General features: G+C 44.2%; 5 protein-coding genes across 12 annotated transcripts; 4 read left to right on the top strand and 1 right to left on the bottom strand.

The window, feature by feature from the left end:
* The first annotated feature begins 6,495 nt into the window (after positions 1-6,495).
* LOC125751841 (arylamine N-acetyltransferase, pineal gland isozyme NAT-10-like) lies at positions 6,496-10,496 on the top strand. Its single transcript, XM_049031216.1, has 2 exons — positions 6,496-6,680; positions 8,738-10,496. Exons 1-2 carry the CDS (start codon positions 6,678-6,680, stop codon positions 9,614-9,616), a joined length of 882 nt encoding a protein of 293 aa, XP_048887173.1. The 5' UTR covers positions 6,496-6,677; the 3' UTR covers positions 9,617-10,496.
* On the bottom strand, positions 9,540-12,972 carry mphosph6 (M-phase phosphoprotein 6). Its single transcript, XM_049031218.1, has 5 exons — positions 12,578-12,972; positions 12,197-12,309; positions 12,026-12,116; positions 10,972-11,078; positions 9,540-10,776 (listed from the first exon to the last, which is right to left on the bottom strand). Exons 1-5 carry the CDS (start codon positions 12,626-12,628, stop codon positions 10,635-10,637), a joined length of 504 nt encoding a protein of 167 aa, XP_048887175.1. The 5' UTR covers positions 12,629-12,972; the 3' UTR covers positions 9,540-10,634.
* A 271-nt stretch (positions 12,973-13,243) lies between these two features.
* heatr3 (HEAT repeat containing 3) lies at positions 13,244-22,764 on the top strand. The gene is made up of 15 exons (XM_049031215.1): positions 13,244-13,515; positions 14,761-14,933; positions 15,390-15,477; positions 16,082-16,188; positions 16,659-16,768; positions 16,897-17,037; positions 17,387-17,685; positions 18,409-18,499; positions 18,591-18,745; positions 18,883-18,965; positions 19,191-19,327; positions 19,417-19,505; positions 20,435-20,578; positions 21,154-21,330; positions 22,067-22,764. Exons 1-15 carry the CDS (start codon positions 13,390-13,392, stop codon positions 22,187-22,189), a joined length of 2,043 nt encoding a protein of 680 aa, XP_048887172.1. The 5' UTR covers positions 13,244-13,389; the 3' UTR covers positions 22,190-22,764.
* Positions 22,765-23,551: 787 nt separating this feature from the next.
* On the top strand, positions 23,552-42,426 carry LOC125751608 (terminal nucleotidyltransferase 4B-like). Its single transcript, XM_049030658.1, has 12 exons — positions 23,552-24,448; positions 34,781-34,904; positions 35,324-35,370; positions 35,903-36,023; positions 36,129-36,236; positions 36,341-36,469; positions 36,694-36,907; positions 37,434-37,560; positions 37,646-37,749; positions 37,828-38,024; positions 38,653-38,799; positions 39,471-42,426. The coding sequence occupies exons 1-12, from the start codon at positions 23,889-23,891 to the stop codon at positions 39,645-39,647; spliced, it is 2,055 nt and encodes a 684-aa protein (XP_048886615.1). The 5' UTR covers positions 23,552-23,888; the 3' UTR covers positions 39,648-42,426.
* A 315-nt stretch (positions 42,427-42,741) lies between these two features.
* On the top strand, positions 42,742-93,708 carry LOC125751604 (adenylate cyclase type 2-like). Of its 8 annotated transcripts, none has more exons than XM_049030644.1 (28): positions 42,742-43,046; positions 64,672-65,226; positions 67,044-67,241; positions 68,873-69,037; positions 71,583-71,732; positions 75,914-76,074; positions 78,014-78,125; positions 78,588-78,715; positions 80,752-80,910; positions 81,232-81,364; positions 81,462-81,644; positions 81,930-81,973; positions 82,400-82,459; positions 82,969-83,049; positions 83,690-83,759; positions 83,980-84,077; positions 84,766-84,850; positions 85,693-85,830; positions 86,173-86,280; positions 86,584-86,777; positions 87,305-87,419; positions 87,509-87,709; positions 88,955-89,101; positions 89,196-89,303; positions 90,183-90,297; positions 91,186-91,310; positions 91,721-91,880; positions 91,925-93,708. In XM_049030644.1, the coding sequence occupies exons 2-27, from the start codon at positions 65,014-65,016 to the stop codon at positions 91,865-91,867; spliced, it is 3,438 nt and encodes a 1,145-aa protein (XP_048886601.1). In that variant the 5' UTR covers positions 42,742-43,046; positions 64,672-65,013; the 3' UTR covers positions 91,868-91,880; positions 91,925-93,708. The 8 variants fall into 8 exon arrangements, with proteins under 8 accessions (XP_048886601.1, XP_048886604.1, XP_048886603.1 ...); XM_049030647.1 differs by adding an exon at positions 43,325-43,432 and having other exon boundaries at positions 91,721-93,708; XM_049030646.1 differs by adding an exon at positions 43,325-43,436 and having other exon boundaries at positions 91,721-93,708.
* The last annotated feature ends 16,425 nt before the right edge of the window (positions 93,709-110,133 follow it).

Below are 110,133 nucleotides of genomic sequence, written 5' to 3'. Positions count from 1 at the left end.
TCAGTGGAAAGGTTGGACCAGCTATCATGCATGGAAATGAGAGGAACTCCGTTGTATCTGGACTTATCCAGCTCCCAGTAACTTTGCATTTTTATGCTTAGGGAATCATCAGATGGTTGACGTGGATCTTTTTGGAGTTTTGCAGAAATAGTCGCTTTCGCACCGCAATAGCTTACTGTTTGGTTGACCGCAAGCACTGGCGCAAAACCTGGAAGTTACACTTAAGTGTAAAAGCAGACGGAATTATTTTTGTACCACCATTACATTTAATGTATAAATTAATACGTTTTTTGCTCGTGTCTGCAATGGATAATTCGATCGCTAACTAATATTATTTTATGTAATATCGCCGGTGCCGGCAATGTAATTTGCCAGCGCCTATTAGCAGGATAACGTTACACAATTTTTTTTATGGAAAACAAAACATTGATGGGTAAATCTAATTTGAATCATGAACATGGTGCAGGTCATATAAGTAAAATATAAATAACAACCCAGCTAGCATTAGTTCGTTGGGCCGACGTCGGCTGTTGGTCGTTATGTCGATGGTCAAAAGCGGACGTCGACACAACATCTGGCCAACATAAGGCCACTTAAAAAAAAGTGGCCTAATGGTCTACATAATGAAAATAACATTTTTGGATATTATTGTTTGTTAGATACACTAACTGCCTTTTAATAGGCTAATTTCCTTTCTTTCTGAATCGATGAAATACACTTGATGTCGTCCAAATTTTTCGTCGGCGTAACGTCTGGCAGACGTCTCATAGACCTTTACTCTATGTCCAAGATCGAATTTATACGGATTTCTTTTCAGATCAAGATGAACTGTACAACCTATACCTCCACAGAAAAAGTTTAAATGATTCCATAACAATCCCTTTTCTTCGTTGGCTTCATGTCCCGACGACGTCGGATATTGACTAACTCATGGTCAGTCCCGGACGTTGTCCAGACGTGCAGCCAACGTCCAGAATGTACAGTATACCACAACCATGACAGCTTCCCAGCTAACATTTAACGTTGGCCCAACGTTGGTAGAACGTCGGACATAACGTCGGCCCAACGTCATTAGCAGACGTCGGGTTTTCGTCAACTCAACTGGACAGTAATTTGTGAAATCCGAGTTAATCTGTTGCACTCTTATTTCACAATAAGCTTACAAAAGGGAAATGAACGACGAGTCCATATTAACCTGGTCAAGTTCAGGGCGACTTATGGCCGGCTTTGTTGTGATGGGTCACATTTATAACTAAAAAAGGCGTTGATACATTATTTGGTCCTGTTGGCATCCACTATTCTGGGACAACGTTCGCTGCAGACGTCGAGTTGACGTAAACCCGATGTGCAGATGCACGTCCGGCCAACGTCTGCTATTGACGTTATGTCCGACGTTCTACCAACGTTGGGCCAACGTTAAATGTTAGCTGGGAATGTGTCGCATTTTGATCGCGATCGATCCCTCAATACCTAAAAAAATAGGTGACAAAACAATATATCAGACGGAGCGCAAAGTTAACGCCAGCGGTAAAAAAATAAAAAAAAGATTTTATTAAAAAAAAACAAACAACCAAAAAAATAGTTCGAGACATTTGCGTGAACTTTATTTAGGACCATGTTTATTTAGCCTAGGATGCATCACGAATTTGTTCACATTTCCTCGGAATCCATCATGGCGGACACTGAAGCTAAATTAATCCGATATTAATCATAGTTTAAACTGGTTTAACTAATTTAGGGTGAAATTTAAGATGTGAAACGCATCTCCCATTAATTAAAAACCAGTTTAAACCTAGATTCACTAACCATAGATTAAGTCTAAACCAGGATTAATTTAATCCACGTTGGTGCAACCCATAATTGTCATTTTCTTTAATTATATAAATATTAGAACAAAATATGTTTGTAAAAAGTGCCTGTTTTAGCCAGTTGGAGGCACAGTACTCGTGCACGTACGTGCGTGCACATGACTAAGATGGTGCCAGCTCCGCCTCATTTTGAGCCAATAAAATCTCTGCCATCCTGCATTTGTACATGCTCCCACTTGGCAAGATTATTTGCCAGTCTGGATGGCTCAATATGTTCTTCCACTATATGAAAATAAGCCTTAAATTATTTTATTTGGACCATCAAATCACAACCGTGATCTTAGGTTTGCTCCGTACATCAATTTTGTAAATTAGGCTTCTATCATCTCAGAAACATTTTGAAAGTCAAACAATTTTCTGTCTCTCCCAGACCTTGAAAAAGTCATTCATTCACTGATCTCATTCCAGTTAGATTACTGTAATTCACTGGTTTCCAGTGCAATACAGGATCCAGTTTAAAATTCTTTTGCTTTTACAGTGTTAAACAAGCAGGCCCCATCCCGTGTCACTGATATTCTTCATTACCACACTGTTCCCAGGCAGGTGAGGTCACCTAATAAACTGCTATTTGTTCCATGAGCCGAAGCTGAAGGGAGACCGTGCCTTTTCATATATGCACCTTGTCTGGGGAATAGCCTCCCATTCAACATCGGGTCCTCCCCCTCAATTACTGTTTTTAAATCTGGACTGAAATCCCACTTGTTCAGACTGGCATTCAGTCCAGATTAACAGTATTTTGTTGTCTACTGTTTTCTTCTCTTCCTTCTCTTACACATGGAATTGATGTTGGACTGGAACTGTTATTATGCAACTGAGTTTCATGTCTGTAATTTCATGTCAATAATATTATTTGTAAATATTATACAGCCCATTTGTAAACACCGGTTGTTTTTAAATGTGCTTTATAAGTAAAAATTTATTCACATACTTTCTTGTCTTTCACGGGATAGGATTAATGTGGCAGAGTACTTGCAGCGGATTGGGTATAAAGGCCCCTTTCAAAAAGCTGACCTGCAGACCCTGAACCACATCCACAAACTACACATAGATTCCATCCCTTTTGAGAATCTCAGCATACACTGTGGAGAGAAGATAAGATTATAAGGAAGAACCGTGGAGGCTGGCCAAAGTGACTTATTTGGGTGGAGCTCCGCTAAAACAACAAAGCATGAATGATTATATACACTATGCATTTTGTAATGTTCTTAATTGAACAATATCATTAAAATGTGAAAGGTCGCAACAGTACTAATGTACATTGCAGTACCAAATGAGGTTCCTGCATGCTCCGGTTCTGCTGGCTGGATGTATGTCGGTGTGGATGGGTTCTGCTGGCCTTCCTATAATCTTATGATGTACACTCACTCTGCTGTAAGGCGTTTCACAGCAGCCAGAGCATTAGATTGGTTATAGAAACCTGCAGTTTTATACCTTGGGTCCAGCAGTGTGGCCAGTGTCATAATGCTCATGATTTTATAGACTGGCAACCTTTCAGTGAGCATCTTTAAGAGTTTCTTGCACAACAAGGCCTTGACATTTTAAATCTGGGACAGTTTCAGATTCAAAGCATGCCTAAGCATGTGGACGAGAGGAATTACCTTGGATCCTGATACTTTTCTCTCTTCAGAAAGTTCAACAGTTGCCTCATTGAAATGACACAAATCACCAAGACATTCACGAATCGACATATTCATCTGAGGTCAAGGTTGTAAACTCTGTCTTCAGAGTGACCAAAGCAGCACCAACTGGCTCCCTTTGATCATGTGATCGTTGTGGCATGGGATAGGTACTATTCCAGTGGGTTTCCACTTCCTGAATCAATGTGAGAGTGGGTCTGCCCCATCTGCTGCTGAATTTAGCAGAGCCTTTTTCAAGCAGTTGTACTAGTTCTGAAGAAGTTCGCAATCTGTCCAGCCTTGGATCTGATATTGTCAGGTCCTTGTGTCCGACCAGTGACCTTCTTCATAACGAAATTTAGTGCATGTGCAATGCAGTAAAGGTTTAAAATTGTTCATACAGGCAATCATACCTGGTGCAGCATCAGACTCAAGGCACCAGACTTCATTTTGTATTCTGCACTCCTCCAGCAAGGTTGCCTTGACTGCAGCTATGTTTTCTGTTTCTCTGCTCCCAATAATACAGCAGACAGCTATGTCACGTCATTTACAGAATGACTGTTAAACAAGCATCCAGATGTATGAATGTCCACATGTCAAATGTTAGACTTACTGCTTTGGCCTTTTTCACCTCTTTCTTTGCTCTCCCCCCCCAATCACATTTTACTGCCATTATACCCTTTAATATTTGCCTGGATGGGATATCCAATATAACCATAAACTTTGTAATCATTAGTGTTCTGTAATAGGTCACACCTGTCCATTGCTAAAAACCTCATTATGTGTGTATAGATGTACCTGCCCTTGCCCGATTTCCTCAGTTGGTCATTGGGTGTTTGTAGCTGTTGCCGTGTGTTGGCTACTGTTCTACTATGGTTGTTCCTGTGTTGCTCTCTGCCTTAGTTTTTGTCTTTTACCTACTTTGTTTTTGACCCCTTGTGGTCCTTTTGTTTCTTGTCTTCTCTCTGAGTTGATAAAGTTGTGTCTCTGTGAGCCACAGTGTGGATTGTCTGTCCTTTGCCCTGCCATAACACCTAACTATGCAGTCACGTAGATGGAGGATAAGATAACGTTAATTCCACATCAGGGAAATTTCCTTGTTGCAACAGCCTAAAATAAAATATAAAATAGAAAGACATTGTGCATACAATTACAGATATTGCACATGTGATGTGGGTAGTGGCATAGATGAATGATACATATACAGTCATTGCACCAAGTGGAAATAAAGTTACATAATTTATATATATACATACATACATACATACATATATAAAGTGGATATTGCAGATGGATTACCAACAGATCTTCTCGAGTGATATCAGGCCATGGATTGCAATTACCTGCAATTGCTTTCATGTGGTATAACACACTACTGTCAGCAACCAAGACTATGTTAAGCCTTTGATCCCCACCACTCCACTAATACATTTTTAAAAAGTCGTTGAAAATTTTCAAGCTCTGAGTTATCGGGAATGCATCAATATATCCATCCATTTTCCAAACCGCTTGTCCTACTGGGTTGCGGGGGGTCCAGAGCCTATCCCAGAAGCAATGGGCACGAGGCAGGGAACAACCCAGGATAGAGGGCCAGCCCATCGCAGGGCACACTCACACACCATTCACTCTCACATGCATTCCTACGGACAATTTAGCAAGTCCAATTAGCCTCAGCACGTTTTTGGACTGTGGGGGGAAACCGGAGTACCCGGAGGAAACCCCACGACGACATGGGGAGAACATGCAAACTCCGCACACATGTGACCCAGCCGGAGACTCGAACCCAGGTCCCAGAGGTGTGAGGCAACAGTGCTAATCACTACACCACCATGCCGCCCCCGCATCAATATTAATAGTATTTCACATCACGATATAATGAATGATGACACTACTAGTAATCTCCCTTTTTTCCGTCAGATAACCCATGCATATTGCTGTAGATTGCTAGTATCTCTACACATTGAGATGGTGGTGATGCATTCAGCTCAGTTTCGTAATGTGTTCACGTCAGCGTGGGTGTGGCTTGGGTTAGGCGCGTATAATTTACAACGGAACAGTACACCTTGGTTCTTGGAACAAGGGTCTTGGACAACAAGTCTTGGACCCTCTGAATCTTATGTCCAACAGCAATATGTTTACTCTGCCTGCCATGGGATTCACATCTTCTCAACAAAGGCACAGATTCTGAACCTGCAGCAAAACATCATCCTGCCCCACCATTACCTTGCTTTAATGTCAACCCTCCATATTCTAAACCCTAATGTCCAGCCCATCCGAACTTTGGTGAATCCTACTCTGATGTTTAGCTGATCCAAGATTGTTAAAGATTATGCATATGAGAAATGGGATGCGGCTTCAATCGTTGTCCATCACGGGTTTGCATTGTAAAACACATCATTCTGAAACGTTATTAATGAATATAAAACAATCAGCTGCTCCCTGGTTTGACATAATAGAAACTAATAAGGTAGCCAGTGGATAGTGACTTAACACATGGTCATCCCACCCACTAGGGGCTCATATTATCTCATTTCATCAAGTCTCATTTCTCACTATCACTATTCTACACATAACAAGTGACAGTCATCCCCCCACCTGAGATTGTTAATTTATTTTCAGTTAAATTTCAATTTTCATTTTCATTTCAATTTTCATTTTATTTTCATTTCAATTTTCAGTTTAAATTCAATTTAATTTCAATTCAATGTGATTTTTTTTCTTTAGATCTGTGACTTTTAAATTTTTTTTAATGACATGCTGTATATTTTCATTTTAATTTGACTACATTTGAATGCAACGATAAAAGAGTAATGCATAACCAATATGTATTAATAAATATTCAAAAATATGTGTTAATTGTCTTTACATAACCCTCTATTACACTAGAAAATAACATGAAAAAGGTGAATAAAAATTCTTTGCTGGGGTTGGATATGCTATTCATGTAAAATGGAAAACAGGTTCTCTGAGTCACACACACACAGGAATTTATATCCTTTTTATTTTGTCATGTTTATTGATTTGCTTGCTTGTTTGTTCATCTATCTGTCTGTCTGTCTGTCCGTCTGTCTAACTGTCTGTCTGTCTACTCTGTCTTTTGCATAACCCAAGAAATCCCACCCACATATTTTTTTCTTACTTTTACCATTTTACCGGCTGATCAGCAACAGTATCAAATCATCCCGGACTATAAATGGTAAGTTCATGAACTGAGGAAACATACGCACTTTCATATATAGTTTGCAAGTTGGTTTACCGAGTCTAATGCATATTAAAAGGAGTTGTGGTGTTTATTTAAATTTATGTCGTATATAACGTAATACTAGAATAAGTTAGTATTTTCTGTACCTGCTTGTCCAACAATATTAAATGTATCATTCTTCGAAGTACAAATATATGTATTAATGCATTCATCTTAAGAAATATTTATGTCTTTAAACAAGTTACATTACTTGAAATTCATGTCACGAGTGGTAAACTGCGAACATGTGTGGAACAATGCCCACAACTCGTACCTAAATTTTTAAGCGGTTTTTCATTTAAGCCATTGGTGTTTGCTTTGGACACGATGCAAGATTATATGAATATCAATGGTACGAAAACTTCAGGAACTTAAATGAAAATTTTAGCTAGTGAAGAATTCTATTCACTTTCGGTTAGATTATACCGGACGTTAAAAGATCTACTGCCGACGTTATCCGGTATCAGAGTTACTTTTCATTTTACTTATGTAATTAAACCTTGGGCTTAAGAATTTCTTACTATATGTAAAAATAATAAAACTGCAACAATCACGTTTGGAATGCCTTGCTAAAGGCACAATTTAAACACCGCTTAAAACTGATCATTTGCAAAAAATTATGAAATGCCAGCAGCGTCTGTTAATAGTTTATTGGTGTCTATAATAAATGATCGGAGCTCATGTCTACACTTAGGAGGGACAGAATTACCGTTTTTTTTCGTTGGATTCCTTTCACCTAAAAGATTTATCACCAACATTTGTTCTCCTTCAGTGGCACTTCTCGATTGCATAAAGTGGATCTAACACACTTGTGTTCCGAAATGTCAAAATAGCGTATTATTTAGAATAAACAGTGCTACAAAGTAAGTTAAAAACCACCAGGAAGTCATGTGATTTGTTAATGAATTGTCAAGTTCTTGTAACATTGTTCCTTGGCTATACTCGTTTATTTAACAGCTAACGAGTCCAAACGCTAACAGACCTTGATTAGAATCTCTTAAATCATGAAAATGTTTCTTGTCTAAATTCCAATTGCAGCCTACGGTAAGTCATTGCACATGTAGGCTGTATACTACAACAGTAGATGGTGTATTTCAGTCACGACCGAGGTACTTCTCTCTTGTCCAGTACGCAATAACCAAAAGACAGCATAACCGAGTCCCTGGTTCACCCTCGCCAGGTCCTTAAGAAGGAGGACGAAAGTACCGAACTAGTGACCTGGCATATGCGCTCGGTTCATTGGTCGGCATATACGTCCGACGTTTAGCCAATCAAATGCTCGCTTACAGCACGCCCTTACATGCCTCACTGGCTCTCATTGGCCATAGTCGAGGAGGGAAGCAGCATTGGCAACATTTCTGAGAGCAAGCAGAAGAACGAAAAGAACGAAACTTTGCTGGGAAGTGAGCTTGTGTGTATAGTTCATGTAAATGACTCGTTCCCGGCGGACGAATTGTTTGTGAACGTCACATCATTAGTCTACATGCACAACTGGGAGAGCAGTCGTTGTGCACGATAGTGAACATGGCTGAAGATGGTGTTTCATGGTTATCATTCCAACTTGGTTCCTAAGTTAAATGAATATGCGTTTGACTCAGATCACGAGATTGTGGTATTAGTCTAGCTAGATCAGGGTTCAGGGCTAAATTTGACAGATGTTTTGATAAAAATGTATTGTACCATGGACATAGGCAACAGTTTTTTTTTCCACAATCAAAATATTTTCCACAGACAAATTTGTCCGTGTATGGAGAGGCACTACATTAAACTATTTAATAATTAGAATTATTTTAACAACGAGTTATTGATAATGTTGATTTTTTTTACCATTATATTTATATATTATGGGACAAAAAAAGTGAAATATCTGTTTATCTGTAATCATTCTCAATTATGATGAATATTAACAGGACTGAAAAAGTAAAAGCAGTTTTCAGACAGAAAAGATAGGCAGTGAGCCGTGGGGACCAACGCTGAAAAATGCGTGAGAACATCACATTTGTCTTTCACAGGATAGGATGAATGTGGCAGAGTACTTGCAGCGGATTGGGTATAAAGGCCCCTTTCAAAAAGCTGACCTGGAGACCCTGAACCACATCCACAAGCTACACATAGATTCCATCCCTTTTGAGAATCTCAGCATACACTGTGGAGAGAAGATCACCATGGACCTGGCCGTTATCTATGACAAGATTATAAGGAAGAACCGTGGAGGCTGGTGCTGTGAGAACAACTATCTCTTTTCCTGGGTGCTGAAGGAGCTGGGCTACAACAACACAATTTTGGGGGCAAGGGTCTTCAACAACCTTCTGAACCAGTTTAATCCCATGGAGAGTCACTTCATCAATAAAGTTGACATCGACGGTGTGTCATACATTGCCGACGTCAGCTTCGGGGTGTCTGGTCAGATCTGGCAGCCCCTTGAGCTTACGGCGGATAAGGACCAGCCTCAGATGCCTGGAGTCTACCGCTTAATAAAGGCAGACGGAATGTGGGTTTTGCAGAAGACAAGTAGAAGGCAAATAATTCCAAATGAAGCATTTGCCAAGTCCGATCTGTTGAATAAAAGCATCACAAAAAAAATCTATGGGTTCACATTGGCACCACGTCAGCCTGAACACTTTATGGAGAACATCCAATTCCTCCAGACCTCCCCAGCGTCATTATTTGTGCAAAAGTCCATCTGCTCCCAGCAGACACCCACTGGGTTCCGTGCTCTCATTGGCTGGACCTACACTGAGGTCACCTATAACTATGAGGAAGGTGCTGATCTATTCAACATTGAAAATATACCGAATGAAGAAGTAGAAACAGTTTTGAAAGACAAGTTTAATCTCTTGTTAGAAAAAAGACTTGTTCCTTTAAATAACAGGGCTGCATATACACTCTAAGGATCCAAAATTCAAGGCACAGCCTGTAGCGCAATCACTTGCCACCCAATGCTTCATTGAGCCTCACAAAAACAAAGCTTGAAAAAAAAAAAAAAAGGACTACTAACTATTCCTTAATTTTTTTTTTGATTTACTGGACATATGTACTAAAATGATTTGTGTAGAGATGTACTTAGTTTGAAGAACAGATTTAAGGTGATGTGTAAGATACAGGGGGTTTGGGAGATGACCTATGGTTAAAGATGCACAATAATCCATTTCACATAGTCCAATAACCAATGGATTTTCAAAGACACTACCTGAAAATATTAAACATCACAGTGGATAAGCTTTCCCCCTTTTTTCACTATACGGTTTAAAAGACATTTTTATCAAAAAACAGAGGTAAACTTTCACAAAACGTCCCAAAGTGTACATCTCTCTCTCATCCATCCACCCATCCATCCATCCTAGTCAAGGTGGCAAGGGCTTAGGTAGTACATGGTACATGGCAGGGGAGTACCCTGAACTACATACCAGTCCATCTCAGGACACATGCAAGCGCACACATGTCATGGCAAGTATCACTCAGTTTCGTTTCTGATAAAATGACAAATAAAAGAATTAGATTGAACACAAAGCTTAGCAACCAGCCTCCAGCATCACATCCAGGAGTCTGATGGTGAGAACTGTAGCCTATCCCAGATTAGGGCACCGGACAGGGAAACAACCTGGATGGGAGGCAAGTAACTCCAGTCCAGAAAAACAAAATCTCCGGCTTAAGTACAAATGTGAAAATTCAGGAACAGCTAAACTGGAACTCAAGGAACAGGGTCCGCACAGAAAAAAAAAAAACTACAACAAAATGTGATATGAATATTTTAGCCTAAGGTATATGACATTAAGTCATTAAGATGTATAACATCCATTGAACATCTTTTATAAGAAGTCATTTACAATAAAGTGATGAACATACACATCAAACGACTGGCAGAGGCAAAAATGGTTCTGGTAGCTGAAAAACATTGGCTGGACATTGCTAATCTTGCGGCTTCAAAAAGGCCTTTTTCTTTGGTCCTATTTCCTTGCTAACTTCCTCCTCCTTCTCCTCCTCCTGAATGGCCGACCGCTCTCGCTTCCTTGCAAATTTTCTTTTCATGCTCTCCACCAAGCTGACGTATCTGTGGGGTTTAAGAAAGGACACGGTGTGCTTGAACGGGAGGGACAAAGCAGTAACCAGCCTTTATGTCCTAACGGGACATAAAGGCACAACTGAGGCAATCAGGCCGGCAGCCAATGAAAATCGGCTTGTATTAATGCGGAAACACCTCCCTTTAAACAGAGTAGCTGAATAGGATTAAAAACCCTTTCCGCACCTGTTTGCCATTTCTTCATCTGTAATGTCAGTTTCCATTCTGCTGAAGTCCTCCTCTTCATCCTCCTCTTCATTCCGGTTGTGTGCATTCATCAGCTGCATGAGTTTCTGAACACAAAGGAGGAAAAAAAACAAAGTACTAAAGTACTAGTCAAAAAGACTTTGAACATGCGATACATGCAATGTGCTAGAAACACCCTGTCAGAATTATATGAAGAAAGAAGAAGATGAAGGAAAGTTGTAAGTGATGCCATGGCTGCAGTCACCTGACATAACAACATAACACCCCAGATGTGTTATGAAGTATGATATAATATCCTAGGATACACATCCAGCATTGCGCATCATTGCTGGACACTTCTCTGGCAGTGTTGGAGTGATTTTGTTTTTAAGAAAAATGGCATCTTTCATTAATAGAATGCCAAGACTTTGTTCAGTTATAATTACTATAAAAGATTATATTTTCACAAGTCTAAGATTTACCCTGCTTTCATTACAATTGATGTTTGTCACATCGTTCCTTAATTTTATTTTAATTGACATTCTGTACTTTTTCGTATTGTATGTGACACATTACTAAGTATAACATAAGAAACTCCAAGTGCTCAAACACTTCTGAGTTGTACGTACATATTCATCATTGCACTGAACATACGACATACTGATGTTACAGGAATTTAACTCCCCATCACAGTACTCTGAAAATTTATATCAAATTATGAAATACACCTTTTAAAATATCATTTGAAAATGCCTATGGCAATTGAGTTATTAAACCCGGTCCGTAGGGACCCACCAGGCAGTTCACATTTTTGCTCCCCCCCCAGCTCCCTAGGGAGGACTGTCTGGGGGTCCCATTGTATCGAGCTGGGAAACACTGGTGTAACAGAAGGCAGTTTACATATAACAACACTTATATAAAGTCAGCTAGGTGGATGCTGTTTTATATTTTAAAAGGATCTGTTGATCTAATATACAATCTGCAGGACTTATACATAAATTCCTTTATCTATTAATATTTCATACCACATATCATATTTAGATTTTATTGTTACCTCAACTTCAGGATTGAAGCCTTTGAATGACATTCTTCCAAACCTCAAGTCTTCGCAGGGAACAAAACTTCTTTCTTCTATGATAAAACTCCTACAAGCATCAACGTGTTGTGAGATCTTGCTTGTATAAGCAATTAAATAAAAAAAATAAGTGATTATTAACATTCTTACTCCTTAGCTTTCAGCTCTGGAAGGTCCAGGTACCAATGTTCATCGCTGATTATTCTCTTTTCTTCTTCTTCCAATTGCTTCTTGGCCTCAGCATCAAGGCCCCGCTGCATAAACTGGGGAACAATAAGGGCGCATCTCTAGCAATCTGTAAACCATTTTGAACCTATAATTATTCAGACGTATATAAATATAGCCATCTCGCTATAATGCAAATTCGTAACAAGTGCCTAACAGACTGCGAAAGTCAAAGGCATGCCGTTTTAAATATTTTTAGATAAAAAGGCAAATCGTACACAACTAGACAAATTAAAGCTTCGTTGAGAAAGTAACTGAAGCATAGCTCCTGAAGTATCTAACTAGCTACATTTTATTTTCACCCACCTTCATCCGAAGTAGATTTTTTGACAATTTCAGTTGGCAGTCGCTAGCCATTTCTAGTTATTTTTTTGAAAATTAAATTTTAAATTTCTCAGTTTTCTGTTAATGACTAAATAAACTCATCACACACGTTTACTTGCTCTATGAGAACATTCTACTTCGGGCTTTCAGAGTAAAAAGAAGAATCGGAATAATAACACCGCCCCCTACTGTAGTGGAGTAGTGCAATTCGCTACCTTTATTTTTGGCAGAATTTATTTAAAACCGAATGTCGCATGCTGCCACCTACTGCTCAGGGGTTTGCATGTTGTCTACATAAAACATGGCCTTCTGATTACATCCTGAACTTGGACTGAAAGTTTATCTTCGAACTTATGAACGCCGAAGTTTCCCTTAAGTGAAGCATATGTCCCAGAACTGAAACGTGGAAACGATGGGATGTGTCAGTTGAAAATCATAGGCTAGTTTTCATTTTTAAAATCTTCCATTTAGGTAATAACCTAATTAAAAAGGAATAGAACGCACGTGAACATCAGGAAACCCCACATTATATAGAATTATTTACATGTAAATGTCAAGAACGCAAAGATCAACGCGAAAAGATTCGGCTGACTTTTTGATTTAATCCTTTACGACAGTCAGTTTTACGGCCTTGCGATTCCATTTACGGTCCATGCCGGTTCAGTTCCACATGGCAAGAGGCACATACAGGACTTCGGAGTAGCAGTGTTTATGAACTAACTCGGTTTGCATATGAGGCTGAATAATACTCAGAGGGTTGTCGTCACCGGTGATTCGCTCGTTAATTGTATATTATGGGTAAAAGCAAGAACAAAAAATTTAAGCGTCCTCAATTTTCGGCTGACGGGCTGCCAGTAACTATTGTAAAGGAAACTGAAGATGAATGTGTTGATTCTCCAGCCGGAGAGATGCTCGAAAAAGTAAGATTTAATGTTATAATGTTCATATTTATTAACTCCCGTCGAGTTATTTGATGGTGCTCCCCTCCACCCAATCTTAATTAACGTTAAGATGAACGTGTATTACAGCATGCAATAGCTAACATTTGTTCCCTGTCCATGTAACTTCTCGTCAGGAAATAAAACCTGTGATTAAATGCTTGCTCATTAAGCCTGTCGGACTATAATTTTATTCGTTTTTTGAGAAATCATAATAAAACACACGGACATTTTAAATGTCCGTACCCACACAAAAAGTTGAAAATCAACTTTAAAATTCACGTATTCCTAATTTCTAGCGGTCTACGACATAATGTAAATAACATCCTGACAGCAGTTTTATAAGGCTGTTATCGTGGGGGAACCAGTGTCAAGTGTCTTCTACTAATCCTTCATTGAGCCGTAACAGAATACTAACTTGGATATACATTGTAATTGTCACAACGATAATAGGAACTACTATCACAAATAGGAATTTCGTTCATAGATGCAGCATAAAATAAACCGTATTTTTAATATCTTTTGACGGTATGAACGGCACAAAATCGGCAACATCAATCAATCCATCAACCCTTCCGTCTATCTTCCAATCACTGTTCTAGTACAGGGCATTGTGGGTAGTCTGGAGGCGCAAGGCATGGGAATACCTTAGACGGCTGCTAGTCCATGTCAGGGCTCATACAAGCTAGCAATCAGTAATTGGCAAGATAAAGTGTTGTAGCAGCTCTGTACAGTCTAAGAAAGCTTTAAGTACTTTAACCTATAAAATACAAACAAATCTCTATCCAAAATGGACAACTGGAGTTGCCTGACTCAGTGGTTCCCAACCCAGTCCTCAGGGACCCCAGACAGTCCACATTTTTGCTCCATCCCAGCTGGTTGGGCCTAACCTGCTTATAGAATAATGATATTTTCATGCCACACACCTAGGTTGTTTGTATTTGGGTGTGGCCTTGTACAGTATAATAACATGAGACCGCAAGGACCAGGGCAGGATGCAGAGACTCATGCAGCCACCACAACAGGAGACGCTGCTCCAGAGTATGCCACCTTGAAGGTCACACAGTTAGGGACTCTGGCTGTAGAGCATCCAACTCTACCATCTCTATAGCAAAAGAGGAGGCTGAATCAGTTTTTTATGTACCCAGCTGGAAAGAAAATCTGCACATGCGTACAAGTATGCACACGCCTGATGTAGGCCGCACTGTGGTGTCATTGTGTGCGCAGCTGCAGAGCCCCAGTGCAGATATGCGGGAGTATGCCTGCGCCAGCATCTCGCGGATGGTGCAGCTAAGGCAGGTGATCCCGGCCTTCCTGCAGCGGGACGCCGTACGGTGCCTGGGGCCCCTACTGCTGGACCGCAGCCTGGCTGTGAGGGAGACTGCAGCCGGGGCTCTCAGGTGGGTAAAAATGAGACCTTTAGGAGCTGTGCTGCTATTTCAGTGATAGAGATGTCAAAATGCATTGTGGGTGGGATTTCCCATGTGCCGTTAGTCATAGTTTGGCTTAATCCAATGGGAATCTAAGAAAGTGACCAATAGGAAGTAGGAAGACAGTAATTGACAGCACATGAAAATCCTACCCACCTGCTGATTTAGCATATCTTTAAATAAATCTTGACTGACACTTGTAACATTAACAAAGCAACTTTGACCGATTAAATATTTTCCACACTGATTGGATAGTGTGTGTGGTTTGAGATGGAGACTGGGGCAATGCCACTATTCTGGGCAACGCCTTAAAACATTTGTGTTGGGATTCATTTCTAGAAAATAACAAAAGAAATGCACTTGAATGCAGTTGCTGCTTGCCCTTGTTTGAAGACACGTTGACGGTTCCCTTTTTTCGCGTGGCAGGAATCTCAGTGCCTGTGGAGGCTTTGAGGTCTGTGACGACATGGTGAAGCAGGACGTGCTAACGCCACTGGCGGCTCTCTTGAGAGAGGTAAGAGGCCTACAGGCTCCTCAGCAAACCATACCCTCTGCAGGCATATCGAACTTTCCATATGACTTTGTTAATGTGCGCTCGGGTTTGGTCATATGACTCTTCCGTTTCAGCAGAAAGGTTTATTCGGTGTAGGAAAGGCAGGGAGGTGGACTTGCAACCAGTGTGATGCGTTTCTAAATTTTATCATTGTCGTCAATCCATGTTCTTTCTGTTGTACCCTTGAGCAGGGTTCATTTGTAGCAAAATAAATGACTATTGAAGAATCGTAAGCAAGTTGAGAAGCACTGGGTCCAGCAGTGGTGGGTAGTGGTGGCTTATTGGTTAGGGAAGCTCACTTGTAATTGAAAGATTGCAGGTTTGAATCCCCGATCAGCAAGGCACCACTGAGGTACCCTGAGCAAGTTACTGCCCCCAATCACTGCTTCCCGGGCGCTGAATTAGCTGCCCTCTGCTATGTCACATTGTCACATATGGGTTAAATGCAGAGGACACATTTCGTTGTGCTGTGTTGTGTCAACAATGACCACTGATCACCAAATCAAATTAAAATTAGTAACTTAAAAGTACACAAACTGACATAATGCTCTACGTTTGCCCACAGTGTTACGTGGGCTTTGACTCGCCTGTCCCAGCTGAACCGCGCACAGAGCCGCGGCACTCTGTCGAGGACGTGGCCAACGAAGCTGTGCACTTGTTGTGGAATCTCTGGTAATTGGCTGCATTCCGTCACCTGATCATAACTGCTCTACAGTGATTGGTCCACACCGGAGGTGTTGGAAAAACAAAGGATCTTTCTCAAAGCATTGTGACAGTGGTGGATCTACTGCAAAAAAATGTATCTCTACGCTGCCCCAGATAAGCTCCAGGCCCCAATGCCCTGACCAGGATAAGTGGTTAGAGGACAGATGGACAGTGAGAAGATTCTGTACTATATATTTCAGGCAGCTGTATGCTTAATTTATTTTTAGCATCTAACAGCATATAAAATGATGGTGAATTGAATCCCAGTTTAAAATTTCCTGCTGCTCAGGATTTTTGGGGTCCAGCAGTGTCCTCATCCTGGGTTCATGTTTGCTACATTTGGTGTAATCCTGTAGTCCTGCTGCTTATGAACCTGTCACAAGCAGACTGACCTCAGGGCGTAATGCGTGTTGTATCTGCCCCCCCACGTCCCTCAGTGAGAGCAGCAGCCGGGCCATGTCTGTGTTCAACAAATCCGGGCTGCTGGACGTGCTGCTACAGTGTCTGGCTCGACACCCACACAACGTGGAGCTGGCCTTGTCTGCCGGTCAGTCACACACACACACACACACACACACACACACACACACACACACACACACACGCATACCGAGCGCCATGGTGCCGGGAAGCTCCAGGATTCTAACACGTGTGTGTGCCTGTGTGTATGTCCAGCTCACTGCCTGCAAACTGTGACGGAGGAGAATTCGGACCTTCTGGCTGCCCTGAACTTTTCAGTCCTGCAGGGGCTGGAGTCCGTGCTGCTGTCACCCCAGACGGACATGGCCCATGTGCTGCTGCGCACCCTCGTCGCTGGTACGGTGTCCTGAAACGACGCAGCTCTCCTGCCACTCCCCTTTGCTCCTATATCTCAACAAGTAGAGCATTTCACTAACAATGTATAGGTCGTAGGTTCAAATCCCAGGGAGCACACATTAATCGTAATTCTTCGCCCTACTGTAAGCTGCTTCAGATATCCCCTTTCACCTCTTGGATATCTGTAGGCCCAGCTCTTGAAGGGCTGGATTAACACCATGGAGTGTAAAGTGAGGAGGGCTCAGCTCAACAAATTCCCTCCATATTGACCGTAATCTTTCTAATACATGTTCATATGAAATGGTAAAGAGAGGAGTCTGTAACAGCCGAGCCTTCCTTCCGTCCCCAGGCGCCATGTGGAACCTGAAGAGTAGCATGCCCTCTGATTGGCAGGCCCACGCGCTAGGAGCCATCGTGGAAACCCTTGGCTGTGCCCTGGAGCTGGACTCCGGGAGGCTGATCCCAGAGCTGCGGGAGGCTGAAGAGGCCCGGCACAGGGCTGCTGTCAAGGGGGGCGCCGCTGCAGACGACAGGGATGGGACCGAAGACATGGAGGAGGAGGGAAATGAGGAGGCAGAGGGAGACTGCAAAGCCCAGAAGGGGAGAAGCAGCTGCAAAGGGGGCGATGACTTCTCTGACCTGCAGCCTGTGAGTCGTCCATCTTTACTATTTTCCATTGGATGGTAATTCCACCCACTGTGACTGTGGTATTAACCACCCCATTAAAGAGCTGTTTTACACATACACCGTAATCAGCGCTGGCAGAAATAATAATGCAGCCTGACTCCTGTCTGGTGGGGAGGATCACTTTATGGTGTAGGGGGTGTGGCTTTAGGGAGCATGGGCCTGACCTTGTGGAGAGCAGTCGGAGTCACATATTGTGTTTGCCACAGTATGCATTTCTACATTGAGAACTGCTTTTCACATCCTTACCTTTACATACTACTGAGGATCCGTAGGGTATTTAGGATTAAAATCTACACAGGAAAGGGCCCAGTCTAGTAATGCAGTTATCTCCATGTGGGAATGGTACTTTAAAAAAATCCCATTAAAGTTTTTTTGCATTTCTATAAGTTATTTTAGAATTTGCGACATCATGACATAGCAGGGGGCAGCTAATTCAGCGCCCAGGGAGCAGTGCTTGGGGGCAGTACCTTGCTCAGGGTACCTTAGTGGTGCCTTGCTGGTCGGGGATTCGAACCTTCAATCTTTCAATTACAAGTGTGCTTCCCTAACCATTAAACCACCACTGCTCACAAGTAATGTTTTTGTACTTGATTTTATAAACAATTTCTTGCTTTTATTATACTTACAGCAAACCAGTGGGACTCAGGCCTACGAGTCAGTGAATGTGTTTGTGTCTTTTCCCAGCCAAAAGAGGTAGAGCTGAGGGAAGCCAATGCCCTGCTGGTGGCTCAGCAAACCTCGCTGGAAATAATCGTCAACATGTGCTGCTCAGATGGTGAGGCTCAGGGTTGGGAGCAAGATGCTGAGGACTGGCCTACAGTGGCACGTCTGGGACTTACGTTAACGGTGTGCCTCTCTGCCTGCAGACCCCTCCGATGATGAATGGGAAGAAACCTCGAGCAGTGACGAGAGCGAGATCTGCCCTGATGGCATTGCCGATGTCAACTCCAGCCTGCTGTCCCCCCTCTGCCTGTCTGCAGAGATCCACAGTGCGCTGGTCAACTTCAGGATCCCTGAGAAGGTGCTTCACTGCAGGCCCCCCTGTCTCCCTGCCTTTATCCCTCACCTCCACAGTATTCTCTCATCTTCTTCCTATTCCCCTCTGTACCTAAATCCTGAAATGTATGATTTTTGTCTTTTTTTGCTCCCAATCTGAAGGTTCTCAGGAAGACAGAGTTCCCCAGCAGTGCTGCCATGGAGGTCTGTGGTACGACTCCGGCCTGGAAGAGCCTGATGAAAAAGTAAACATATCCTCTGACACCAGCCGGTATCTCTTCCTTAAAAGGAGTGGACCGGAAACCGATGCATCTTGTGGTTTTGGATATGAATTTGAAACTGCTAGCCCTTGGCTTCAAAACATGTTTTTATTGGACATGTGGGTCTCAATATAATTTCGAACTGCTGTAGTTTTCCATGTTTTCAGTAGGATTTTATTGGCCTGCTTCAGTGGAGTGGCTTTTTCCCAGAATGCAGCGGGTGCAATGCCGGGCGCTCACCTGCCTCCACAGCATCCTGTCTGCCATGGACATGGAGGCCCTGGGGGGAGCCACAGCCCTGCGGGCGCTTGCAGAGCACCTGTCCAAGCTGGTTTTCAGCACTCCGGGTAAGGGCTGCATGTGTGTCCACACGGATTCGGTCGGCGTGGTTTTCCCGTCCTGCCCGAGTGATCCGACGTGCGCTTCCCTCACCCAGAGATCCCGACGCAGGAGGAATTCCTGGAAGCGGTCATCAGCGCTTTGCGGTCACTGCTGCAGATGATGGCTTCCAAGAACATACCCCAGGTGAGAGAATGATTAGCATGCAGACCTCCGGTGTCTCTCCCCCGAGTGACACAAGTGGCCGTAAAACTGCAGGTTGTAATATTCACTGAAGCAGTTTTTTCTCCTGGGGCTTGAAACTCCAGCCTTTCCAGCCCTAAGTCCTCCACCTGTGTTGCTATGGTAACCCTTCAGGTGGCTATCTACTTCAAATGAAGTACACAGAATCTACATCATTTTAACAACACAACACCGAATGAGCGATTATTACCGCGGTGATGACCTTTTCAGCGCACCGCCTGTGCAGCGTTGCCGATGCGAACCTTTTCCGCTTGTTCTAATCCCACCAGCAATTGGCTGACATAATGTGGCACCACAGGATAGGTCAGCAGGACTAATTATGCTACCAGCATGCTTTGCATCGCACCACATGTGTCTTTAAATAGTGTAAATTCATATGTACGTGTTCATGTTGTAAATCCTAAATGTCATAACCATGTAATGTCTGCCTTGGAATGCATGCGTTTCGTTAAGGTGTAACTGAAAGTCTCGTGTAAATTGTTGCTTCCCTGTCTGTGCCGCTGCTAGTATTAAACCAATAGTGGCTGTTAATAATGACGGCAACTTCCATTTTAAAAGAACTGTCATCTCCTTTATTAAAATGGCTGAGGCATTGGCCACAATATGCGCTCTATTTGTGGGTCTGCTGCGTCAGAAACATCGTGCGCCCTCTAGAGTTTTGGCGTGAAATAGAACGAACGAGGGGACAGCGTCGTTTCAAGTAAGACACAATGTATTTGATTTAGTTTCGTCTGGATGTTGCTTGAAGTGTGCGGCCAACTTTACTCCTGGCACCGTCTTAGAGGGACAGCGAATAAACGTCAGTGAACTGAATAAATGCCGTTTGCCGCCCCCAGCTGTGGTGACCCTGTCTGTCTGTCTGTGTGGGTCAGTGTGTCAGCCCCCAGCAGCTGATGAGTCTGAGCGAGGCAGCATCGCAGTGTGAAGCAGTCAGCGTCAGAGTCAGTGCAATGGCCATCCTGGGGATCACCGGCAGCATGCTGGCCAGGGAGCCTGACTCAGCAGACAGCCTGCAGGTACCGGCACCCAGGGGCAATTGTAGGTTTTTTTATGGTGGTTGGTATAAAAATTATAATAATCAGGGATGCACATAGATGCACATACACAAGTATGCATTTATGTTTAAAAGCGTTAGATTGTTGTAACAGTGCAAATGCATGTTTGTTTTATATGCATTTGCACTGCTATGGCAAGAAATTATGCATTTTACCCTTTATATGCTAACTCATACTTTTGTGGTATAAAGCTTAAAATGCACAATGATTTCTTGTCATAGCAGCGCAGGTGCACATGAAGTACATATACATTTGCGCTGTTACAAGAAACGATTCTTGCACGTAAGGTGAACTGCGTACTTGTGTACCAGTTATGTGCATCCCTGGTAGTAATTCAAACAGAGAGGACAACTTTGTCATCAGCCAGTGATATCTTAGGAATTGGTGCATAACAGGGGAGGGGCCGCTGTGACAGCGAATCGTGTTTCAGCCAGCGGCCAGTGCCCTTTTGGCCCCACCCCTGCTGACATCACAAGCTGCATCCTGGTTTGGGATCAGTGAGGGGCCATTTCCAGACTTCTCTTTAAATCCCACAGCTTATAGGAAACGCCCTGCTGGAAGTGGCGTCGAAAGACCCTAACATGGTGGTGTGCGGGGAGGCCCTGGACGCTCTCTTTGACGTGTTTGCGGATGGAAAGGAGGCAGAGAGAGCCGCACATAACATCGGTCTGCTGCCTGCGTTAAAGAGCTTGCAGCCAGTGTTCAAGGCCAAGGTACACGGCATACTCAGACCTCCTGGGTTGGGTGGCTCAAACCTCCCACTCTACGTGTGGAGTTTGCACATTCTCCCCAAGTCACTCTCCCTGCAGTCCACAAACCCCCAGTTAGACTCACTGGTGTCTAAATCACTGTAAAGTGCAACATTTTAATGCCCATTGTAATTTTAGGGTTAGTGTAGTGCAAGTTACAACCTTGGGTTCAAAACGGGGCAGCGTGTGACTCAGCGCGTCTGCGGGTCCTTGAGCAAGGCCCTTAACCCCCAGCTCCCTGGGCGCCCATCAAGTGGCTACCCTTCGCAGACAACTTACTCTACAAGGGGCAAGTTGAGGGAGGTGTAAAGACAATTTCCCCATGGGGATCAATAAAAGTATCTATTGTTATTATTATTAAATCATAGCTAGATAATATTTTAACAGCTTCAAGCTATTGGTTGAATTCTCTCCAAGTGAGCTTGATGGGCTGAATAGCCTGTGTAGATTTTAATTTCATACCCAAAAGTATGAAATTTCTTATGGTCTTATTTTTATTTAAAGCTCTCATCTAGATAAATGGTATCTAAAGTGGATGTTTAAGTATAAACCAAAGGGCAAAAAGATAAAGCGGATCATGCTGCTTGTCAGATATAACAGGCTAAATGTCCTGTCAGCATACACATGCATCATGTTCCCAATGGAAGCCCGTTTACTGCTGTATGGTTTATCCAGCCTCTGGTCCCCATGTTGCCTGCAGCTGCGCAAGGAAGGCAAGGGAAAATACAGCCCTGACCAGCTGTGCGTGCTAGACAACATCAAGGTCAACCTGCGGAGATTCATCGGGTACCTGGGGACGCTGGAGAGGAGCTGCACTACCTAGGAGCGTAACCGGAGAGCGAGAGCCGGAAGGGTGGATGATTTACCCCCACTTTTCACAAAAAGGGTTAACGGAGGAAAACTCGTTAAAAACTCGTTTTTTTTTTATCCAGTAACTATTTGAATAATGTGATAAAGAATGTTGAATACTCAGAGGAATTGTTGCAATAAATTTACAGGGAAGTACTTCCCAATGCAATAAAGTGTTTAAGTTATTGCCATTAATTCATTTTTTGCCAGTTTTAGCAAGGTAGAGTTTTGTGATTTTGTGAAGAGAATGTGTGTGTGGAATAAAAGGTGGTGGTACAGATGATTTATACGTGAGAACAACTGTTCGGGCTCCTCGGCGGTGACCTCAGCACGTGTCAGTTTATGGAAAATGTGGATTTTACCATCAGGTATTTTCTCTCCTCCTGAGGTTGCTTCTCGTGTGGTATAAACTGCCAGCTGATAACGTCAGAGATTAGAATTTAATGAGTGAAAGTAAAGCAAACCGCTCTTACTCTATTGTGAAATGCATGGATTATTCTCAAAAACTGACATGTTCTGTATTAAAAAAAACAGTATTCTGGAACCTAATACCAACCTCCACGTTTGTCGTATTTCATCGTTTGTTTCATGATTTAGTGAAAATCCACGGTCAACATTACTAACAGAAACTGGACTTTGAGTCGCTAAAATTTAGAACGTATTCGATCTCTGGCCCGTCTGCTTTATCTGTGTGCAAGTCAAAGTCTATAAAATCGTGCTCTGGTGCTGGAACGTAGTTTAAAACATTTTTCCTGCAATATCGGTAATATTACGGGGAGACCGTGACAGAGTGAGGAGAATAATGGTACATAATATTACTTTGCAACATGAAAAGAGATACGACTTGTCACTTTTTAAATATCACAAGATATTGGGCAAATTCCAAATAATGTTCAATTTATATTATACGATCTCTCATTAGAACACCTAATCGGGTTATACTTGGATGGTAGACAAACAACATGACACCAAGCCTTGTTTTCTCGCAATCCCATCTGTTTGCTGCCATGCCATCGCCATAAAAGGTTTGCATTCTTTAGTGGCAGTAAAATATGTCCAGGAAATCTCAGCTATTAACGTTAAGAACATTAGGCCGACTTTTTAAAGAAAATACCATCGTTAGTACTTAATACAGTCGTGCGGTACCACTAGCCATGCTCATATTTACACTGTGAATGACACAGATGTATGAAATTAAACAATTCACATACTTAAAACCGTCTAAAATGAGACATACCATCGAATAGTGTTACGTAACCACGTTTTAAAAAATTGGCTCGTTGCGTAACATCGTCGCCCCCCTCTGCGCCCCGCCCCCTCAGCACTGTCTGAGTCTGCGCAGTGCATGCACTGTCACAGCGCTCCGCCATTGAGGGACCCAGCTGCAGGAGTCGATTGGGCTTACGGACTGCTAAGGTTCCGGGCCGTGCTCTTCATGTCTCCGAGTCACTGAAACCGAACTTTTTTGTCACGGTTTGCGTGCTTTTTCTATATCCCCTCCCCCAATCTCGGATATTTTATTTCTTTTCCTTATTTAGCGGTCAATGCCTTGTGGAGGATAATATAAGATGCGGATACGCTCGTAGCTCCAAAGCGGAGCCTGCGTTAGCTTGCTAAGCTAATCACGCGCACGGGACGGAGTCTTGCTCGAGGGCAGCGGACAGCGCCGTTTGATGGATCCGAGAATTGCCTGGTTTCAGCCAGAACAGCTCGGACCTGCCAACAGCCTTTGGATGCAGATTTGGGAGACGACTCAGGGTCTGGGTAGCCTGTATTTCAACGATAACAACAACTACAGCGCCGGCTCTACCGCGTCAAGCCGGAGTCCCGAACTCAACGGGGGAACGGGCAACGCCAATACGGCCGCCAACGGGGCTTTTGACTTGGACGCTGGTGGGCCGAGGAAACGGGGAATGCCCGCCTCCAGGCCCGATGGTGAAATCTTGGAGCAGCGGGACTTCATTCCGTTAGAGAGCAATAATAATTCCCAAAAGCGTGCAGCGGGGAGGGGCGGCGGCGGGGGGGACGTGGGCGGTAGTGGATGCACTCAAGTCTGGAGGGGGGTCTCCGACATCCCCGGGCGTCGTAACAAAAGGAAGCGGGACAATAAAGCTAGCACCTTCGGCTTCAACAGCAGTTTGCTTATCGGCTCTTCGGCAGACGATGTCCGGGGCTGCGGCGGGTACACAGGCACGCCGTGGAAGGTTAGGAATTACTCCGAGGGTATTTTGGGGTGAGTACCAAGCTAAGCTAACTAGTTTCACTTGGCATGCTCCCCATGCAATGCTAAACGCAGGTAGATGGCAGACTTAAGATTAGCCGTTAGCCGCTCCTCTGTTGGGTTACGTTATCAAAGTAGCTGGGTACTATTGAGATGTTGCGACTTTAAGTTCAAGAAGATGAAGAACGTGTTTCCTCCTTGGTTAATGTGACTGTTTTAAGTAGCTGTTTTAAGAGCCCACGCAGAAATTCTATACATGTCTGTGTTGAGGCGTAGAGTAATGCTATGCATGTCTAGTTGTTCTTTTCAAGTTTGAGACACATCCTATAGTTGCTGATTGTTTGTGGTTTGATTTCATTCGCCCATTATGTGTCTTCAATGTGAAAGTTCAGTTAGTTGATGACTGACACTTACAGCTTTGCTGAGCAGGTAAACCGATGCAAGTGGTTTTGATCGCTGATACACAGTAGCCGTGTAGTATGTTATGGTGCGCAACATTAAAGCTAGTTGTGTAACAGTAATTACAAATGAGCCCGTGAGACGGATCCCTTAGCTGCTAGGCACTGAAACACATGTGGTATGAACTGCTGCTACCCCACTGACCTAACCATGCTTGACACTTACGCTTGATAATCTCAGTATCCCAGTCTCTGCTGATATTGTGACTCTCGTGGTTTTGAGTTATCGTCATTGGTATTAGCGCTTTTATACCTACAAGTTAGCAGTTTTGAATTCACAATAAAAGACCGTATGATGCTTCACGCGTACGAATAGTGCTGCTGTTGTACTTGGCTCTGCAGTTGTCCGGCGGCCTTATGGATGGGGGTAGTTTGGTTATCAAAAAGTATGCATTTCTGGGCTAGGTAATTAGATTATTGCTGGAAGTCCAAAAGGCAGAATACCACATACATGGGTCTGTAATTGCTTCTGAACGGTTATGGTGAAGGTTTTCTGCTTCATTTTTTGAATTTATTCCACTGCCATTCAGCATCTGGCAAGGTAATGCATAGTAAGTCAGTGCTTTAGTTAACTCACCTGTCCAACTGGGTGTTGCAGTAAGTATATAGTTGGTAACTTTATGCTAGTTGGAAATATCTACCTACTTTGCTATCCAGACATATGAGTATATTGGAGTATTGTGGGAGTAGACCTTTTTAAAAATACATTGCTTACAAATATGTTTACTCTTCTCGCTGCGTGACCTCTAACCTCATTGATTTGAATGGAAATCCCATGTTTAAGAACTGGCGACAAAGTAGCTTGTTTCTACCTCATTTACCTGTTTTTTTCCCTCATTCTTTCTGGTTTTTAACTGAGACCCATAAAGCGACCGACTCTAATGTTGCCTTGAAAGTGACCTTAAGGGTCAAATGATATTTTTCTAGTCGTGGTAGGTGTACCGGATAATACCATATTAGGGTGGTGCCTGTGGGTAGTTGATTTGTAGAACCAGATAGCCACTGAAGGTGTCTGTTCCAATAGGCATGTGGGAGTGAAGGTGTCTCACCTTCCTGTGTTCAGCTAATATAGTGCTTGTGTTTCTTGACTGTCTCTGTCAGTGGCCATTTATTATTTATTTTTCTTTTGCCTGGTCTATGCTTTTATCTGAAATTATGCTCCTGGTTCACTTGGCTTGGCATGTTGCTTTGCCTGGTGCTATAAAAGCAAAAACCTTTTCCTGAGACTATAATGTCCAGCCTGTTAATCCAGAGTGCAGCATTTTCTCTCTCCCTGCCATTATGCGATTGATGGTTGCACTTCATTTTATGTGAGTGTTGTGCATGACAGGCCTGGTTTGGTTTGGCCTTTTAAAACGTGTGTGGGTGTGTGCGCGCTTAGTGACTGACACGTGCAGTGGCATGCAGGGCCTGCAGCTGACTTTGGTCTGGGCAGATCCGCATTTATAGTAATACTGGGGAGCATTGTTTGTATAAGTGCATTCCTCTGTGATTACCCCAGTACTCAGACCTTTACCGTGCCCCTTGGATCACTTTCAGAACATGCTGGATGAAATCATTGTTCAGCAGCAGGCATGGTCTTCACCTCCCATCTTTTGGACTGTTTGAGTTGAATATGGCCCTAGTACCTCAGGCTTTCCCTGTATTTTTATGGGTTCCCCCTGGGTACACCAAATTACTGCCAGAACCCAAAGTTGTGTTGTTATGTTGAAGATGATAGTGAACTGCTGTGTGTGCCTAATATCCTTGCCTTATAATGGGCTTATTGTTACTGTGGCATGAAGCATATACTTTGCTTGCTGGATGAAGTATTAGTTTGCTACTGACCATGTGTGGTTTCCTCCTTACCTAATTAATATTCTTGATTAACTTGGATTGCTAACAATTGTTGTAAATCTTGTGAAAGGTGATCTAGCGCATCATACCACTGTGTTTACAGGCTGTATGCCTTTGTCGAGCTGGTTCTGTGAGCACGTGTCCCGCTTTCCTCTGGTGAGGAAAGCCGCCCTCTCGTTCCCACGTGCTAAGTGCACCCCAGCTGTGCTCCTTGAAAATACGCTCCAGACATCCCACCACAGTTTAAGGGATTGGCTGCAGCTGCAAATGAAGACATTAGGAAATGTTATATGCAGTCTAGTATGGATGCAAGACAACAAGAGCAGTATGTGTTGTGGTGATTCAGTGATCCTGGCCTTGTAAAACATATTTTAACATTGATGTAATGACTCCCCTGGGATTTCCCCCCCCCCTGTTTTTCGTTAAAAGGTTAAAAATGGTTACAAAAAATGTTTGCTATTCATTTGTGGGTATGATGCTGAACAACATAGAGCACCAGGATGGGTGGCAAGCTTGCTCCCCAGGCCAGTTTGGCTGACTTTAGGTGTTGGGAGCACGGGGCTGTTGTGTCAAATGATGGCATGATGCTCCCAGTCATAAAGTCATTCAAACTGACCTGGGTAACCATGGAGTTTATGTGTTTCATTCACCTCTGGGGTAAACAAGCGTAATGCTTTTTATCCTTGTGTCCATGTATATTAACAAATTCATTGCCTTTCATGTTTTAGGGTTGTTTTCAATAATTCTGATTCATTATGCCCACAGTCCAAAAACATGCTGTGGCTAATTGGAGTTGCTAAATTGCCCGTAGGTGTGCATGCGTGAGTGAATGGTGTGTGAGTGTGCCCTGTGATGGGCTGGCCCCCCATCCTGGGTTGTTCCCTGCTTCATGCCCATTGCTTCCGGGATAGGCTCCGGACCCCCCGTGACCCAGTAGGATAAGCGGTTTGGAAAATGGATGGATGATTCATTATGGTATAAAACGTATCGGCGGTAGAATCAGATGACATACAATCGAGAATTCATAATAAATGTGATTAAATAATCTGAGCAGGAAAAGTGCATTCATGAGCGTTGAATCTCAGTACTTAACATAATATTGTTTAAGTGCTGTGACCATAGTCTGTGCTGCCAACAAAGGTGGGCAGCCTGGGTGATGTTTAGGAAGCCCCTCACCCCATGAAGGTGTTACATGCTGGGTTTATGCGTGTTTATTCCTCCTACACCACCTCATCCCTGAAGCATGACTGAAAGAGCTTTAGTGTTCTTATCAGTGTCCCCATTATGTCAGCTTTTGGAGATTTGTTGTTGCTTTCTGTCTCAGGTATGAGCTCTTGGAGATGAGCTGTTATATTGTGATTACAGCACAGAATGAGAGAGAGAGAGGTCAATGGCAAATGCCTCAGCAAGTATGGTCAGCATATGTGCTTTTAATGTCTGACACAAGCTGTGGAGATGCTGCTGTATGTCATTAATATAATAAAATCTTTTGGTCCTGTAAAACAGCACCGGTACTTGCTGGCCCTCAGGTGACTCCCTGTGGCATAGTTAAACAGAAGGAATCTCGCTACACAAATAAAAGCATGATACTGAAAGGGAGAAAAGCCATGCAATCAAGCTGGATTTGTCATCTAGCTCTGGAGATTAAGATGACTGAACTGGAATTGCTTTGATGGAAATATCTGGCAGCCTAAACATTTAAACGCCAGTTAAGGCTTCAGCTTAACTCAAGCGTAGCTTATGACCGTCATCGAAACAAGTTTGTGGAAGCACGATGTGTTCTTGGTTTTGTGCACCTGGGGACAAGATTTGACACCCCGTGTTGCCTTTTTACCTTCATTGTTGAAGATCCTCCATGCATCAGCTTGTGAAGGTGATGGGCATGAGTCACAGCCAGAGTTCAGAGTAGTTTGACACTATATGCTCTGGCAGGGTGTGGGAGTGGGATCTGCTGGGCTGACAGCTTGATTCAAAACTGCAGGCAGATTGGCTGCATAATTGCACTGAAGTTACAGTGACCTCTAGCTGTTACTTGGACAGCAGAAAGAGATTTAATCTCTAATGTGATTTTTTTTTTGGGTCAATTGCAGTATTTGGAATAGGAATAACTTCTGGTAATTCTTCTCATGGTTATAACTTGTATTACAGGCAATCTCGATATTCAGTTTAACTGGAGGCATTTAAAGATAATGTTGGTGGAATATAGTGTGATGAAGTGGAGGATGGTAACACGTCAAAGCAGAGTATACCAAAAAGGAAACGTTGACTGGCATAATAATTCAGAGCGCAAGGAGGTGAGGCCAATCTGTCATGGTTAAAAATACATGTAGAGTGTACACAGATTCAGCAGCAGGTGACCTGAAACTAGAAGCCAGTAAGGAGTGGGGCTCGTTCTTTGTTCTTTTTAGTGCACCTTCTTAATCATGCAGCTCAGGACATAATTTAAAGCCTTGTATTTATTCGTGCATTTTATTTTGTAATCATTTTCACTATCCTATGGTAGTAAAATACCTTTTTATTCATTTTTAAACATTTTTATTCTTGACACGTGATCTGGAATGCCCAGTTAATCCCATCGTAGGGTCTCGCCTGGGTGGGATAACTGACACAGCTCCTGTGTGCGGTTACTCACGTGCTTTATCCAGTAACATTCTTAGCCAGCATGCTTGGTGGAGGGTGCTGTTCACTAGACTCCACCCACACGTATTGAACTTATTTGCGTGGCCCCACCTTTATAGTATAGTTTATTAGGGGCAATGGACATTGAGCCTGGCTAACTGCTAGAGGGCTCGCATTGTTCTGCCTACTGTTCTGCATGTGTGGTTACTGTATTTGAGGTAATGCATTTCAACTAAGTTGCTGCGCTGTTTTCTGCCTCTGAGCCATTTACCCATTTATTTCATTGCCTTTTTTAGCCAATGAAATTCAAAAGGTTGTGATTTTTGTGATACTCATTGTACTGTTGCTTAACACCAGGACTGATCTTCCAGTTTTGAAGCAATTATGCAATTAAACTGTTGTGTTAATCTTTGGATGTCCTCCAAGAAAAACCAGCAGTTTAGCAACCAAATTCAAAACGACTAGTGTTGGGTTGTCTTCTGCTTTAAAAGATGTGGTCAGTGGTTAATTTTGAAACTACTCGGGTAAGGAAAATCTGCAATAAACCATTGACTGTATTTGTTTGGATTCAGACTTCATTTGAAATTGATTCGAGATCTGAAATTGATCTGGGTGTGAAGTTGTGATCTTTGCAGAGATGTTTTCTGAACAGGCATGCGGAATGTTCTCTGTGTCTGTTTTGAAAATAGACATTAGTGGGTCTGGTTACTATTTGAGCCAGGTTTTGTGATCTTTATTGGGCCTGTCTGTGATGCTTGCTGGGCATCTGTCCGAGAGGTGCATGCTGTCTGTGGGTTTAATGAGGCCAGCTGGCGCAGCTTAGGACGTCCCCTGTAATTTTGCTGATGCGATTCAAGTGTCGAGAACAGCTGCCGAAGCAGGCAGGGGCAAGAGGGCTAAATCCAGCAACCGGGTGCAGATAGGCGAGCTTGCTTGCCTGCAGATGGGTTTTTTGGGTTGCAGGGAGCTAGTCAGCTCATGTTGCTGTTCAAGGTGATTCTGTGGCCTGGGTTGGAAGACTAGTACCTGGCACTGGATGGCCAGATGGGCTCTATGTAGGTGCTGTCGGCTGCACCATCGTACGTTTTCTCTTCTGCTCATTTAAAAAGCAGTGGTTCTGTGTGATACGAACAGTGTTCAATGGAGGTGTCAGATGAGAAGATAGTCGCAAATCTTTTGTACAGGTAGGAGATTGGGGTGCAAGATTATACCGGCACGACATCTGTATGGGTTAGATATGAAAATTTCTGCCGATGAGCCTGGCTGAAACAGTGATGTGTTAATTATGCCCAGGTGATGATGTGTATTATGAGTGCCAACAACAAGCTTCAGTATGTTGGCTGTATCGATGCATCTTGAAGTACAGTTGGCCCTCCGTTAACTTGGGTGTGCATTTGGGACTGGGACTATGAGACCCAAGTCAAGTTGGGCATATTTTAATAGTTGTAGGGCAGATGCAAGGCATTAATTACAGTACTGAAAATAATACATTCAATGTAAGATCACAACAATTTTTTATAAGGACTGGGGGGGAGAATCGATTCTGTTACAAATCCCGATTCTTCAAGGTGGCGATTTTTATATTGCTTTGAGGGCTTAAACAAGGATTGCTGAATTCATGTTGTTTACCTTTGGTACTACTAATATATTTGTCCAGTTGCACACACCCTGATTTTTTTAAGGGACTGACATGCATGAGCTTGGCATGGTGCTGTCATGAATGTACATGTAAGCATGTACAGAGACATTTCCTGCACCATCTCAGTTTAAAGCCACAACTGAAACTGTGAAATGCAATCTTTCATTGAATATCTCTATACCTCTTCTCTGAACTCTCAGAACAGTTTTTAAACAAATTGAACTATTTACACCTATTTACAACTGTAATGACATGTACCGTTACAGCCTTAAATGTAGACCTGAAATGCTATTCAGCAAAATCTCTATTATAATATATTAGAAAATATATAACATAATGTATATAATGTATAACATAATATATAATGCTGAGCTTGAATGCTGTTATATATAAACTGTTAGCTTGTGCTTCCATTTAACTACTTTTCTTTAAATGAAATACTGCCTGTTGCTGTGTGTGTGTGTGTGTGTGTGTGTGTGTGTGTGTGTGTGTGTGTGTGTGACTAATGGTCTAAATTATGTATTCATGACCAGAAGTTTGTTTCCAAATGGGGAAAACAGATCCCCAAGTCAAATGTAATTATATTAAATGTAATTATACAGTGCATGTTTTAATGGCCAAAATAACCATCAACCCCACCTTTTCATATTATATTCTTTTCACATATACATGAGAGAAAACAGGGCAGTATATATTTTTATTGATATGCATGCAGTTTAATCATATTTTGAGTCCTTTTACTCTCTTACTGTTGCAAGTATATAACGTTAACTTCCTCTGTAGATTCCCCGAGTAGTATGGACAGTTTCCTTCCAACTGAGGTGTCTGCGATCAGAAACTGGAGGCCACCCCTCTGTGGCCTCCTGACGCCTTATAAATGCCCGGTACTGTGTCATGGGCAGACTAGTTCTCATGGGATTTGGTTTGGGGGGGGGGGGGTTTAGGGATTTTAGAGGTGTAGATTCCCAGCTATTTTAGTCCACAACGCAGTATTTATAGCAGGTGCCCCCGCTCTGCTCCGCGGTACGGCCCCGCCTGGTGCTCTCTGACCGTGGCTGGCCTGTCTAATCTCTGAACACTTGAACTGTGAATGTGTCTCGCTATAATAAAAATTGTACCGCCAACACCTGGCTCCTTTGGCCTGGCACAGGCGACCCATTCGACAGATGTCACATCCATTGTTCTCCAAGTGCAGCGATAGTCTGTGCATGGGTAGTAAATAAGTTAAAGCAGCTCAGGATGTATTGCACCTTTAGTGGGCTGTTCATGTAATGAATGCAGTGCAACTCGACTGTACCTCTGTCGCTGTGCTTTAAAATTACATGTGTTTTACCTGGACTTCAGGTTCCCCAGTCTTGTTGTAACTGGTTCCCTTGTTTTCAGCATTTGCTGATTCCAAAACCAGGTGGATTGTTCCCTCTTCACGTGCCTCTTAGTGGGATCTTTCACCCAGTGACCCTTTCTATGTTTGTTTAGGTATGTGAATGCAGGAGTGTTGTCCATTTTTGGGCCTCTGTCCTGAGCGTGACCTATACACCTTGCCCAGGGGCTTCAGATGAAATGCCCTGACTGTGTCGGAAGTGGATGGTGCCTGCCAGAGACGTATCGCGTTATTCTCTGCACGGTCAATCACTCACTGAATGAACACGTGCAGAGTGTGTCTCGTCCTTGTCGTACGGCCTCTAGCTGGCTAGAGGCAGGCTGGGTCACCCCTGTCTCATATATTGAAGCATAGAGCCTGTTTGGCCTCCCAGGCCGATGTACGCTGAGGTTTGCAATGTGCTGCAGGGTCCATGCTTCAGTCGCCTTAATGGTGGTGGACTGGGTGGCCTGTGGGACAATATAAATGCCAGGTTTGTAACTAGAAATGTCCAAAATTGTCATAAGGAAAGTAAAAAGAGACATTAAATGTGCTTGAACCATTTTGGTTCCAAATGCATCGTGGGATGTTTTTGGTTTTTACTCGACATATTTCGCAGGGTGATTAAACCCTTTCTTTATAGTCAAATCTTAATTTTTGGGTTCATTAAGTAGTTATTAGTATGATTATTTTAATTAAATCCACCTGCATTTTATTTATGCAGTGTTTTCCCTAAAGGCATTAATGAATGTCAGTGATCTATAGGGCCCCATGGTTACTGTATTTAGGTGGTATGGTATTGTGGGAAGAGTGATAAACAGTGCCTGGTTCACACTTTTGGAACCTTGCTGTGCTTTCTTAGATTAGATACTATGTAACACTTAGCTACTTTGGCAGCCTGTCTTTTTTATATATATATATATATATATATAAAAAACATATACATATTTTTTTTAAGTTCTGAGGTGCTTGTGTGAGTGAAGTGCATGACTGAGCAGAGGTGCCTTTGTTCAGTTTCTCCAGTCAAGGGCAGTAGAGCCGAACTGCTTTCCGATCTTTGCTGTGAGCGGCCACCCATGTGTCGTGAGGCCCTCCATGGCGCCCCCTTCCTGTTGCTTCAATCACTGATGCTGGCCAAACTGGGAGCCCCATCAGTACATTTTGTTCAGACTGAGTAATATTCTCCTGATGCACTCACACGGGAAGTTGGTTGGAAGATGAAGGAATGCACATGTTTTAAGGCATATTCAAAGATACTCAGTCCTTGCTTCCCCTCTATTAGGTTTAATGGACTTTAAAAGTCAGCTCACAAGATCCTCTTTGTTAAGCAACCTTGGCACAAGGCTTCTGGGAAAACAGGGCAGAGGTGAAGCTTGAAGTTGCCAGCTAAAACAAAACGACCGGCTTGAATGCGGATGCTTTCCGTACTGAAGGTGCACATTGGAGGAGGTCACATTGCACTGGACTGGGCTCTGTGGATGTCTGAGACAGGCCCGGGGGGTCGAGTGAGTCGGTAGGTGGTGAGATCCATTGTAGTTTGCGTAGCTCCCATTTCTCCCACATCAATCTGATGTGTACTAAAATTTTAACTAAAGGTTTTGTATAGTAACATTTCCAAGAGATTCTATGTTCAAAACGCAGCATTAATTTAAACTTAGCAGTCCTCTGAAGTCATTCTAAATGCCTGGTGTTAAGTGGTAAATAAATGCTGGGCTACATGGATGTATTTAGCTATTCTTGCGTTTTAAATCACTTCTAAGAGACCATTTGAAGGCCGTGTGAAGACGCCAGTTTCAGATTTAAATTAGCTGTGTTGCGTAATAATAATTTTATTTATTTATTTTTAAAGTCATTTACTTTGGGAGCTTGGTTTTAATTAACATCTTGAACTGTTTGCACCAAGCTGGACAATTTTCCCTGTTGTCCAAGTCCTTGGCTAATCAAATCAATCACTTGGTTTGCTATGGCTATAGTTTCTAATTGGTGAGAAGTGAAGCCCATTAAGTTTTAGGTTTGTGGTTTAAGTCCTTCTGTGCACCATTGAATCTTGTGCTTGATCAGACTACTGCAGTCTTGATTTTGAGAATGTGTGTGGTGTGGTGGCCTCCTGTTTTTGTGTGGCCCCTGTATGATTGACCAGTGTTTAAGGGGATATGGCTGTCGTACCTTAGTAAATGATTTCTGTTGTCCCCCTTTGCCCTTGTCGGCTGGTAGATTAGCCTGGTCTTAATTCTTAATTCTGTTTTTTTTTTTTTTGTGATCCTGTTGAATAGATGAATGGCCGTAGCGTCTGGTTAATATTTCTCTCTTCTTCAGTGACTCCTGCCTGCCAGTCAAAGCTGCTGTTACTGGTGTCTGGCCAGCCTAGCAAGAGATTAGCATTCCTTGTTTACCCAGCTCAATATAACTGACCCTCTCTTTTGGCCTTGCAGGCTACATGAGGAGATTTTCGACTTCTACATGTACATGTCTCCTCGCCCAGAGGAAGCACGGATGAGATTTGAGGTGGTGGACCGAATCCAGACGGTCATCAAGGACCTTTGGCCCAGTGCAGATGTAAGTGCCAAAACAAACAGTCGTCATTCAATAATGCACATGTCCTTGCGTCTCCTTGTGCGGTCACATGACTGTCCTGTTCAGGCCGTGCATTTCAGCCCTGTAGTCTGAAGATAAGTCCTGTGGAGTTTGCCGCCCACTTCCTGGAATATTGTCATACTTTGACCAATGTCAGGAGGTGAAACCTAACCCCCCCCCCCCCCACTTCCGTTTCTATGTACGTACTCGTGTGCAATCGCCCACAAACCCCTATTTCAACACAAGTGTAAGTGTGACCCGCATTTTACTCTTCTGCTGTCGACATTCATTTCACCAGGGTCAGTAATTTTTACACTCCAACAGGAGCATGTTGTTGTTTCACATGTGTTGTATATTTTTCATTTTGCAGTATCAATATTGTAGTGTAACTTTTTTTTCAGGTACAAGTCTTTGGGAGTTTTAGTACAGGCCTGTATTTACCCACAAGGTAAGACTTTTGGCTATAGTAAAACGTTTTGAACCTCTTATCTCGGTATATCAGGTCAGGTGCCAACTAAAAAAAGGTGGGCAAAGGTAGTCCAAAGGACAGAGTTGACAGGCAGTGGTCAGTGTTTGGCGATTAAGTAAATAAAAATGTTGCGTGCAGTTCTCTTCCTCTATGATGTCTTTAAGCCCTGCAGAGTTACTGATGCGAGACGCATGGTGAAATTACACGGCATAATTCAAGGCTGGGCTGCTCGAGCCGGCAGAAGGTGGCAATATCTTGCCATGTTAAGATGATTGTTAGGTAACAAAATAACGGACCGTTTCATGCAAGATAAGCCAGGAACCACAGGAATTTAAAGGTCATTAGTCATGCCAGATTGCTCTGTACACACCTTTGGTGCTTTTGGTATCTGTCAAGAGCTGCTGGCTGAATTGAAAATAGTTGGTGGGTGATCAGCTTCTTCAAGAAATTGGTCCTGTAGGGCAGTTTCGAGGGCCTGATTGAAAGCGCCATACCTTTGTACTGTCTTCAGCGACATTGACCTGGTGGTCTTCGGGAAATGGGACACTCTGCCACTCTGGACTCTAGAAGAGGCGCTCCGGAAGAGGAACGTGGCCGATGAGAACTCCGTCAAAGTGCTGGACAAGGCTACGGTATGGACATGGCTCCTCGGAGTGTTCGGGCGCCACACCTCCTGCTCATCTCGGCTTTCCTTGGTTTGATGGATTGGTTTGGGTTGATTTGTGGTCCTTGTTCAGGTACCCATCATAAAACTGACGGACTATTACACTGACGTGAAAGTGGACATCAGCTTCAACGTGCAGAATGGGGTGAAAGCTGCACAGCTTATCAAGGAATTCAAGAAAGTGAGTTGGAGCTTGTCTGTGTCTGTCCCAGTGGCCTTTCCTGGAAATACCTGCTTATTTCAACCCTCCGTTCCGGTGTCATTGGATTGTTTTTTTTCTTCCAGAAATTCCCTGTGCTTCCCTACTTAGTGCTGGTGCTGAAGCAGTTTCTGCTGCAGAGGGACCTGAACGAGGTCTTTACCGGGGGAATCGGCTCCTACAGCCTCTTCCTTATGGCGGTCAGCTTCCTTCAGGTGTGTGGCCAACAGTTGGTTAAATCACGGAGTTATGGCACTTTTGAATGGTGCTTTTCCAAACATAGCTGTTCTGAGAATGTCAGCTCCATAAATTAGCTGTGTGAAGAAACAAGGTCATAGTGGCCCCTGTTTTAATCTGCAGGCTCCAAAAATATTGAGCTGCGAAGAGAGAATTTGAAACATTTCTGTGATCATTTCTTTGCACCCCCCCCTTATCCCAGATGAACTACAGAGAAGATGTCTGCAGCCCCAACATCAACATGGGTGTGCTCTTGATAGAGTTCTTCGAACTCTACGGCAGGCACTTCAACTACCTAAAGACAGGTATCCGGGTGAAGGACGGCGGCAGCTACGTGGCTAAGGACGAGGTGCAGAGGAGCATGCTGGACGGCTACCGGCCCTCCATGCTCTACATCGAAGACCCACTCCAGCCGGGTGAGACTCTTCCTGGCCGGGCCACATAGTCAGGGAACGGGGTTTTACAGGGTGATGAAGATGATGGTGATATGTCCTTTATTGGCACAAGTTCATTGGAATGTTTCTCTTTGCCTACCCCATCTTACACTCCATAGCTTTGGGTGGGAGCATAGCAGGGGGTCAGCCAACGTGTGGCACCTCTAGAACGGTGGGGTTAAAGGCCTTTTCTACTGTGGCCAGGGCTGGTACTGGCGATCTTCTGACCGCAGGCACAGAGACTCAGCCCGCTGAGCCAATCACCATACAAGATGTTGAAATTGAAGTGATGGTCTGATCTCTGGATGTGCCTGTTAGGATAAGGACCTGACCCAGTTGTCAAACAGTGGTGTACCCGAAAACATACAGTGTGAGAACATGAAGCAATATGAATCAGTTAAATTAAGCATTGCTGCAAACTCGGGTCAATCAAGGTTGTATTGCTGCTGTTTCTAGTGAGTCGATTTGATGTCTAGTTGTCCTGATGGCCACCTATCTGTCTGTGCAGGTAATGATGTGGGCCGTAGCTCGTACGGAGCCATGCAGGTGAAGCAGGCTTTTGACTATGCCTACCTGGTGCTCAGCCACGCCGTTTCACCCATCGCCAAGTACTACCCCAACAACGAGTCTGAGAGGTGAGAGACCAGGCCCACGGCCAGCTCATGGTTCCTCGTATTCATTACAGTGTGGCCTTAACTCATTTTTCCTGCCTGTTGACAGTATTCTGGGACGGATCATTCGGGTCACGCAGGAGGTCGCCGAGTACAGGGACTGGATCAGCAAACAGTGGGGAGGTCCATCGCGGAACGACCATCCCTTTAACGGTAGGCTTCTGAAATGGGGATCTTGCAGGCTGCTTCCTGCCTTTTGCAGAGGGTGAGAGGATGTTTTCTGTGCTGCAGGAAATGACATCACGCTGCTGGTGGAGCCACAGCAGTTAGATAAATGCAACAACAACATGTCTGAGGAGTCGGAGTCTCGTGGCAAGCCCCCCTCCAGTTCATGGTCCCCGGCCCCATCCTCCCCCTCCCTGCCTTCATCTCCCTCGTCTTCACCCTCTCTGTCTTCATCATCCACAGCCTCCAGTTCAAGTGATGCTGTGAGTACTGCTGATCTCTGGATGTTGGTGGCAATCCTATATACTGCTAAATGCACCTTTGCTAATTGCAGGTGTTCCTATAATGGTTATGCTAAATGCGTTTGACATAAAAATTCTTCCCCTAAGAACAATAGTGTTGCTTAGTATTGAACTTGATCAATTTATTGCCTAGAGTAAAATTATTTTTAAGGTGAATATAAAAAGGTGCAGTCAGCATTTGTACACACCTGCTCTAAATGAATGAATACTTTTTACGTAGCTGTTTAGCTACTTCACATTTTTTTGTGCAACTCAGAGGATGTTAAAATCCTCTTAATCGTGATTGGTTGGCTAGACTATAATGGATAAAATGCCTTTTGTTACATTTCTCTAACAAAAACTGATAATCTGAATTTTTTGGCCGGATCATGGTTGAAGTTTGACGGTTTCAGCTGAGTTTTTTTGGGTGGGGAAGGTACTGCACATGGGTCTGTCTGGACCAGTGGTGCAGGTCTCAGTGCGACTGTCATGCTGACAGCTCATTAGCAGACTTTAGCACTGGTTGCTAGTGATGTTTTCGTGCAGCCTTCAACCAAGTGCATATGATTGCCTTTCTCATGGGTTTGCCTTCGTGTGATTGGTTCTCCAGGACTCAGACGGCACGCCCTGTAAGACAGTGAAGCAGCTGGTGGGGCGGAGCTCCAGCTCACACAGGGAAGCTCCTGGGGGTGTGGTCACACACAGAGCCCAGAGCCACGCCTCCAGCTCCCCCGCCTCCAACATCATCAAGGGCAAGGTGGGAAAATGGCATCATTCCATGACCTAATTGATTTTGTATTTATGCAGTCAATTACATATACTGATCGCCTTGGGAAAAGTTGTTATACCAAATGAACAGATACAGAACTCAAGGCAATATAGTGCAATCAGGGTTCTGCAAAAAGGGCTAAATGTACATTAAGGTAGGTGAACGTGTGATGTGCATGGTTATATGAGGTATATGGAGCAGCATGTTGTAGCCTCGTAAACACTGTCCAGGAGAGTTGTATTGTTGGGGGTGGGGGGGTGTTGTACTACCTAATGACAGCAGGCAGACAACCTTCCCAGTATCACTTAACACACCTCAGCAGAATGAGCTGATGGCTAAGGATGTTCCACGAGATGGGTGGAAATGCACATCATGCTCTCCAGCATAAAGCAAAACTGTTTTTCCACTGTTGCACGCAAATATATTTCCTATGAAGGTGATCGTTTTAAGAATGCAGACAGTCTTATGAATATTAATGGGAAGAAGTACTAAATTAAGCTGCGAGGTTCCTTGATAGCATTGTTAACCCTTAATATCCAGCCCAAAAACATGTGTGTGTGTTTTTTTTTTGCCCCCTTTTTAACCGAAGGCTGCAAGTGATTTCTGTCGTGTTTGAATGATTTATTAAGCAAACCATTCATGCCGCGCTTCTTCCTCAGATGGCGGCCCGGCAGTTTCGTTCCTCCAGCAAAGGAGTCATTGGTCAGCTGGGCTCTGGACATCTAAACGGTTCAACCAGCAACAAAACCCACCAGAGCAACAAGCCACACCACCAGGGCAATGGCAAGAAGAGGAAACCGCAGCGTGCGACTGCAATTGCGGACCTTTGTAGATAGGGGGTGCTGCCCGCTACCTCAGGGCAACCAAGATTTTCCACAGGGCCTTTTATTGACAGGATTGTTAGTAATAGTAATTTTTGAGGAATATGTGGCATTTTAATTGAAGATCAAAGAAGGAAGGGGGAATGGAGGTGAGCTTCTTGGATTGACTAGCAGAAACAGACCATTACCTTTGTTTTTGTGTCCAATGCTGCCCCTCTGTGGCGTTCCTCCCACCATCACCAACCAGACTCCTGTCCTCGCATGGCACCCCCTGCTGTTTGAGAGGAGCTAAGGCAGGCTACTGGAAAGACTGTGAATTTAAGACCAGTCCCTGAATCTTAACTACAGCGACAGAACAGAAAGTACAAAAAAATGTTTAAAAAAAATAATACAAAACATACATTAAAAAAAACAGTTGAAACATTTTGGGGAAAAAAATTGCCATTTATGACACAGGGATAAGTTATGCATGACGTTTTTTTTTTTTTTACACTATATACAGATTATACCAAGATTTGTATACAAAAGATGCTACAAAGAAGAACCTTGGGTGAGGGATGGGAGTTTCCACATGACTTTTTACAGGATTTTGCTTATCTGGAGCCTAAATGTGTGCATATCCAGTCAGTCTGCAAAGCCAAGCACAAGGTTCCATTGCCAACAGCAGTCATCAGCAGCGCTGGCACCTGGGGGGCGTCGCCTGTGCAGGGGAGTGGCGGCCTGGGGGGGCCTCGCCTGTGCAGGGGAGTGGCGGCCCGGGGGGGGCTCGCCTCTGGCAATGTGGTGACAGTTCGGAATTATTAATGGTTTTTTATCGCACACTGAAAGTGCTTCATAATAAGACTAGGAAAGCTTTAGTGGGGCAATTGCAACTTGACTTTGCCTGTATTTTATCAGTTATAGAATAATTTGTATTTGTTTATTTATTTTTCTATTATATCTATATAAATTTATATATACATAACGTTATAACCCATGTCCTTATATGCTAGTCTTAAACAGATAGCTGGTATATGAGGGTGGGGGGGGGGGGTGGGGGGACTAGGTGTAAACACTGTTTTCAGTCCTTTAAAGCCTTTTTTGTCTGGTAGTTAAAGTGACCAAGTTTAGGAAGTTGAGTGACCATTTTATAATCATTTTATATTCATAGAATGAGTCTGTGTGCAGGTCTGCTCACTCACAAACCTCCTACCTATATAATGGCCTGGTTTTTAGTTACCTATAACCACCGCAGTTCATTATATCCTGAGTCAGCCTGGGCTTCTTGCTGCAATTTTAGTTGACCAGTAGGTGGCGCAATCGTACAGCGGGGGAAAAAATACCTAAAGGGTAATAAAATTTGTGCCATCTGGAATCTGTAATCACTACTGCTGACAGGTATTCAATCAGATTGAAACATCCTTTTGAGTTATCTTATATTTTTAACTACATGCAATAAAATCACAAATACATTTCTTACCTAGTAAGTTTTTTAAACGGCCATGACTGTACGAAAGACACTCTGTAATTATATATTAATAACTTATCCAGCATTGTAATGCCTGCTGTTTAGAGTATTAATGCAATGAACTCGTAAGACGTAATTTAACTTTGAAAGTTTACAAAATATCCGTGTTTTGGAGACCCAATCTTTGGGGAAGGCTTCTCCCTCAATCAGCCAGCCGCAACATACCTTAAACACTTATGTTGAGAAATCAAATGACGTTTCTTGTGCCATCGTTTTAGAAAATGATCCTTGCCTCCAAATTACAGTTTCAACCATGCCTGCTTATTGCTGCAGCCACGCTTAAATGAAAATATCAAAATATAGATTTAGGCCTACAGTTATTTCTTTCCAGCCTCATGCAAAAATGATTAAAATAATGGGTCCATTTGTCTTCTGAGTCTTTACAGGGAAAGGTTATGGAATCGCTTATTAATTGATGGCGATGCATCATGCGTTCGGTCTGTGGAAGTGTGTTTCTACGTATTCGATAGCTGTACTTTTTTTTTCCAATGTAGTTCTTCCTGACTCTCGCCTTGGACTCTCTTAAACCAGTGTGTCAAGGAAGCTGTCTATATTATGAATTGCACCGGCGGTTAGTTAAGGTATAGCTGCTCTACCGTCTCTCATTTTAATGGAGAATGCATTCGCCATCCCACCCCGCTGCACCTGCTTACCTGTGAATGATTTCGCTCTTTCTGTCATTTTCCCCCGTCGGCTGCTGCTTTGTCCGCTGGATACATCGCTATTTGGACGATGATGCCGGAATTCTTCGGCCTACAAGTTATACACGACTTGGGTTTTTAATGGTTGCTCTGGCGTCGAACTATGCACCCCCAAAGATTTCACCAGTTTTATTAAAAGCCTATTCGTTTCCCCCTTTGTAATCTCCTTTGTCTTTGGATTGAATCAGTTGTTCTAAATGATACCAGCAATTTTACAGTGCATGCAATATGCGCCGCCGTTTCAGCATCGAACTACTGTTTTGAAACTGAAGTCAAAATTTGAGTATTTGCTGCATTATTTTTTTCCCTTAAGTGATGTAATTGTCTAGATTTAAGGATCATTTGAACTGTTCGCCCCCATTTTATACGTTTTTGTTTTTTTTTTCCCCCCTCCATGTCACTCTCCACTTGTAAACCTTTCACATATTGGTTGAATTGGATATATATAGAGCCTTTGCAAACTATATATTTTGTGACTTTGAATTAATACATTCTGAGTGTTGAGGGGCAGTGGGTTAACTGGGTTTACGAATCAAAAACGTTTAAAATGTACCTTTCGATATTAAAAAGGCACTTTATTATAAAACCACATGCATTGTGATTTATTGTACGGTAGTGGTTGACTGAGAGGTGAGTGAAGTTTTGCATGGGCCACTGAGCTTTATGAAATGAATCTGAAGACTTTTTAAAGTCAATACACTCGTCAGGTGAGGTTATTTGTAGGTCTACTGATTAGTCCGCTAATTGTCATCAATACATTTTATAATTTTGTCACTGCGATTTTAGTGTTTAAGATGTATGTGCTATAACTGATGAATCAGACTAACTTGTTAGTGGAAAAAATATTCATTGCTCTCATTAACATAACACCTCCCTTCACCTAAAATCGGGTCTTTATGCCATTGCACAGATGACATTCACATGCACGCTCGTCTTGACTTGAGTGCGAGTGTAAGTTCTTATTAAATCGTTTCCGCGTTTCGCAGGGAGGTTGAAAGCCCGTCTGCATTAGATGTGAAGCGCGCACCTTACTGTTAAACAGCGGGAGGCAGCGGAGCCACTGATAAGGGAGTCGGCGCGTTTCCGTGAACGCAGAAAGATAACGGGGTCGCCCAAGATTTCGTTAGGATGTTATAACTAGTGTTCCTAGCGGAACTTGCAGTTCTATGGGAAGCTGTTCTGCCTCTTAACAACCATCGTTTACAGGTGAGTCTTGAAAAGGCTGCTCGTACGCGCAGGCACGCAGAAAGCTATATGTTTCTGGACCGGTGGGAACAGTAGCTGAACAAATAACTGGTTTATTCTTGGTAGATTGAAAAACTGAGATCGAATTTTAAGCAAGTGCAAAACCGAGAAAAAGCGAATCGGCAACTTGTCGGGCACTACTCTACTGTCTGTCGACACTGACGTGTGAAATGTGACGACTTTCGATACACGATTTAATCCTTGGCTCCTGCCCTCCTTTTGTCTACATTTGTATGCAGATTTTCTATATGCAGCTGATGTATTATTCTGAAAAAATTATAAACTACTAAAGCTTCAAATTTTCCTGAGTCGAAGGAGAACGACGCACATGCAATTTCTCTTGGCAAGTAGGTATGTAAATTGCACCGAGTACCTTCTGGGCGTTTTTTCTGTCTACATGAATTGCTTCTTCTATGGAGATTTAAGTAATGGTTTAGCATATTTATGTAATTTTTTTCGTATGAATGCCCAACTTCTAGTCTTTTATTCATTGTTTTACCTTCCTTCACGACCCTATTACGAAACAAACTTACTGCTTGTGAACGTTTGTGAAAGCCAATGGACCCAACTGGGTAATTGTGTATTACATAATTAAGTAATTATTTTATTTTAAAGCAGTGTGCCTGTAGGCGTCAAGTCGTGCGTTTGTTCTGGATTGACAGCCGTGCATTATACCGTGAGCATGAGGGTATAATGCTTTCACTTTGTGTTTTTTTTGTAGCGAAGTATCTGTTTTCCTGGAAGCAGTATTATTTGTCCCAGAACTATGTCGGACTTGCAAAACCGTTTAGGAGTGAAACACCATCCATACACGTATTATGGAGTGATTATACTTACTGTAACGAATTCAGTTATTTAGACGTAAAATTAACGCGTCTCTCGATTTAACACGATTTGATAGAAAAATATAGTATTTTAAAGTCATCTCATTAAATCCATCCATTTAATCCATTGTATCCAAAATTAAAAACATTAAAAACAGAATATGCATTGAATGTTCGATTGGACCGTCATATTTACTTTTTTGACTGGTGGTATTGGTGTAATTCACAAGTATTTGCAATTTCATTACTCAAATGCACTAGAATTTTTGTGTTAAGGCCCTCTGCATAGAAACATTTCATTCACCGATGATAAATATCACTGAAATTCTTATGGTTTCACTCTGATCTTCCCTATTGAAAGTTCTCGACATCTTACCAATGAAATTTACAGGCTGCTTACTCTATTAACAGTTGTGCACATTTGCTATACTCATTAGTAGGTACATTGGTTTGGGTTTTTAATAATACTGGCGAGTAATGCAGAGCAGTTGAAACGTAAAACGGTTTGGTACCAGCAACAGGGTGTATTCTCTAAAGAAGGATTTCTCATTTAGCTGGGTTAATTTAAGCTAGAAGTCATGACCGTCCAGTAAGAATATAGGTAAGGAGCATTCCTATTGGACAGTCATGACTTAGCTTAAGTTAACCTACCTAACTGAAAAGTCTTGCTTTATGGAATAGCTCCTCCAGAGTTTTCCGTATGTATAAGGCTTTTAGAGGCACAGTAATGGTTTAACTGCTACGCCCTCTGCAGTCCAAGTTGTGCCCTGCATGCTCCGGGTGTGTGGATGTGCCCTCCTATGCACAACCCTTTCAGGCCGCCACTGTTTTACACCGTGCCTGTCCGTGTGGTAACTCTGCTGGACAGGAATAGTGTGATGAAAACCTGCTAAACCGAAACTCACAGGAAGACACATTCATCTGTCATTTTTGACAAAACAGTAAGGATTGGAAACGAAACACTTTGAATTTTTAGTTTGACCAGTGCACTGCCTGCTTTGCTAGGTCCTTATAATGCATCTTGATTATTTAACTGCGTTAAATGTTACTGCAGTATTTTTGACTGCGAATCTTTGGGTACGCGTTTCAGGTGCTCCAAAAACCATTTTCTGCTCAAAATCGTGACACCTGCCACACAATTCTTAGCCACATCTCTCCATGCATCTTCCAACCCAGTGATCACCAGCTGGCAGACTCCAATCTAATGAACCACAACCCGGTCTGTGAATGTTATTGCCGGCAGACTCATTTTTTTTTCTTTGGACGCCGTGGATCTCGGCTTTGTGTTGCTGATGGAATTTGGCCCGTGGGGAAAAATAGTTGGGCAGCCCTGTTAAAACAGCCCTCTTCTAACCTCTTATCCTGCTCAGGGCCACTGCTGTTCATGTATTGAACTTTATTTCAATAAGGCTCCTCTAAACCCTTTAAAACTGCAGGTAATGTAGTGAACCCTGGCAAAAATGCCGCAAAAACGCAATCAATACTTAAAACTGCAAGACCGCCGAATCCTCAGTTCGATCAGTAAATATGCTATTTATTTTTCTACTACAGTATATCTGAGGAGTTGCATGTTAAATTGTTATACATTTGCTGCATGCCTAATTTTGCTTTGAATATGAATGGCAACATGTGAAATTGATGTAGTTCTAGCTATAATTAGAATTTAAACAGTCTCATGTGCCACAGAAAACTACTGAGTAAGAATTGTAAGAATTTCTTACAGTTCATAAAAATCTGACTGCCTGTTAAGCACGTATAACTCTTCGGTCTCCGTTGTAATGCGATTGTGAGGAAGTCAGCATATTTATCGTGTGATTATGATTATACTCAACCCTCAAGACAAAGAGAATTTAGTCAAAAGCGAATGTAGGCTACAGTCATATTTAATTTGTAGGCATCGGATCATCAACAAATGAATTGCGGTCTTGTTTGCAATGTCTCTGCAGTGAGGTTTTCACTGATACAGATCTGCACCTGGTGCTGCCACGCATGTGATGTGTGCACACCTGTCTGCTCCGGCTAGGTGTAATCTAGCACCCATGCACAAAAAAGAGCTTATTTTTCTGCCAAACGTGACAAAAACAGACAAGCACTACACAGCGGGTAGCACTTTTCACGCTGGTGGCATAGCTAGTGAATGACTTATCTAATCGTCTTAAGTACTCAGTTTTCCCAAAATAAATATAAATAAATATTAATTCTTGGTACTTGAGTAGCAACATAACGATCATCTGTCTGTGTGTCTTCCAGAGCAACTGATCCAGGGCACTGACCGTTGTCCAAGTGACATGAAGTAGAGTGCTTTTCTGACAAGTTCCCTTTCCACAAATGATCAAATAAAGGGAAGAACCTACACTGAATAAGCGGCTATGGAAAATACATGGATGTTTAGCTGAACTGACCCGTTGTCTCCAGGTTAGAGGACATCTTAGGGTTAAACCATGTTATGGGGTATATAATAAAATGTATAAACGCAGTATCTCTTCGGGATTCATCAAACACATTACCCATCATGCTGTTCTGTTATTGGGTGTGCAGAAAAAATAATAAGACTAAAACCTTGCACTGGATCAGCTATTTATGAACATCGATGAAGAAAACTGTAATGAAAAAATGTCAGTAAGAATGCAATTAAACAGCCTCTAGTATACATTTCAATAAAATCATTGAAATATACACATTTAGGATTTAGGATATGTTAATATGGGAATCAAGGGTTATGAGCGGCTGAAGCACAGTTTAAACATGCTTCATGTGAAACTCTGTGTTGGACAGAAACAATGAAAAGCAACATCTGTGTTTTACATTGAGCTAAGAGTCTGAAGGTGTCGTGCACAGTCAGGCATGGTCCAGTAAAGAGATACTGTAGCACTACAGGTAAATTTTGAAACTTGTGCGAACTGCAATCTCACAAATTCTATGCTTTTAATAAAGGGAGAGGATTTTTGGCGCCGCCCTGGTGGTGGCATTACAGGGTGCTGCCCCCAGCATGCAGCTACAGCTCTGCCTTGGTGTTAAAGACTTCCTTCCTCTGTCTTGAGCAGAAAGGCCCACGGGACCGACCCCAGCTTCTGCTTGAGTTCTTCTTTGAGCTGGAATGCATTCCACTTAGGGAGTTGCTTCCTGTCACCACATCCCTGTCCAAACACACACACATTCATACTCTGCCTACGCAGTTTATTAGTTCTCTCATTCTTCCTTATGTTGTGTGGTCAGATTTTTGGCAGTCAACTTCTAATTAGGAATAAAAAACATTTGTGCATTTCCTAAAAGGAGCGCTTCTCTGGATGTGCTGTCTGAAGCCTTTTGTGTAATGGTCTTAGGCTTCAAATTTGTGGTGTATTGGAATTAAAAATATCAGTAATGTGGATGAACCTCTTTAAATATTTAAGGACATGGGATTGGAACCACATAGTGTCCAAATTAATTCCCAGTAGGAAGACGGCTATTTCCTTAAGCCATTGTAAGGTGCTCTGGATAAAAGTGTCAGCTAAGTAGCTAATGGTAAACTAAGTGTTGACATACTGTGCATATCTATAGACAGTTGGTGATATAATGGCAAAGCTCATTGAACTCTCTTTGGGGTCGGGTCATGTGACTTGTAGGGAGTCTGCTTGATTGGACGGATACTGTGGCATATTAAGACAGAGTTAGACTCTGTGAAAAACTATACAGAGCTCAACCAGAATTAGCAGTGGGTGTGTCACACGCTAAGAAGAGTGATGTTTTATGGAATTAATTATTCCGCAGGTGTTTGCTTTTAGAGACTAAGAAAGACTGTTCTTCACAGGGAAAGCTGTAAATTGGCTATACTTTCTTGTCATAGTTCGGTTTTCAACCCCAGAATGTTCTTAAAGTGCTGTATTACAGAGGAGCTTGCTGGTGTTACGAGAGGGACAGAGTTTTCTTAAAAGAATAGGCTGGCAAGCGCTTATCTCCACATCTATTAGGTAAAAAAGCACCGTGGCTGCAGGGTGGAGCAGAGTTAACCTTTTAGGAAGGCCCAGTGACTCCCTGGATTTCCTCTTGTATTGTTCACTAGCAAAGATGAAGATACTTGCTTTGACAGAAGTATGGCTGCTCAAAGGGAAAAAGCAACTCCCAAAATATTCCTTGAATTTAGCTAATTATATCTGTGTTTAATTTGGCTTTTGTGGATATACTGTATAAGATTATAATTATTATTATTGTTCCTATCCCGTTCATCCGTCCATCTGTCCATCCCTACTTGTTCTATGCAGGGTCGCAGGTGTTCAGAGCCCATCCTAGAAGCTAAGGGCACAAGGCAGGGAATAACCCAGGATGGGGCGCCAACCCATCATGAAGCATACGCACACACACCATTCATGCTTACAGAAAATCTGGCAACTCCAGATCATTTTTTTTGTCTTAGAACCATGTGGGGAACCTGGAGAACCCAGAGGAAACCTCACAATGACACAGGAGGAACATGTAAACTCCACACACGTGGAGCTGGGGCGGAGACTCGAACCCTGGTCTCTAGAGGCGCAAAGAAACTGTGCAGCTCCCTATCTGTTATTGAAATTATTATAAATAGCTGCTGTGGGTGCATGAGATACAATATCTGAGATTTAAATACTCTGTACAGGTGTTTGTACGCTGAATACGCTTTATTGAATTGTTCAGCTTTAGGTTTGGCCTGTGTGGTTCTACTTCATCAGCAAATTGCCAGCGGTTCAGAGAACTTCAAATTCTCCCTGTTTGCCATATGCTGGATATATCTGTATGCTATTTTAATGGCAGCTTCACGTCAACCATGGATAATGGCGTTTAATAATGACAATGGATCTCACGTTGAAAAAAATGAACACACAGACCATAATAGTTTCCTTGTTCTGTGTAAGTATTCACACCCCGCCTATGTCTGATTTGTTGTACTCGATTTGTTGCTTGTTGAATTACAGTAGAATATTTTTCTGCTCAAAACGCCGGAAGGATTTTGTCAGCTGAAAGATATCGGTTGCATATGTTCCTGTAGTGAAGGATTCCTGTTGGTCTGCAGGTACAGCTATGGTTTATTTTTGCACAGACTTCTGCAGTGCAGTGGTGCCCAGCAAATATAAGTGGCAAAATTGTTAAAGATCTGGCAAGGTAATTGGGAACCATTAACAGTTCTGATGTCTAGCCTCAATTTCATGCTATTTTAAGTAAGAACTTTGATGGATATTGACTTTATGCTTGTCAATAAACTGTGTGTACTCTCTCGTGCTTCACTGCGTTTCAAAAATATGTTTTCTCTCTAGTGTTAAATAGGCCGTTGCTGGTTTTCTGGCCTTTCCTATATTTGTAATTGAAAAGGGACCCCATAATTTTATGGTGACACCTGAACTATTAACAGTAGGCCCGTAGTCCCATCGTACCAGCTGCTTGTGGGCTGTCGGAGTAGGCTGGGATTGTTGCTTTTCTTCAGGGACCACTGTGTGACCGACAGATATGCCCCAAATGGACAGGAAAGCCATTACATCATTACCCGAGTAAGGACTGTCGCTATTGAGCAAAGCGTAAGAAACAGTCTGGTTAATCTTTTTTTTTTTTCTCTGATGCTAGTCGTAGCAACTATTCTTTTTTGTTGATTGATTGATGTGTTTTAAATTGATGTCACACAGTTTGATTTGGTCTGTTTACAGTCCTCGCCCCTGAAACCACTGTCCTTATTGGACTCCAGCTGCATTTCCTGTGACGTCATAAAACATTGAGTGACTGTCAAAATTTCAACAAGTAGCGCAATAGAAAGCAAACACAGCTGCTCCTCGTGGCTGCGGCTGTCTACATTTAAACTCATAAATGTCACCTTTCACTGTAAGAACAAGTGGGAGTGCATGTAAATAAGGTATTACTACTAACAAATCTTTTTGTTTTGTTTGCTTTAATCAAATGTGTTGTGTAGAGACATGAAAATGTGAATATATGCATAGTGTTTGGCCTGCAAGAGAGGTACCATTTAGGGTCTCTTCTTTTAAGGTGGAGCTTGTTTTTTGCTGCATGGGGGGCACCAAGGGTGGGGGCTTTCTGGAATCACCTGTTTTGGTTCTTGGAGAGTGGAGCCCTAGGACAATGAAAGTTTTTCCACTGAGAAAGCTACCCTAAGGAAACCACATGCATGAATTCTGATGAGCTGCTTTAACCGAGAAGCCGTGACGTGCAGGAACCGACACGTAAGACTCACGGGCAATCCGATCATCCATTATTTACTTCTTGTTCTTAGATGTGGCGCGTGTGTGTGCGGCTCTGCCCTTTTTGACATGCCGAGATATTATGTAACGCCGAACCGGAGCAGCTGCGTGTAGTGCGGGCCGGAATATTCCATGTACAGATCTGCTCTGGTTTTGGCATATGATTGGCTGAAGGTTACATAAGCAGTCTGCTCTTCAGGATGCGCTTCACTAGGGCACTTGAAAGGAACAGCGTTTGGTGGGTGCTTAGACTTCTTCTTAGGTCCTGGGGAGCAGAGGCTTCCCTCGGTGTGTAAGGCAGTGAACCAGCCAGGCCCCTGTGCAGCAGGCCGCCTCGGGAGGCCCCCAGGCCCTCGTGACATCTGAAGTGGACTGGTGCCCTGGTGCCGCTGCGCTATTAAAATAGCTCTCTGTCTCCGTACTCGCTTAAGTGACCCCTTCATTCCCTTAGTGGCACCCCCATCCCTCCCTGCCCGGCCTACCCTGGTGGCCTCTGCTATCGCAGAGCGGAGCACCTCTCTTCTTGGGATGAACGCTCAAATGCTCTGGTGCCCAAGCCTGGTTGAACCGTAGCCAGCTGGCTATCTGTGGCCTGTGAGCACTTACACTCTTCTGCGGTCTGCGTATATACATTGGCATTTTTTCTTTTTCTTATTTATTAATTTTTTGCCCATGCATTCATTTGTGCTGGAGGCTCAAGGACGTTGCGTAATGTCTGAGACAGCGCCCCAAGTGGTTACATACCTCCAAGGACACAGTGCTCGGCGATCGCGCCAGAGAGGAAACGTGCCTTCCCCGTCCCCAGGTGGGAGACAAAAATGAGACTCTTGTCCTTGTTTTCCCAAAGGGGGAACTTGCTGGGAGAATTGGCTGGGGGGGGGCATGTAGTCCATCTCCTCAGCCCATCACAGTCCCGGCAGGCATCTGGTGAGTGTGGACAGATGAACGAGCTTCGTGTTGGCATGGCTGCCCCTGGCTGTTTGTGCTCTGTGTGCCGTCTGATTGGTGGAACCCTGGGTGGCCTCAGGCAAGCCTCCTCCTTGGGGGGTGGGTGGCGGGTGTAGTTCAGGCTGCTGTTTTCTGGAGGACAATTTTGGGCTACCTCTGCTAGCCAACTTCCGGGCTATAATAAGTATGTCTCTGGCTGGCACTTTGTCCTCATAGCTGCAGGTGCTTGTTACCTGTTTGCTTGCGCTGAGCTCGTGGGACAGTCCGAGTTTTGTTTTGTAACATGATCCATAAAATATCGAGCCCGAATTGTTACGATCCTCCGTTCAGTCTGGTGCTCTGCCCTGCAGATAGTAACACTGCTACAGCCACATTCGCACGCACAGTACGCTCATTATACCCAGTCAAGAGCCTACGTCCAGCTGTAAACCCATAATAATAACCCAGGCTCAGCCAATCTGATACATCCAACCCTGCTTCTCTACTCTGCCAACTTGCTGCAATCTCTACACCCAGTCAACCTGCTGCTACACCCAGTCAACCTGCTGCTACACCCAGTCAACCTGCTGCTACAGCTGGAAGCTCTACCAAGTACCAAGTATACTATGCAACATCCAGCCACATTAATGATTTCGGTGGTTGTACGCCTTTCCTTTAAAGTCTGCTGGTGTACCGTGAGTGGGTGGATAAAAGGAACAGCTTGGGATGCATTTTTTATGTGCTTTGGCCAAAGAATCTCTTAAGCAGTGAATGACAATAGAGAGGGCTTCAAATGGATGCTTTGTTGTGTTTGGCCTGGTCCAAGGACTCTATGAATGTTTCAGTCATGGAAGCAGACTGGAATCTGTCTGCAGTGCCTAGAAAGTGGGGGCAACATCATGTGAAAAATTTTTCTTCTATATATTCTTTAATGTATGGTTGTTTGCGGGGGCGGCATGGTGGTGCAGTGGTTAGCACTGTTGCCTCACACCTCTGGGACGCGGGTTCGAGTCTCCGCCTGGGTTACATGTGTGCGGAGTTTGCATGTTCTCCCGTCGTGGGGTTTCCTCCGGGTACTCCGGTTTCCCCCCACAGTCCAAAAAATTGGACTAATTGGACTTGCTAAATTGCCCGTAGGTGTGAATGTGTGTGTGTGAGTGTGCCCTGCGATGGGCTGGCCCCCCATCCTGGGTTGTTTCCTGCCTCGTGCCCATTGCTTCCGGGATAGGCTCCGGACCCCCCACGACCCAGTAGGATAAGCGGTTTGGAAAATGGATGGATGGTTGCACAGTCCACATGGGAAGAGACCCTTGGTAAAAAAAAAATCTAATATAAATGCACTGGAAAGTAAAATAAACTGCGTTGTTAATACTATTGCTGTTGCTGTGCAGTGTGTTTGTTGCTAGGGAATTGAGGCAGAGTACGGTCTTCAAGGGAACTGAGGCAGAGTGTGTTGTTGCTAGGGAATTGCGGTAGTTTTTGCATTGATAAATGGTTAAAGGAGTCTGCTGGTTGCTATGAAATTACGGCAGTATGTTGATTGTTGTGTGACAAAGGAAATGTGTTGCTTGCTCTGAGACTAAGGCAATATGTTAACTGTTAGGTAACAAAGAAAATGTTTTTTTTGTCTGTGGCAAAGAGACAATATGCTAATTGTTAGATCACAGGCAGTATGATGGTTGCTATGGAAGTAACGAGATGTACAAGTGTTTAGAGACAAGTGACAAGAAAGTGGAATGTTTCTAGGGAATTGGAACAATGTGTTTGTTATGTAACTGAGGATACAGAATCACCCTGTAATTGTTTTTCAATCAGTGTCCTGATCCAATAGGCACGGTGTTTGAAATTAGTTTGTTTGCTGCTAGATAACAGAGGCAGTGTGACTGTTTTTTTAGTTGATTGTGACAGTATGTTGTTTCTAGGTAACAAGTAGTGTGTGTGTGTTTTTTAATTAACCAAGGTAGTGTGTGGGTTGCTAGGTAATGTGAAGAGTGTGTGTTTTGTAACAGTACCAGGAAATTGGGAAGGCCAATTTCATGATTTAAGCTCAGGGTTATGACGTCAGGGTTGATGTCAGACATGAGAAACGTCAGTCCTTATTTTCAAGCCGGACTGTTGTTCTGCTCTGTTGTCCTGTGGTAACTTTAAGACCAGAACATACTGTTTTGGGGGGAGAAAATACTTGGTCATTTCTGATCTTATTTCTAATCATCCTCCTTTATCATCTAATGAGCTTACTAATATTTTTTTAATCATATGCATAAGTGCACTTAATTATTCGTTAAGCATTTTACTGTATGTCACAATTTAAACTGCAGTGGGCTTTTATTCCAATACCTGGGTAGGTCTGCTCATGTGATAGGATGAAAACATTGAACTTACAGGCATACGAACGAAGAGGACTGTAAGTCCAAATTGTGTTCACTGGGCTCATGTTTCCTGTCCGCAATATTATAATTTTTTTTTCTGCGCTCCAATTCCGCCAAGCATGACTTCTGACCACTACTCCCGCCACACAGCAGCGTAGCGTGCGTACTCCTAGCATCCTACTTCTTCGTACTTGTGTATGCCCTTAAAAATGATTTTGAATAATGACTTAAGAACATTTCAAGCTGCAAACGGCCTTTCGGAACGTATCTCGTTCGTGAGTAGAGGAGTGTCTGTAATGACAAACATTCTGCTTATATGGCTGGGATGTGGCTTCTTGGAAAATGTGGCTCTTCTGACAAGAAATACTTCAACTTTTCTGTCTCCTTTAGTATTATGTATTAATAATTTCAGATTAATGATTAAGTAGGGGGCGGCATGGTGGTGCAGTGGTTAGCACTGTCGCCTCACACCTCTGGGACCCGGGTTCGAGTCTCCGCCTGGGTCACATGTGTGCGGAGTTTGCATGTTCTCCCCGTGTCGTCGTGGGGTTTCCTCCGGGTACTCCGGTTTCCCCCCACAGTCCAAAAACATGCTGAGGCTAATTGGAGTTGCTGAATTGCCCGTAGGTGTGCATGTGTGAGTGAATGGTGTGTGAGTGTGCCCTGCGATGGGCTGGCCCCCCATCCTGGGTTGTTCCCTGCCTCGTGCCCATTGATTCCGGGATAGGCTCCGGACCCCCCGCGACCCAATAGGATAAGCGGTTTGGAAAATGGATGGATGGATGGATGATTAAGTATTATGGTTCCTCAACACGATTCGTCGGCTTAGTGTTATTTCCCAGTCGAAACTGACCGGCAGGAGCTCATGACCGCTGACAGGACTCTCTTCGTCCCGCTGGCCGAGGAACGATTCCTTTGCAAAAACCTAAACGTCCCACTCGATGGCGTTCCTGAATGGCCACTTGACAACGTGACAACGGTGGGTGAGGGTTCTTGAGACTGCTCTACAGAGGGTAGTGAGGTGATGCTTCACTAAGAAAGACTGAGAGGTTTTTTTTTTTTTATCGGAGATCTGGGTTGCCTTGCCGAGCGGTTTGCATCACTACTGCGTAATCAATACTGTTGTACAATGTAAGCAAGGTTTTCGAGTTTGGCGAGGGTGACCTGTGGAACCTGCATGCAGCTTCTCTGCTGTTAACCGATTTTAGGATTTCAGAGCTCTCAGTGGTGCCCCACAGAGCAGGAGGAGGAAGCCTCTGCATTAAGCTGGAAATATAATTCTAAGCTCATATTAATTTTTAATTAGAGTTTCAATTATTACGCTTAATTTAATGCAGATAATGGTAGGAAGAGAAGAGGAATGGCGAAGATAACATTACGTTCTAGATATTGTGCGATCAGCATTGTGCAGTCTGTAAAAGCTTATTATTACTGTAATGCTACTGTATGGCTGTGTGGTCTGTTAAAGGGTGTTCTTACATTACAGTAATGTGACAGCAGCACTGGGTGGTCTGTTAAACTGTGCTGTGGAATCTTTATGTCCCGGTATAATAAGGCCTCTATGTTACAGCGGTCCTGTGGATTTGGTCCATGCCTGTAACTAGCTCTTGTTTTGTCTCGTCTTGTTTTGATCACAACGTCTCCACAGTATGGGGTTGGGCACACAGGCTGGTCCTCAGCCCAAGGTGACCCGTGACTCCCTAAGCAGAATGTGCAGAGGCTCTGTTCAGTGGGATGTTTCAGACTGCACTTTCTGTCATTTTGACTTCCACGGATTTTCCTTCAGTATGACAGTATCCAGCGTTCTGGGGAATCACTTCAGTTTGTGGGATTCTACCTGCCTTGGCTAGAGACAGTGGGAACTTTGGCTGTTTCGCAGCGTTGTCAGGAGGCAGCTGGGGAGACGTGTCTGGGTTATGTTTCTTAATCCTGTTCCTTGTGACTCATCCTGTTTTCAGTCCAGCTGACCTCTTTTTTTTAACTAGGGTAGACTGAGAGATTAAATGCATGGCAGTGGTATCATCTAACCAAAGTCCTGAACCTTTTTTGGTATCACTAGTCAACCGTTAGTAGCACCAGAACCCAAGCCACCTTTAATAAAAATACTGTAAATAAAGTGTTGAGCTCAACTGGAAAACATTTTATTTAATTTGGTACGATGATAGGTACAATGATGTCATTTAAAGGTAGACTGCACTGGGTAATTAGGTACACCTTTAAATTAGAACTTTTGTTAGTGTTTAGGTTTTTTTTGTAATTCGAAGAATCTTAAGATTTTGCTAATTTTGAGGGATTTTTACACTACAGTTAACTTGAGAGCACCAGACAGTTTGACACTGGGGGGTGTCAGATACAGGACTATAATTTTTTTCCCCGACACCCCTGGGACCACAGTATAGAATCTGGCTTTTCCACCATCGTACCTTGGAACACGCTTGCTGTAGTCCTCCCCATATTTGGCCTGTAGTGGGCTGAGTGCCTAAAACTCTACAGGGACAGGAGCAGCTGAGAAGTGCAGGTCTGGATATCCCCACCAGCACGTCTCTGCTGTCCAAGGAGAAGGTCTTCGTTTGCTCTGTGGATTATGGTGTCCGTGCTGGACATGTTCAGCCCCGCAGTTCCGTGAGTAAGGAACCCTGCTGGAGGCCCTGGATCTTGGTGACACATGGACGTGTCAGAGCAGCCTTCCGGTGTTCACTGGCTCCGTGAGACTGGTGACATTATCCAGTAAGATCCAGTGAACCCCGCAACCCCCCCTCTCCTCATTCTCAGCCACGCGGCCGTCCATTCGGCGAGACAGCCCCCACGGTGGACACCCGTGACTGCGCGTCCTGACACTGGCATGGTGGAGAGCAGACGTCCCACGCAAAGACCTTCTTTATCTTCCGTCCTGAGATGAATTCCTGACAGCTCCTTCCATTGGGGAGTTAGTCATGTGTGGACTCCGCAGATAGGTGGTTTTATACTGGGTTTTTGTTTTTTATATGGAGAAAAGCCCGAGAGAGAAACCCATAGGAGGGAGAATATTACCCTGACATCTTCTTCAGCTGATACACACACACCACCCACACACACGCCTTACTTTTGACCAGGAACATTGTATATTTCTAAAATCTTTATCTATATAGGCCTATATGTGTGGCTGAATGCTATAATCCATCATAGCATTTTTCATTCATTTTCCAATCACCACATTACAGTCATTCCGCTCCGGCTCGACCTTGAAGATGCTCCTAACCTCGCTTGGCAAACAGAGTGTAACTCTGTGGTTTTCCTTGTGACTGGTACTTTGTCATCGGAATGGGTGGACGAAACCTACAGTACCAGGATCGGCATCACCTTGCAGCTGTGGTTTTCATTTGGGTTTGTTTCATCTCCGGCTCCAGCGATATCTGACTAAACTATATCGGTTATGGACTGAATTTTCCAAGTATGCGGAAGGTTTGGCCGCGATAGCCCATCCCAGTTTTGCTGACGGCACAGTGCAGAATTCCAGTTGCTTGCAGTGTAAATGCGTAGAACTAGTTCCAGATTGGGAAGGAGTCTGGCACTGGAAAAGAGGCAAGAATGGAAAAGAGGCAAGAATGTTTTTCGGATACTACCTGAGGGCAAGCTATGCTAATTCCTAGCATTTCTACTTCCCACTCTTATAGCAGGTAGCTGTCTGTGGCTAACTTTATGCTAATTTCGCGCTAATGTGTTGAGACCCCATCTGTGGGTGACTGGCAGAGCTTGTGTTTCGTGTCATTAGCGAGTGTTACAAGCACTCCTTAAAGGAGAGTAATTGTCCTCTCCAGCAGCTGCTGCGGATACTGGAAGCGATTAATGCTGCTAATGATTTTGATGATGAAAGCCACATTAGAGCAGGCTAGCGAAAGCTCTCAAAGCCCTTGTGAGACCCCATGTGTGTTTTGTGTTCACCATGGTCCCACCTCGTCTTTGACTGGAGATGCCTGTTCTTGTGCAAAGTCATCCAGTGTTGCAGGTTGAGGCCCTGCAGAGCTGACCTTTGGCCCGGGAAGGCGGCTGAGGGGAAGGTGAGAGGAGGGGTGCAGCAGTCAAATCTGTGGGGAGGAAAGGGGGGGGACAACTGGAGACACACCTTGTAGCATTCGGGTCCCTGCCATCGAGCAGTCACCACATCCCATTGTCCGGCTTCCTGAAGATAAAGGTAGAATTTGAAGGCTAGAATTTGAATGCCGTAATTTATAGTGTCTGCTCTTGTATAATCTGCCTCCTGGACAAAGGTAGCCACACACCTCCAGCATAATCGATGTTGTTTCAGCAATACGATGCTGTATGAGCAGTGATCCCACCCACTGTCGACAGTTGGCTGCCATGACGTGACGCCGTGGGGCTGGCATGCTTTATATCGCACTTATAAGCATATTGTGCTTATCTTTAACTGATGTAAATTAATATGTGTATTTGTGTATTTATGTTAATTGTAAATGTCTTCCCCCCGCGACCCAGTAGGATAAGCGGTTTGGAAAATGGATGGATGGATGGATGGATGTAAATGTCGTAACTGTGGCATGTTTGCCGTGAAATGCATGCATTTCATTGCCGTGTAACCGTGAGTGTCGTGTAAACTGTTTCCTTGTCTGGGCCACTGTTGTCATCTTCTGATTTTACCACTCACAACAATACATTTTTATTTTTTTGCTCCTTTTTGGTGGGGCTACGACATCAAAAACATTCTGAGCTTTCTTGGGTGATGCGTACCAAACCGTGGGAAAACTGTACCGTCACACCCATAATATATACAATACATGCAGTACATTAATAATCCCCAGAGGAAAAACATAATACATACATAATACATACATATACATAATTTCGGTGCTACAGATTACTAGACATCGGTTTTTGTGAAATATGCCTTTGTGAAGTTTGGGCTGAAGGTCTGGAACAGCCTTTGTGTTAAGTTGTGATTGATTCAACAGCTGAGGAACATGAGTCATTGTGGATTAACCTCGGTTGGTTGGCACTGGTTTTCAGCACACTTACCATATGGCCAGATCGGCTGGTAGGCGTCGACACCGTACCGTAAGGGAAAGTCGTTATTGTCCCGGAGGCATGCGTGACCTGGCACTCTTTAACTGCCACCTGGAGGAGCTGCTTTGGACATTAGGGCTGGAAGGGGCCACCTGGGTGAGGAGGGGGCAGGGCTGGCATAGCGAAAGCGTGACCACGCAGATCGCTATGGAGCACGGAGAGCTACCTACATGACCACCCACAGGAAGTGATGTCGGCGGCTGCCGCTCGTCGTGCCTGTTTTCTTAGTCACTGGTGAGTCCAGAAAACACTTTCACTCAGCAGTCAACACATCCCGTCCCACTGTGAGCTGTTGGCGCTCCTGTGAAAATGGCCTTTCTGACTCAAGGGTGCCTGCTGGAGATGGAATCCTTCTCGACCAATCGCCTACCGGCGCCGTGCCGCACCGCACCGGGATTGGCTTTGGGCACTGATGCTGCCTGGGCCCTGGCCTGATGCACGCGGTCTTCCCTTGGTTCTCATTGATGGTACTAAATTCCTGAAAAAACTACTTTAAAAGACTGACGTATGCATTTGGATGAAACGCAAAATGGATGCGTTGACACTTACTTTTAAAGCATAACAATTTGTGTGATAGACCCAGATGAGTAATCTTGGAAAAAAAAGAGAAATATGTGACTAACTGGTACATGTTGGAAATTTTGTGAAGCCAATGACTCATGATGTCTGAGAACGGAATACTCTGGAATATTTCTGAGGTCCCATCAGGCGCTGAAGTGGCTGCTGGATAACCTGGGGGTGGGGGGGGGGGGGTAGATGAATGGAAAAGAGGGTCGGTCACACTGAGCTGCACCGAATACCACTGGCTGGTGTCTTGAGTGACTCTAGCTCTCTCTCATGCCTGTGATGCATCATGCATTTCTGTAGAATGGCAACAAGCAGATTTTTACACGCAGTGAAGAAAGGGCAGGTTGGGTGTACAGTGTCTGGGGCCTGTCAGTTAGGACGCTGCTCAGAAGCTTGCTGGGTCAAACCCTGCAGTCAGTGGAATGATTTCGCCACTGGGCTCTTGCGTAAGGCCTTTAACCCCAAATGAAAAGGAAATTTCCAAATCTCAGTCAGTCCTTGTCATATGTTTTTCAGAATATTTCTGTGAACTGAGTAAGCAGTATTGTTATGCGTATTGTATTGTAAGCGTTGTATGTTGGTTCCCAGTACTGTAACATTTGACGAGGAAGCCTGACTTTAGGTCATTAGCGGTCTCATCTCGAAATGGAGCAAGTTTTGGAAATTTCCTCTTCAGTTGCTCCAAGGACCGGTGTCCCTGTTTTCACAATTGTATGTTATTTTGGATAAAAATGTGAAATGTTAAATGCATTTAAATGTTACATGTATTTTACATGTATTCTTGTGTGGTGCATTCGTGGTACGTGAGACTCTCCATCCCCTCTTACTGTGCCTCAATAGTAGCATTGAAGTCACACCAAGGCCTCGTCCAGAGCTGCCGTTGAAGCGAGCTGCTATTCATCACACCGCTGAGATTCCAGCCTATTCAGCGCGGGGCCGGCGCCGGGAGCCCAGATTCGCTGGCCTCGTCCCTCGCCATGGCAACTTTAGAACTGCGCTATAAAGGAGCGCCAGGGTTCAGGACAGGCCGTATCGAGCGGATCTGTGACAGATAAGCAGAGGTTCTGCGTCACATGGCTGTAGCTTTTCTTTAAAGGCGTTCAGGATGTCGCAGAACGTTTAGCTAAAACGGCTCGCAGAGCTTTCATACACTTGTCCTGCGTGGCTCTGGACTGCCAGCCAGTCAATCATGGCTTCTTCTCATTCTCTGTTTGGTCTTCGGTCTCCTCTGTTAGAGTTGGGAACAGTGGACTTGTGTTCCACGTGTATCTTTAATGTCATGTGAGCCAAGAACTATTTATTTATTTATTTATTTATAGATGGCGACGTTTTACTGCTGTTTGGAGAGAGCGCCGATGAAAGGGGATTGCTGTGAACACGGACAGGTTCATATGCCCCGTGCTGAGCACGACTGCTTCCAGAACAATCTGAGTAACAGCAGCAGTGGGAAATACCACTTGTAAACTTAAAAAAACACTGTTTGTAAAATAAAAGCAATTGGGGAGAGATAAAGGGAGCGGCACACAGAAATGACGCAGAGTTTGTCCTTTATATTCTCAGGCCATCTGTCCAATGGAGATCATTATACCCGCTTTAAACAAAATACTATACATATGAGCAGCAGATATATTCGGTATTGTGATGGGAAGGATTCCTGTTACCTTTTCCTGTTTTTAGTCCTTGGTTTGCCATAAATCCTTGGTGCTGTGCAAAGACTAGTGTAAATAATGGTAAAATAATTACTGGGAATTCAATACTGCAACCCTGATCCTTGTGTCTGGAAAGAGAAGCCTAGTGTTTTATCGCTTAATATCAGAAATTCCTTACTATTCAGTGTGGTGCCGTAACGCTGTAGCCATTAGGAAGCGTGTAACATCTGCCCATTTTTCTGCTGCTTGTCTTAGGGTTAGGGAGGGGGCTGGGTGGGGCGGGGGGAGTGCATCACACACACATGCAGAATTATACATTATAATTTTTATTTTTATTATAATTTACCGCTTTTCCATTTATTCCATAAACTGCTGATTTTTTTATTCTTGTTAAGCACTGGAAAGTTGAGTGAACAACTCTGAATGAAAATATATCAAATGAAACAAGTTTCCTTTATAGCATGGAGATAGTATGTAACAGTGCACGTCTGAATCCTGTTAACTGGCCAAGTGGTGATGGCATGGTCATATTCTAGGCTGTCCGTTAACTTTAAATGCACTAGTTAACCAATTCCATAAAACAGAGCAGTATTTAATGTCCCTTGTAGAAAGAAAGCCTCGGATTTTCTCTGCTGTTGTAAGCACTACCGGAGGTTACTTCGCAGAATGAAACATATGACATTTTCTTGCTGCGGTACTCAGATGGTGAAAATACGGTAAATTATCTGTTAGCAAAGAATATTGAGTGTATTTTTAGTAAATGCTGAGTGAGTGACATGCAAATGTAGAAAATCTCAGTATGTGCAAAAGCTTTTAACTAGTAACGTAGGCTGTGAGAATTGTAGAGTTAGTGTCACTGCATTTCTTTGCACTGTGTGTGTGTGTGTGGGGGGGGGGGGGGGACATGCAAGCTGCCAACACGTGTAGCAGAGGCTGGATCTGAACCCTCCAACGTTGCAGGTGGATGGTAGTATTGCTGCCCAGAGAGTCTAATGAGCCTCTCATTCTCTTTAAGAGCTGCGTGTTGTATTCTGCAGGCCAGAGTGACATGACAGAGATAAATACTTAAAATAACGGAACCTTTGGAACATGCCTCACCCCGGCGACTGGGCTGTTTCTCCTCCGTTTATGGAGCACTCGCTGTTGTACCAGCCTCTTATTAATATTCTTAAATGTGATCCCCACGCATGCATCGTCTTTGATAGGACTCAGCATAGAAGGCTGCCTTCTCTGCAGCTCTGAATGACTCCAGTGACGCAGTTCTATTCTGAAAGGATGTTAAAAAGACTCTTCTAGAAGGTGGCCACGTCGAGCGTGCATGGCGCATCCTGCTGGTAATTTCAGGCAGAACACGTAGGCGGCTTAAATGTTAAGAACTTATGTCCTGAAGATCAGCAGCACATCCTCTGGTACAGCTACTATTTCTAACTGATACGAACCGCATATGAAACCAGATCTACCTGAAACGATATGAAATTTCTATTTGAAGCATAATAGGAGAGTCCACTGGAGTTTGCCAGAGGCATGTGGGGGTATAAATCTGTGAACCCTGCAGTGGTCCCTTGACCTCTGAGTGTCCCGCATGGGATGTGACTCGCCTGGCTGCTTCCTCGTAAGGAGACCCCCCAGGTGCTGACCTGCCCTTCAAGCCCAGGATCTGATTTATATCTGTTTTTTTCACTGGATCTGCAGAGCCTGTAACTGCCAACAGCTGGAATACAAACAGGGAACTGTTTGCCCAGAGTGCATGGCTCAGATCGTTTCAAACTGGCCCTGCAAAAACAATGGGTCCGGTCTCAGAAACGGAACCTTTTCCACGTTCCTCATAAATGACAAAGCTGGCCTGGATCTTGTACCTCAGCAGGATTTCATTGTCCACTAATGATGATGAAGAGATAAGGCTGGCCTGCTCTAATTATCAGAGAAGAACTGACTATGCTGTGGAGACTCCTGAATCTCCCTCAGCTTGTCCAGCTATCTGTAAACACAGCGTTGCCCGTGATTCACTAGGCAAACTTTCTGTGTGACCCTACAGCGGGCTGCTCGAGCTGACGATTCTTACCCGCTGATAGAAAGCTTTAATGGACTGGTGCTTGTATAGCAAAAAAAAAAAATTAACTTTCAGCACAGAGTGTCTCTTGCCACGCTTTTTTGGAGTGAAGAATGTTTGAACCCACCGGGTCTCCAAACACAATGGCCACTCGCAAGTCAACATGAAATTCGCATGTCATGTGACTTCTTTAGTGTCCTCATGCATTCATTAGTCTTCTCACGTTTGTGTCACTTTCCTTCTGTTGCTTGAAAATCTTTCCCTCTCTTATATATGTTAATATTTCAAGCTGCAGAGCCCTTTTACAGCGGAGTGGACCGTTTACGACAGAGTGACTCCTTCAGCTTCACAGCAATAAGGATCTTTACAGGAGGCCATTCCTGGCCATGGCAGTAACCATCTCGCAATGCACATTTACATTTGTTTTGCACACTAAAGATATATCTCAGCAAAGTTTTTTTTCTTTTTGTTGTGTATTTGTACATATGTTTTTGTAATTTTTGTAATTTGAAGTTTGGTGTTACGTCTACCATTATTTCTACCTCGCGTCTGTGTTCCTGTCTTTTATGTTACTGGCTACTACAACACATTATTCCCTGGGGATAAATAAAGCATTCTGAATCTGAAAAGAAGTCGCATCTGGTTCTGCGCTTGACGAGGGAACGTGGGTAAAAACATGAGATTTGCCAGATTTACTCTTGAATTTCTTGAAATTCATGGAGACACCTGATGATCTTACGGGTACAGCGCTATCTCAATTAATATATTCATGAATTAACATTTTTTTAAATGTCATGTTTTACCTCTTCGGGGCTAAGCCTCTGCGTCTGATCTGAAGTCTGCTGGTTCGAGTCCCCACAATGTCCCCATAACGTGATAAATATCTGTTTTTTATAAAAACTCTATTTTATAAAAATCGGTGACTGCAATGAAAAAACTGAAAATGCAAAAACTCTTGTATTTTGCTTGGTTACTTATGGTTATGGTTAGGGCAGGGTGGGGGTTAAGGTTGTCGTAGTTAGCGTTAGCATTTTTCCCATTGAAGTTAATGAGCGGGCCCCATAAGGATAGGTATAGCCAACAGGAAAACAGGAATGTTGGAGAGAAGACCCAAATTATAATAAATCATGGCATTCATCATCTCTCCAGATGTTAAAATATACAAATTATTGTACCATATTTTTGTATAATTCATGCCTAATGCATTTTAATGCAGCAGATCTCATTTTCTGGGAAAAAAAAACTTGTAAGTCAAACTCCTCACATTAACACTTAGGGCATCATGTCAAGTAATTCTGCAAGTGTATTTAAATTTATGTGGGAACTTGGCCTGCTGTGGTGGGTCAACGCAGTGCGAAGCGGCCTCAGGCAAACAGTGCTGGGAGCTAAATATAGCCCCCCCTGTGTGAGGAATGTGACTGGAGTGGCCCTGGACAGCACACACAGCAGGGGCAACTGAGCGGTCAACAAGCGATCAGACATCAGGACTGGACCACGGGTCCAGTAGACCACGGTCTCGATTATTGACTGCTCACTATCCACATTGTAGACGGAATAGACCCAGGTGCAATGACATGGTTGGGCTGCTGAAAAATTCTAGCGAATCCCCCACCTCTTCAGACCAAAGTACCATTATCCATGCTTACATGCACATGGGCACCCCCTAGTGTCTGGGCCCCTGAAAGTCCTCCCCCTTCTCTCCCCTTATGGCAGAGCCACATAAAGAAAATTCCTACAATTGCTCCCAACAATTTCATGGCTTCCCCCCCACCCTGCCCACTGGGATTCGTCTTTGTGCGTGGGATTGCCCTCGTCTGTGTGTGCCAAGCGGCCCTCACGCCCGTCCAGGTTTTGGGCTCCCCAGATGGCTGTGTTTGTGCTGTGTGTATCCTGTGCTGCCTTGAAGGTCTTCATGCCTCGCTCAGAATGCTGTCTGTCCTCTCTGCAGGCACCAGTCTGAGACAAAGCCTTTACTGTGAAGAGGAAGCCGCAGTGGAACATTACGGGACAGCGGGAGAGGGAGTGAGAGAAAACGTGAGGCGCTTCCTCCCCTCTCTCTTTCCTTTCCCTTTCCTTCCTCTCCATTGTAGCATCATCGCCCCGTGGAGCCCTGCAGGCCATTGTTTTTTAGCCCCAAGTCTGAGAAGTGCTTTCACGGAGTTGGAAAGAGAAAAGAGAAAAAGGAAGAGAACCACTCAAGATGTTTTGGAAGAAGAAAAAGAACTGACAGGGTGAGATCACCAGCGGAGGAATGAATGTATAGGCCTTCAGCCTTTGGAGGGCGACCTGTATGTGCTTTTCTGGCTGTGTGCAACGCCAACGTGAGCAGGGCTGCACCATGCCCACCAAGGGCAAGTACCTGCTGAACAACCAAGAGCTGAAACAGGAGGCCCTGTATCGCAAGTTCTCCTGCATCAGCCAGTACCAGCTCCTGGTCCTACTACTGGGCCTCACCATGCTGTCCTGTGCCATCCTCATTGTGCTCTTCTTCTCACTGAGACTGGTGAGTACACCTCGTCGTCCTGAGCCTACCAGCCAGCGCCAAGCTAGGGAGCTGGTGTTAAGGTCCAAATGTATGTCAAGAGTATCTGGAAGAGGTCAAGGAGATCTACAGCAGAATAGGGCGCGGTGCAGTTGGTCTGTGAGATCTGCAGTAGGTAAGGAATATCCATGACAGTATGAATATCAGGCTTTGTACTGTAAGTCAGAGGAATCTTTACTGGTTGTGGAAGAGCAACTATGTTTGAAAATTAGATCAATAAAATAAACCTAGCTAAATTTCCATGTCAGGAAATAAGCCAGCAAAGACCCTTTTATTGAAAATCAATACCATGTCAGATATATTTACTGCCTTGGTGCCTTTATTTCTATATTTCTCTTCCTTGCTTTTCTACCTGCATATCTTCTCTATGTGGTTGGTGAATAAACGCTGGATTAGTCTTCTTTCGTTTCAAGATGAGGTCAAGGGCGATCTGCAGTAGCCAAAAGATATTTGTTGTTTGTTTTGGGGTCAGGGAGATACAGCAATTCATTTCTATTTAGTATGGATCATTGGGGTCTGTTTGGGGTTAAAGGGGAGTTAACAAAGGGCGGGATGACATCAGAGCTCAGTTCTTCCAACCAATCAACTTGCAAGGTATGAGTGAGACGGGTGGCATGTCAGAGGCAGGAGTTCCTCGTCATGGAAACATGTTGACAAGTGTATGAAGATGCATCCATGGAATGCAATGTGTCAGCCAGATGTAGGGGAAATGTTTTAAAATGACACTATGTCTATTTTGAGTTTTGTCTAACAAAGACTTTTTGATTATTTCGACGTGTGATTGTGCAAAGATTTAATTTTTAATTTTAAGTTCTCGGTATCACTTCATCTTCTTACGAGATCTCCTTACTCGGACTTAATTAATTTGCTTTCAAGATGATTCTGCAAATTTCAGAGTTGTATTATCTACACGGAGATCGACCCGACAGATTAGCGCATGAGATTAAAAAGTCCACTGAGGGAATACTCACACGTGCCACATGCATCTGAGAGTGAATAGACACGGGGGAGACAAATTGGGGGATATTAGTGCCTGTGCAGCTGAGGAAGCAGATGTTAACAGACTCACTTGTGTGTCTGGGAAGAGCAGGCTGCAATAAATGCCCTTCTTCAGCCGCCTCGATGAAAGGCTACTGTTTATGTTGCTTTCTGATTTTCTTTTTTTGGTCACGCTTGCTTGTCCTAACAAGGAGATGAAAGAGAGCTTAGGATAGCGGCCTCGCATGTGAATAGAGCGTTTGGCCAGACGTGAGCTCTGGCGGGACTCTGCCGTTAATGAACACCTGCTTCTGCAATGCATTGGCCTGATACAAGGCCACTGTTTGCTCAGACAGTCACAGCCCCCCCCCCCCCTACATTCAAGCCAGCTATGTCAATAAGCACGGCGAGAGGGGCCTGTTTGACAAAGACGATGGGACGCTCGCGAATAGCATCTCTCAGTGACCGGCCTCTGCTCTCTGCAGTTTGACTCGATTAGGGTCTATTTCATTCTGAAAGCTCGGCCGGCCAGAGTAGGAAATGACCTGTATAATCGAGTTACATGATGGGGCCACATGTGTAGCAAACAGGGGAGGGAGGGGGTTGATATCCGATTGTCCATGGCTGTCTGTCCCTCTTCCCCGCTTCCCCCACCCATCCGTCCCAGTTTTATTTTTAGTATTTACACAGTGACCATGCTATCATTACTACTTAGGTTAGACGTGAAAAATAAAACAGCGGCAGTGGGTGGAGGGGGGGCGGGGTGGGCGGTGCTGATGCGGCGTCCCTCCCCACTGCAGGACGCCAGTGAGCACAGCGCCTTTGTGAGCGCCGTCAGCTGCGGCCTCTGTGTCTTCCTGGCCGTCTTCGTGCTGGTTTGCACCGAGTCGCTGTCCCAGCGCTGGAGACGCCTGCTGGGAGTGGTGGTGTGGGCCACCCTGCTCACCATGAGCTTCACCTTCATCTTCAGCAGCCACGTCATCCACGCCTGGGATCAGGTATACGCCCCCACCCACGCTCACACCAGTATTGGTACTGGGGGGAGGGGCACAACTTAATCGGTTAAATACAAAGGTTCTTTTTTTTGGCGGGATGAATGAGTCTCAGTGAAATATTGGGTGGTATAACGTCCCCTTCATCCCCCTGCCCCAGCACCTGAGCGCACACACACACACACACACACACACAGAACCGCCTGTAAAAGGCTACAGCGAAATGAGGACTACGTCGCTATTTCATAAGAGTCTAGTAAATGGTTATTAAGTGCCAATGTTGACTTACAGCTCTGGAAATAATTAAGAAACCACTCAATATTTAAAAAAAAAAATCTGCATTTTTAAAACCTGGTTTAATCCTGGGTCTGCTAGCAGAAGGCTACACTGCGAGGCAGGCTGCTTCCAGGCTCATGAGAACATTGTGAAGCAGGAGACACTGGGAATGACCAAAAACCAGCCAGGCAGAGGGCAGAAGCAACTTTCTAATGCCAAAGATGACTATTAAATTGTGCGACAGTCCCTCATGAATGGGAGGATGACCTCAAGTGACCGTCAAAAAGAATGGGAAACATTAAGTACAGGTGTGAAGTGCACTGCTAGGACAGTTCATATCAGACTCCTAGAAGCAGGACTGAAGACCCATAAAGCAAGGAAGAAGCCCTTCATTAATGAGAGGCAGGGAAGAGCCAGACTGGAATTTGTAAAAAAAATAAAAGTATGATTTACACAGACTGAGAAATGAGTGAAAGTGGAAGTTTTTGCTGAGGTCTCTTAATTTTTTCCAGAGCTGTATAATCTTGAAGGGATTTTTCTTTCTAAACTATTTCAGGTCGCACTGTAAGACATCACAGCGCCTAATGCAATATAGAAGCCATGGATTTGTCTGTTTAATTGAGCATTAGCCTTAACTGTACTTTGCACTGAAATCCTCTTTCCCGCGGGGTCCCTCGCCTTTGTTTCTTTTACCTCACAGCTCTGAGGCGATGTCCTTCACTCAACACAGAACATCTCACCTTCCCCTCTCCTGCCCAACAAAGCCGATTTTTTTTTTTTTCTTTGTCTGCCCAATAACTCCTCAACTATGGACATGGGCTGAGAAAAACTGTAGCCACAGAATGAGATGCATCAGATCGTTTCAGACAGAGCAGAAGTTATTACTGCATAAAGAATGTTGATATACTGCATCGCCTGTTTTTTTCTGATAATTTTATAGCTGGGTGGAGACCTGAACCCCCCCCCCCCCCCCCCCCTTGCTCAACCCAAAGTTATGCCCTTGGTTACACCGACTTACCTTGTTAGCATTTTGACTTGAAGACTTGTAGTCTCGCGTTGCCATGGTGATACCTTGCTTTCAGGTGACCTTGCTGGAAAGCTTACTTTTTAATTCAAAGAGGCCGGCATTTCACTGTTCCTCTGGCACTTTTAAGAATGGTTATTAATTCTAAGATTTCTGTTTTGTCTTTGCTTGCTAGGTTGTCGACGAGTACTGCAACCTCGCACGCTTGCTGTTCCTTTTTGTCCACCTTATGATGCACGCGGCCCCCCGGCGATGTTCACAGCCATTTTTTTTTCTTTGCTTATTCACAAAAATGTCATGTTGCTTACGGTTGTTTCTCTGGTTCTTCCTCTTTCAGGTTCCATTCTTCCTCTTCATCATCTTCACGGTGTACACCATGTTGCCCTTCCAGATGTGCTATGCAGTCCTTCTAAGCGTCATCTCCTCTCTGTCCCACATCATTGTCCTGGCGATTTACCTCTCTGTCACCAGTCACACCTCCCACCCCATCCTGGCCAAACAGGTACGTGCCGGTTGCCAGTTCATCGACGTGTCCCCCAGGCCTCCCCTCCACCCTGCTCTTTGTCTGCATCCGGGCCGTCACCTACACCCTGGGCTTTCAGAAGAATATTTTCCAAGCCGTCTTAATTCCACAAATCCAAAAGATAGGCGCTCTTTTATGATTGGTGCAGGGGAAAGAAAGTACCTTTCTGTTCTCGTAGTGACTATAAAAACTATGTGTTCGAAATTAAAAATAGAGCTCTTTTATGACTCCTGATAGTCAGACCTTCGGTAATCTGAGTTTCTGGGGGTCCTGGAATAAAAACTGGTCTTCTTAAGCCTTCCAGACTGCTGGTTTCTGACAAGTGATACTGGTAAGGACTGCCATTTTTATAGATATTGTGTAAATAGCAGGCTTCTTAACATAAATATTATAGAAATGAGATATTTCTGTTTGGAGTCATGATTGGGCTATCGGACAGTGTTAAGTGTGTTTTTGTCAGTGATTGGAGTGAATGTGAGCGTGTGAGAGATGGGTGACGTTGGATGTATGCATAACAGAGGATGTCTGTGTATTTGAGATAGTAAGTCTGAGACTTTGATGGAGTGTGTTTGGGATGCGTAATTTATTATTATAATTATTGTGAGAGAGGTATGGCGGCTTGCTGGTTAACAATGAGTCTTACATCTCCAAGAACTGTGGGTTTCATCCACAGTTGAACAAGTATCTCTAAAATGACCTATAGCAGTGGTTCTCAACATTTTTTGCACCAGGACGCAATTTTTACCATGCTAGCTGAGTCGTGACTCTATATCAAGTGTATGCTTAAATTGTATGCCAACGCTGCAGTGTATGCCAATCAATGCTTATCGCACAAATCTGATTGGATGTGCCAGTGAATTTTATATTAAGCATCTGTGGTTTGGCTTCTTCGATTTGGTTGAGTTTTCACTAGTTTTGCGCTCAGCATTTGCAGACCTCAGACCCGTTTATATAGGCTAATTCTAGGACCGGGGATGGGAATGCTGACATTTCCAACTCTGCCTCATGACCCTTTCAGAACACTGGGTCGCGACCCATGGGTTGAGAATCACTGACCTATAGTGACACGACACATGCTCGTGTGTGTGTGGGCCCTGTGATGCATGCTGTACTTTATGGGATAGGCTCCGTGAGTAAGTTTTTGCACATTTAAGTGAACCGGTGAGAAGCATAGAAATGGATGGGGGGGGGATGATCAGTTGCCATGGCAACATTCAAAGATGATACTTACCCAGTCCTGTGTCTGCATGTAGCCCAGTCTATGAATCCCAGCCGGCCCAGGTTGGATAACAGCTGCAGTGTTTCTTTGGTCTAATTTGGGTGGATTGAGAGAGGAATTTGGAGGCGTGAATGAATGCTGCATCATAGTTTCCTGTAAATTTTTTTATTTTTAGTAAATTTTTATTTTAGATATTTATTCTAATTACATCATCGGTATAGATGTAGCCTGCTGTCTCGCCTGTGTGGTATACCTGTGTTCCACAGCCTGTTACAGGGTGTAAGCGAAGGGCAAATTTCCAAAATTCATTCAGTCATGTTTTGTTCTTTTTGAGATGAGACCACCAGTGAGCTAAAGCCAGGCTTCCTCATCATGTGTTACAGTACTGGGAACCATCATGTGTTACAGGACTGGGAACCATCATGTGTTACAGTACTGGGAACCAAAACGTACTCAGTCCTCATGTAATCCAATGGCGAACTTTCAGTAACTTTCCACAGCTTGCTTAGTCCACAGACTAAGTAAGACAGAGTGAGCTTTGGAAATGTGCTCTTCACTTGTGCTGTGTGCGTATGATGAGGGAAGGATCTCATAGGTAAAAATGGTGCTTATATGTTCATGTGAGGGCTTCTGTAGTCTGTTGCATGTTCTCCTTAAAGGTCTATGGGGGCATAGCCCATAGCATAGCCCCACCATTACTCAAATCACTCCATTTTTTGTCTTGAATGCCTGCTGTGTGTACGATGCGCTGCACAATGTGCAGCTTCAGCTTAACTCTGTTAGGTGATTCTTACTGCTGGTGCCATTCCGATGTCCATCTACAGCAGTCAATAACGTTTCAGTCAGATTGAAATCAAAATGACGTCATTATTTAAATACTTATTTCCGTTCCGTTGTATTATCTTTTTGTATTATCCGCTGTGTGTGTACTGCGTGCACTGGCTGTTATGGACACCTCCGTGCATAGACAGTGATGTGCGGACCGCAGTGTACGGCAAGGTGCACACCTCAGCTTGTGTTCGGGGTTAAACTGCATTTCTCTGACATAGTAGATTAGAAAACAATCTTTTCCCAGTATCGTCATTCTAAATGAATACACTGTAAAATATGGGAGCTTGTTAAAACTCAAATGGGAGATTTTAATGGGGATTAGCGGATCAGTACTGGGGTACGTGCCTTAGTTAGGGAAGTCTAGTGACGTCCCCGTGCATGACTTTGACTGCGTGTCTTGCTGCACATTTCGGTACGAGTGACTGTCTGTGAGTATAACCATGACGACAGCTGCCCATTCCCCCGCCCCCCCAGCTGCTGTCCAATATGGTGGTGTTCCTGTGCGGCAGTGCGGTGGGAGCCTTCCACAAGGTGCTGATGGAGCGAGCTCTCCGGCAGACCTTCCAGGACACCCTGAGCTGCCTGAGCATCCGCATGAAGCTGGAGATTGAGAAGCGGCAGCAGGTCAGTCTGCTGGGCACCTCGCTGGGCCTGCTCGCCATTCTCTGCCGATGGGATCCGCACTGCATCCTTCCAGCTTTCCTGAGATGTGCAGCTTTTCTGCTCTCTTTCCTGCACTGTACAGTAACTCAACACTCTTAGCCTGAGATTATTAGTGTGTGTTACGGTTCAGTGTAGGGTTGTGTCTTGACTGAATGTGTGTGTACCGTAGTTATACATGGTGAAGACCAGCGTAAACTCCTTTTGCTGTGAGTTTTATTCAAAGAGGTTAGATGTGCAGTGTGTGGACACTGGGCATGGATTTTCCCAAAATACCAAATAAAACCCTGCATCTTCTTGCAGGATTTTATTGTACCTACACTGAACCAAAGAAGAAGGGGGAGAAAAGGCAATGTCTTATTGTGTAATTAACCTAAAAACAGGCACCAAAAGAGTGAAAAACAACAGCCATCCTCATCCTACCATCCAAAAAAGGGAGGGAGAATTACACAAACGACAAACAGCGAAAACCAAAAGAACAAGACTGAAGTGACCTAAATCCTGAGAGGGCCGTATGCAGTTAGAGTCCGTAATCATATGCCATATGTAATATAAAAGAGCTGTTATTGATTGGCAGAGAAGGGAGCATTATATTACATAACATAAAAACGTTAGGAACAAAGTGTTTTTTGTGTATGAACACAGAACATTGTCAAGGTGTTGGAGCAGCAAATGTACTTCGTTGTGCACTTGTTCTGCCTTGTGAGGGTTAGCTGTTATTTACTCATTTTAGAGTGAAGTTCCTATGTTATAAGGTGACTATTCTATATTTATATTAAGACTGATTCTGTTTCTTTGAGTTTGACAGTAATATTAGCCAGTAAAGCACCGTTTAACAAACTATTAGTGTCTACGTTTTGACTATTTCAAATTATATTATTGGTTCTTCGAATTTGTAGCTCTTTAAGACAGGTATTGGGCACAAAATGTTCATATGGGTTTGGCCCGATTTGGTTTGCCTGCGCAGTATTAGGAAGGATGCCTTTTTATCTAGAACCACTTTAAAGGCTGTTGAGCTGTGAGTTCATAGACGCCTTCCTGCAGCACTAAGCTGTTCTTTTTGCACTTGTGGCCTTCCTGTTAGCTTTAACGAGTCTGGCCATTCTCCTCTGACCTCCCTCATTAGCGTGATGTTTTCGCCCACAGTCTGCCGCTGAATGTTTTCTTTTTTCTTTTTTTTAATTGCACCATTCTTTGTAAACTCTAGACACTAGTGTTTGGAAGTTCCAGGACGTTACCATATTTAAGATCACTTAAATCATGCCTTGGACGTTTTAATGCGTAGCTGCACAGTAACTGAATCTCTTGACACTGTCTGCATGCTGTATATGTTCGGTTGCAGCCACGTAATTTGCTATTTGGAGGAGAAACTGCGTGTAATAAAGTCGAAGTACTGAATAAAGTACTGAATTTGATTGACCTGTGTATAAATATGACTTTAAGTGATTATTTTAAACTACCCATTGAATAATTGGGTTATTTAGAAGTTTTATGTTAGAAGTGTAACTGAGGCATGAACCATCAATTTTTAAGAAAAAATTGTTTGCATTCATGCGATCGATAAGTTCTACCCAGAGATTTGGGTCTGACGTTTAGAAGGCCATTCCTGTAGTGTATTTTCAGGTTGTAGATGTTTTCTTTAATCTTTGAACAGTCAGTCCTCCATGGTCATTTCTTCATCCCCTCCAAATTCCTGCAAACCTTCTGTCCTGAACCAAAATAGTTTGATTAGATTACAGGCTGGCGATTTTAATAGCCTATAAAAAATACTGATTGTTTGCATGATCATTTTGTTGTTGACCTAGAAGTATTTTTGGGATTGTAGTCATGCTGGAATGTCGGTTTAACCTCGATTTTGGCTCATGGTTCAGTCTTCCATTAGTTCTTATAAGGACACCAGTATCAGAAGGTAAAGAATGACTACAAAGGTCACAGATACACCTACATACTATACAGTACAGTAATACTGGTCATCATGTTCCAAAAGCATGATCTAGAAGATGCTAGATTGTTGTGGAATTTCAGCACTGAGTTTTAGTTCCCTCTCAAAGCCTTCTTCTCCAGCAATGTCGGCAATATTCACTCATCTTTCAAGCAACCTGTGGGCTTAATTGTTTTTGAATGTACCTGTAGCGGAAAGTGATAGTCTGAACTTAATATGAGGCTTTCTTTTAGCTCTGGCCTAATCAAACGATACCAGCTTATGGTACCACACTGTTCTGTTGTTGCTCCTTTGTTTGAGTGCTTGTTGTATTTTGGAGTTATTTTCATTTTATCGATGCAGTTTTTTTTTTGTTTTGTTTATTTTAAGTAAGATTATAAATTTAGACTATGAGGAGATCCTGTGTGGAAACACTATAACTATGACAGTCGATTTGTTAATTCAAGTGCCAAGTGCATAACTGATTAAGTGACATACGAGTGGCTGGTTGTATGGGTTTATGTAAGAGAGATATGAAAATGAGGGTGCTACTCATCCCATCTGCTTGTTCAGAAGCCTGATAACTTAATGGTTTTGATATTGCATCCAGCAGTGTTTTTAATGAGTCTATAGACTTCAGCTCATCCACTTGCGAAAACAAAACAAACAAAAAAAAATGTGGTTGTTAAAATGCTTCTTTTTCTGGTTTTCGCCCAGCTTGAGTCATTTACAGTTGCAAATTAGACTGGTCCTGCTTCATTTGCCCGCCTGGGTGTTTTAACGGCAGACTTTTTGTGCCTTTGAGTAATTTACAGCCGGTCTGACTTCACTTCTCACTGCTCACAACTGGCCACCTGCAGGTTGCTCTTCGGGCCAATCGGATTCACCGTCGCGATAATCCCAGACCAGCTGACCCTTCTCCTATTGCCCAGTGGTGAACACTGCCAATTAACACTCAGCACTACGGAGATATTGCTGTGCATTACAACATGGCAAACACTATGGCCTGTTTATGCATACTTCAGGGACGGTGACCTGGAGTCATATAAACAAAAATAGCAACAGATATTGTCTGATGTAGCGTGCTTGATACATTTTTAATTGCTGCTAAATGTATGTATATGTATATGTTTGTGTGTGAATAATGTATATACTTACAAAAAAAAATCACTAGGCTATCTTAGTAATCTCACACTGTATTTGTTTTCCCAAGACTGTGCCACTAATCTTCACCTAATCTTGGCCATAAACTGAAGACTGCATATTCTCCTTGTCCACTTTATCTGTGTATATACACTGTACAGAACGTCCGTTCTTTTACTGCAATCATAAATGCCACACATCCACATTATTTTGTACCACACCACCACTGTGTAGATTTACTTTCACTGACTGTTTGTCACAAATGTATTGTACAGCTGTATTAGCCCTTTTGCAATATTTCTGGTTAGATCGGGAACCTATTTTCATCACCTGCGTGCTTGCATTTTGTGCAATGACAAAGTAGAATATAATCTAACGTAATGACAAATCGGCGACAGTGTAACCTATTAACCAACTGATGATAATTAAAGGTGATCCTAAATGTGTAACTGACACACAGGAAGCAAGGTAAGAAATTCCCACAATTCACTGAGAAACCAACACTCATTTTTCTAAATATGCGATACAGGATTAGCTTGAGCTATGCTAATTATAGTGAAACATCAGACTGGAAATTGTGCTTAGCTAAATGCTAACATGCTCTCTAGCTCCACAGCAGTGGGTGTCAGACAGGCTCAGTTGCCTGTCCTCTCACCACACACAGTACCAGTGTTCCCAGTGTTCTCATGCCCAGATAAGTACTCAGAAGAAAATGCATTACTCAGTACTGGATGTACACGAGACATCATAGTGCACATCACAAGTGACACCACAAACCATGGAGTGCACTTGTCCACTTTAAGGCATTAAAAATTAAAACAAAACTGTTAAAACGATGATTTTTTTTATTAGTGTTATTTGAGTATCTATTTTCTTTATAATTGCACAATGTGTATAAGCCCAGAGTTTTCTGTTATTGTTACTGTGTTATAGTTAGTGTAAAATACTCTCTGAAAATCCTGTTCTTCTCTCTGGGTGCTAACGCCTTGTCAGCGCAGTTCCTTGGGGTGGGTGACGCCAAAGTGAGAATTGACTTTTAAGGCCCTGGAGGTTTCATGCGAGTCCCTGTCGATGTGTCCAGGAGAACCTGCTGCAGTCGGTCCTGCCTGTATATATCTCCATGAAGATGAAGCTGGCCATCATGGAGAGGCTGCAGGACTGCAAGGACAAGCAGGAACAGCAGCGCCTGGTTCGCGACAACAATTTCCACAGCCTCTACGTCAAGCGGCACGAAAACGTCAGGTGGGGTCAGGTGGGAACGTCAGGTGGGGTCAGGTGGGAACATCAGGTAGGGTCTGGATCGCCATCCCTTGTGCATACGGTGTCCACTCATCTGGTTTTCCAGCCCTTTATCCATATTTCTGCTGAGTCTCCTTCTTTCGTCCCATTTCCCCCCCTCCCCCATACCTACCTGCCTATCTACTGCCTATCTACTGCCTATCTACTGCCTATCTACTGCCTATCTACTGCCTATCTACTGCCTATCTACACTCTCTCCCACGCCCAGTCGCACAAAAAACGTGAAACAGCTGCACTCATACACTATGGAAGCTGAGAACGGCATGCTTGCAATTATTCTTTTAATGTCGATATCTCATGATAACGATATAATTATCTCAAGAGATGTATCATTCTCCACTTCCGTAGTATTTGTATAATATACCCCCCCCCCCAGCTCAACAACTTTTCATGGGTGTCCTCCACTTTGAACCTTAGTCCTCTGTTTTCGACACAGGTGTCCACCGTTTTAGAGTTATGCCAGTTGTCACCTTACCTGTACTGACTCGCCATTAGACAAGAGCAGACCTCTGTTGGCATTCATGAACCAGGTGGCCAGTGGTGAACTGTAAGACTCAATAGAAGAGTAGACTATAGACTCTGCTTGACGAAGATATTGAAACCTTTCAATATCCAGTTTCTCTCACTTTGTTGATTGAGTTTCACAGATTTTAAAATGTTCAGTCAGGTACGATTTAATTTTCGTACATTTTCTTCCACTGTGTCATGTTCATAGTTTATTCATAGTTGTATCTGTTACTGTGAACACACACCTATACATGCAGGAAATGTAACTGCAGCGATGGACTAAATTTATGACATATGATTAAGTAATTAAATCTTTTTTGAAATCATCCATTTTGAGGTGGATGGACCTCATTGAATATTTCAGTATGATTTGTTTGTGTCAAAAGTTTCCAGTAAAAAAAGGCTCCAATACCTGAATAATTGTTTAGACTTTGTGGGAGCTTCTGATTACATTTCCGATGTGGTCTGATAGTAGTGATGGCTTCTGGATAAGAGAGCTATCCTCTCCTTTTACTATCATAACCAGCTCTATTCTGTCGGCCATAGTGCATCGCAGCTGATGGCTAATTGTTGGTTCTAAGATTGTTGTATCTTCACGGTCAATGGCTGGCTCCTGTTTTTACAACACAGTTGACTGCCTGATATCTACTGATGTGAAAAGTCTGTCAGCACACTGGTTTTTGTGTTGGCGGACTGCAGTCTATATTAATGAAAAATAAATGTATGGTGCATTTGTGAGACTGTAATCTTTCATGTGACACATAAATGACGTGAGTGTTTTTCTGTCTGTGGCCAAAGTATGTATACATCACAGTATATGTGTGGTTACTACCCAACTGCAGATGAAGTATCAGGATTGCTGCGCACCTGTGTGTTGTGTAGATACCAGCTTCATTTCTCAATGAAATGCTACTTCATTTGCCATTGGCACACGTACTGTGGAATGCTTCTCTTCAGACATCCCATCATGCTCTCCTTTGGGACACAAACACAGGGGTCCGAGCACAGGGTCAGCCATTCATGTAGTGCCCCTGGAGCATTTTCGGGGGGTTAAGGGCCTCGCTCAAGGCCATACAGTGATGTGATTTTTCTTCCAGAAAGAGGATTTGAATAGGCAACCATTTGATCAAAGGCACAGAGGCCTAATCCACTAAGCCACACGAAATTTCTGTTTTATTTGGTATCTGTACATATGAGCTTGTGACCTAGAGGGGGTAGAATCCAAATTCTATCAGCTGAACGTCCAACCTTTAATCTGCATTGCACCTTGAATATTATTGCGTTTGAAAAATTACAAGTCAAAGTCCAGATGTTGAGGTGGTGGGCCTTGATGCAGCAGCAATGTCGGAATGTGACTCGTCCGTCTCTGTGCCAGCATCCTGTATGCCGACATTGTGGGCTTCACCCGGCTGGCCAGCGACTGCTCCCCCAAGGAGCTGGTCATCATGCTCAATGAGCTCTTCGGGAAGTTTGACCAGATTGCCAAGGTAAAGTCTCCACTGTAGCACTTAAGTAAAACCAGGGCTAGCTGGCTAAATGGCCATAGAAGCTGTTTTGTGTACTTCTGAGAAATGCTCGACCTGAAATACCACTATTAAACAATTCTACTCTAATTTATAAGCAAAATGACAATTTCCTCAAGTTCACTGTAAGACGGTGTTTCTCAACCCAGTTTTTTCGCTCCTCTCAGCTCCCGGCACATCTGCACCCAGTATTCAGTGTTCTGGGTTGTTTGTGTTGATTGTTTGGTTCAGGTGTGCCGAATCGAAAACGGACCAAAAGCGTGGGCTATCGGGGGTCCCTGCGGACTGGGTTTGGGAAACACTGTTGTAGTGTGTTTTTGTCGGTAAATAGGAAAGACCGTCTTCATGCCGTAAAGCTGCCTGATTTGCAGAAGTGTCGTTGCTTGGAGGGTGGAGTTCAAAAGTGACATCTTGCTTGTATTTCAGGAGAACGAGTGCATGAGGATCAAGATCCTAGGGGACTGTTACTACTGCGTGTCCGGTCTGCCTGTGTCGCTGCCCAAACATGCCAAAAACTGCGTGAAGATGGGGCTGGACATGTGCGAAGCCATCAAGTCAGTGCCTGGGGCCGCTGGGGGGGTGAAACGTGGCTGGTTAGAGCACCAAGATCGGTCTCGCAGACGCAGACAGACGACCCATTTGGCGTCTACCGTTTCTAAGCAGTGTAAATTGCTTAATGTAGGATATGTAACAATGTAAATCACGACCAGAATGGGAAATACAGAGGCTTGAGGCAAACCGCTTTCCAGTTGTCCCGCTGTGCAGTACTTTAGCAGTTTATTAAGAAAATAAAACCTCATTCATTATGAGAATTTCAGCAGTGGATTGCCAAAACAGCAAGCTGGAAAAAAAAATCCTGTCCAGTACTTCCCTCGCAGTGCCAGAACTTGATTAGCAGTGTTCCAATGGGAAGCAGCATTTTGGCATGCAAATTCAGGCTGGCTGATTCCCAGAAACAAAATAAACACCACTTATAATAATTCAATGGATAAACGCTTTCTGGCAATCTTGTGTGTTTCTTGGAGAAAGTGAAGAGCAGCTGCTTAATGGGAAGCTGACAGGAATGTATGTCCATTGTTAATTTCACTTTAAATTTTACATTTCAATAATTCAGCAGATGCTTTTGCAGGAGGGATGAGGTCTGAGCAGCAGAAATGTGAAATCCTCAGTGCTACAATAGTTAACTCCTTAAAAACAAATACAATGAGTAACTAAATTAACTAGCACTGTGCAGTACTAAGGAGTGGTTAGCACTGTTGCGCCTGTACATCTGAATTCTACGTTTTGATTAAGTTTTTTAGGGTTAAACCCTGGCCACTTGTGCATTTCTAACCGGGTTCTTTGTCCCGGTCCAGACACACCCACACATTTGGATATTACTAAATTCTGGGCTTTTTCTGTTTCAGAATAAAACTGGTTTATTAAATTAATCATTTTTATTTCAATTATTTTTATTTAAATCTTCAAGCACTTCATTGAAGCTGGTAATTTCATGAAGCATTTTGCTGACTGTTCCCAGGTATTTGAGAATTGTGATTTAGAAACTTTTTGCTGTGATATCTGGTGAGCAGCGAGTATCAGGCACTATGTTTGAGTTCAGTACCTTCTCAGTGGCTTCTGCTGATCTCAGCAGGGTCACTGAAAGGGCCTGCGAGTGTCTGGGGCCTCCCCAGGTAGCACGTAACAGCAGGCAGGGGAACACCCTGAATGGGATGCTGGGCTTTGGGTCGCAGCAGCAGATCGTATGATTCATGCTTGTGATGGCAAGTGGGAATGGTGGGACTGCGAAGAAAAGAACGGACACTTAATCCCTTCTCATTATTTGAGTTAATACCGGTGTGGTTGTACCATATTTGTTGGTTAACAATATGCTCAGGGTGCTAGCAGAAGACCACAAACAATGTAATCTAATGAGGGTGACCTTTTAAGCTCTGCCGCGTGTGATTAGGGACCGGCGGAGGGGAGTCGGCACTGATGATTATCTGACAAGCACGGAGTTAATTAAGACCGGTTCTTCTCCGTCGCTCTGAGGTTGGAGTGTCTGCGAGAGTGCAGTGAGAGAGCAGGGCGCTTTATCAAGCGACAGTGCAGTGAGAGAGCAGGGCGCTTTATCAAGCGAGAGTGCAGTGAGAGAGCAGGGCGCTTTATCAAGCGAGAGTGCAGTGAGAGAGCAGGGCGCTTTATCAAGCGAGAGTGCAGTGAGAGAGCAGGGCGCTTTATCAAGCGACAGTGCAGTGAGAGAGCAGGGCGCTTTATCAAGCGACAGTGCAGTGAGAGAGCAGGGCGCTTTATCAAGCGACAGTGCAGTGAGAGAGCAGGGCGCTTCATCAAGCGACAGTGCAGTGAGAGAGCAGGGCGCTTTATCAAGCGACAGTGCAGTGAGAGAGCAGGGCGTTTTATCAAGCGCGGGGACTGTGCTGAACAGAACATCTGGTGGCTCTGTGACCGTGTAGCTCAACCAAAGCCGGCGAAGATGCAGATTTGTGTCATGTATGCGCAATAATCAGTAAAATTGTCATGCTCAATAATAGCACTCAAGAAAATCAGACAATCTGACCACCTCACTTGAGATTCTTGCAACCCCCCCCAGGCAGGTGAGAGAGGCCACCGGAGTGGACATCAACATGAGGGTGGGCGTACACTCCGGTAACGTGCTGTGTGGAGTGATTGGCCTTCGGAAGTGGCAGTTTGATGTGTGGTCACATGACGTCACCTTGGCCAATCACATGGAGGCGGGAGGCTTACCAGGGTAGGTCTTACAAAATGCCCCCAAGCTCTTGTCATCAGTGAGTTTAGTTTTGGGAAACATGCTAGACATTCCATTTTGTTTTCTAGTATTAAATTACAGTGATAATTTATGGCAAATTTGATCATGAAATCAGACACATAATAATTCTATGCTAATCAATTAATATATATTTTTCCAGTTTTATTCCAGTTTAAATCGTCCCTTGTGTATTGTGATGAGAGAGAAGGGTCATGTGACACTTGCAATACCCTGATTTGGTTTATTGAAGTAGTGGGTATTTATTGGGTAGTTTTATATTTCTGTTATGCCCCTTGGGGACAGACGTGTCCACATCACAGAGGCCACCCTGAAACACCTAAACAAGGCGTATGAGGTGGAGGAAGGCTATGGCCATCTGAGGGACCCCTACCTGAAGGAGCAGAACATCCACACATACCTGGTCATCGACCCCCGGGTGAGACACTCTGCTTATGTGAGTGGCTGAGGGGAACCTGGGTGGCTTCAGTTTTAATGGCCATCCCACAATGGGACTTGGTCTTGTGTCTTGGCAGTCCAAGGAGCAGTGTCCCAACGACACGTCCAAGGCACGTATGAGCGACGGCCTGAAGATGCGCGCCTCGGTGCGCATGACCCGCTACCTGGAGTCCTGGGGCGCCGTCAAGCCCTTCGCCCACCTGCAGAGCCGTGAGGGCTACGGCACTGATGCCATGGTCAATGGCAAGGTCCGCTGCAAGGTACGGGCAGCCGCTCTGCCCTCATTGGCTGAGGAGGACTGGGAGGAGGGGCTTAAACAAATCACTCTTTGCTGCTTTTTCATGCTCAACTGGCAGTCAAGCTGACTGAACCTGATCACACAGCGGCCTGTTGCAATTAAACCATGATTTTTATGTAGCGGGAAGAGAAAAATGTGTTTTTTGTGCCAGTTTACGCTATATCTGTCAGTTTGTCCATCGTCTGTGTGATTTGGCTCTGAGACCCGTCCTCCTGCTGTAAATGGATCTCCGTATGCTTCTTTCCAGGACATTCCACTGAGATCCATTCCTTGTTCCAAGATAACCGAAAGGTACGTAAGCATCTCGCTGCAGAAAGGACCTAAAGCCCCGTGATTATAAACATGTGGAAGTCTGAAACAGTCTTTTAAAGAGTCTTTCGAAGCGCGTCACGCTCGAGCAGCACTACACTGTTCATTGGATAACGTAGCGTATAGCAGATTATGTGTGTTTTCGTTCACGGACCGGATTCCGCAGACCCATCGCTGTGAATTATGTGGTCGTAGAAGACGCAGGTTTACAGAGCTTGTATCATGAGTAGGATGTGCATTACTAGGCATTAGAGAGCAGTTCTTGGTTAGTCAGAACGGGGTGTGTGGCACGTGCTGATTGGCGAAGACTCCTTCCTGGGGTCAGAAGCCGTCTCTCGCAGTGCCAGGCCTGCCCCCCTCCCCCCCCCGCCTGCTCAGCGCAAGTCTCTCACTGTTGGTCTCTGACAGCCTGGATGAGTCCCTGGAGGAGTCCTTTGTCCCCCCCACCCCTCCCTTCGCCAGCTATAAGTGAGTGGCACCACATTAGTCCCTGCAGGGAGACGCCTCGATCTTCACCGCTAACGTTCTAGCTTCTTCGTTTGGCCACCCTCCCATCTCTATGTCCCTGTGTCCTGCTGAGACCCCTAGTCTGTGGGTATTAACCAGTCTCTACTAAGTCCTCGGAGTGCAGCCCCCCCCCTCCGCAGTATTGTGTGTGAGGAAACAGCAGGTTTCCTTCCTGTGGCTGCAGCCCACTTTGAGCTCACAGGATTGGGCATGGCGCCAGCTTTATACACCTCTCCAGCGGGCATCACGCACGCATGCACGCACGCTCACACTTGTGCCTGTACACCCACAATCACACTATCCGCTTCTCACTAATGCTGAGGTCCCCTTTATGTTTCCCAACATGCACGGCGAGCCGGAGCCAAACTAGGATAACATGCATGAGGCCGGCTCATCGCTCCGTGTTCGTCCGTTCTCCTGTCCCTGTGTCTGCCTTCTTTCTCCTTCCTCACCCTGCTTCTCTTTTGCAGGAATAAATCCCAGAAAAGTAAGTTTGATGAGGAGCTCCACAATGAGATGACGACGACCATCGATGAACTGAGCTCCAGCAAGTGAGTGCCTGTTTATAACTGTCCTCTTTAACCCTGATTAAATATGAAGACGGAGTTTTGGTCTTACAGGCCTGTTGTCTCATTTCCAAATGGCTAGAAAAGCCAATGAGTCAGCCCTGCCAATAGACGACAGGCATGCTGGTGGTTGGGGGGGCAATGGTCATTGACCACATTGACCAAGTTGGACCCAGTTAATGATCTTGGCTAACATCAAGAAGCCGCATTGGTTATCTCAGGTCCAGAAAATCCAGACCAAGATTTTGTTTTTATAAACCAGTTGAGTCCTTCCTGGCTGTAACTCTATGCTCTGACTGGTACAAAGAAAATCTTGGTCTGGATTTGTAGCTTCAGGACCTGAAATTACCAACACTGCCAAGAAGGCAGTCAAGTGTTGAATATATAGGGGAGAATGAGAAAAAATCAGGTAAATTACAGGTATTAAAATTGTGGTTCATAGTTGACAAAACGTAAAAATCCCCATCATATGCTAGCAAAACCTGCCACTGTCATTTACTGGAATGGTTTTGCCATAACCAACGGATGTGGAATGTTCTGTTTGGGTTTGAGTTTGAGGTAGGAGTAGGACTGGGGGGTTAAGTCAGAAGAGTGACTTCAGCTCCTGCACTTTTCCTGTCCTCAGGCAGTGGGTCAAGTCAGAAGAGATCTGCAGCCTGACACTCTGGTTCACGAAGAAGGAACTGGAGAAGCAGGTGAGTCATCCTCAGAGCAGCAGGGCAGGCTTGTTGGGGTTAAAGGTCACCTGCCACATCAGGTGAGCTGGACCTTGTGCCATAAATGACGCCTGTACACATTAGTCAGACGGTAACGTCATTGATTCAGCACTTGGTGATCTAATATTTACTGACATTCATCACTGTTACAGATTGTGGTACAGAAATTAAACACATTTCCGTTGCTTTTATTTTCCAGTATCGTGCCATTGATCTTCCAAGTTTCAAGTACTACATTGGCTGTGCCACCCTCATCTTCCTCTGCATCTTTTTAGTGCAAATGTTTGTCACAAAAGAGTAAGGGATTATTCAAATTTTTCACATATTAACAAATTTTCCACTTGTACTTTGGATGTTCTGTTTCACGCATGAGTTTATGCCATTCAAAAATTATGTATGGCTATTTAAGATTAGATAACATGAACTTTTATCTAAGGGGAAAATTCTGGTGCATGCAGCAGTAAGGTATGTGAAGTTCAGATAATCATTTAGTACAAAACAAGACAAAGTGCAAAGGCACACTGCAGACAAGTAAACATAGTTTCAAATGTGCACACACAGAATATCCTGAAAAAGCATAATAAATAAATGAATATTGTATTAAATGACAACAACAAGAACGATAATAAAAATGAACTAGCGGAAGTTATATGTTCTATTAAATGTGCAAACAGATAGCACCGCACTTGCACTACAGCAAAGACGGAGTGTTTCCTTACTGCAGAGAAAGGGCAGTCCTAATATTCCTAATATTATTCCTAATATTCTTTTAGGGAAGATCTGTTTGTATCATGCGTACGTCTTTAAATTTATTTGCACAGTGTCTCGTTTTGCACTGTATGGTGGTTTGTCTGCACTGTACATACCACGCTGCTTTATGCTTCCCCCCTCAGAATTTAACATTTTATCAAGTTTCTTGTCTTATCAAGTGTTTTGTTACTATGAGCATGAGTTTGGAATAAGGCCCAGGCTGCATTGTCCTCAGGCCCCAGAAGCTGGGGGTGTCCTTTGGCGTGCTGGCCTGCATCCTGCTGCTCATCCTGGGAGTCTCCTTTGCTGGTCACCTGCAGGTCAGTGGCCCACGCTGGGCCGCGCCCGCTGGCTGAGCCCCTGGTAGCCGGCTGGGCCCTCGGTTGCTGGCTATGCCCTGCTCGCTGGCTGAGCCCCTTGTTGCTGGATGAGCCCCCGCTCGCTGGCTGGGCCCCGGGAAGGCAGAGCACAAAGGGCGGGGACTTGTAAATCTCTGCCCTTCCAACCCCCCTGCAGTTTCCAGGGACAGGTTAAACAGTTAAAGCAATTCAGCTGTGTGATAACATAATTAAAAACATGTAGATTTATTGCTCTCGCTAAATGGCCATGGCTCTAATAAGGGCCGCTTGGCAGGCCAGCCCTCCAGCATGGGGGAGCTCATGTTTGTTCGTTTAAAACGCCACGCTGACGTAATGGCGACCCATAAAACAGACACCATCATTCACCGTTATGAGATTAGTCTCTGATGACTTGTAGTGTTGTTCTTTGGCATGTTTAATTACCAGGCTGACTTGATTTAATTAACTGCTATGAACTTTTCTCCAACCCTGTCCTGCGTCCTGCTCTCCCACCTGTGCTGATCATGTTTTCCTTCCTGTAATATCTGTCTCTCGCCCTTTCTCTCTGCTCTGTTTTTTTTTTGTTTCCCTCTAACTTTGCTATCTCTCACTTTCTTACTCTTCTATATCCCTCTATCCTTTACTCCTGTGGAATTGCCCCCCCCCCCTCTTACTCCCCCTCTTTCCCCCCATTCCTCCCTCCATTTCCCCCCCTGTTTTCCTCCAATCCCATCTGGTCCCTCCTTGTTTCCCCCCTATATCCTCAATTCTTCCCTGATTTCTTCCTCATGCCCCCCTCCCGCCCCCCATGTCTGCCCCCGCAGCGTCTGTTCCCAGAGAAGCTGGCCTCCTGCCATTGGCTGCCCACCGTGTCTGAGGCGGTGTGTAAGAAACCGTGGGTTCGCCTCCCTCTGGCCATCCTCTCCACTGCCGTCATCCTCATCATTGCCGTCTTCAATCTGGTAATTCGGATCACAACTGCTCCCCAAAGCCCCCGGCCATTCAGCCATTCAGCTAATGATAATGCAATTACATGCCGTACAGTTAAAATATCATTCTGCTAAGGACTATTGTCATGTAATTACAATTACATTACATTGGGGTATATTGTTGTTCTAAGCGCTACTATAATGGAATTACGATAATATTATAATTGCAATTATTAAATTAAGTAAATAGTATTTATGGTATTTATGGAATCATGAAAATTACTGCCGATCAAATTTCCAGCACAATGCAGTTAGCGGTACTTAGAAAGGAGGTGAATTCATTTTCTGAAGTCACCTCTGAAATGCCCCACCCAGTGCTTTATGAGTCACCTGACTCCATGTGAGGCCAACAGCACGTCCAGCATCACTTTCCTCAATGTCAGCCAGCTGCTGGAGATGGAAGACCTGCTGTTCCACCTGCCTGTGAGTACCGCCCAGCTCACTGGACCCCGTAGCCCACGACGCGCGTTACACGGGTCCCTGCATCAGGGTGAGGACAGAGACGGGAAGTGATTAATTTGCACCAGTAGGAATCAGTGTATGTACAGGAATTATCACTTGTCAGCAATGAGCAGTGCTGATGAACCTTTACCATTTCTGGCTGGGTAATTCGTTTGACATTTCGTCTGATCTGCAGCCGAGATGCTAACAGAAGTCATGCTTACCCTGTACTGGCCGTGCCGCCGTGTCCTGACAGACTGAGTGTGTTTCTCCCACCTCCACCAGTACTCCGTGTACTGCTGTCTGCTGGCTCTCATCGCATGTGGAGTATTCCTGAGGGTCAGCTTTGAGCTCAAGCTGGCCTTCCTCATCCTGGCCTCCACGGCCTATTACATCATCATCCTCAGTGCCGGGGACCACCTCTTCCAGTGCTACAGTGGAATCCTGTATCACCATTGCCAAGGCAGCAACAGCAGCAGGTACGTTGCTCAGGCGCAGCCGCTACAGGCTGCTAATGTTATTGAAATGCCCACCTTACATGGTTTAGCATCAGCTAGCAAAATATGTTGTGAGGTGTCATCACTGCATTTGGCGCTAATTCATCATGATGGACTGCTGCCATTGGTAAATTATTCATTGAATATGGCAGCTGCTCCTGTCCACAGCGACTTCCATATCTGGTGCTTTTATCTGTTTACATACATACCAAATTTCGGTATATTCAGGTTGCTAGCTTTGTCTAGGAAAGTGCAGATGAGGTGGAACCCATCAAATCTGTCCGACTGGATATGATGTTCACCCAACCTTTTCCCATGTTGTTTATGGCTGGTTTGATATGCTTGGATGGCATAACTTTTTGATAATTGCTCAAGCGATTTTGAATGACTATAGGATGAGTTCTTCTCGCACTCAGTGCCACAGGCTAAGATCGTAGGTCTGGCCCTTTAGCTGCCACACCCCCCTGCTGGCAGTACAGCAACATTGGTATTTTCTCCTCCTCCCACAGCAATGCGTCATACAGAGACATCCTGGCATACCTGGGCCTGGTGAAACACCCCCAGGTCATGAGCTGCATGTACATCACCTTGTTCCTGGTCACCATGCTCATCATCATACGGCAGGTGAGGTCACCCACCTCACCCCCCCAATTAAGGATCACGCCATCCCCCCCCAGGCTCCCATCCTGATTTCCTCCTCAAACTTTGGGCAGAACGAGTACTGCTGCCGGCAAGATTTCCTGCTGAAGAAAAAGAACCGCACGGAACAGGATGAGATCGAGACCCGGGAGAACCTCAACCGACTGCTGCTGGAGAACGTGCTTCCGGCCCATGTGGCCACGCTCTTCATCGGGGAGAACAAAAAAAATGAGGTGGGACTCCTCACAAACACTGTTTTCACTGAGAGGCACAAGGTAGGCTCCCAGCGAGGCCGGATCCGCGTCCAGCGTGACCCATTCCACCGCCTCCATGCCTCTGCCCTCCGCTTTGGGCTCCCAGAACCTTCCGTCCACACTGATGGCTGCCTCTGTGCTTTCAGGAAACCTTGGGTTGTTCTCAGAAACATGACTTGGCTGAAGAGTGTACAGTTGGGCGTGCTGAACATCTGTCAGCACACCAGCTTTCTGTGCCCGCGAGCTTTAAATCGAACCTTTGTCTTAATGAGACCAGAAGAAGCGAAACATACTGAGAAATTTCCGGTAACATGTCAAACGGCTTGTTTGCTGGTGAATTTTCTTGCTCGCTTTCAGTTGGTATTTCCAGGAGAACTACCCAGATTTCTCAGCGTGACGGAGAGGAACGCTGTGTGCCATCGCTGTGCCCACCTCCATCCACGCTGTCCCCGTGCTCTGTGTAGAAACAGTCATTTTGTGGGAGTATTTTTATGAATGAGCAAAGCCCGAGTTGTTGTGTAGATGGGTGGGAGGGAAGGAGGACTTTTGTTTGTGCTGTTTTTTTAATCTTTTTATCATGTTGGCGGTTCTGAAAATCCACATGAGGCAGGATGCCGTCACTGCAAGCTAAATGCCTCGTTACGGCCCGTTCACGTGGTCCGCGACTGACACTTTTCGAAAGCTTCCATGAATACAAATGCAAAGAGCGGGAGAGGCAGGGAGCCAGTCACAGTCAGGACGGAACCTGTATGGGAAGCCAACAGGATATCGGCAAGCAGTGACAGGCAGAGTCATGCATCTGTTCACTGTTATTTTTATTTATTTTATTTATTACACTTGTTTTTATTTAACATTTTATGAATAAGCCAATTTTATCCAAAGCAACTTATATAAAGACTTATACTTCTCCTTTTTTCCTACACATAAATGTTTTACTGAAGCGCTTTGGCTAGTATCTTGTCGTAGATACAACACGGTCCTTCAGTTTTGTATTAGGAGACTAGGGTATTAACCACTATGCCCCCTGCTGGTCTATTGCCTGTGGGACTCATTAGGTGTTTATGAATTGCATATATGTTTTTCTTGTCTTCCATCCCTGATGTACATTGAATAGAGGCCATCTTGGTGCATTTACCTGGAATGCTGTGGCTTCTCTGTGCAGCCTGCATGGTCTCTCATCCTGCTCTGTGACCTGTCTCCTGTTGTCAGACGTGCAGCTGACAGCTGACTCTGTCTCCGGCCCTGTCCCCTTGCCCTTGCGTTCAGGACCTTTACTACAAGTCGTATGACTGCGTGTGTGTGATGTTCGCCTCGGTGCCCGACTTCAAGGAGTTCTACACGGAGTGTGACATCAACAAGGAGGGCTTGGAGTGTCTGCGGCTGCTCAACGAGATCATCGCCGACTTCGACGAGGTCGGTATCTGTGAGCGTGCGGGCACCTCTTTCTGTGTGACGCCGACGCCTCAGAGGAAGTGAACGTGGCCTGCTGTGCGTCCTCTACCTGCAGCTGCTGTCCAAACCCAAATTCAGTGGGGTAGAGAAGATCAAAACCATCGGCAGCACCTACATGGCAGCTGCTGGGCTCAGCGGCACCCCGGGGCAGGAGAGCAAAAGGGTACGTCGTCAGCTCGGGCCACATGGGCCACAAATGGGGGTCACCACTCATGGACAAAATGACGCTTCATGAAGCATTTGCTGTATTTTTTGACCCCATATGTGTTTTCAGCCACTGCTAATGATGCAGAACAGTAAGCTAAGTTAACCGCCTCTCTTTACTCTTTTCATTCTCTCTCTTAAACTTTACCTGTTTAAATTACCCTTCTCCCTTTCATGGATTATTATTTCCTTGTTGCTTTTGTGTAATTTGTGTATGAAGTTTCATATTTATTGTTGCTCAAGTAGTCTACCATAAATAAAGTGTATTACTTTTATCATTATTATTGTTATGGGGATTTAGCATTTTAGTGAGGTGGTTGTGTCCTCCTCCATCTCGTCACTCTACAGTGACATCTAGTGGTGGCTGATCCAATAGCACTTCTTCCCAGTGTGTTTCATAACTCGGCAAAGACCCTATAGCCTACGGAGCTGCAAGAAGTGGGGGTGGCTGACAGCAGACACTCCAGAGGAGTGTCGGCCTTCACCCCTCCCAGTTTAGCGTTGGTGTTTTGCACTGCAAAGGACAACCTCTGATGAAATTAACTAGGAATCCAAGTTTGCATGGAAATCAAAAGAAGAATCGTCTACTGACTAACACGGACATTCAGGCTTTTCATTAGGGGGGGCTTGGCCTAGGCACTTAGGATTTTGTGTAAATTCCTGAATTTCTCAGAGCCAGCTGCTATTTACCATGTCCCCCTCCATTGCTGGTCATGTGACCCAATTCCCCATTATGGTCTTCCTTCCCACTGGTTGCATGGTGTTTTTTTGCACTCCCCCAGTGGCAGGTGTGTGGAGGAATTCTCCAGTCTGATGTGTGTGTCTCCCCGTGTTGCAGGACAGAGACAAGCAGCAGGCACAGATTGGGATCATGGTGGAATTCGCCATCGCCCTTATCGGCAAGCTGGACGGCATCAATCGACACTCCTTCAACAGCTTCCGTCTGCGCGTAGGTGAGCCCCCACTCCCCGGGCTGGGCCTCGGCGTCCCAGCACACGCCTCTGTATGGCTTTCTGTTAAATACAGCTGAACTGCTGATGGCTTTTGGCATAAACTGATGGGAAGAGAAGAAGTTTTATTCACCAGAACTATAAAGATGTTTTGTTTGTCCTGCCGAATTTTGCCGATCATCGACGATCAGCCCGGTCAGTCGGTCTGGTGATGCACCTTCCCATCAAAAAGTGTCTGCATGACGCTGATGTACCTTTTCATGGCTAATTCATACTCAACAACAGTGTCTCTGATTACTGTAATGTGGCATCCATCCCCAGAGATCCATCCATCCCCAGAGATCCATCCATCCATTTTCCAAACCGCTTATCCCACTGGGTCGCGGGGGGTCCGGAGCCTATCCCGGAAGCAATGGGCACAAGGCAGGGAACAACCCAGGATGGGGGGCCAGCCTATCACAGGGCACATTCACACACCATTCATTCACACATGCACTCCTACGGGCAATTTAGTGACTCCAGTTACCCTCAGCATGTCTGTGGACTGTGGGGGGAAACTGGAGAACCCGGAGGAAACCCCACGATGAACCATAACCACTGCACCACCCTTCCCCAGAGATAGGAACACTAAATAGTTAATACAACCCTTTTTCCTACATAATCCCACACCACTTCTAGAATCTTCACTGGGGGGGCTGTCCTACATATCCAATGAAACCGAGTTGAAACAGAGCTCTTGTTTTCTGAAAAGCCTCAGATCCTGCTGTGAAACACCTCTTTGTTTCCTGGGCACCTGTGCTGGCATTAACCCAGACGTAGTGGGGAGGGAGTAGGTGCCCAGAAGGGGCGGGGCCTTCCGCATCACTGAGTTACTCGACTGTCACATGGCAGGAATCAACCATGGGCCCGTGATCGCGGGGGTGATCGGAGCCAGGAAGCCCCAGTATGACATCTGGGGAAACACGGTCAACGTAGCCAGCCGAATGGAGAGCACAGGAGAGCTGGGAAGAATTCAGGTAAGATCCGGGTGTTTACAATGACCCTAGTGTACAAACACAACAGCCAAAAAACACAAGCATTACTGGGCATGTTTGTTAAGAAACAAACTGGGCTGGAATTTCAACTTTAACATATACATGCATTGTTCACAAGTAAGTGTGCATGTACACAGGGCCCCTGGCACAATATCACTGCTACAGTTCAATGTGAAGAAATATGGGGTGCAACTTCCCAAAATATCATAAATCATAAATGGTCCTGTAATATACGGGATGGGTGGCAACTCAACGACCCGCACAATTTAATGCATTCTGGGGCCCCTGCCATGTGCTGGTATCCATGCCACGCTACACTACCGTATGTTAACAAGTGAGCTTGACCGTGTGGCCTTTAACCGCTGAGCAGGAAGCTCTTCCTGTCTGAGCAGGTGACGGAGGAAACGTCCATTGTGCTGCAAATACTGGGCTACTCCTGCGAGTGCCGGGGCCTGATCAATGTCAAGGGCAAGGGCGAGCTGAGGACGTACTTCGTGTGCACCGACACAAGCAAGTCCCAGGGGCTGGGCCTGAGCTGAAGAGGGGCTGGGCCTGAGCTGAAGAGGGGCTGGGCCTGAGCTGAAGAGGGGCGGGGCCTGAGCTGAAGAGGGGCGGGGCCTGTGTCCAGAGAGGCTGCTGACATGCCACAGGGACTGAAACATTGGCGATGGGGGGGTGGAAGGGGGGACGCGGATAGACCCATCTCGGACCTGGAGCAGGAATAATCAGCCTCCCAGGGCTCATGCCTGCATCGACGTCTTTATCAAGCTTGCTATCTGCAGAAGTTGGCTCTGATATTCCACACTCCTGGGAGGGACATTTATGACCCCCCCCCCCCCCATTCATCAATACGTCATTGTACATACTCTTTGCAGACACCTCACTGCCGAGTAATTTGTTCGGGCTGCTCCTCTTCGTTCCTCATCCTGATTTCTGAATGTCTCTCTCTGTCCTGGTTCAGTGTTCATGCTTATGGTTCTTAGGAAAGAACAAGATTATTTAACGCATCCGAGCCAAACATTTTCAGTTTTTAACTAGGCAGCTTACACGCCGCGTGTTCTGCGTGTTCTATTACTGTGTAATGTGGAGGGTGGAGATCATGTGTCACGGGAAGGTTTCATTATCCGAAACAAACAATCTTACTTTCTGTGTATCATACACACTTAGTTTTATTAGACTATTTTAATTTTCAGAAAAACTACTTACAGTGTATACATTAAGAGAAGCATGTCTTCAGGAAGCAGAGCTAAATGCTTCTGGAAACTTCTGTAACATTTTTAATTTCTTTTCATTCTTTTTTTTTTTGTTAGTTTTTTTTTTATCCAGACACCTGGAGAATTCAGTTCCACCTTGATGCCTAATTGTATGTGATGAGCTACATGCTAACTCCATGCTAATACTTATGCATTTGATTACTGTGAATTGTGTTGTGCGTCTCACTGGCGTCCAGGTCATTCCTGGCCTCCGCCCTCTCGGAACTTCAGACGAGGGGCCATTTCTGTCTCGGCAGTACAGAGCAGCTCCTCTCTGCCCCTGTCCTCCTATTCCAATGAGGATGCTGGTTTTTGGTGTAGTTTAGGTCTTAATTAATTGAGTCCCACTGAGCTGTGATTCATCCCTTGACAAATGACTAAACAAAAAGCCACATTATGTGCCAGTATTTTTCATTTTGAAAATGTTACATTGATATAAACCATAAACGTAAAGCCTTCAACTACTGTTATTCAAAAGGATTTCAAATGATGCATCCAATTAATATCTCAATCAAACCTAGTTAATGATGAGCTTAGCTACTAAAAAGATTGGGACCAGTTGGTCTAGAGCAGTGTTTCTCCACGCTGTCCTTGAGGATCCCCAGACTGTCCACATTTTTGATCCCTCCCAGCTCCCAACACACCTGCATCAGTGTTTCGGATTGGCAGGGAACTAGCCGAGGACGGCGTTGGGAGACCCTGCTGTAGAGCATCCGGACAGGTTGTATTATTACTGGAGTGGCTCTGAGCAGGTCCTGAGAATGTAGCCAGCCCATCCACTTTCTCTTGAGATCAATCAATTTGTATAACTGCTGGTTATTGATGATATTAGTTGTCACTTGAGACCACTTTTTAATGTGACTGCTCTGAAGGGGGTGGGGGTGGGGGGCTGGTTCAGTATAGCTGCCAAAGAGTGTGTGGTGAGTTCAAGGAACACTACTGTTTACTACTGCCACTGTTATCACTCGGTGACTTTTATTCAATGTTGCCATCTGTTTAGAGTGTGTGTAGGATTTTTGCCGCTGTGCTGTATAATGCAGTCTCACTGAGGAACAAATGACTTAAGTGTTTTTTTTTTTGTTTTTTTTTGTATGGTGCCATTATGTAATAAATCATTCTCCAAGGGTTGTCTGTCTCGGCGAAAAACTGCGTGGAAGAACGGAAGGTCGACCTGGTTGTCAAGTCGAGGGCAAGGACTGAGGTGAAGGCAGGCGTCGGGGAAAATCAAAAGGGGCTTTATTAAAAGAATCTATGACATGGACAGGGCAAATGAAACAGACCACGAGGGATCAAAATGGGGAGGGGAGGGAAGGCAGGAACACAAGTAACGCAGGGCACAAGGCACACTTAGGAACACACGCAGGTAGCAACATCAATGACTGGACTGGGGCGCTCAAGACCGGGAGGCACTTTATACATCACTAACAAGAGAGCAGACGAGGGGCAGCTAGAGTGAGGCACACGAGGACTGAAACGAGAGGTAAGACAAAATTGGTAACAGGTGTGGCTCGTCACAGGGGACAGGAACGTGACACTGGTGCTTGATGCTGCCTTTTTAAAAATAATCTGAGCAGAGAGGATGTGCAAGTCTGTCCTGGTCACATGACACAGGCACATTGCATTAGGACTGTAGCAACGAAAACAGCCACTATCTGTTCATTAAACATATATTTTGTTACCGTACAACACTAACTGTTGACATGGTTATAGTTCCTGTGAGATTTCAGCTTGCAGTTCAAGATGCATCCATACCTCTGCAATGTTTGCTTGTCCGCAAATGACAGAGTATTAAAGATATGATTATGAAATGGCTTATGAAGGTACAGGAATACCCGCTGAGCTAAAACCTTCTTTTGGGGAGCACTGTAACTGCCTGGGTGAACTTATCGCATGAGGAGATCTGCTATATTGAACTTCTTGCAGAGAATAATGGAGCTGCAGGTCAGTGAGTCATCAAGTGTCTTTGTACATCAGGCAGGTTTCAATCCGAGCCAATTCAGAAACATGGCAGGTGCTAGAGTGCAGCTGCCAGGTTCACACCAGCCAACTCTAGATTCCAGAAAAGAGGGATGTTTCATCAGTGCGGAACAACATAATGAAACAAATTACCGAAAACATGGCATATGCTAAAGTAGGAAAATATTATACTTCACAGCTAGCTCAATATTTTTGGAAGTATTTCAGTTTTTCAAGTTCCAATGGCAGACCCCATGGGCGTGAAATGTGCCAGACCGTAGTAGGCAGATGTCATCAAACATTATACCCTATTAGGTCTCATCCATGCATACAATTAGGGGGAATACAGGAGAGACTCAATATGGGACACTTTGGGAAAATATATTTTAAAATAAACTGAGAAAAATGGATAGTTTTTAAAGTGTATGTGGAAGGTACGCAAATCCGATTGGTACATGAGTTTGGGATTTCTCACTTTCTATCGAACACCCCAGAAGATTATGGACACGGAGAGGAGCTGGCATGAGATGGATCTCGCATCATTCAGTATTCTACTCAGATTCCTAAGTCTCAGTGGGCTGAACAGTGGACTTGGAACATGATGACTCAAGTCCTAAGAGGTGCTGACTGTACAGCAGGTGAGCAGAGCCTTTGATTGCTGGGGAGTCCCAAAGGGTGGCAGTGTGGAGTGGCGGCAGGGAAGCTAGTCATGTGACCAAAAGGTCTCCGTCGAAGGGGAATCTACGGTGGTGCCCTTGCCCTCACTCTGAGTTCTCTGAGTAAAAACACACACTGGGGTAGCAGGTATAGAATCTAAGACAGATTTCTGACGGTTACCCCACCTCTAAACAAGGCACTTAACCCAAATTCCTCAAGTAAAAATATGCAGATATACTGATATTTTTTCCAAGCAAATGTAAATCAATTTATATTTAAGTGATGATAATTTAAATAGCATTAACGGTATAAATTACTTTAGTTGAATGGGTCAGCTGAGCCACCCATTGTGATATGATCCAGTCTGCGTGTTACTGTATGTATTCTCTATAAGAACACATGGTTCCCGTTAGGGGTAGAATGTCTTGACAAAATTGACGTCAAATAGCAGCCCAGTCACTGAAGTCATCAGCGGGCCCTTGGGCAAGGCCCTTAACGCCCAGCTCCTGGGTACTGCGATGGGGGGCTGCCCTTCACAGCTGGCCTGCTCTCACCTGCAGTAAGCAGGTCGGGGTGGTGTAAAGAGAATTTTCCCATGGAGATCGATGGAAGTATCTGTTGTTGTTATTAAATCCCAACTGGAGGATTTTGAAGGAACTTGAAATAGTATTTCTGGGGCTGGACAGAAACCCTGCTGACCTCACTCCATATACATGACCAGCATTCGCCATGCCCCACTGTCTCCCATATTGCCTGTGTTCGAGTGCATGAATATTTCAGTGTGAGCCACTGTGTGTGTGTGCGGAGTGAATGTGTTGGAAAGACCATACACATATATTAGTGTAAACATATACCAAATGTCCCCACAATGTGATAAAAACCTGTTATTTTGACCTTATGGGGGACATTGTTCTGGTCCTTACAAAGAGAAACTCAATTTTATAAAGATCTGTGACTACAATTAAAAAAGTAAAAATGCCAAAAACCTTTTACTTTGTTTGGTTACTTATAGTCAAGGTTAAGTCTAGGTAGGGGTTAAGTTTGTCATAGTTAGGATTAAGGGTATGCAAAGATATGGATGCAAACGTTTGTGTGTGTGTGTGTGTGTGTGTGTGTGTGAGAGAGAGAGAGAGAGAGAGAGAGAGAGAGAGAGAGAGAGGGGGGGAGGAAGTTTCCTGTTGCCTCATAGGAGTCAAGCCCTTGGCAGGAGACAGAATGGGGATGTGGAGGCTATTCCTTTGCAGAGGCAGAGATGCACACAGTAGCCTCCACGCTGGTATGCAGCCGATATGGACCATACTAAACACCGTCATTTACACAGAACTGCTGATAAGCTATGATCTGCCTCTGCTTGATGAGTCAGAGTTTTGTTAAAAAGTCACAGGGTACCTGCTACCCCTTCTGCACTATATCCGCATCAAAGCGCCCCCCCCCCCCCCTCCTTTCCCGATCACGTTCCAGTGCAAAAATGCTGTCGGTTAATTTGTCCGGCTCCTCAGGAGACAAATTTGGCGGCCTGTGAAAGTGATCCAGCACCACGAAAACCTTTTAATCTCAAACCCCAGTAGATATGGGGGATGGAGGTGGGGGGGGGGGGGGTCAAAGCAAATACCCCTCTGATGCTCCAGTTTCCATAGTGAAGCTGAGACTAAGGAGTCACCACAGATTTAATTTTGTTTAAATGTGTCAGCAGCCCCACAAAATCAGAACTGGTCTGATCCAGGGTTAAATAACGAAAAGCACTTCACGGTATAAACAAACAGTGTGCAGTGAAGAGGGCACGTCAGAGGCTGACTCTCTTTTTGATACATTACCATCACAGACTCATGTTGTGCCACGGTGGGCTATTTGCTGCCCTTTCTTCATTTCTGCTGGCCCCAAACCCAAACACCTACAGGTAGGTTTATGGGTAAGTCGCAGTTACATAACTTCATAAAGGTAAATCCTTGCCCGGGCTGTGAAGCTTCATCATCTTCCAGTTCCTGTGAAGTTCATGTCTGGACATGTTACCTCACAGCCTGCTAAGAAACATGCGGGGCAGGCAGTTCCATGGATGGACTTCTCTGGTCACTCTAAAAATGTGGCTTTTTCAAACCTACCCTAGTAGGGATAAAAAAAGAAAAAACTAATATGTGTGAGGAAAGCATCATTTGGCAATATAATATATAATTAATATATTTATGCTTTTATCCGAAGCACCTTCAGTACAGGGAAGGGTTAAAATTTATATATGTTCCTTGGGATTTGAGCCCACAACCTCCACGTAAGCAATATTCAAAGAAACATTTGTTTCTTATTCACGTTAAAAGCTATACAATAGTATCAAAACACTCCAATTTTTTTTTTTTAAATCACATACAGAGATATTCAATGAGTCAAGTCAAGTTTTAAAGGTTAGTAATCATCCTTGGATTGCCGGATCCATCCTTCATGTCATTGTTCTCCTTCTTGGTTTATATCTGCTTGAATCCTTTTCACTCAAGTCATTCTGTGGGCCTATCCGGTTTTCCAGTTTTACAGCATAGACTGCAAGCCAAAATAAATCTCTTTTTTTTTGGCTTCTATTCATTCAATATCCAAGCACAAATGTTTGAAATATTAAGTCCTTTTGTTTTTCATACATTATCAGGCTGCTTTAGACATCTTTGACCAGCTCAATTTCAATACAGCAGCCAGTAATCTTCTAACAGAAATCCACCAAGCCGTCTCTTTCATACAGAGATCTTTTTGGCTTTTAACTTCCAAAGTCTTTATGCAATGTAGTATCTTCTCCTGTACCATCCATGTACTTTGCCTTTAAATAGCTACCATGCTGATAAAATCTGTTCTCTTAACCCCTCTATATTTGGCGCCTCTACCTTTAAAGCTCTTTACTTTCCAACATTTCACCATTTTCTGTCCTTCTTTGGATCTTTTAAGAAGGATAGGATCTCACACATTTAAACCGGGGCATGTCCCCCCCGAGATGAACTTTGCAGAGTTTGCACGCCAGGTCCGGCATGCCGGCATTCCGCGCTCTCGGCTCGTAAATGACAGCTCGTGGAATTACACCTTTTTCCTGTCGTTTTAAGACTCTTGCCTCCATAACGCACACCTCTGTGAACCATACTCTGCCAACACCTCTAAAGCAGGTCAGTGAAGCGAGTCTATTTAATTTAAAAGCTAGTTACCTTCATGGATTTCGGAAGTAGCGTTGTGGTGATTTATTTTAACGGATGCAGACGATATGTGTCATTTTCCAGTATGGGGGGGGGGGGGGGGGAGGGGGCGCATTATCTTGACCTCCACAGCCCGCAGGTCGTTTTCTGAAAATGTACTGGGATACACCCCCGCAGCGCCAGCCTCCACCTTCCTCTCCCCCTGACAGATGCTGATCTTCCCCAGAGTTCAAATCCCCACCAAAGTTTTAGCGCCTTCTCCAGGACAAACTGAAGCCAGCTGGATAGCGGCCAGTGCCGGAGTATCCTGCCCTCAGGCGCAGTGTACTAGCGGGCCGCATTTGTGTTATCTCTGAAGAATTCCGGTTCCCTTGTTCAGATACACCAGTACAAGAGGCTGGACAGCGTCCAGCAAGGCTGCAGCTAGGGCCACAAAATCATGTGGGTTAAGAGCGCCCTCTACTGTTCTTACATGTCAACCACATAAAAACACATCGTCTCACTCTTATCCCCACTCTGAATACAATCCACCAGTGGCCTGTACTATGAAGTGGAGTTACTGGCTTATCGGGGTAGCTTGTCGGATTTAAGGTAGTCTGGGCAAAATGTAAGTGAATGAATATGAAGTCCATTTCAACTGTGGTACCTTAAATCCGACAAGTTACCCCGATAAGCCAGTAACCCCGCTCCGTAGTACAGGCCACTGGGCTCTTTAAATCTGGACCTCAATTCCAAATCCAGGCCTTGTTTTCCATTTTACCAGGTAGTTACTGAGTCTGACTGGCCTCAGAGGCTTCACACTGCAGGTTTATCTTAAAAACGTTTGTTTGGAGGAAGTATCTTAATAAAGATTTAGTTTGTATGTTTGTCTTTCAGAACATGTAAATCTATTGAATGAGTTGCTCTAAATCAGAGTTAACCTCCATAGCTCAGTGTATTATGTATGTATTGGAAATTCATAGTCTACAATTGTGTACATATTCCATCCATCCATTTTCCAAACCGCTTTTCCTACTGGGTCGTGGGGGGTCTGGAGCCTATCCCGGAAGCAATGGGCACGAGGCAGGGAACAACCCGGGATGGGGGGCCAGCCCATCGCAGGGCACACTCACACACCATTCACTCTCACATGCACACCTACGGGCAATTTAGCAACTCCAATTAGCCTCAGCATGTTTTTGGACTGTGGGGGGGAAACCGGAGTACCCGGAGGAAACCCCACGACGACATGGGGAGAACATGCAAACTCCACACATATGTGACCCAGGCAGCGACTCGAACCCGGGTCCTAGAGGCGTGAGGCAACAGTGCTAACCACTGCACCACCATGCCACCCCCTGTGTACATATTATAAATAGAGTGTTTTTAAATAAACTTTTAATCAACTTTTAGTAGAATTTGGGGTATTACTGTAAAATATTATTATAAAACATGAACACCTGATATTTTGTATGTGCTGAATGCCTAATTTGGTGGGACACTTCAGCTATAGATGGGTAGATTTTTTCTTTTACTTTATTTTATTTAAAAGATAAAGGGACCACAGCAGCATTTTTAGTTTCACTCATAGTTCCTCGATTTTTGAGTATGTCCCTGTGTAAAATGTACATTTTTTTCGAACTGCAGCCTGGTTCTTCTCTGATGAAGGGCTTCTTCCTTGGTTTATGGGTCTTCAGTCCTGCTTCTAGAAGCCTGTTATGAATTATCCTAGCAGTGCACTTCACACCTGCACTTAAAGTTTCCCATTCCTTTTGCAAGGCAAAACTTAACCCCTTCTGCCCCTTTACCTGGCTGGTTTCTGGTCGTTCCCAGTGTCTCCTGTTCACTTGTTCTTATGTACTGCTGTCTTAGAAACTTTGAGCCTGGAAGCAGCCTGCTGCTTGCCTTCTGCAAGGAGGACCACGATTAAACCAGGATTTAAAAATGCGGATTACTTTAAAAATACAGTGGTTAATTTTTTCAAGAGTTGTATAATATTATATGCCACCACCAGTAGGTGCTATTCTTACAATGGGAATAAATGATGGACTATCATCCGCTGTCGATGTCCTGAAGGTCCAGGATGGATCAGATGAAGGTTATTATTTTTGTATCTCCGTACCTATATCAGCAGACCTTCAGGATGTGCACCATATGCTCTGTGACTCTATCAGAGCATCTTCCAGCTGTTTGTTTTCTGTTCTGGAACTGTGCACGACAGCTGTAAATTGAAATGTATTCTATCAAAGCTGTAGTATTCCTGCCCTTGAGGACCAGCAGAGGAGATCTGAGAACTCTTCAGGACTTTGTCTTGCGTCGCGTGTCTGTCACACCGCAGCCGTGCGACCAAACAATGGCAGATATTGCACAAAGCAAAAATACTATTGCACATTTTTGGAAACATGTTGCTTGTTTTATGAAGACGTCTTCATGACGGTGGGATTCAGGCCTCATATTCTAAATTTCTTGTCAGTAAGAGAGTATTACGCTTGAATCCTCAACCTCCAGGTTAGAAATTTGCGTGATATTTCATTTATGTAAGTGCATGCTCAGGAAAACACAATGATTAACAGGAGAGGATGAAAATGATAATAAACAGAAAGACGTGTGTACAGCTTTAAACTCACTGCAACAGCTTGAGGTAGATATCTCTGCAGGTAGTTAATGCAAAGCATCACCTGGGACCTACAGCCCCTGCAGTCTATTTCTGTGATTACCACTCCAACCATTGAGCACTGGGGGAGAATATGTCTGCTCGTCCCACTGCAGGAGGACCATCATGCGCTGCATACCACATTTCCTCTCCTTGGCTCCATGTTCTCCCAAGGAGATGCTACGTAATTGATATACTCCGTGTGCTTGGATCAGCTAGAACAGAGAGATAGGGTGGGGGCAGGGGGACTCTCGGTCTTTGCCGTGGTGCCTATAGACAACTCCTGCCTGATTTTGAAATCCATGCAAAATATGTCCTTGTAAAGTCAATACATAAAACAAGAAAGCATGAAATAACAAGCGAAAAATCCTTTGTTGCTCTGCGTCGCCCTCTCTCCATGTTCTGCAGATTTGGAAAGCATGAAAGTTATATTGTATTAAAATAGTGTTATAGAGTCTAAGCATCCAGAAGTGCTGTCTGCTAAGAACCTCGGAGCACAATAGCGTCTGCGTTCTGTAACTCCGCTTCCACTGAATATCCATAAAATCTAGAGTATTTTAGCATATGGGGCCTGTTTCTTCCATTTCTTTGTTATAGCCCAGCTGTATGTATGCCCATAGTGTTTATTCTCCAGGAATAAACACTAACAACGTCACCATATCCTGAGACCACCCTACCAGCGCTCCCATAACCTCTGATGATCTGTCCTGGAATGCCGTTGAGATGAGATAAAATAGAACCCTTGAACGTCAAGGGCTCCCCAACTCGAATTCTGTCTTGTGCCAATTATTGACATGTATATTTAATTGAGAGTATTGTTTTTGTATGTTAATGTGGCACCCGGCGTCTTCAGCTTCACAGTCACATTATCGTTGTGATGTATTATTCTCTTTTATATGATGGATGTGGCGTCTCTTTTTTTGAGGATGTTATGATGTGTTCCCCTGTGGGGATGAATGGGCGTGGTTTCGCCGAATCGGAGGTTGTGCATGTACGTCTGTTTGCATGTACGTGATTTTTGCAGATGCTGTGGATGGTTACTAATTCAGTTGCTCAAGGGCTTTTTTTTTATCTTTCCGATGCAATCGTCTTGCCATTGGACTAATACTGAACATAACTGAGAAAAATGTAGACCCAGAAGACGTTGCTCCGTCTGTTTCTAAGCTGAAAATGAAAGCAGCTGTGAGTGTCTTTAAAAAAAGTGGAAGTTTTATTGGGTGAGGAAATAGGAGTGGCAGGAATGGGACGGGATCCAACTCGGAGAAAATGGTTGGAATGAGATCTCAGCACTGCAACGTGATTCAGTGAGAAGCCAGTGAGCTGTGCTGTCGGGCTGCAGTATAGGGTGGACTATCCCGGCCCAGACCTCCAGTAGCATAGGAGGAACGCACACCGAGCCCCATGTGTGGTCTGCACACCAGGGCAGAAGTTCAGGGGCGAGACCCCAGCAGCCTGTCATGGTGCCGGGGTGGTGCGTCTGTGCCTTTATGAGCCGAAGTGTGAAATTAGGGGGATTTGAGCGCTGTGCTTTGCGACTGTCCACACTGCCAAGTCCACCTCCCCCAGTAGATACAAACCAAAGATCCCCCACTTGCTGCCAATTTGGAGCCGCTGGCAGACTCGCTGCCTCACTCAACAATGCATGGACGGCACTGTTTATCTCTCTGAAGCGTGACACCCAGAGAGCAGGCTGGGATCTGCCGCTCCAGGGCCGGATTATGCTTTATATCCCCGCTGGGTTCTTACTCTGTGCCATCTAAGCACTGGTGACACAAAACACACTTGCAACACTCCATTCTGAGATGTTATGGACATCTGAATATCCACCTCTGTACGGAGACAAAGCCCTGACAGAAATGTTGGGCGAAGACACTGAAAATCAAACTCTGTTCTGCTTTCTTGAACAACTTGAAATGTGCAGCTCATTAGCAGCTGCCCCCCCTTCCCTCGAGTAGCCATACATTACGGCACAGCAGCTTAATAGCAATGATGGAAGAATGAGGCTTCACATCCCGTAGCGGGTGGGATTACCCATGTGCTGCTTTACCCAATGGGAGCCAATAAAATAACAAATGGGAAGAGGATTAAACTTGTCAGCTGAAGATTGACAGTGCATAATAATCCCACCCATGGTGGGTTTTCAGAGCCGCATTTCTCCCATCATCCCATAATGCATGTTGATGTTGGTATTGACTAGTTACTTCAATAGGGCAGCATAGTGGCTGGCAATATAGCCTCACACCTTCAGGGTTCAAATCCCACCCAGCGCCGTGCCTGTGCTTACTATGAGTGCTCAGTTTGGACAGGATTCCTGGGAAAGGCTCCAGGCTAATCATGACCAATAATACTGCTAAATAGGATGCCAATTAATATTTATAAAACTTTTTAATCACTCTCAAATTGAAAGCCAAAATTCTAACTGGCAGGAGCTAAGCTGATGGCTTTCAGATAAATTGGGTTCTAGGTGTCATTCAGGTCAAGCTATGGCACTAGCATAGGTTCCACAGGTGGGACCAAGAAGGTCCAGGTTCTCAGATAATGGTCTAGTTGTTGTTCCCTCAGAAAGGTTCCTTAAACTATGAAGTATATCTAACTGGCAAAATGCCCAAAGACAATTAATTTAGAATTAATTAGCAATTAAATTAGAATTAATGCAAAACTGACCAGATGCTATTTTCAGACGCTGCACTTTAGCCAGTAGAGAGACCCAAGAGATTGCTCATTGTCATGTGATTATAGTTCAAACTATGGATGTTTGGATGTGATGTTTATTATATATGCGTGACACTGTGCTGATTTACGGCACCCGTAAAGTGAGGTTGCTACTAGTTTGTGAGGACAAAAAAGTAAAGGTGTGGATCTGATCTCTCGGCTCGCTTTGCTCATTTAACGGAGACTTAATTTAAATAACTATGGCTTAAACATGGTGGCAGTGGTACTCAAGTCTGTTTAAAAGACCCAGCAGAGTTTTCATTGCACTTAACAGTCTACAGAATCATGATGCCTGGAGCCGGAGATGCGGCAGATGGACAACCGAGCCACACAGAGCGAGCACAACATGAGTCTGCCCGACAATCAGTAGTGCGGATTTCTCCACCCCAGCCCTTTTCCTTCAAACCAGCAGACTAGCCAGTCTGGATTGCAAGATTTAATCGCTACAGAAGAGCTGTACGGCTGGATGCAGAAGACGGGGGGAGGAAAGTTGACTCTTTGTTGTATGCGATGGGGAAAGAAAGTGTAGATATATTTGCTAGTTTTACATTTGTGGAGGGAGAGTCATCGGACTATGATGCAGTTTAGCAGAAATTTGAGGAGTATTAAGTGCCAAAAAATAACCGGACATGGCAGCATTTTTACGACCTTAAGCAGGACAGCAGGATGATAGAAGAGTTTGAGTGGGACCTCCATCCTACTGCAAGACACTGCGACTTTAGAGATAAGAATGATCAGCTGCTGGACTAATCCCTCAGAGGGTTGCCTGACCTTGAGCTAAAAAAGCGACTATGTCTCATTGCTATTCAGGAGGATCTCACTATGCCCATGGCTGTTGAGATTGCAAAACAGATCGAGTTAATAGGTAAAGAGATTGGAGTCAGTACAACAGACGAAGTACGTTAGCAAAAGCCCACAAAGGGAAAGCATCAGAGTTACAAAGATAAGAAACAGCCTAAGCCTACAAACTCGTCTACTAAACAGAAAAGAACAGACTTGGGGGTTGAGTGTTTATGCTGTGGTTCCTCGCATGGAGATTGCAGGTGCCCTGCCAGTGGTGGGCTACTGCCAGGCTACGCGGCATTTTGCCAAGATGTGCATGAATCTAAAGAAAGTCCACAAAGTCACTTAAGAAGACTTCCAGCTTGACTCCTTGAAGATCAATGACACTTGGATGACTGGATGACTGTGGTCCTTAGGTAGAAAGACCTAAGACCTGCTCCCGGGTGAATTTCAAGATAGACACTGATGCTGATGTGACTGTAATTGGTAAGACCACATATGACACTTTGATTTAAAAGACCTTTACTGAAGCCATTTTCATTAGTGCTAAACTCACCAGGTGGCAGACTTCTCGTGGAAGGTAGTTTTTATCCCACTATTCATAACAATGTTGATCATCAAATTAAAGTTATTTCTGCTGGAAATAATCTGAAGTATAACCTTCTTAGTCGAAGCATGTCTGCAAAGCTAGGACTGATGGAGTGAGCTGATGAGGTCAGCTTAATAAAAGGGCCACCGATTCACATCAAGCTTAAACACGGAGCCAAGCTATTTGCCATGCACGCAGCCTGGAACATAGGATTTCATCTAACGTTGAAAGTGGGAGCAAAGCTACATTGCATGCAGGATGGTGGTATCATCCAGCCCATTGAAACCCTGAGAAGCTGGTGTGCTACTTTGGCTCCAGTTATCAAGTGCTCCGGAGCAGTTCGAGTATGTGCTGATTTTAGACCGTTTTTTGACTTAAAAAATCTGGAGGACATTGCAACCAAGCTAGTCAGTGTCAAGTATTTGTCCATCATAGATGCAATGAGTGGGTCCCACCAGGTGTCTTTGGATGAGCCGAGTATACCTCTCTCAGCCTTCATCACTCCATTCAGGAGATTCTGTTATTGCTGATTGCCAATGGGCATTAATACAGGACGAAAAGTCTTCCAGATGACCATGGAGTGGGTCTTGGGAGATCTACCTGGATGTGTTGTTGTTATGGATGACATCCTTGTATGGGGTTCATCACTGGAGGAACAGAGCAGGAATCTAGCTATAGTTCAGCAATACATCAAAGGAATAGGTCTAATCCTAAACAAGGATTGTAGTACTGTTGTTGCCAAGGGCATCTGTCCTAACCCTGAGAGGATTCAAGCAATCCAAGCCATGCCAGCTCCAACAGATGTCATAGAGTTAGAGTCGATATGGTATGCTAAATTATCTGTTTAAGTTTACACTAGGATTAGCCACTATTCTGAAACCAGTGGCTGACTTACTGAGGTCTGACACCGTGTTCAAATGGGATACCCAGCAGGAGGCAGCACTGGATGCAACTAAACAACTAATCTCCCAGATCCCATCCCTCCAGTACTACAGCTTAACGAGGGATGTCATTATCAGTGCTGATGCTAGCCATTACGGTATTAGTGCATGTCTGCTACAGCGAGACCCCAGTACTAAGCTGCTCCTCACCATAGCATTTGCTTCATGTACCTTGACACCAAGCGAAGGTAGATATGCTCAAATTGAGAAGGTGTGCCTCACTCAGGTCTATGCCTGTGAGAAATTATAAGTATTTGGTTGGGTTGCCTGAATTTGAAATTTGAATGGGATATAAGCCATTGGTACCTCTAATCTGCTAGAAGACATCAGACTATGTGCCACTATGGTGCCAACGTCTCCTCATCTGACTCATGAGGTTCACGGCAATAGTGAAACATATTCCTGGCAAGGAATTCGTAATAGAGGAGTTTGGGGAGGTCAGTGAATTCTCAGGAGGTCACTCTGGCTGACGAGGTTGAATATCATGCTGAAACAGTCATGGCTAACCTACCTGTCTCAAAAGGCCATATGAAATGACTCCATGAGGCTTTGATTCATGATATTATGAACTTTGTGGTCAATGGATGGCCTGTATCCAGTGCTGTTCCTGCAAATCTTAAAGCATTCTACGAAGCTTGAGCTATGTTGTCCGTATCAGATGGCATGTTAGTCTTCCAGAGTAGGAAGTCTCTACCAGGAAGTCAGAGCACTGAAATGCTAGGTCACCTACGGTAAAGCCACCAGGTTTTTAGGAAATGTTCAGAAAATGCAGAACATTGTGTGGGGTGGCCAGAACTTCATGGAGAACTCAAGACTTTGTGTGATAAATGTACTAAATATTTGGTACACTGACTAGCTCAGAGAGCGTTGCCCTCTCGTGCATGCGAGAAGATAGGGGCAGACTTGTGTACCTATGAGAAACAAAAATACTTAGTTGTTGTGGTTACTGGGTTCCATGCTCCAGGTTTTGATCCCCATGATCCAGGGTTGCCAACCGTCATGCATCTGGTGTGACACTCACACAGGGTGTCACACAAGAAATATTACCGCCAATCTATATTATTCCATTGTAAACCTAAAATTAGCTACATCAAAAGCGTTGGGGTAGTTTGCAAACCCAACAGTGTATTTACAAGGTAATAAGACTCTTACATACATGTTAATGCATCTGCAGATTTGTATCAGCTGACCAAAGTTGGTCAGTCAGCTGACCAAAGTTGACAACCCTGCCACATTGTTGTCCTTTTCTGTTTTCCTGTTTTGGTTAAATCTATGTCCTTAAAGACTATATGCTCAAACCTAATGGCCTGCTATAATGGCAGCTTTACAGATTCCTTCAGGAATCTACAGTGGATAGAGGTAGACTAATCTGTGCGCGTGCGTGTGTACATGCATGTGTAGATTACGGCTAAACCTGTTAGTTTCATTGCCTGCATTCAATGTTGATTTCGTCGACTAAATATCTTGTAATTTTCATCAACTAAAACTAGACTAAAACAAAAATATCAGATGACTAAAATATGACTAAAACATTTTTATCAAAGGACTAAGAGTAAAACTAAATCAAATTATGCTATCAAAATTAACACTGGCTCCACTGGTTGGTAGGAACAAAATCTTGGTCTGGATTTGTAGCATCTGGACCTGAAATGCCCGACGCAGGTGATCTTTCACTGGTTCTGAACCTGGATTCTAGGTCCACACAAGGGATCATGGGATGGCACTCATCATATGCCTCACATTAGGCTGATGTGCATGCCTTTGTTCCCTGTTACTTATAGCTTAAAGCCAGCCTTCTCCCTATAATAAGCTGCATTAACAGTGTCTCTGTCTTTCCTAATATACTCAGAGGAAGTAAACAATGTGCAGCATCTCCATCTCTCAAAAGTAGTCTGAGATATTTTACTCTTTATTATCCCAAGAGGAAAAGGGGGTGAGGATGAATAAAGCCGACTGTGAGCAAACAAGGCAATATATGTTTTAGCATCAGTGCTAATTCAGCACCGTATGAGGGAGAGTAACAGATTTCCTAACTTATGTAGGTTAAGGGATGAGTGATGTAGCACTAATTAGTGTGTGGCTTCTTCAGGATGGTCACTGCGGCCCTGTAGCAGTCAGGTGCTTCCATGTAAAGGGGTCCCACAGCTTGCTTTGAAGGAACCATCTCAATTGCCCTGCACCGTCTTAGTGTCCATCTGCCAGATGTCACAGGTCCTTCTGAGGTCTTGCATGGGTGGGGTGGCTGGTGGTGGTAGCTGGTGGGGGGGCTGGTCTTGCTGAGAACTGCAGCAGCTTCAAAGCTCCTTTGTAATCGGCAGGAACATCACAGGGGATGAGAGGAGGAACGGGCTCCCTGATGCCTGCCCCGCTAAGAGGCAGCGCGAGGCGGCTTTAATGAAAGGCAGATAAAGGGATTCCAGGATGTGCCGGCTAAAAGACACCCTGAATTGTTGGGTCTTTCTGCACCTTCTTCATACAACTCTGTCCTTTTTCTTATGACTCTGTGGATAAATTGTCCGTCCAATCATTTCCTTTTACTGGGAAACTGGGGGAAAAAAAAATAAAATCTTGGAGTTCTGACAAGAAACTCTTTTAAAGTTTCCAAAAGCAGCAGGGTTAGGGTTGAGTTGCTGTTTCATTTCAGAAAGAGCTCGCCGTCAGGAATGCCTTTCGTTAAGTAATGCCTTTCATTTTCTATGCATTAGAAAAATGATGGTCAGAAAGGGGGAACTTCAGTGAAATGCATCCGGTGGCTGTCGAGGTACCTTATGGGTTAACCTTACACTCAGCTGTTTTTATTGCTGACCTTCATGACCCATAGCATCCTATATTCAATTTTTTATTAATTAGAAGTTGACCCCAACGTGATCTTTATATCATAAAGCATTTTCTGATTCCTCATATGTTATTTCCCCTTCTTGACATTGCAATGATGTTACCTATGACCCCCCCACCCATTTTCTTCAGATTGGTCTAATTTCTTCATTCTTAATTATATATTTTTTTGTAGGCACCCCTCCCCCATTTTCACTGCACTTTCTAGAGAAAAAAAAATGCTTCACATCTTCAAAGACTTGTTCTTTTCCTCTTAATCTTCTTCTCTTTCTTCTAAACTTCACAGTAAGGATATTGGGTGATTATTATACACTGATTTACCCATCCACAATGCAAGATTTCTATGGGTTAACTTCTTTATTAAATTCAACCGCACCAACCAAAAATCCTTGTATAAAATGGTAGATAGGCATGGTTGCTTATGATTCTGCTGGTCTCCTATGGGTTCTGTGTTACGCGATGGGGCAGGCATCTCTAATAACACTCTTGGGTATCATTAGTCAATTAGATATATTCCATGGTAGCCACTTCAATTATCATTGTAAATCACTTCACCGGCTCTTTGGTAGCTACTTAGCTAGGTAATTTGGTAATCACCTTGTTACATACTTCTCTGCTTTCTTTGTTGGTTGTTCGTCTGGCTATTCCATACACAACCAGCTGTTGCCCCACAGTTCCAGCCAAAAACCTTCTCATGACTCATCACAACCAGTTACCATAGAAACATAGAAGGACACAGCCTTGCGGTGCATTTTTATTGGTTGTTCTTGATAATCTGATGAGCTGCCCCTTTACTCCCTTTCAAAGTGTGGATTTTGCAGAAGCCTCTGCACTGCAGGGTAGACGTGCATGTATACCTATGCTTTGAATAAGGAGATTACAACACTGCCATGGACCAGACTCTAGGATTGTCCAAAAAACATAAAGTTCTTGAAACCAACCAAATTGATTTTTTTCCCCATGCTACTAAGTGTTTTGAGGACCCTCAAAAATGAATTTCATTGGTACCCCCCCTTACAATTCAACTCAAGACCGATCTTGGGATGAACATGCATTCTACAAGTTTTGTTACATCAAAATTTTATGTTTTTGTCTTTTTCTGACTCTGCAAGATCCGTTCTTACTCAGCTTGATCAGATTTGACGTTACTGATATGCTAAAATGTGCTAAAATCTGCATATTTAAGGCAGAAAAGATTTATCAAGGTAACGTTGGCAGTCGGCCAACTTCAAGCATTTAAAATTTTCTTTTCGTTGTCTAGATACTACTGTCTATGATGTTCAACAGCT

The sequence above is a fragment of the Brienomyrus brachyistius genome, chromosome 11, assembly GCF_023856365.1.
Source record: "Brienomyrus brachyistius isolate T26 chromosome 11, BBRACH_0.4, whole genome shotgun sequence".
Classification (NCBI taxonomy): Eukaryota; Metazoa; Chordata; class Actinopteri; order Osteoglossiformes; family Mormyridae; genus Brienomyrus; species Brienomyrus brachyistius.
The sequence above is the reverse complement of the archived record's forward strand: the minus strand, read 5'-3'. Positions and strand labels throughout refer to the sequence as shown.

Bases quoted from the DNA above. Each gene is read 5' to 3' on its own strand.
- LOC125751608 (XM_049030658.1), top strand. From the start codon at position 23,889: ATGGATCCGAGAATTGCCTGGTTTCAGCCAGAACAGCTCGGACCTGCC. The intron at 24,449-34,780 runs GTGAGTACCAAG...TTGGCCTTGCAG, and splicing joins TACTCCGAGGGTATTTTGGG to GCTACATGAGGAGATTTTCG. The intron at 37,561-37,645 runs GTGAGAGACCAG...GCCTGTTGACAG, and splicing joins CCCAACAACGAGTCTGAGAG to TATTCTGGGACGGATCATTC.
- LOC125751604 (XM_049030644.1), top strand. From the start codon at position 65,014: ATGTGCTTTTCTGGCTGTGTGCAACGCCAACGTGAGCAGGGCTGCACC. The intron at 87,420-87,508 runs GTGAGGTCACCC...AACTTTGGGCAG, and splicing joins TGCTCATCATCATACGGCAG to AACGAGTACTGCTGCCGGCA. The intron at 91,311-91,720 runs GTAAGATCCGGG...CTGTCTGAGCAG, and splicing joins GAGAGCTGGGAAGAATTCAG to GTGACGGAGGAAACGTCCAT.
- heatr3 (XM_049031215.1), top strand. From the start codon at position 13,390: ATGGGTAAAAGCAAGAACAAAAAATTTAAGCGTCCTCAATTTTCGGCT. The intron at 17,038-17,386 runs GTACGGTGTCCT...TTCCGTCCCCAG, and splicing joins GCTGCGCACCCTCGTCGCTG to GCGCCATGTGGAACCTGAAG. The intron at 17,686-18,408 runs GTGAGTCGTCCA...GTCTTTTCCCAG, and splicing joins ACTTCTCTGACCTGCAGCCT to CCAAAAGAGGTAGAGCTGAG.
- mphosph6 (XM_049031218.1), bottom strand. From the start codon at position 12,628: ATGGCTAGCGACTGCCAACTGAAATTGTCAAAAAATCTACTTCGGATG. The intron at 12,310-12,577 runs GTGGGTGAAAAT...ATTGTTCCCCAG, and splicing joins AAAATCTACTTCGGATGAAG to TTTATGCAGCGGGGCCTTGA. The intron at 10,777-10,971 runs GTGCGGAAAGGG...TAAACCCCACAG, and splicing joins GATGAAGAAATGGCAAACAG to ATACGTCAGCTTGGTGGAGA.